Genomic DNA, 144,179 nt, shown 5'->3' on the forward strand with positions numbered 1-144,179 from the left:
AAACATTGTAATGCGATTTGCACGCGCGTGAGAAAAATCGGCATGTTTGGTACCCAAACCCGAACTTCTTCACAGAAGTTCGGGCTTGGAATCAGTGTTCTGTAGATTGTATTATTTCCCCTTATAACATAGTTATAAGGGAAAATAATAGCATTCTGTATACAGAATGCAAAGTAAAATAGCGCTGGAGGGGTTAAAAAAATAAATAAATAATTTAACTCACCTTAATCCACTTGATTACGCAGCCGACATCTCCTTCTGTCTTCATCTTAGCTGTGTGCAGGAAAAGGACCTGTGGTGACGTCACTCCGGTCATCACATGGTCCGTCACATGATCTTTTACCATGGTGATGGATCATGTGATGACCGGAGTGACGTCACCACAGGTCCTTTTCCTGCACACAGCAAAGAAAGAAGACAGAAGGAGATGCCGGCAGCGCGATCAAGTGGATTAAGGTGAGTTAAATTATTATAATTTTTTTTAACCCCTCCAGCCCTATTGTACTATGCATTCTGTATTCAGAATGCTATTATTTTCCCTTATAACCATGTTATAAGGGAAAATAATAATGATCGGGTCTCCAGCCCGATCGTCTACTAGCAACTGTGCGTGAAAATCGCACCGCATCCGCACTTGCTTGCGGATGCTTGCGATTTTCACGCAGCCCCATTCACTTCTATGGGGCCTGCGTTGGGTGGAAAACGCACAATATAGAGCATGCTGCGATTTTCACGCAACGCACAAGTGATGCGTGAAAATCACTGCTCGTGTGCACAGCCCCATAGAAATGAATGGGTCAGGATTCAGTGCGGGTGCAATGTGTTCACATCGCGCATTGCACCCGCGCGGAATACTCGCCCGTGTGAAAGGGGCCTTAAGATCATGGCACCCCAGCTACCATCAGACAGGAGCCCAAAAACCAAGGTGTGCCCCGAGGGGGAAAAAAAAAAAGGTGGGTCCTCCTTGTGCTGAATTGGCTGTACAGAGCAACGGTGAGAAGAAAACCACTGTGATAGACTGCGTTATAACAGAAGCCACTACCACGCTCATCCTCCACTCCGGCTCCTCACGGACCGCTGCAAATACAGTAGAGCTAATTCTATATTACAGCTTTGTGTTCCCAGAAAGGACAATTGCGTCTGACATTTATTGGCCTTTACTAGGTCTAATCAGGCGTTTTCTCGCTCGTGTGTCCATATTTAAGACTTGCACGCTATGTAAAGGGCAAACTGGGTTCATTTCATAAGTCACGGACAGACAGCAGCTGCTTCCCGCGCGGTCATCGTTTTCTGCTGTTCTGATCAGTGGAGCAGACGAAGAGGAAAAACAGAGATGAAGAGGCCGAGGGGATGATACTAATCCATTATATCAAATGTGAACGGTAAAGCGTACGATCCAGATTTATCCACCACCGTCAAACCTTAGGTTATCCTCAAAGATGACAAAAAATTCTTAAGAATATTTTTTTTTTATGGAACTATGAGCTTAGCAAGTGTTCATATCAACCTGAGCAAGTCTTGAGCAACATGCTTGTTCTCCAGCCCAACCTGACACATTAAAGCCCGATCACTTGAGATTGTACAGTGGGGAACCCTTCTGAGGATGTTTTTCCTTCTAATAGTCCCATTTTTGTGGGACTGTCTTATGAACAGGACTACAAAGGGGCAGGGCTTATTACATAATTTGCATAAATTAACATACATTGTGGTACTTGTATAGAGGAACAAGAGGCAGGGCTGATCACTATTTACATAAAAAGTGGCATTTGTGGCATTTAACACGGGGCAGGATTACGGTAAAATGTTCTTGCTGCAGTTTTTACGCTGAGCCTTCACAATAGGCCGACACTTGCTATCACTTTTCAGCTGGTGCTGTGTACACGAGAGCAGGGTTAGCAGTCGTCTTATTATCACAGGCAGGATTACAATGGCAGGTAACACATCTGTTATAAAGCTGGAGGCAGATAACACAGGGGTGTCTGTCTTGTCAACTGTGTTGCATAGTCTGGGAGGGAATGAGCAGAGTCATCTCATTATCATAGATAAAGAACAGAACAGCACCTCCTCCCTACATAAGTCACAGAGCATGCTCACTACTCTCTCCTGCAGAAGTCAATAGGCTGTTTTCCTCAGGCAGGATGGCCGCTCCAATAATTTGGTGCTATCATGTGACCTATCATAATCATGCATTTTTATTTTTTTATGTTTATTAGGGTTGGATGACATCAGCTCGTGCCCTGTTCTGGACGTTCCTGAAAATGGATACAGGACTCAAATCAAGAGTGTCTCTGAAATCGCCATTGTTCGGTTCCACTGTCAGAGTGGATACAGACTCAAGGGTCCTTTAAAGAAGACTTGCGTGCGCCTCAATAATGGCTCTCTGTCATGGCGGCCGAGTGACACACCAGTGTGCCTAGAACAAGGTGAGACAAGAAATACTCATTGCCTTCAGGGAGTAGGCACGGTCTGTAGGTCATACTTATTTAAAAGATAATTGAATTGAATAAATATATAGATAGACATAGGAGAGGTAGATAAAAACAGCCTGGATGGAGAGGTTGGGTGTGGGAAACCGCTAGGTTCTCAAGTTGGTGGAGGTCCTGTTTGCCTTTTCTATAATCAGGCCTTGACTAGAAGTAAAAGTTGGGGTCCTGGCACAGATCTGGGCCTAGAGCAAATTTTCCCACCAGAACAGACAAAATAAGCAGACACCTCCTTTTTCCTGCAGCTCAATTGTTAGCTTTGTAGTATAGACTGGGACAGATTAGGCAGAGTCATCTCAACATCTTTAGTAGGACAGCAAATTAATGAGAGCTTTATTATACTGCTGAAAATCTAGATAAGGCAGGATGGTAACACAAGGTACACATATTAGTCTCTGTATATAGCTCCCTTTAATCAGGTCTTGGCTTAAAATAATGGTCAGGGCCCTGGTGCAGATAATACCTTAGGACCCAGAAGGTTCAAACACAATCTCTGATACCAAGATGTTTTCACATTAACCACTGGAGCGCATACAAAAGGCCTGTTTTCTGCAGCTGTCTTGTCAACTCTGTTGCATAGTCTGGGAGGGAATGAGCAGAGTCATCTCATTATCATTAGAAGGGCAGCAAATTAATGCTATCTTTATGGCATTGCTGGAGGCCTAGATTAGGCAGGGTAGTAAGGCTATATACATAAATTAGACCCTGCATGCAGTTCCCCTCTCACTTCCTGGTTTCTGGGGGAGGGGCTGTACATCAGCATATTGTGATATTATAACCAGTATGCAGTAATCTCCCCCTAGTGGTGCCTGCAGGTAGTCCGCATTTTATCATTTAATATACTGTGGATGTGCTCTGAGGTACTCTTAAAGAGGTATTCAAGTTGGTACAAGTTATCCCCTATCCACAGCATAGGGGATCATTTTAAGATCGGTTACTGACCATGTGACATTTATAATACTGGCAGAGGGGCCTATGTTAAGAGCATCATTTATTTTTTCCTTTGTTCTGGTGATTACAGATAATACGCCTTATAAATCTTTGAAAACTAAATCTTAACAAGCTCCTTCCATACTAATCTGTGGCCGGAAAGTCTTGTACAGCCGCTAATGGGGGAGTTCTGCTGTATTAATCTTAATTAGTTGAGAATAGATTTTAATTATAAACTCCTATTATCTTTGCTGCGATCCTGTACAAAATCCAAATTAAATTTCCATTCTATTATGTTGTGAGGAAAATAATGTTCTCCGTGTGCCAAGAAAGGAAAATAGGTATATTGATCCCAGAAAAATGCTTCATAATGAAATAGCCGGAGCTCAGGGGTCTGCAAATCTCCATGAACACAAAGAGAAATCTGACTGATTGTGACAGATAGATAGATAGATAGATAGATAGATAGATAGATAGATAGATAGATAGATACAGTTGCAAGAAAAAGTATGTGAACCTTTTGGAATGATATGGATTTCTGCACAAATTGGTCATAAAATGTGATCTGATCTTGATCTAAGTCACAACAATAGACAATCACAGTCTGCTTAAACTAATAACACACAAAGAATTAAATGTTACCATGTTTTTATTGAACACACCATGTAAACATTCACAGTGCAGGTGGAAAAAGTATGTGAACCCTTGGATTTAATAACTGGTTGAACATCCTTTGGCAGCAATAACTTTAACCAAACGTTTCCTGTAGTTGCAGATCAGACGTGCACAACAGTCAGGAGTAATTCTTGACCATTCCTCTTTACAGAACTGTTTCAGTTCAGCAATATTCTTGGGATGTCTGGTGTGAATCGCTTTCTTGAGGTCATGCCACAGCATCTCAGTCGGGCTGAGGTCAGGACTCTGACTGGGCCACTCCAGAAGGCGTATTCTCTTCTGTTTAAGCCATTCTGTTGTTGATTTACTTCTATGCTTTGGGTCGTTGTCCTGTTGCAACACCCATCGTCTGTTGAGCTTCAGCTGGTGAACAGATGGCCTTAAGTTCTCCTGCAAAATGTCTTGATAAACTTGGGAATTCATTTCTCTTTCGATGATAGCAATCCGTCCAGGCCCTGATGCAGCAAAGCAGCCCCAAACCATGATGCCCCCACCACCATACTTCACAGTTGGGATGAGGTTTTCATGTTGGTGTGCTGTGCCTCTTTTTCTCCACACATAGTGTTGTGTGTTTCTTCCAAACAACTCAACTTTGGTTTCATCTGTCCATGGAATATTTTGCCAGTACTGCTGTGGAACATCCAGGTGCTCTTGTGCAGATTGTAAACGTGCTGCAATTTTTATTTTTGGACAGCAGTGGCTTCCTCTGTGGTATCCTCCCATGAAATCCATTCTTGTTTAGTGTTTTACATATCGTAGATTCGCTTACAGGGATGTTAGCATATGCCAGAGACTTTTGTAAGTCTATAGCTGACACTCTAGGATTCTTCTCCACCTCATTGAGCAGTCTGCGCTGTGCTCTTGCAGTCATCTTTACAGGACGGCCACTCCTAGGGAGAGTAGCAGCAGTGCGGAACTTTCTCCATTTATAGACAATTTGTCTTACCGTGGACTGATGAACAGCAAGGCTTTTGGAGATACTTTCCATCTTTATGCAAATCAACAATTCTTAATCGTAGGTCTTCTGAGAGCTCTTTTGTGCGAGGCATCATTCACATCAGGCAATGCTTCTTGTGAAAAGCAAACCCAGAACTGAGATCAGGTGCAGATAAGGAACATAGATCAGGTGCAGATAAGCTCTGCTAGGCTATAGAGATACAGGAACATAGATCAGGTGCAGATAAGCTCTGCTAGGCTTTACAGATACAGGAACATAGATCAGATGCAGATAAGCTCTGCTAGGCTTTACAGATACAGGAACATAGATCAGATGCAGATAAGCTCTGCTAGGCTATACAGATACAGTCAGGAACAGTACAAGGCAAGGTACAGGGCGAGAAGACAAGACAGAAGACAGCAATGCAGAACCAGGCGGAACCTACCGAGACGTAGATGGCCGGACCCCCTGGGTCAGTAGCAAAGGGTAAAACCTGGCAAAGCAAACATAGACAGACTTGCCAGAGCAGAAGGGTGAAACACCCACAAGACAAAGACAGACTGACCTCAAATGCTCCGGGCTCAAAGGCAGAAATAGCACCCTAACGAGCTCACCGGAAAGGACACACCCAGGAACCTCACAGGGGAGATTAACCCCAACAGCACCAAACAGGGAGGTACCAAAACAGGTCAGGGGTAACCAGAAACCACAGCAACCCTAGTTGCGACACAGGATATTGCCCCTAGCAACCAGCATTCACGGAACACCGCAGCCAGTACGCAAGAGCGCAACAAACCTTAAAATACCCACAGAGAGACAATACAGCCAAAGGGGTATACACACACACACGGGCAGGAACACACAAGATACCGCAGCCACCACGCAGCCAAACGAAACAAGCCTACATGGAACACCGCAGCCAGTACGCAAAAGGCGTGCAGCCAGCCTGCACGGCAATCCATGTCACGGTGGACCGCACCGTGACAAAGCCCTAAGAAGGGACCCAACCAGCGGTTACAAGAAAAAGTTCATAAAACTCTTACAACAGTTAAAAAAAGGAGCCCTGTGAAGGCCGCTCTTTGTATATATGGACATCCTGAGATACGCAAGGAGGGGACCCGTCTCAAGCCTATTGTCAGTAGCATCAACATAGCCAAATACTTAGCCAACATACTAGCCTCTTTGGTTGAAAATATGGAGCACCACATCCAGAACTCCAAGGATTTTACCTCCAAGTCCAAGGCTTGATACTGGGTACAGAGGAAGCAATGGTTTCCTAGGACGTCACATCCCTCTTCACAAGCATACCCACTGCAGAGATCCGTCACAGGGGCTCTATACCGGAAAAGAACTGATCAGGCATATCCCCATGCATTCTGAATGGAGAGCAATCCGTTCAGGATGCATCAGGATGTCTTCAGTTCAGTCATTTTGACTGATCAGGACAAAGATAAAACCGCAGCATGCTACGGTTTTATCTCCGGCCAAAAAAAACGGAAGACTTGCCTGAATGCCGGATCCGTCATTTTTTTCCATAGGAATGTATCAGTCCTTATGCGCAGACCGGTAAAAATGTGAAAAGAAATCGAAACGGATCAGTTTGTCCGTATGACAAACGGACAGACGGATCCGTTCTTGCAATGCATTTGTAAGACGGATCAGGATCCTGATCCGTCTTAAAATGCAATCAGTTGGCATACGTTTTGCCGGATTCCTCTGCCGCAAGTGTGAAAGTAGCCTTACTCTGACTTATTACTACTGATATCTCTACCTACTTCCAGTCTTGTAGTTTTCTTCATTTTAGCTCCAGCCACATATGAGCCGAAAAATAAATAAATTCCTGTGGGGGGGGGGGGGGGGGGCACATAAGGAGGCAGGCGGGCAGAGGGAAAGTGGCTCGACTGGCCAGTGAGCGCAGTCCCCGCTGTCTCATCGGCAGAAATTATGTAAATGTGAGATTATAGAAAAGGGGCTTATAAATAATATTTCAGAACGGAGAACAAATCCAATTAAACTCCAGTTGGGCACATTACCTGCGTGACTGAGCCGGGGATCACATCTGAGAACCGAGTGAACTTTCCGCAGATTATATTAGCATGTTATCCACGCGCCGCAGCAGCAAACGGCCCTTCTGTTACCAGGAGCTGCTCAAAGGAAAAGCCTTCAAATATCAGCAAAATAGCAAAAAATCCCTAAAGAGCGTGTGTGCTGGAGATAAAACCACAATGGTGTACGCCTACATCAGTTATAGGGGCCCAAGACTGTCTGACTTGTACGTTCCCTGTACCCAAAGATAGATATTAGACAGATAGATAGATAGATAGATAGATATAAGATAGATATACGATAGATCGGTATGCAGATAAAAATGCTGTGACCCAGAGGATCACTGCTAAAGAGTTAATTTCATGCTAAAGAGTTCAATGTTTTTTTTTTTACTGCCCAGATAGATTGATAGATATTTTTCTTACTATTCCTGGAGAGAGCTGCCTTTTTTATTAGATAGATACATAGGATAGATAGATAGATAGATAGATAGATAGATAGATAGATAGATAAATAGACAGGGATTAGAGGATCACTGCTAAAGAGTTAAAGGGGTTGTCCGGGTTCAGAGGTGACTTCCCCTTTAATTTCATTCTTAAGAGTTTAATTTTTTTTTAACCGCCCAGATAGATTGATAGATATATTTTCTCACTATTCCTGGAGAGCAGCCTTTCTTTGGGGATTAGATAGATAAGATAGATAGGTAGATAAGATAGATAGGTAGGTATTATACAGGTCCTTCTCAAAAAATTAGCATATTGTGATAAAGTTCATTATTTTCTGTAATGTACTGATAAACATTAGACTTTCATATATTTTAGATTAATTACACACAACTGAAGTAGTTCAAGCCTTTTCTTGTTTTAATATTGATGATTTTGGCATACAGCTCATGAAAACCCAAAATTCCTATCTCAAAAAATTAGCATATCATGAAAAGGTTCTCTAAACGAGCTATTAACCTAATCATCTGAATCAACTAATTAACTCTAAACACCTGCAAAAGATTCCTGAGGCTTTTAAAAACTCCCAGCCTGGTTCATTACTCAAAACCGCAATCATTGGTAAGACTGCCGACCTGACTGCTGTCCAAAAGGCCATCATTGACACCCTCAAGCAAGAGGGTAAGACACAGAAAGAAATTTCTGAACGAATAGGCTGTTCCCAGAGTGCTGTATCAAGGCACCTCAGTGGGAAGTCTGTGGGAAGGAAAAAGTGTGGCAGAAAACGCTGCACAACGAGAAGAGGTGACCAGACCCTGAGGAAGATTGTGGAGAAGGACCGATTCCAGACCTTGGGGGACCTGCGGAAGCAGTGGACTGAGTCTGGAGTAGAAACATCCAGAGCCACCGTGTACAGGCGTGTGCAGGAAATGGGCTACAGGTGCCGCATTCCCCAGGTCAAGCCACTTTTGAACCAGAAACAGCGGCAGAAGCGCCTGACCTGGGCTACAGAGAAGCAGCACTGGACTGTTGCTCAGTGGTCCAAAGTACTTTTTTCGGATGAAAGCAAATTTTGCATTTCATTCGGAAATCAAGGTGCCAGAGTCTGGAGGAAGACTGGGGAGAGGGAAATGCCAAAATGCCTGAAGTCCAGTGTCAAGTACCCACAGTCAGTGATGGTCCGGGGTGCCATGTCAGCTGCTGGTGTTGGTCCACTGTGTTTTATCAAGGGCAGGGTCAATGCAGCTAGCTATCAGGAGATTTTGGAGCACTTCATGCTTCCATCTGCTGAAAAGCTTTATGGAGATGAAGATTTCATTTTTCGGCACGACCTGGCACCTGCTCACAGTGCCAAAACCACTGGTAAATGGTTTACTGACCATGGTATTACTGTGCTCAATTGGCCTGCCAACTCTCCTGACCTGAACCCCATAGAGAATCTGTGGGATATTGGGAAGAGAAAGTTGAGAGACGCAAGACCCAACACTCTGGATGAGCTTAAGGCCGCTATCGAAGCATCCTGGGCCTCCATAACACCTCAGCAGTGCCACAGGTTGATTGCCTCCATGCCACGCCGCATTGAAGCAGTAGATAGATATGAGATGAATTTTCCTAGCTCAAATGAACACTAAACACCAAAAATGCACAAAAAATTTAAAGAATTTCCCAGCCGTTCCTCTCTTTATCTTCTCCTTTCCTATTTTGTCTTGTATTACAATTATAACTCAGACTACATGAAAACATCTTCCCTCTGTGTGCTCCAGGAGGTCTTCCATGTGTCCCCTCCTCCTCCTCACTATTCTGTATTTGACTGGTAGACAGGGGGCTGCACCAGGAGCCTCCCCCCTCTGCCCTGTCTGCATAAAGATTATTAAACCCCGCCTCTCAGCCACCAGCCTGAAATGGAGCAGATCGGCAAGAGATTAACCCTTGTGTTCTCTAAAGGACTTCTACAAGACTGTCTGCTTCAGGAACAGGCAGAAAGTGACAGCAAGGACAGCTGTGTTTCCTGTTCACTTGTGCTTTTCATTTCTAGGGTTAGTGTTCCTTTAAGAGAGGCGCCTCATCTTATATACCTTTTGCATTTCAGAGCCGCTTTGCCAATCCTTCTGCGATGCTGGTGAGCCTAGACTAGGAGATTAACCATTGTATTAACACGTTGGGATCTGCTGGGAGTAGGGATCCATCCGACTGTCACCACAACGAGATTCACGCCATTGTATCTTGGAATTAGTGAACGCCGTTTCTGGCCGTACCGCCATCTGATAGAGGGATTAGCATCGGATGAACGTTATTATCACTCTGTAATTAATATGTAAAATATCTGAGGACTCTCTAATCACTTTCTTCTAATCTGAGAATTTAATACTCGGTGTGACATTGGAACAAGGCAGGGAATAAATATAAATTCAGGAAGCGGGTGGCCATTTTTCTCTTCTGACTTTAAAATAATCTGTTAATAACTTCCCGCACCTTTATATAATGGTACATGAAGGGCCTGAGCAATTTGACGTTAAAGAAGTCCTCCGGGAATTAAGAAAATGAAAGTACTTAAATATTACTTTATAATAAATATATTCCCAAATACCTTTCATTATTTGTAATGGCTCGTTTTGTCTGGGGAGAAATCATCAGGGGAAACAAAATGGCCGCCGTCATATTAGCACACACACAACCTGTCCTAATCACACAGCAGGACAAGTTACTTCACAACACTGAGGTAAAGAGCTGCCTCATCCTCCTCTCTGCCCAATTGGTCAGGGATTATGATCCTAAATACAGCGGATAATAACTTTAGCCGAATCCCTGGGGAATTTAGTACAGAGAGGATGGACAGGGCAGACTGTGGCTGTGGTAATAGAGACTGCATACAAATGCTGCTCCTCATTAGCCACACCCCACAATCCTCTCATCTATCCTCATCATCTCCATTTCCCCAGAGATTCACCTATATTCAGGATCATGATCCCTGACAAGTAGAGCAGAGAGCAGGATGAGGCAGATGTTTACCTCAGTGTTGTGAAGTAACTTGTCCTACTGTGTGATTAGGACAGGTTTTGTGTGAACTAATAGGACGGTGGCCATTTTATTTCTACTGATGATTGCTCCCTAGACAATACGAGCCATTATAACTAATGAAAGGTATTTGGGAATATATTTATCATAAAGTAATATTTAAATATTTTAATTTTCTTAATTCCCGGAGAACCCCTTTAATGTGAGGCTGGGTTCCCATGTGATCTGCCATGGAGTGGGATTCGAGTACTTTTTTGTTTGTTGTCACTTTCTGTTACTACTGGGGTCAGCACTGTAGAGGGGCGTTATAAGTACAAGGGGCAATACTGGGGCGATACAGGGGTTTATTATAACTACTGAGGGCACTACAGGTGGACACAACTATGGGGGCACTACAAGGGGACATAACTACTGAGGCACTACATGGGACATTATAACTATTGGGGGCACTACAAGGGGACATTATAACTACTGAGGGTACCACAAGCGGGACAATATAACTATACTGGGGCACTACAGTGTAACACTAAACTACTGGGGGCACTACAGGGGGACATTATAACTACTGGGGGGCACTATAGGGGGACAATATAACTACTGGGAGCACTACAGTGTAACACTAAACTACTGGAGGCACTACGGGAGGAATATAACTACTGGGGGCACTACTAAGGGGGGGATATAACTACCAAGGGCACTACATGGGGACATTATAGCTACTAGGGGCACTACAAGGGGACATAATAACTACTGAAGGCACTACAGGTCACATTATGATCACTGGTGAAATACAGGGGATCATTATAACTACCAGAGGCCCTACAGAGGGACATAACTATAGGGGCACTACAAGGGGATATTTTAACTACTGGGAAATTATACAGGGTACCATAACTACTGGGAGCACAATAGAGGGGCCTTGATACTGGGGGCTCTATGGGGGGAATTATGGAGGGACCTTATTATTACTGGGGGCACTTTATGGGACTTTATTGCTACTGGGGGCCTTTTCAGGGGCCTTATTGCTATTGGAGTTACTGTACGGGGCCTTATGGCTACCGGGGGCGCTTTAGGGGCAAAATTACTACTGGAGGCACTATGCGGAATTACAGAGAGAATATCTGTGAATTTGGCGGGTGGGATCTGCTTTATTACAGACAGGGGCCATGACCTTAAAGCTCTTAGGAGCAGAAGATCATGACTAGTGTCTTGTAAGAACAGCGCCACACCTGTCCATAGGTTGGGTGTGGTAATGCAGCTCTACCCATTTACTTCTGTTGAGCTGGACTACAATACCAGATTTAACCTATGGACAGTTGTGGCGCTGTAAGAAAGCGGCCATGTTTTGCACCCCTTTGCGAATACAGTACTTTAATTCAATTTATTTGTGAAATATCCCTGACTCATCTCACATACAGGACTCATCTCAGGTTAATTTGCATATGTATCAAATCGTTTTTTTTACACAATAAAAGCACACAGAGCTATGGGGACTGGGTATTGCGGATGTGCTAGTGGCCATCTAGCAACCCATGTCCTCAGCTCTATACACAAAATCCAGGTGACAGGTTCCCTTTAATGGGCATAGTCTATTTACTTATTATACTGAGGAAAGGATTCATTTAAAGAGCACATGTCATTGGAATCAAGCATATTAATAGAGGCATAATACCTGGTAGGGTTGAACCTACTGCATTAAATTATACTTTATTTATCTGTCACTGCACCACCAATGCTCCTGTGCTGACCCAGACTGATCCCTTATCGTACCCAGGGCCGGCGCTTCCATATAGCCAAGGGGGGCAATTGCCCCTGGGCCCCCGAGTCCTTAGGGCCCCCCAAGCCCACCACCCGACACCGGCCGGTCCCAAGGCTTTTTTTTGTGAGGCCTGCGCTGGTGGGGGCCTTTCTCTGGCTCCAGGAAGGGGGCCCGCGGCGGCGGCAGGTCACAGGGAGATGAACGCTTCAATTGTGGAAGCGTTCATCTCCATAGTCATCTGTATCGCCGTCCTCAGGACAGCGCTACAGATGGTTGGTCTGTGGGGCAGGGGAGGCGTCTCCCTTCCCTGTTCCTCTGATTGGCTGTCGGCACAAGGCCCGCAGCCTATCAGAGGCCGGTGCATGCGGCGCCACCTGAGCTGTACAGTTCGGGACACATCCCGGAAGAGGCCTGCATCGCATCGCTGTGTGATGGAGGTAAGTATAAGTGTTTTTTTTTGTTTTTTTTTTAATACCGGACTTTTACTGCCACATGGGGGGAGCGGGAGGCACTTGATACTGGAACATAGGGGTGGGGGTGGGGTTTGGCACTTGATACTGGCACTTGGGTGGAGCGGGAGGCACTTGATATTGGCACATGGGGGTGGGGGGTTTGGCACTTAATACTGGCACATGGGGGCGTTTGGCACTTGATACTGGCACATGGGGGGTTTGGCACTTGATACTTGCACATGGGGGGGTTTGGCACTTGATACTGGCACATGGGGGGGTTGGCACTTGATACTGGCACATGGGGGGTGTTGGCACTTTATCCTGGCACATGGGGGGTTGGCACTTGATACTGGCACATGGAGGGGTTGGCACTTGATACTGGCACATGGGGGGGTTGGCACTTGATACTGGCACATGGTGGGGGGGTTGGCACTTGATACTAGCACATGGGGGGGTTTAACACTTGATACTGGCACATGGGGGGGTGCTTGATACTGGTACATGGGCGGAAGAGAGGCACTTGTTACTGGCACATGGGGGGGTTTGGCACTTGTTACTGGCACATGGGGGGTTTTAAGAGAGGCACTTGATACTGGCACATTATTATGGGGCACTATGGGGGCTTCTACTGAGGCCACAAAGAAGGGGCATTTTATATGGGGGGCTCTGTGTGGTACTAGTATTATCAGGGGTTTATCTGTTTCTGCAGTATAATATTGGGGAGCACAGCGGCACAGTATTGGGGGTAGTAGGATGATTTGTCCAGAAGATGGGAGGATGATGGAAAAGTAGTAAACTAAGATTTTTTTTTGTTGTCAAACTGCAGAGACGGAAAATGGCGACAAAATGGCGGTCTGGTCTGAAGGTCTAAAAGGAGAAGACGAGGACAGAGAACATCTACATCAAAGGAGACGTCACTGGATGTAAGAGGTATGGGGCGCTGTATTTCTGTAGTGATGGGGAGGGGGCCCCCTTATTGTTTTTCGCCCCAGGGCCCCATTTCACCTAGAACCGGCCCTGATCGTACCCTCTCCAGGCTTGGCATCTCATCTAGGATTTGGGGAAGTATAATCATATCCTCCCCTTTCTGTCATAGCGATTGTTATGTTTATTGGCTTATCCTGCTGCAATTTCGATTTTATTGAAAGCCATACTTTGACTATCAATATTTAAATGGTGTGTGGTAGAATTTTCAAAGGGTCTCAGTAGTAGCAGCTCTGTGGACATTTGGTATGTGATGCAGATGCATTTGGTCCCAAATATGTGGGAATTGTCTTTCTTAATGGCCATGAGATTTACCATTATCATTTGGGTATTACTACAAGAATATAATCTGATTCGCACACATATTGTTGCCTCCATTTCTGTATTGTTTGTTTTTTGGAGTCTTCTTGTTATATGTGGTCCCCTGATGAACTGACTCCAGAGAGCGGTTCCGAAAAACGCGTCGGGAGAAATTTTGCATTCCTGGGACATATGGCATGTGCTCCTTTTTTTTCTCACTGGTGATTAAAACCTGGACGCCACTGGTTTACTTGGGAGCATATATGTATTGTGTGCGATTATTTTTTGTAACTTTATTATTTTCTGATACATGCATTGACTTATGACATTACTATTGGACTGTAATCATACTAGGTCTCTTCTCGGGTGGCGGTATCTATCCCTTGTCAGGGACCCATCGGGCCTATCAGGAGGTTCCTGACACGGGATCGCCCCTATCGGGGCGGCCGTTCCGTTTTGCTAGGCAGGGCCTATAGTTTGATAGGGCAAGTGTGAGGGTGAGTCAATTTTCCTTTCCTTGTCCTGCCCCAGGTCATTGTTATTTGCTTTTTAAGGTCACAAATTGGGTGATTTTTAATGATCATCAGTAAAGGTTACGTTTTACACGCATCTCGCCTGGCCATGTAATCTCACTCCTACGCCGCAGTTTACATTCTCAGCACATGCACAGTAGTCATCTGCGTGGCTAAGGAAGCAGAGGCAGATGCTCTGTGCATGCGCCGACTGTGTCATCTTCGGCGCAGGCGCGATGTTGCAGGGCTAGGCGCTTTACCTGGCCTTGTAATCTTGCACATAGGCCATAGTGCATACTATCAGCACATGCGCAGTAGTCATCTTTGCTGCTGATTAGATGCAGGGTTAGATGCTCTACACATGCATTGATGGTGTCCTCTACGGCGCATGTGTGAGATTACAGGCCCAAGCGAAATTCCTGGTCCTGTCAATCAAGGGGTGGGGGAGCTCTGGTGCTCCGAGAAGGTCAGGCCCACCCCTCAGTGCACCAAAGAGCTAATTTATATATAAATAAAAAGTCATATGTTCTGGGAATGACGCCACAGAGACAGATATATAAGGTATCGATTTACTCAGCAGGATCAACTGTGCCGGGCATTTTTAATAGGGTTGATCCTGATGAACATGCTCTTTTTTGCGGACCCATTGAAATAAATGGGTCCGCATCTTATCCGCAAAAGAAACTGAATGGACACGAAAACAAAATACGTTCATGTGCATGAGCCCTTACTTGAATAAACTCACATCCAGACACTGGCAGGTCATCTCGGACACTTTGCTTTGCCTTTCCCTGCTGTACTAATCTCTCTCTTCAATCTGGTAGCTTTGATTTGGATGCCTTTGGCTGTTGACCCCCTCGTAATATGCAGTCTATGAACTGCAAGAAGTTGTGGTGCTCTACAAGCCGCTTCCCCTGGAAGACTCCTGCTGCAGGAAGGGTTGGGGCCCTCCCCTCACAGCTCCAAGTCTGCTCTCCTTCCACTCTCAACTGACTCTGAACAGGCAAAACACCCCTCCCCTTGGAAGATCTGGGTGAGCCCACTCCTCCAAGGAGGGGGGGAGAATGGAATGGTTAGTTCCATTCTACCTATAGCTCACTGCAAGATACACTGCCACCTGCTGGTAAACCAGGCACAGCGCATGAAATACAATAAATAACAGTTACATAGCAGCTTCTGAGCAGACCTGGAATCAAAAGGCATGGGGTGGTGTCAGACATTGGTTAGGCATTAGAGACAGTAGCAGGTTGTCGGAATAGCAGTGCACGCTCTGGGGTACTACAGCACCACCCACAGTATGGCGCACTATAGGCGCACTATGATGCCAGTTTATTTTTAAGAACTTAGTTTTGCTCATTTATAAGGTTATATATTGAACCGGCAATCCTCGGAGCTTCTCTTCTCCTGACTATAAGACGACTTAACGTGTAAATGTGACCGCCTGGTAGAAAATGAGATTGTTGTCACTATGGTCAACTAGGAGACATTCTTGGACCGGTGCACAATGACTCAGAAATGACAATTTTAGATCCGCTGCCAGCTGAACTTTGCAATTTCGACCGAAAAGTTAAGAGTCTTCCCTAAAGTTAAGGAAAATCAAAAAATAATAGTTTCCTGACAAAAATAAAGAAATGATATTTTTCAGGGCTAGGCTTTGGAGCTTTATCTACGTCGCAGGAGCAGCTGAATCCTCTGTGTGCCATTCAGAGCCCAATAGTACATGTACATACAGTAACGATCACCTATCTTGGTGGCCGGTGTCCTACTGGTCTTCATCACGTCACTCAGTGTGCGGGTCACGAGCAGGCGCCAGCTCCCAGTCTTGTAAAGAACCAGTGCATGCAAAGCATCCCTGACCACATGGTGTCTGCAATGGCCAAATATTGTCATAGAGTGACCAGGTAGTGTCATACAGTGACCAGATAGTGTCATATAGTGACCAAATAGTGTCATATAGTGAGCATATAGTGTCATACAGTGACCAAATAGTGTCATATAGTGAGCATTTAGTGTCATACAGTGACCAGATAGTGTCATATAGTGACCAGATAGCGTCATATAGTGACCAGATAGTGTCATATAGTGACCAGGTAGTGTCATAAGGTGGCAAGATAGTGTGAAAGGTACCAGATAGTGTCATAGAGTGACCAGATAGTGTCATATAGTGACCATATAGTGTCATATAGTGACCAGATAGTGTCATATAGTGACCAGGTAGTGTCATATAGTGACCAGATAGTGTCATATAGTGACCATATAGTGACCAGATAGTGTCATATAGTGACCAGATAGCGTCATATAGTGACCAGATAGTGTCATATAGTGACCAGGTAGTGTCATAAGGTGGCAAGATAGTGTGAAAGTTACCAGATAGTGTCATAGAGTGACCAGATAGTGTCATATAGTGACCATATAGTGTCATATAGTGACCAGATAGTGTCATATAGTGACCATATAGTGACCAGATAGTGTCATATAGCGACCAGGTAGTGTCATATAGTGACCAGGTAGTGTCATATAGTGACCATATAGTGTCATATAGTGACCAGATAGCCTCAAACTGTGGCCAGAGAGTAACAAAGATCGCCCAGATTGTTTTTTATATTGTAAATGTCATGTAGTGACCAGATAATGTCATACAATTATCAATTAGTGGCATACAGTGCGAAACTACAGTGACCAGATAGTGTCATACAGTGACCAAAGAGCGCCGCAAATTGTCAAAGTTTGCTTTATATTGTCTAGATAGTGTCACATAGTGACCAAATACTGTCATAAAGCGACCATACAGTGTCATATAGCGACCAGATAGTGTCATACAGTTATTAATTGTTGACATACAGTACACAACTAGTCTTCTACAGGGGCCAAATAGTGTCATAGAGTGACCGGTGAGTTGCACAAATATAACGTTTGCCTTATATTTTCTAAATAGTGTCATATAGCGACCATACAGTGTCATAAAGTGACCATACGGTGTCAAATAATATAGTGACCATACAGTGTCATATAGTGACCAGATAGTGTCATATAGTGACCATACGGTGTGATATAGTGACCAGATAGTGTCATATAGCGACCATACGGTGTCATATAGTGACCAGATAGTGTCATATAGCGACCATACGGTGTGATATAGTGACCATATGGTGTGATATAGTGACCAGATAGTGTCATATAGCGACCATACGGTGTCATATAGTGACCAGATAGTGTCATATAGCGACCATACGGTGTCATATAGTGACCAGATAGTGTCATATAGCGACCATACGGTGTGATATAGTGACCATATGGTGTGATATAGTGACCAGATAGTGTCATATAGCGACCATACGGTGTGATATAGTGACCATACAGTGTCATATAGTGACCAGATAGTGTCATATAGTGACCATACGGTGTCATATAGTGACCAGATAGTGTCATATAGCGACCATACGGTGTGATATAGTGACCATATGGTGTGATATAGTGACCAGATAGTGTCATATAGCGACCATACGGTGTGATATAGTGACCATACAGTGTCATATAGTGACCAGATAGTGTCATATAGTGACCAGTGTGATGTATTGACCAGATAGTGTCATACAGTGCTAAATTAGTGTCCTGCAGTGCCCAGCTAGTGTCATGTAGTGCCCATTTCTGGGACCCACATCTATCTCTAGAACGGGACCCCCAAACTGAACGAGAGTGCATCGTGTATGTACGGCGTGCTCTCCATTCCCTTCTATGGGAATGTGGTCGGCTATTTTCAGAGATCCCATAGAAATGAATGGAGAGTGCACTGTTCTTTCACTTCTATGGGACTGCCGGAGGTGGCCGAGCCAGTGGAACTTTCATAGAAATGAATGGAGGGCGCTTGTGCAGTGCGCTATCGTTCACCTTGGGGAAACCTCTGGGACCTGCACCTATCTGACATTGGTGGTACAGGTGAGACAACCCCTTTGAGCTCTGTTTGTTGCCTGCTGCTGCGGTATTATATTTGATTCTGACGTACCGCTGACACACTGCCCCAGGGCCGTGAGGCCATAACTTCTCCTCCATTGACTCCAGTTCTCCGGCCTGGCTGCGCTGGTGCCCAGGCTGCACACACGTGCACGCACTGGAGCAGTACTCCCTGTCCTCTTCAGACTGAATCACCTTCTATGGCTCTTCTGGGCATGGATGTGTCAGTCATTCACCTGATAATATAATTAACGGTTCATCCTCTGTATGGGGCAGGGCCACTTCAATCAATGTGTTTTATTTCTGAAGTGCTCAGTGTCGTCCAGTCACACAAATGTTTATATATTTAGCGGAATAATTAATTACAGAGTCGCATCTGGTCCTTATTCACATGGATGCAGCAATCTCTCTCTGTCATTAATTAGACCTTCAAAGGGACTGTTGAAGATGGTGACACCTAGGATGAAACATAGCGATGATTATTACTGGATTGTTGTAGGGTTTGAATAAAGCCGCACTTCGCTGTGAGTTGTTGTATATGGTACATGTGAACGGAATGCTAGACCTGAGGAACTGCTCTACAACCCGACACTGGAATAGGTATGGCATTCATTAGGGTGTATAACGTCACTTACTGTTCTGCTGGTGGAGTCACTGTGTACATACATTACATTACTCATCCTGTACTGATCCTGAGTTACATCCTGTATTATACTCCAGAGCTGCACTCACTATTCTGCTGGTGCAGTCACTGTGTACATACATGACTTATCCTGTACTGATCCTGAGTTACATCCTGTATTATACTCCAGAGCTGCACTCACTATTCTGCTGGTGCAGTCACTGTGTACATACATGACTTATCCTGTACTGATCCTGAGTTACATCCTGTATTATACTCCAGAGCTGCACTCACTATTCTGCTGGTGCAGTCACTGTGTACATACATTACATGACTTATCCTGTACTGATCCTGAGTTACATCCTGTATTATACTCCAGAGCTGCACTCACTATTATGCTGGTGCAGTCACTGTGTACATACATTACATTACTTATCCTGTACTGATCCTGAGTTACATCCTGTATTATACTCCAGAGCTGCACTCACTATTCTGCTGGTGCAGTCACTGTGTACATACATTACATGACTTATCCTGTACTGATCCTGAGTTACATCCTGTATTATACTCCAGAGCTGCACTCACTATTCTGCTGGTGCAGTCACTGTGTACATACATTACATTACTTATCCTGTACTGACCCTGAGTTACATCCTGTATTATACTCCAGAGCTGCACTCACTATTCTGCTGGTGCAGTCACTGTGTACATACATTACTTATCCTGAACTGATCCTGAGTTACATCCTGTATTCTACTCCAGAGCTGCACTCACTATTCTGCTGGTGGGGTCACTGTGTACATACATTACATTGCTTATCCTGTACTTATCCTGAGTTACATCCTGTATTATACTCCAGAGCTGCACTCACTATTCTTTTATTACAGGGATAATAAACACAGTGCTGTCACAGCAGGGGGGGACACAGACAGCAGAGGGCCCCTGTGCAAAGAATGTGCCTGCCCCCCCCCCCCAAGCCAAATTCTCAACCTAACCTATTCCGTACTAACATTACTTGTAGCAATACAAAACATACAGGGTAAGGCTACTTTCACTCCTGCGGCACTGCGCTCCGGCCACCTGATCCGGCAGACAATGCAAGGAATTGGCCGGACACAAACTCAGGCATGCAGAGGTTTGTGTCCCGCTGATTCTCTGCATTTTTGCCAGATTGTGGCCGGATCTCTGCCGTACCCCATTATAGCCAAAGGGACTGGCGGGCATTCTGTCTGCATCCAGCAGTGCTGGAGGAGTCCGTCAGGCTGTTCTCTGCTGGAAGAGCCTGCCAGAATCACTAACGCAGATGTGAAGGTAGCCCTAATACAGGTCCACATACCTCGTACATCCAGTGACGTCTCCTTTGATGTAGATGTTCTCTGTCCTTATCTTCTCCTTTCAGACCACACCGCCATGATGATTTCTTTCAGCCATCTCTTCTCTCTGCAGAGTTTGACAGACAGACATCTTAGTTTCCTAGTTTTCCATCATCCTCCCACCTTGTAAACACCCCATCCTGTCACCCCCAATACTGTGCCCGCTGTGCTCCCCATACTAGTTACACACAGATAGTTCCCCTTCAATAATTACTGGCACACAGTGTCCTAATAAATAACTGCGCCCAGATAACAGTGTCCCTGACACTAATAGTGTAAACATAATGTTCCTCATAGTCCCTCAACTGCAATAAAGCCCCCGGTAGTCATAATTCTCTTTATAATGTGCGCCAGTACATAAAAATGCCCTGTTGTGTGGCAGTATAAAAAATACCTCCTCTTAATGCCCCCTGTAGAGCCAATGTCCCCATAGTACCCTCATAATGTGTGCCAATGCCCCCTACTATGTGCCCAAAAAACCTTCTTAGTGCCTCCTGTTGAGCCAAGGTCCCCATAGTGCCCTATCATTTGCGCCAGTATAAAATACTCCTATTCGTGCACCTCCCCTTGTCCTCATGGTGCCTGACAATGTGCCAATATAAAATGCCCCCATAATGTGTGCCAGTATAATGCACCTATATAATGACCCCTATAGTGCTCCTATTCCCCCATTCTCCATAGTGCCCCCCATATCTGCCAGTATATAAGACAGAGCCCCAGAAGATGCCCCCATAGTGCTCCTCTCCCCCCTTCTCCATAGAGCCAAAAAATTAAATAGGGACCCACAAAGTGCCCCCCATGTGTGCCAGTTTATGAAATAGGGCCCCAATAGTACTCCCCGTCTCCAAAGTGCCCCCCATGTGTGCCAGTATATAAGATAGGGCCCCCCACAGTGCCCCCCATATGTGCCATTAACTAAGATAGGGCACCCCATAGTGCTCCTCCCCCTCCATAGTGCCCCCCATGTGTGCCAGTATATAAAATAGGGCCCCAATAGTAACCCCCCCCCCCTGTAGTGCGCCCCATGTGTGCCAGTATATAAGATAGGGAAAAAGAAGGTTCAGCGGCACTCCTTGTTAAAGGTTGGGAGGTGCTCAGTGGTAGGGGTACATGCAAATATTATCAAAAGACCACGGCACTAGTATATAAGATAGGGCCCCCCACAGTGCCCCCCATATGTGCCATTAACTAAGATAGGGCCCCCTATAGTGCTCCTCCCCCTCCATAGTGCCCCCCATGTGTGCCAATATATATAATAGGGCCGCAATAGTACTCCCTCCCTCCATAGTGCCCCCCATGTGTGCCAGTACATAAGATTGGCGTACTTGTTTCCAATATATAGTATGCTTTATTTCATAATAAAATGACAAAATCACAGGATGCGTTTTGGCCCGTCCAGCCTTACTCAACTGCAGTGAGGAAGGCTGGACGTGCCGAAACACGTCCTGTGATTTTGTCATTTTATTATGAAATAAAGCATACTATATATTGGAAACAAGTACGCCTGCTGGGATTATCCTTTGAATTTTGATATGGGGATTACCCTTTCCCGTGCAGCGTAACAAGAGGATCGTGAGCTGTCTGATTTGGTTTCGACAGTACATAAGATAGGTCCCCCCATAGTGCTCCTCCCCCTCCATAGTGCCCCCATGTGTGCCAGTATATAAAATAGGGCCCCAATAGTACCCCCCTCCTCCATTGTGCCCCCCATGTGTGCCAGTATATAAAATAGGGCCCCCCACAGTGGCCCCATGTGTGCCAGTAAATAAGATAGGGCCCCACATAGTGCTCCCCCCTCGATAGTGCTCCCATGTGTGCCAGTATATAAAATAGGGCCCCAATAGTACTCCCCCCTCCATAGTGCCCCCCATGTGTGCCAGTACATAAGATAGGGCCCCCCACAGTGCCCCCATATGTGCCATTAACTAAGATAGGGCCCCCCATAGTGCTCCTCCCCCTCCATAGTGCCCCCCATGTGTGCCAGTACATAAGATAGGGCCCCCAGTAGATGCCCCCGTGAGTGCCAGATAGGGCCCCTAGCAAAGTATAAATAAAAAATAAATAAACACATATACTTACCTCCTTGCCGCTTTCAGCGATGCGATGCAGGCCTGTGTCCCGCTCTGACATCATCGCGCTGCCTGCGCCGGCCTCTGATAGGCTACAGGCACTAGTATGAGAGCACGAAATAAGGAACAGGCTAGGCAGAGGAGTGCCGGCCTAAGACTGCAACCGAGGAGGAGAGCACTGGACACATGGAGTGCAGCAGGTGACAGAAGAGGGCGCCTGGGTCCGGACCGCCGGTTAAGTGGTGTGCAAGGCCAGGCCAGCTCCCCTACTTTCCCTCACACAGCCATAGTAATAAATAACAAATTTCTAGCTTCCTTCAGCTGCCACCAGAGGGAGCTCACTGAATACAGATTTATACAGCTCCCAGTGAGGTCAATGGGAGCAATCCAATACACACTTAGCCGACTCCCCCAAGTGGTGACTGTTAGCGGTCTTTACAGGAGACTTTCCTGGGGGTTCGAGTCAGGGCAGGTTCTAAGTGCTGGGGCAGAGGGTGCCAGTGAACCACTTTGCCTTGGCCCAGATATTTAGATACAGTGATAGGGAAGCAAATTGAACCTTTGTCCTGAGTGAAAGGAAGAAAGCCTCACTAAGGCTCTGACCCCACTTTAAAAAAAACATGCGGAAATGGCCTAAAATTAAATATCATAACTGGTAAATGGAGCTACTAGAGTCACATAACATTTCAGAACCATATATTATTACAGCCTGGCCCCTATATACTGTAGGTCCTGCACAGTCTGAAAGAAATCTTGTGGGGGGTCACAGCTCTCTAGCACGTACCGTTCCTGAGATATTCCCACTAAATGCAAATATGGCACATCACATGACCTACATTAGCCAATAGAAGCCTGCAAGTCTTTCTCTTCATATGCCAACTGCCATACACACGGTCACATGTCCCTTATCAGCCAATAGAAGCTTGCAGGGCTACGCCCCCAATCCGGTTAGGCCACGACCCCCCGCCCCCCCAATCCACAGTCGACAGGGATTGAAAAAATGAAGGTAAAAATCAACTTTTGTCAGCTGCAGGGGTGGGAGAGAGGGTGACTTTCTCCCTGCAGCTCATGCTCAGGCAGCACAGTGCTGCTGTCTGAGAGTGAGCTGTTCAACAAACATCCCTGTGTCCGTCCAGGCCCTGCGCCGGACTGAGGACAGGGAGTCCTCACCCTAGAGGCAGGCTGCTGTCGAGGTCACAGTTAAGGAGACAGTCTGCTATGGAGGTCAGTGTTAAGGGGCAGATTGCTGTAGAGGCCACTGTTAAGGGGACGGGGTGTTGTGAAAATCACTGTTAAGGAGATGGGGTATTGTGGAGGTCACTAATGAAGGGGCAGCCGCTGTGGAGGTCACTGTTAAAGGGGCAGGCTGCTGTGGAGGTCACTGTTAAGGGGGTGGGATGTTGTTGAGGTCACTATTAAAGGGGCAGGCTGCTGTGGAGGTGACTGTTAAAGGGGCGGGCACTGTGGGGATCTCTGTTAAGGAGAAAGGGAACTGTGGAAGTCACAGTTAAGGGGACGGTCCGGTATGGAGGTCAGTGTTAAGGGGCGGAGTGCTGTAGAGGTCAGTGCTAAGGGGCGGGGTGCTGTAGAGGTCAGTGTTAAGGGGCGGGGTGCTGAAGAGGTCACTGTTAAGGGGGCGGGGTGTTGTGGAGGTCACATTTTAAGGAAACAGAGCTCTGCAGAGGGTTATTGTGGAAATTACTGTTAACAAGACAGGGTACTGTGGATGTCACTAATAAAGGGGCGGCTGCTGCGGAGGTCACTGTTAAAGGGGAGGGCGCTGTGGATGCTACTGTTAAGGGGGCAGATCGCTGTGGAGGTCACTGTTAAAGGGGTGGGGTACTGTAGATGTCACTGTTATAGTGGATACTGTAGATATCTTTTAATGACACACGCAAACATTAAATGAAATAGATGAAATATACCCGTGCGAAGACGGGTCCTTCTGCTAGTAGTGTCAAAAGAATAGATGATCCATACGTTCTTACATAGGGAACGCAATTAGTTGCTAAAACAGACATGTCAGGAGAGGTGACGGCTCCTCTTTAACCCCTTCCTAACATGTTGGGTCTTTAAAAATGGCGCCCACTCTGGAGCGGAGCAGGCCGCAATAGCCACCGGATGCCTGCGGTTTTACACAGCAGACACATGAAGCTAATGTCTGTGATCGGCAATAACATCGATCACAGACATTCAGCTGTCAATTGTGATCATGGCATCTGAGTGGCTTTTCCCCGGGGCCAGAACGACTCCCCCAGCGTTCGTTTACTGTGGTAGCCTTAAGAAGGCTCCGAGGCTTACTGCCTGTGGCAGAGCTGCACAGGAACATAGTAAATCTCCCATAGACGGCAATGGTAATTCATTGCACTCTATGGGAAAAGTGAGCTAAAGATCAAATGTTCAAGGGGACTTAAAGTAAGTGGAAATTTTTTTTTTTAAATTTCAAATAAGCATCCTTTCATCATAATAAAATAGACAAAAACAAAATAAAGATAATTTGTACCACCGCATTCCCAAAATGCCCAAACTATTAAAGTATGAATGCTGTAACGGAGAAAAAAAATATGGGGGTCGAAAAAGTTATGGGATAAGAATATAGTGATGCAATGAAAAAACATCTTTTTAACTATTGAAACCCAAAAATAAATATATAAATGTGAGATCGTTGAAATCCTTCTGACCCAGAGAATGAAGGTAACAGGTCAGCTTTACCGAATAGGGAACGGTGTAAAAACAAAACCCATAAAATTATGGCTGATTTGCCGGGGGGTTTTTAATCCCACCCCATTTGGAATTTATTTCCAGCTTACACAATCTTAAATGCTGCTATTAGAAAGAACAACCTGTCCCACAAAAAACAAGCCCTCATATGGTTATGTGAATGGGAAAATAAAAAAACGTATAGGGAGTGAAAAATGGTCAGGAATTGATTAATAAAGTTTTTTTTTTTATATATATTAAAAACTGAAGTTTAAAAAAAAAAATCTTTCCCCATTCATTAGATCCAAATATATTATGGTACTAATAAAAGCTACAACTCACCCTGCAAACAAACAAAGCCCTCACATAGCTCCATCGATAGGAAAAAAAACAACAACTATGGCTCATGATGTTGCCACAAAACTTAGTTTGGTCTTTAAGGCTGGGTTCACACGAGCGTGTCCGGATTAGTTCCGGATGCGTCCCGGTGTGTTGCGGCAAACCCGCGCGAGTAGGAATGCAATTGCAGTCAGTTTTGACTGCGATTGCGTTCCGATGTTCAGTTTTTATCGCGCGTGTGCAATGTGTTTTGCACGCGCGTGATAAAAAACCGACTGTGGTACCCAGACCCGAACTTCTTCACAGAAGTTCAGGTTTGGGTTCGGTGTTGTGTAGATGTTATTATTTTCCCTTATAACATGGTTATAAGGAAAAATAATAGCATTCTGAAAACAGAATGCTTAGTAGGTGATCAGTTGAGGGTTAAAAAAAATTAAAAAAATTAACTCACCTTGTCCTCTTGTTCGCGTAGTTCTCCCGGTCTTTAGTTCTTTAAAAGATAAACTATGGGCTAAAGGACCTTTGGTGACGTCAGATCACATGCTCCAATCACATGGTCCATCACCGCGGTGATGGACCATGTGATTGGAGCATGTGATCTTACGTCACCAAAGGTCCTTTAGCCCATAGTTCATCTTTTGAGAAGTAAAGAAGAGACCGGGACTTACGCGAACAAACGGAGAAGGTGAGTTAATTTTTTTTATTTTTTTTAACCCTCAACTGATCACTTACTATGCATTCTGTTTTCAGAATGCTATTATTTTCCCTTATAACAGAAAATAATACAGTGAATAGACTGTCACCTAGCAACCATGCGTGAAAATCGCACAGCATCCGCACTTGCTTGCGGATGCTTGCGATTTTCACTCACCCCTATTCACTTCTATGGGGCCTGCGTTGCGTGAAAAACGCAGAATATAGAGCATGCTGCGATTTTCACGCAACGCACAAGTGACGCGTGAAAATCGCCGCTCATCTGAACAGCCCCATAGAAATGAATGGGTCAGGATTCAGTGCGGGTGCAATACGTTCACCTACCGCATTGCACCCGCGCGGAATACTCGCCCGTGTGAACGCAGCCTAAGGGGTTAATGAACAATTTTTTTTTAAATAGTCTCATTGGAAAATATCTGCATCTTAATATGCTCAATAGAAAATTATCAAGTATATAAAGACGCAATGAATTTACAAAAAAATTAATATATATATATATAAAAAAAAGAAAAAGTTCAGGTTAAAAAGAGCGCCTCACCTGGAGCTGTTAATGCTGTCTCCTGTGGTGACGCTGCGTGCTGTGGGCGGACAGGAGAAAGACTCATTATGTTAGAATGGCTTTTCTTAGAACGGCTTTCTAGATTTTTTTTTTATTTTGTTTTTTAATTTTAATTCGGTAATCAGCAGTAACTCGGGGGCTTGTTCTCTCTCTGCTGGCAGAGCTGCATCAATAAAGAAATTCAACAATTATGAACTTAGTATCGATTTCATTTTCATTTGTTTGGCTGCTGCTGCTCTGCTCTATTTATGTAACAATCCATCTCGCGCTCACCTAGGATCGGAGACAAAAAGTTCCTTCCCGCTAATCTTTCTGCCAATTAATTTGGCTCAAATTGGTCCATTCTGCAGGAGCCATTCACGTAAAATGGAAATATAAAAAGAAGCACACAGAAGAACAAAACCATCAATCAAGGCAATCAATTGTGTTCTCATTTTCTAAAACAAGAAAAAAATATAGGCGTCTGTGTTGGTCCCATGGTCATATGTGCCCGCACTGCTGAGAAGAATGATGTTTTATTAATATACGCAAATGAGCCTTTAGGAGCAACGGGGGCGTTGCCCTTACACCTAGAGGCTCTGCTCTCTCTGTAACTGCTGCGACCTCTCCACTTTGATTAACAGGACCAGGTGTGATGACGTTTTCACTGCCGGTCAGGGGCTTTGCTAGGGTCTCAAAAGATCCGGGGCCTAAGCCCCAATGCATATGGCCCAATTCTCTAAGTCGACCAACCGACCCCTATACGGCAGCACATACTTCTCACATCCAGTGACTCCCAGGTGATGTCTCCTCTGATGTAGATCTTCTCTGTAATCATCTTCTCCATTCCGTCCGGACAACTTCTCTCAGCCGCGCCTCCTCTCTACAGAGTGTGACACTCACACATCTTAGCTTCCTCATTTTTCTGTACCCCCAAATACTATCCTGAAGAAAAATGAGTGCCCCCCATAGTAATAGTGCCACCAATAGTCCCACCTCATAGTCCCACCAATAGTAATTCCCTTCTAGAATGCCCTCATTAGTAATACTGCCCCCTACAGTGCCCCCAACTGTGATAATGCTCCCCAAGAGTGCCCCCATTAGTAGAAGAGCCCTCCAGTATTAATAATGTCCTTACAGAGCCCCTAGTAGAAATAAGGCCCCCCTATTGTTCCCCCAGTGGTAATAAAGCTCTCTACAGACCCCTCAGTAGTAATAAGACCCCCACAGTTCTCTTAGTAGAAATAATGCGGATCTATAAGTCCCTCCTATAGAGCCCCCAGTAATAATAAGAACGCCTAATGTCTCCTTTAAAGTGCCCCCAGTATTTATAATGCCCCCTACTGTTATAATGCTCACCCTGAAGTGCCCCAGTATTTATATCACCTCCTACTGTTATAATGCTTGCCCTGAAGCCCTCCCAGTATTCATAATGCCCCCTGCAGTTCCCCTGTAGTTATATTCCTCCGTTAACTGTCCTCAAAAATTATAATTCCTCAGCCCCTCCACCATACAGTCCCATGTAAATAACATTATTTCCCTTCTCCGCCATAGAGTGCTATGTAAACACCATCACACCATCTTTCCAGCCCCCTCCAATATACAGTCCCATGTAAATAACATCCCTTTCTATCTACAGCCTCCTCTAAAATACAGTCCCATGTAAATAACATCACACCAACTCTCCTTCCCCCCTCAATATACAGTCCCACGTAAATAACATTACCCCCTCCCCAGCCGCCTTCAACATACAGTCTCATGTAAAGAACATAACCCCCTCCCCAGCCGCCTTCAACATACAGTCCCATGTAAATAACATCACCCCCTCAATATTCAGTCCCATGTAAATAACATTACTTCCTCCCCCAGTCACTGTCAACATGCAGTCCCATGTAAATAAAATCACCCCTCCCCAGCCACCTCCAACATGCAGTCCCATGTAAATCACATTACCCCCTCAACATTCAATCCCATGTAAATAATATCACTCCCTCCCACAGCCGCCTTCAACATATAGTCCCATGTAAATAACATCACCCTGCCCCAGCCACCTCCAACATGCATTCCCATGTAAATAACATCACTCCCTCAACTTTCAGTCTCATGTAAATAACATCACTCCACCCCACTGTCCCATGTAAATAACTTCCCTCCCTTCAGCCCTAACATACAGTCCCAGTTAAATTACTACAACTCCCAGCATTGCTCTGCCTCTCCCTTCACTTACCTCTCCTCATGTAGCAGACCTCACCACAGCTTTTTCCCAGGACTTCTCTTCACTGCTCAGCCGTCCTCTCCTGCACTGGTCACATGACGGTGACATCATTGCAGGTCCTTTTCAGCTACTGCCTTTAGCACTGATCACATGACCTGTGATGTCATCACAGGTCCTTCAGCTCTTGCAGGACAATAGATTCAATTGTATTGCTGTCCTGAGAATGGCAATACAGTTGTATTTAGCAGGCAGGCAGTATATTCGGGGCCTGGGACAAAACATTAGGGGCCTAGGCCCCAAATGTTTTAACCTAGCAACGCCCCTGCTGCCGGTCTTGTCAATCAAAGTGCAGAGGTTGCGGCAGTTGCAGAGAGAGCAGAACCTCTAGGTGTAACAGCAACGCCCCCATTGCTCCTAGAGTCTCATTTGCATATATTAATTAAACATCATTTGAATGACGCATCCACGCGACATGCACTGATTCACCATCTCCCAGAACAATTTACATTGCTCCGCTGAATAATTAGTAGTATTTTCTACTTGGTTTCAGTTAGCTTCTGAAACCACATGGAGAGGTAGTTTTGTTTTAGATCTGTTCATATGGGGCAGTGCTGTATGGAGGCTGTGGCGCTGTGTATGTGTGCTGGTGTAGCCCAGTGCCATGGGAGGCTTAGCTTGACAGCAGGGGTGATGTTCGGCTTCTGGGTTGTGCTGCCTGCGGGTGTGATGTTGCGGCGACAGGCTCTGCACCACTTTAGAGTAGGGACCCACCCGAAAGAGGTCACCTTGACGTGGTGTAGGGGCTTATGCATTTTGATCAAAAAGTATACAAAGTACCTTATGTACAGTTTATAAATTATGCTGAGAAGCAATAGATCAATGCATGGCATGTGGATGTGCGATCCATGATTTTTTCTTTTTGTTAGTGTAGCGCACTGGAGCAAGAGTACTTTGGAGTCTGCGAATTTTTGGACACTTACGCCTATTGCCACTATGCAGAGCCATTAACTCCCTAATTTATTGCACTTTGAAGGGTTAACTTGCACTGTGATTTATGCTGTTGTGTCCTTTATATTGTTGAACTGCATTTTATACAGTATGTCTATTGTAATATATCCTGATCATTTGCACTATTGCACTGTATTTGCCCTGTACTGCTGTGGTTAATGCACAACCAGCTAATACTGAGAGACTTTGGGATGTTCTGTCGATGCACTGAGAAGTTAGAAATCTCTCACAGTTAGGGCTCATGCACACGACCGTTGTTGTTTTGCGGTCCGTTTTTCACGGATCCGTTGTTCTTATCTGAGTTTTTTTTCTTCTCTGATTTAAGTCCTCTTCCGTTCTGTTATTCCACAAAACATATCCATATGGTTTCCGTATGTGATCCGTTTTTTGCGGATAGGAAACGGAAACAGTAACTTATTAATCACCAAACACATGAGCAATATGGACTGGGCATAGCATTTCTACAGTATGGATCCTCAAAATACAGATGAAATACGGATGACATACGGATGTGTTCCGTGATTTGCGGACAATAATAGGACATGCACTACATTTTTGCGGAACGGAAATACGGAAACGGAATGCACACGGAGTACCTTCCGTTGTTTTTGCAAACCCATTGAAGTGAATGGTTCCGTATATGCTCTGCTAGTCAATTGCACAAAGATATAAGCAAACACTGAAAGAATAAATGCTTGGTGGTCATACTTACTGCAAATGCAGCTAGAAGCTCTTAGCGAATATAATTGATCAAAAATATTTCGGGCCCATCTACCGGTAGATGGGCCCGAAATATTTTTGATCAATTATATTCGCAAAGAGCTTCTAGCTGCATTTGCAGTAAGTATGACCACCAAGCATTTATTCTTTCAGTGTTTGCTTATATCCTTGTGCAATTGACTAGCAGAGTGCTGTTACCTGTAGTTCTACTAATCCAAGTGTGTTTTAGCCAAGGTAGCGTGCACCTGCGTTCTTATATTCACTTATTGTGGAGGTGCTGGTTCGTTTATTTTTTCCCTATTGGTCCCGTATACGGTCCGCAAAAAAAACGGGAACGGAAAGAAAATATCTTCGTGTGCATGAGCCCTTATACAAAGTTTTGGAAGGAAAAAAACAAATACTGGCCTTTTATCTGTCCGGTTCAGCTCTTTTGTTTTATGTCTGAAGACTTGTTTATGTCTGGAAAAACTGCTTAGGCTGAGTTCACATCTCAGCTTCCTGATCCAGTACAAATGCTGGATGTCGTCCGGACCAAAAATCTCACTAATGGAGATCTGGCGGTGAACTATAAAATCCGGCAAAGCTGAATCCAGTGAAATCCAGTAGGCTTCTCTTTGCTGGAAAAACCTGCTGGATCTGCTGCGGTGGCATGGAGATCTGGCCTCCTGATCCGGAAGGAAATTCTGGGAATCGACCGGACACAAACCACAGCATACACCGATATGTGTCCAGCCGATTCTCTACATTTTTGCCGAATGCAGCCGGATCTCTGCCGGACCCCATTATAGTTAATGGGGTGGGTCGACGTTCCGTCTGCATCCAGCAGTGCCGGACATGGTGATCCACTTTCACTAAATGCAGATGTGAAAGTAGCCTTAGTCATTCTCATAGATTTGTATTGAAACTCTTTACAAGTCTATGACAAACAAATTCCAACAATGTTTCTGTTTAGGCTATGCTTCTTCACTCTACCCCTCCCACTAGCTCAGCTACAAACTGTATAGGGACCTGTGTTTATTAGAAAAGACTCTGCCAGACTGACCATAAGACGATGCTGAGACTGGGATACTCTGCCACAGACCCTGGGTCACCAGCCTTTGAAGAGAGGGCCACGGCCACAGTCCCTAGGCCACCATCTCCTTGGCCAGGATGCAGGAGTCTCTGAAGCAGAAGAAGATCCTGCAGACTAACAAACAAGTTTTCCTTCTGTTAATTTTAGCATTATTCAAGATAAGAGTTAAAAATTAGAGAGGGAGGAGGGGGATGAAGCTGCAGTTTCGTTCTCTGTGTCTGTGATTGCATGCTGTGAGAGGGGAGGAGGAGGGAGGAGCTGAGGTGAGGAGATACCTGAGGAAGAACCTGCCCCTCAGTTATGGGAAGAGAGATATGTCATCAGAGGGCAGGGTCTGGAAATAATAGCGTCATCTTTCTTCTCCACACAGTCACAGATTGCCTTGCTCCTTATATTGAAGATGCCAATGTTCATAACAAGACATACAAGTCTGGAGACAAGTTGATAGTGAGCTGTCGAGACGGGTTCCAGACACGCTATCCTGATTTTGACAACATGGCTTCGATTTGTCAAGATGACGGAACTTGGGAAAATCTTCCTTTGTGTCAAGGTAAGGTGACCTACCGTATGATGTTACATGAATGAGGTCCTTAGACTATAGAGCTGGATTACTCATCCTAGAAGTGACACTATTATATAGTCGCCCATCGAGGAGTAGGAGAGACATGTGTGTTTTTGAGGACATAGACAACAGAAGGCCCCTGTATAAGAAGGGTATGTGAGCATGTGACCCCTGTCTGTGGGCTTCAAGATCGGACGCATATCATGACTTACTGTTGTGGGAAAACCCCTTTTAAATGCTAAAAAATTGTCTGCTTGTGCTCACCATTAGGTGGCGCTCACTACATGAAATTTTAAAGCACCCCATTCAATGAGAGCTGTATATATGCAGTGGGCTCCCCCTAGTGGCAGCTGCAGGCAACAAGAAATGTATCAATATGACAGTATGAGCGGAAGCATAGCGATTCTGATCGACCCTCTCCCGAATTGTGAAGAATTTTGAACCAAATTGGAATAATGAAATTTGATGATGGGGCCCGTCAGAGTCAGACACTGGAACCAAATTACCCATCACAGTGAACGTGGGCCATAACCTTCATGAATGGAACAAACTGCTAGAATTCTGGCTACCACTAGAACGAGAGGTCACAGATCTACTGGGGGTACAAAGGGTCCCCAAAACCTTTGGGACCATGGTGGTCATTTTGGAATTTTCTGCATCTTGCCAAAGGGTCCACAGCCCCTAGCGCTCAGTGCTGGCCCCAGTGGCTGGGCTCCCATTGATAAGTCTAGTAGGCTGGGTGGTGACAGTATGGTTTCTACACTGTAGCACCTCGATGCTGTAATCTCCACCAGCGCTTTCACAGGAATACATGAAGTTACAGAATGCAATGGGGAAAACACTAAAGAGGTTCGAAAGTTTTCAAGACCTGACCCGACCTCCTAGGAGAAAGGGCACTGTGGGACATTTTCCTAGTGCCACTGTCATTTCTAGCAATTGGCAAGGGGTCATAGCTGCTGGACTCCCACAGTATAGACAGTGATGATATAGAGATCAGAAAAAAGTAAAAAATTATTCCTCACTGTCTTTGATTGGTATTACAGCTTAGTCCTATTCACTTGAAATGAGTTGTAATACCAGCCCTGGCCAGTGGACAAAGGTGGCGCTGTTTTGGGGGGAAAAAAAATTCATGTTCTTATTTGTAATCTTATTCGATGCTGCGTGCAGTCTACTCGGCGTAGATGACAGATACCTTTGACTAGAAATCCAGCGATTTCATATTTTACAAGCCGCTCAGTATTATATGTAATTCCTCCCATTTGGAGCAGTAAAAAAATCCAGAATATGAGGCAGTTTCCTGGTGTGCAGATATGTGAATAATCACGACTTGTTAAAATGCTTTTACTGTGCACTCCGCAATCCTGCCAACGGATGTTACCCACGCAAAACATTACATTCATACGCAGCTATGAAAGTGACATCTCGCTAATGGACGAGAGCGCTGCCGATTATGCAAATTACCATTGAGAGGCGCGGGGAAATAACTTTGTATAAATGCCCATTAAATTGCAATAAATTCTTTTAAGGGTAAACACTTTTAAAGGTAAATGCCTTCTTCCCTTATTCCAATGCAAAAAATAAATAAATATATAATTACCGTTTTGTGTATACAGCGCCTATGAAGAGTTATATGTCTCCATGGTTACAGACCGTAAACAAATCCTGCAGTCATGTTCTCTTCTGCCGCTTCTAGTATCAGTAAACCAGCAAGGGGAGAGGGCAGAGAGAGCACAGTACTGTGCAAAGGGTTAGACACATAGTTCTACATAGGAGCTGTATACACAAAACGGTAAGATATTTTTAATAAGGATTTAAGTTGCTTCTTTTTTCTTTAGATGTATCGGATGGGGTGCAAAAATCTGCTTACCCTTTATTAATCAAAGGTTCCTCCTAAAGGGGTTAAAGGGGTTGTCCCAAAATACAAATGTATCTCCTGTGGGTAAGGGGATCATTTCTGATCAGTGGCGGTCTAATCGCTGCGACTGCCACCGATCCCAAGAACACAGGTCCTGAGTTCCCAGAATGTGTGGAGCGGTGGTTGACCTTGTGCGCTGTACTCAGCTCTCTCTGCCAGCTCCATAGAGAATGAATGGAGTCACAGTGCACAAGGTCAACACCCTGCTTTAATTACTCGTGAAGGGAGGGGATCCCACAGATTATATACTTATCAACTATCCTGTGGATAAACAACCCCTTTAAAAGAACTCTTTGGAATAATTTAAAGAGAACCTATGAACCGTCAAATCAGTCATACTTCCCAGTAAGGTTGATCCTGCTGATTGAAATGATACCTGTCTTGCGAAAATCGGTTGCGGCGTTCCTGAAAAAAAAGGCTTTTATTATTTATGCAAGTGAGAGCTTCAGTTCTCTGAGGGGCGGGACCTTGCCCCTCACCACACCTCAGACTTCCACTGCTGGCCCCGCCCCTCTGTGCACTGAAGCCTTCATTTGCATGAAGAATAAAAGTCTTTTTTCTGAGGAACGCTGCCTCCGATTTTCACAAGACAAGTATCATTTTAATCAGCAGGATCAAGTCTACCAGGTGGTATGTCTGGTTGAATACGGTCGATTCTGCTGACAGATTACCTTTAAGACATCGACTGTCTTTCCTGTATTGATAGGACCAGTCCATAGAGGGTCCTGCTGTAAGATGTGCGCACTGTGCGGAGATGGAATGTCTTGCCAATAAACCAATGTGTATTGAGTACGGAATGTGCAGTTGTATACCCGGGAAGATGGATGCTGATGAGGCTATTGATCCAGACATAACTCTGCCAGGAATTTATCGTATTTGTCTTCCTCCCGTGTTTGGCTTTCCTTGGGGTCAACATACATTATAATGATGGCTCCAAGCACCGTACAGTGCCGTGTACAAAAGGTGGAGCCAATAAACTAGTGTCGATCCTTTCTTCCCCCCACACCAGAAGAGAGTCAGGAGACCCTCCATAAACCTTAGATTGTCATCCGGTCCTGCTGTAATCAGCAGGTTTGGGCAACTTTTCTTTTATATGTAAGAGGGCCTTAAAGGGGTTTTCCAGCAGTAAAAAAAATTTAATGGCAGTGGGCTCAGAGTGGGTTAAAAATTAAGGAACTAATACTCACCTAGCCAATCCCTGACCACTCCCCTTCTGACACTGACCACGTCCTCGCTGCTCTCTACTTCCTGCTCCTGTCCTGACACACAGGAAAAGCTTGGAAATGGACACTCAGCTAATCACAGGCTGCAGTGGTGACCCGTCTCAGCCAGTGATTGGCTAAGCAAGCATTTCCTGTTTGTTGAGTGGAGACCATGGCAGCATCAGAACAGGAGCAATGAGGGATGGGTGAGGTGAGCATAAAATCTTAAATTTTTAACTCACCACTGCCACCAATTTATTCATGTTGGAAAAATGTTTTGCTTCAGTGGAAGGGTTGCTTTTTGGAGGCCATGATGCAGACCTTAAACCATACAACTATATTTTGACTACATGAAACCTACCTTGCAGAATGTTTCGTTGTAATAAACTTTTTGATATTTTTTGATATTTCGCCTCTTTGATCCATCGTTTCTTTGATTTTGTCCTCTCCAGGTTGCTTGAGGCCTTTGGTTCTTCCTCACAGCTACGTGAACATCTCAGACTTTGACGCCTCATTTCCGGTGGGACGGGTGGTCTCCTATCAGTGTTTTCCTGGGTATAAGCTGGAGGGAGCAGAATACCTGGAGTGTATGTATAACCTCATCTGGTCTGAAGAACCTCCCAGGTGCCTTGATGTGGAAGGTAAAAGTCCTTTTATGCGCTTTTTTTTGTCCTTTTTTGTGAATTTAAGACCTTGATAAGCCGGCGGCATGGGCAGAACGTGGCGGATGAATTTTATTGTTGATAAATGTTAAGTAATTGACCACGGCCACAGTAATCATATGGCTGCATACACAGTACATGGAATACAACTGGGGGTAACAGAACAAGAGAAGGACTTGGGTTTTCTGGTTACAAGTAAGCTGAGCAGCAGGGCTCAATGTCAGGCAGCAGCTGCAAAAGCAAATAAGACTTTAGGGTGTATAAAAAGAGATAAAAACCCTCAGCCTAATGTAATATCACCCCTTTATAAATCCCTTGTGAGGCCACATCTTAAATATGGGAGTCAGTTTTGGGCTCCAAATGCTATAAAGGATATAGGAGATCTGGAAAGGGGTCAGAGACGGGCAACCAGATTATCACATGGGAAGCAAAGTCCGTTTTCCGTTTTTTTTCGCGGACCCATTGACTTTCAATGGGTCTGTGGAAAAATCGGAAAATTCACAGTTTTGCAGCCGCATCCGTGATCCGTGTTTCCTGTCCGTCAAAAAAATATGACCTGTCCTATTTTTTTGACGGACAACGGTTCACGGACCCATTCAAGTCAATGGGTCCGTGAGAGAACACGGATGCACACAAGATTGGCATCCGCGTCCGTGATCCGTGGCCGTAGGTTACTTTCATACAGACGGATCCGAAGATCCATCTGCATAAAAGCTTTTTCAGAGCTGAGTTTTCACTTCGTATCCGACAGTATAAACTCATATCCGACAGTATATTCTAACACAGAGGCGTTCCCATAGTGATGGGGACGCTTCTAGTTAGAATATACTACGAACTGTGTACATGACTGCCCCCTGCTGCCTGGCAGCACCCGATCTCTTACAGGGGGCTGTGATCCGCACAATTAACCCCTCAGGTGCTGCACCTGAGGGGTTAATTGTGCATGTCATAGCCCCCTATAAGAGATCAGGGGCTGTCAGGCAGCAGGGGGCAGACCCCCCTCCCTCCCCAGTTTTAATTTCATTGGTAGCCAGTGCGCGCCCCCCCCGGCCCCCCCTCCCTCCCTCTATTGTATTATTTTCATTGGTGGCACAGTGTGCGGCCCCCCCGGCCCCCCCTCCCTCCCTCTATTGTATTATTTTCATTGGTGGCACAGTGTGCGGCCCCCCTCCCTCCCTCTATTGTATTATTTTCATTGGTGGCACAGTGTGCGGCCCCCCTGGCCTCCCTCTATTGTATTATTTTCATTGGTGGCCAGTGTGCGACCTCCCCTTGCTTAGCAATATTAGAAGCATCATACTTACCTGCTGCGCTGTCTGTGACCGGCCGGGAGCTCCTCCTACTGGTAAGTGACAGATCATTAAGCAATGCGCCGCACAGACCTGTCACTTACCAGTAGGAGGAGCTCCCGGACGGTCACAGACAGTGCAGCAGGTAAGTATGATGCTTCTAATATTGCTAAGTAACCATGGCAACCAGGACTGCAGTAGCATCCTGGTTGCCATGGTTACCGATCGGAGCCCCAGCGATTAAACTGGGACTCCGATAGGAACTCTCCGCTGCCACCAATGATCGGGGGCGGGGGGGGAGAGGGGAGGCCGCACACTGTGCCACCAATGAAAATAATACAATAGAGGGAGGGAGGGGGGGCCGGGGGGGGCCGCACACTGTGGCACCAATGAAAATAATACAATAGAGGGAGGGAGGGGAGGCCGGGGGGAAGGGCCGCACACTGGCCACCAATGAAAATAATACAATAGAGGGAGGGAGGGGGGGCGCACACTGGCCACCAATGAAATTAATACAATAGAGGGAGGGAGGGGGACCGAGGGGGGGTCTGCCCCCTGCTGCCTGGCAGCCCCTGATCTCTTACAGGGGGCTATGATACGCGCAATTAACCCCTTCAGGTGCGGCACCTGAAGGGGTTAATTGTGCGTATCATAGCCCCCTGTAAGAGATCGGGTGCTGCCAGGCAGCAGGGGGCAGTCATGTACACAGTTCGTAGTATATTCTAACTTGAAGCATCCCCATCACCATGGGAACGCCTCTGTGTTAGAATATACTGTCGGATATGAGTTTCACGATGTAACTCAAATCCGATGGTATATTCTAACATAGAGGCGTTCCCATGGTGATGGGGACGCTTCAAGTTAAAATATACCATCGGATTGGAGAAAACTCCGATCCTATGGTATATTAACTCCTGACTTTACATTGAAAGTCAATGGGGGACGGATCCGTTTGCAATTGCACCATATTGTGTCAACGTCAAACGGATCCGTCCCCATTGACTTGCATTGTAAGTCAGGACGGATCCGTTTGGCTCCGCACAGGCCAGGCGGACACCAAAACAACTTTTTTTTTTCATGTCAGTGGATCCTACAAAAATCAAGGAAGACCCACGGATGAAAAAACAGTCACGGATCACGGAAAAACGGAACCCGTTTTTGCGGACCGCAAAAAAAACCGGTTGTGTGCATGAGGCCTTAAGGAGAGGCTTAAAAATTGGACTTGTTTAGCTTGGAGAAAAGATATACTAGATGTGGTGATCTCATTTACATCTACCATTTAAATACACGTGTGGTCAGTGCAAAGAACTGGGGCAGGATTTATTCATTCCAAGGAGGGGAGAGCAGGAGGATGAGAGTGGTTGTGGTAGTGACAATGATGGGGTGGTAGCTCTCATGGTGGCAGTCCTCACCCTGGCATACCCTGGGCCATTCGGTGATGGGAAAGTGCACCCTTTCTTCCCTCAGGCCACACCGTGGGCTTTTATTGAGGGGTCCTGCCTAGTGGTAGTTGGGGTGGCCTTGATGGTGGATGGTTGTCAGGGTGCGAGGCAGGAGGGCAGGCGTAGGACCGGCGGATAGATGGTGGAGTCATTGACCAGGCCCATTGGTTACAACAAATAAAGTCTCTCTATATTGAATAGATCATAGGAGTTGTAGTACATATACAGTAGCAGCAATAGGCACAGTGCTGAGGCATATTACAGAGTAGGCTTTTCCCAATAGCTGTGTATAGGCAGTAGTAATGATGGTGGTAATCCTCCCTGAGTATCTCTCTCCAGAAACACATTGCAATCTTCCCAAATAACCACAGGCGTGCAATTCCATTTCCATTAACACATTCTGCAATTCCCAGTCTGAGTGGTGCAGATCTTAGATCAGTTGCCCAGTGCAGTGTGCTGAGTGCCAGAAGCCATAAACCCTTTCCACATGCAGTAAAGTCCTTTGTTATAAACGAGTATTACTTTACTGTATTTTTCCAGCACAGCCGTGGTTCTCAAGCATAAATGCCTGTTCTCTTCTCTCAGGGGTAGTATCTCAGATCAATTGCTTGTCTTGCAGCTTTCAGTCTCAGTTATAAGGGTTCCCTAGGCCAAGCTGTCTGCAGCTTACATATAGCATGTCCTCACTCCATGCCTGCTCAGCTACGACTCTCCAACCAGGGGGTGGGACAAGTCCATCACCAGGGCAGCTGCATGATAAAGCTGCCATTCACCTATTTTTTGCGCACACATAACCATTAGGGATACATAGTGCATAAGTAAAAGAGAATAATTCAATTTAACTTTAGAGTGCTTAGGCAATAAATCACAACATTTAACTCTTTAGCAATGATCCACTGGGTCACTGCACAAGGACTTTACACAGGACCAGGGAGCATTTTTTGCGCATTTAAAAAAGACAATTCAGACATTGATACATGAAGGGATTCTTTAGGCCCCTTTCACAAGAGCGAGTTTTCCGCGCGGGTGCAATGCGTGAGGGGGCTCACCGGAATATAGCTCAGCCTGCTATTCCACCTAGCTATTGCAATAAAATTATCACTAATTGGCCGGCTCTATAATATAATAGTTTTTGATCCCTTTAAAAACAGTACACATATCATTATATACCATACATTAATTACGATAAATCCCTATTTCATAAAACACAATTTAAAATGATACTATAATAATATAGGCTTTGTATATAATTACACTTATTATAACACAAATATAGTCACGCTCTCGCTAATTGCTATCAGTGCGGAGCTCACGCGCTGGCAAAAAATATTTATATTCCACAGCAATATATAAGCAAGGTATCTTGTTGTTGCTGATTAAGGGTCCATTCACACGACCGTTGTGTGCATCCGTGGCCGTTGTGCCGTTTTCTGTTTTTTTTTTTTTTGACTTTCAATGGGTCCATGGAAAAATCAGAAAATGCACCGTTTTGCAGCCGCATCCATGATCCGTGTTTCCTGTCCGTCAAAAAAATATGACCTGTCCTATTTTTTTGACGGACAACGGTTCACGGACCCATTCAAGTCAATGGGTCTGTGAAAGAACACGGATGCACACAAGATTGGCATCCGCGTCCGTGATCCGTGGCCGTAGGTTACTTTCATACAGACGGATTCGAAGATCCGTCTGCATAAAAGCTTTTTCAGAGATGAGTTTTCACTTTGTGAAAACTCAAATCCGACAGTATATTCTAACACAGAGGCGTTCCCATAGTGATGGGGACGCTTCTAGTTAGAATATACTACGAACTGTGTACATGACTGCCCCCTGCTGCCTGGCAGCACCCGATCTCTTACAGGGGGCTGTGATCCGCACAATTAACCCCTCAGGTGCTGCACCTGAGGGGTTAATTGTGCATATCATAGCCCCCTATAAGAGATCAGGGGCTGCCAGGCAGCAGGGGGCAGACCCCCCTCCCTCCCCAGTTTGAATATCATTGGTGGCCAGTGCGCGCCCCCCCTCCTATTGTAATATCATTGGTGGCCAGTGTGCGGCCTCCGTCGGCCCCCCTCCCCCCCTCTATTGTAATTTCATTGGTGGCCAGTGTGCGGCCTCCGTTGGCCCCCCTCCCCCCCTCTATTGTAATTTCATTGGTGGCCAGTGTGCGGCCTCCGTCGGCCCCCCTCCCCCCTCTATTGTAATTTCATTGGTGGCCAGTGTGTGCGGCCTCCCCTCTCCCCCCCCCCCCCCATGCCCGATCATTGGTGGCAGCGGAGATTCCGATCGGAGTCCCAGTTTAATCGCTCTGGGACTCCGATCGGTAACCATGGCAACCAGGACGCTACTGCAGGCCTGGTTGCCATGGTTACTTAGCAATATTACAATATTGGAAGCATCATACTTACCTGCTGGCTGCTGCGCTGTCTGTGTCCGGCCGGGAGCTCCTCCTACTGGTAAGTGACAGATCATTAAGCAATGCGCCGCACAGACCTGTCACTTACCAGTAGGAGGAGCTCCCGGCCGGACACAGACAGCGCAGCAGCCAGCAGGTAAGTATGATGCTATGAAATTTCCCTACCTGGTCGTTGTGCGCCTGCGCGGCGCGGCACACCTCCTTCCAAAGCTGGTAACGTCATGTCCGGTGCGGCCAGAAGTGACGAGGGTAGGGAAATTTTATAGAACACCGGCACCTAACACCTGGCGCATGCGAGTTGTGGGTCTTTGAGAAGCCGATGGTGCTCCATAGCCACAGGATTACTCCTTGATACAGGACCTTGCGTTCTTTAACTTTTGCTGTGTTTTTTTATCTCTCCCAGACGCATTTCGAAACCTTCATAGGTTTCTTCCTCAGTGTTCTATATTCTTCCTCAGTGTTCTATGTTCTATATTCTGCGTTTTTCACGCAACGCTGGCCCCATAGAAGTGAATGGGGCTGAGTGAAAAACGCATCGCATCCGGAAGCAAGTGCGGATGCGATGCGTTTTTCACTGATGGTTGCTAAGAGATGTTGTTTATAAACCTTCCGTTTTTTATCACGCGCGTGAAAAACGCATCAATGCGCATTTCAACCGCGCGAAAAAAACTGAACCACTGAACGCAATCACAGACAAAACTGATTGAAATTGCTTGCGAAATGGTGCGAGTTTTCCTGAACGCACCCTGGACGCATCTGGACCTAATCCGTATCGTTCGTGTGCAAGAGGCCTTACAGTTAGAGCAGTCACACTGTGGAATACCCCAAGAGGTAGTAATGGCAGATAATATGTCAGCATTTAAAAAAGGGGAAGATAATTATCTAATAGCAAACATCGAGGGTTATAATTAAGCTAACAATTAATGTTGTACAATTGGTCCTTGACAAACCTGTGTCTTTTGTAACTATGCCCCATATCTTCTGGGAATGACCCCTAAAAATGCCATTCTGATGAAAATCTCTATAAGCCCTGCTTTTTGGTGGTCCCAGGCCTGTTACCTAAAGTATCTAAAGCATAGTTAGTTAGTAACTAACAGTCTTGAATTTACACAGACCATACCTAATTTTCAGACACATTTTCAAATCCCAGGCCGAAGATGGGTGCGGTTTGTGTAATTCCCACCTATATGTGGGTGGTTCTAGTGGGTTGAGGATTTTCAATGGGGGATGGGCTTAAAGGCTATGGGGGCAATTTGTTTTATTATTGCATTGTACTCATTTTGAGCTAAAAATCTTTTTTTTCAATTGGTTTTTATTAAACATGTTGAGCCTGTTTCTCTGTACAGCCTTGAGATTCTCTAGTAGCAGGCTCTGTATCTTTACTGTGTTCCTTCAGGCAGCTCCTTATCTCTTCTGACCTCCTAAACACCGCCTCAAAACGTGAATTCAAAAGATTTGAGAATGAATAAACTTACGCAGGCCAAGTGAATAAATATATTTCCTAAGTGTGATTAAGATAAAACAGACAAATCACATACAGAATAGTAAAAAGTAAATCATCATCACTGGCCTACATATGCAATATGGGGTAGGACTCCGGTCGCCATGTCATAGCACATGGACCTCACCCCAGGGTGTACAAGAGATAGGGCAAATCAATACTTACATCCTACCTAATTGTTGGTGCAAACCAGAGTTATACCTTTCAGCCCCTCTTCTAGTGTGCAGCATGGATGTCTCTGAGATCACTCAGGAATGTGGACTGATCAGCACAATGGGGTGTTGAGGATACAAATGAGTAAAATGCAATCATAAAAACAAATTGCCCACGAAGGTGTACATACAGGCTCGGACTGGCCCACAGGGGTACAGGGGAATCCTCCGGTGGGCCCCTGAGCAAAGTGGGCCCCTAGTCTCCCACCCCCTGCACAAGTGGCACATAACACTGTAGACTTACTGCACTACATACATATATTCAATGTACAGCACCTCAAAGAGCCTATGTTAATATAAAAACTTGTTAGATTATTTATTATATTTGAATGTATGCATACGGTGGGCCCCCAAAATAAATTTTACTGGTGGGCCCTAGGTACCCCAGTCCGACACTGTGTACATAACCTATAAATGCCCCAAACTTTCCAACAAGAATGTTGGTAAGTATTCCTTTAGTTATTAGTGAATGTTACTGTTTATGTCACCTTAAAGTCCGAAGGAAGAAAGTGCTTCCAATATTTTTTTAGAAATATGACCCTCCCCTTAACATATAGGCAACACCCCAAAACACACCCTAATCACAATTGATTCATGAAAGGTGTACCTGAAGTGTACAGACAAACATGGTCAGTTTTGACTTTATGTCTGCCACAAAACCTAAGATACTAGATCCTGGCATCCAGATGGTGACTCCGCCTCCGAGGACTGTCCACTGTACATTCCGCCCCTGCGGAATCTATAATATAAATTTTACATGGACAAGTAGGCAGTACTGGTTTATATTATATCCATAAAATTCACCAGGTTACCAGAGCATCCATCAATACATAAGTGATTAGCTCTCAGTGCTTGATAGAGCTAATACACCAGATCTACTAGTGACTAATTGTATGCAGATCCATCAGGACAAACCTCAAATCAGAGTTTCCTTTAAAAATTATTTCAGTTCTGTTGAACAATATCCATTTGTATATTTTCTACAGAGGCCATGTGTCCCATACAGAGAATCTCCACATGTATGTGCAAAACATGGCTGCTTTCTTTAAGAATAAGTGACACACATATCTACAGGTCATATGTGGTACAGTGCTCAGCCCATTCACATAATGCAAGATGTAATGAAGAATCAGTACAGGATAAGTAATGTAATGTATGTACACAGTGACTGGACCAGCAGAATAGTGAGTGCAGCTCTGGAGTATAATACAGGATGTAACTCAGGATCAGTACAGGATAAGTCATGTATGTACACAATGACTCCACCAGCAGAATAGTGAGTGCGGCTCTGGAGTATAATATAGGATGTAACTCAGGATCAGTACAGGATAAGTAATGTAATGTATGTACACAGTGACTGCACCAGCAGAATAGTGAGTGCAGCTCTGGAGTATAATACAGGATGTAACTCAGGATCAGGACAGGATAAGTAATGTATGTACACAGTGACTCCACCAGCAGAATAGCGAGTGCAGCTCTGGAGTATAATACAGGATGTAACTCAGGATCAGTACAGGATAAGTAATGTAATGTATGTACACAGTGACTGCACCAGCAGAATAGTGAGTGCAGCTCTGGAGTATAATACAAGATGTAACTCAGGGTCAGTACAGGATAAGTAATGTATGTACACAGTGACTCCACCAGCAGAATAGTGAGTGCAGCTCTGGAGTATAATACAGGATGTAACTCAGGATCAGTACAGGATAAGTAATGTAATGTATGTACACAGTGACTCCACCAGCAGAATAGTGAGTGCAGCTCTGGAGTATAATACAGGATGTAACTCAGGATCAGTACAGGATAAGTAATGTAATGTATGTACACAGTGACTGCACCAGCAGAATAGTGAGTGCAGCTCTGGAGTATAATATAGGATGTAGCTCAGGATCAGTACAGGATAAGTAATGTAACAACAAACTGTAGCATCATGAAGCCACCACAGAGTCTCATATATAACATAATGTATACCTACATCACTATAGAATTTACTATGGCTCGTGAGTGATTGCAGAGGGTTAACACCCCCCCCCCCCCCCCACATTACTCCATATGGCCACTTAATAAACAACTTGTTTTTGAAGCCGAAAAAATTTAATTCTAGCAGAACAAACAAGAATACGACAATCTTACACACATCTGTGGTGGCACATGTCACGAGGGGTTTATATAGACACTGGCAGTAATATGGGGTGAGGATCACTATGTGAAATGTTTGAGAATTCTTCCAAAATGCACCCAATACTTGCGATTGTGGACAAGAATAGGACAGCACACAGTGTCTTTAAACATCTTTTGCGAACCCATTGAAATGAATGGGTCAGCACCCGTTCCACGAAATTGCGGAACGGATGCGGACCCATTCATACGGTTGTGTGAATGAGCCCTAAGATCTTGACTAATGAATGTCAGACAACAGAATTGTCTGGTTCAGAAGATATCTTAACTTGAATGTTTATCTTTGCTCGTCATGTCATCTTGGGTTAACATTCTTTGCTGATTTTGTTACTGTACCGTATCTTTATATAAGGTGGAGCTCCTTTTTTTCTGATACATGACTCCAAATCCCCTGCTTAGACATAAAAATACATGATATATTTCTGTCTGCATGCATCCACCACTAGATGGAGCTCAGGAGCTTACTGCATACTGTATTATTATGGAGCTCTGCATATAAATGTATGCAGTTAGCTCCCTCTAGTGGTGGCTGCAATAGAATATTTTTCTCATTTGGAGCTGACTGAAATTGCTTGCGAAATGGCGCGAGTTTTCCTGACCTAATCCGTATCGTTCGTGTGAAAGGGGCCTAATGGCTGTAATATACAAAATGGTAGGCTAACATTGGCTGCAAAAGTTTACAGAACCCTATACCACGGAATCGTAAGGGAATCTAAATAGAGGAACTGGATCAAGTTAATTTTACATAAAAAAAACTACTAAATTCACTTTGTTATTACTGTTGTCAGGTATCAAATAGTCTGGATTATCAGACAGTCTGACAAAAGCAAAAAAAATCACCTAGTGTAATATAGTAAATAGTAGACAGGGAGGAGGGGAGAGGAGGGAGATGCAGCTGCAGTTTCTTTCACTGTGGCTGTGCATGCTGTGAGAGGGGAGGGGGAGCAGCTGGAGGGGAGATATCGGATTGACTCAGAGTGTTTAGCATGGCACTAAGAGGAGCGCGTCCACTCAGCAGGCATTGAGAGAAAGAATATGCAGAGGGAAGAAGACCCCAAAAATACCGGTTAGACACGTATATCCGAAGGAGCAGCTGCAATAGTCCTGGTGCTTGGCTGGCCACCAACACTTTCATCTTGGTATTATTAGTACTGCCCAGTATGATTATATATACCGCTTCCTATTTAGTGTGCCATCTGTGTAAGGTACTGTAGCCGTCCAAGTCACCATCCTCACGCTGCAGGGCTTGGCAGGAGCGGCGGGTATTAGAAGCAGAATAAACAGTATTATTATGTTATACCATACATGCCAGTCACTTCACATCTGCTGCATCTGACCAGGTTCCAAGAATGGTCCAGTTTCGTGCTCAGCAGATTTCCACGCTCAGGATTATGCAGCGTACTCAAGTTGTGTGTAGAAATGTGTTCCTGGGTGTAGTAGTGCAATGACACTAACCTGAGACGGCTGACTCTCTGCATAGGCAGGTGATGGTAGGAAAATGTTCGTGACGCCAGTGCCAATTAAACGGTGGCACGCCGTTTGCTGATAGCAGGAATAACTGAGGAACCACGTGATGTTAAAACAAAACTCCAACTTTAGTAGTTTCCATATAGAGACATTAACGGAAGCGCAGTTCCTTTGCATACAGTTGATTTTTCAATACTGTCGATGCAGGCAATACAGATTAAGCAAGGTGACTTCAGAGTGTGAAACACACAGGACTTGCAGTACAGGAGCTTGCACTCTATTCCTGACTGATCCTGGGACATAGAAAATCTTCTCCAAGGCCCAATACCTTAACTCTGGCGTATATCCTTGGTTCTCTCTTTATAAAGTACCTCCTCTGTTATCTTGAGTACCTCTTGCTTTTCTGCGCTTTGCCTCTGTCTCCCTCTCAGCTTCCTCAGGCTCTAGAAACTTCTGAGCTCCAAACTAGACTGACCTTTGCTTCCCTGTCTGGGCCTTATATAAACTAGGGCTCTCTAGCTCCCTCTAGTGACTAGAAGCTGGAATGACACCCCTAGCAGGCCTGTACATGCAAGTGTCACAGTAACAGGGAAATACATAACATTACATTACATGACAATTTATAAAGATGACATATACCAACTTCCCCATAAATAAGGGGGGACGACAGCACACCAAGTAACACTTTTGTAGTGACGGGCATTACAGTCCCCGTACACTACAATTACTTTTGCAGTGTGTCTCACCGAATGGTTTGGAATCTTCCAAACAACCAGATTACCAAATTTAGTAGATTTAAAGGGCCTCTGTCACCCGAAACATGGACCTAAACCGGCTCGCCTGAGACCTTGACAGCTGAAGATCATGCTCTTGGTCCCATCGGCCTCCATTTCTGCGTTCCCAAGAAAAAACGCAGTTTTGTAATATGGAAATGAGCCTCTAGGAGCAACAAGGGGGCGTGGCCAATGTGCCTCGCTGCTCCCAGAGGCTCCGCCTTCTACCGCTGCCAAATGCATGGAACCATTTCCAAGGCCATGGCTGTGTGCCACCACCTATAGACTGGAAGTCTGCCAACAGTGCAGCTGCAGCAACATGGAGGCCAAGCTATAGCCACCACTAGTGCAGCATTGCACCGCACAGCATACTATTAAAGGGGTTGTCTCATCAAAGCAAGCTACCTCAACCAGTGCAGGCCTGTGCTGTCACAGAGGGCGCGTCCTCTCCTGCTACATGAGCAATGCACATCTTCTGATACATGAGGTGTTTATTTTGGTATCATTTAGATGCTGTATTATTTGGACATTGAATGTTGGTAGTATTTGGTCACTATATGTTGATATTATTTGAGTATTGTATGGTGGTATTTTTTGAGTACTGCATGGTGGTATTATTTGAGTACTGTATGGTGGTATTATTTGAGTACTGTATGGTGGTATTATTTGGACATTAAATGTTGGTAGTATTTGGTCACTATATGTTGATATTATTTGAGTACTGTATGGTGGTATTATTTCAGCACTGTATGTTAGTTTTATTTGGACATTGTATGTTGATATTATTTGGTCACTATATATTGATCTTATTTGAGTATTGTATGGTGGTATTATTTGAGTACTGTATGGTGGTATTATTTGGACATTGTATGTTGATATTATTTGAGCACTATATATTGATCTTATTTGAGTATTGTATGGTGGTATTATTTGAGTACTGTATGGTGGTATTATTTGAGTACTATATGGTGGTGTTATTTTGCACTGTAAGTTGGTATTATTTGAGTACTGTATGGTGGTATTATTTGGACATTGAATGTTGGTAGTATTTGGTCACTATATGTTGATATTATTTGAGTACTGTATGGTGGTATTATTTCAGCACTGTATGTTAGTTTTATTTGGACATTGTATGTTGATATTATTTGAGCACTATATATTGATCTTATTTGAGTATTGTATGGTGGTATTATTTGAGTACTGTATGGTGGTATTATTTGAGTACTGTATGGTGGTATTTGGACATTGTATGTTGGTATTATTTGCATATTTTTTGTTGGTTCTATTTGAGAGCTCTATAGTACGGCTCCTGCACATGAATGTATTTTCTTTCCGCTTCCATTTTTTTGTGGACCGTATGCGGAACCATTCACTTCAATGAGTCCGCAAAAACAACTGAAGTTATGTGCATTCCGTTTCCGTATTTCCGTTCCGTAAAAAAGTAGTGCATGTCCTATTATTGTCTGTAAATCAGAGTCCGAGTCCCCATTTAAGTCAATGGGTTCGCAAAAAATACGGAACGCACACGGAACACATCCATATTTCATCTGTATTTTGTGGATCCATACTGTAGAAATGCTATGCCCAGTCCATATTGCTCATGTGTTTGGTGATTAATAAGTTACTGCTTCTGTTTCTGTTCCACAAAAAACGGATCAAATACGGAAACCATACAAATATGTTTTGTGGAATAACGGAACTGAAGAGGACTTAAATCAGAGAAAAAAAAAAACTCAGATACGGAACAACGGATCCGTGAAAAACAGACCGCAAAACAACAACGGTTGTGTGCATGAGCACTTTATTATTAGTATTATTTGGTCACTGTATGTTGGCATTATTTGGGTACTGTAAGGTGGTATTATTTGAGTACTGTATGGTGGCATTAGTTGGACATTGTATGTTGGCATTATTTGAGTACTGTATAGTGGTGTTATTTTGTACTGTATGTTAGTATTATTTGAGTACAGTATGGTGGTATTATTTGAGTACTGTATGGTAGTATTATTTGGTCACTGTATGTTGGCATTATTTGAGTACTGTATAGTGGTGTTATTTTGTACTGTATGGTGGTATTATTTGAGTACTGTATGATAGTATTATTTGAACACTGTATGGTGGTATTATTTGAGTACTGTATGGTAGTATTATTTGAGTACTGTATGGTGGTATTATTTGAGTACTGTATGGTAGTATTATTTGAGTACTGTATGTTGGTATTATTTGGGTACTGTATGGTGGCATTATTTAAGCACTGTATGTTGGCGTTATTTGCACATTGTATGTTGGTATTATTTGGGTACTGTATGGTGGTATTATTTGTACTTAGTATGTTGGTTTTGAGAATGCTATATTAGTATTATTTGGTCACTGTATGTTGATATTACTTAAGGTATCACACAGGGCCCGATCCAACATCAGGTCAGCCCCGGCCCTGTCCATTACTCTTTCAGCATGGGTCAGACCTTCAGCGTTTATACTGTATACCATGTAATATGGGCAGACTTGCTTTTTGTTACCTTTGTTACCTTTGTTACCTTTGTCTAAATAGTTGTCCAAGTAAGACAACCCCTGTATGTCATTCCATTGCTCCTGCTGTGGACCATGTGTGGTGCCTGGCGGCCCATGATTCTGGATGTTACCTTCTAGTTCCCGGGCACCAGCAACGCGCTGAGTGATAAAATACCCTGCTCCCTCCTAGAGGTATACAATCTACATATAAACAGGTTTTATACTCCGCGTCCCCCCCCCGTCCCCCCTCGTATGTAAAGTAGGATAATGGCCCGGAATAGCAGCTATTGAAGGAATCTCAGCAGAGCGGCATCAATCTGAGGCACATTCGTATTCTCCGACGTCCCATGATTGCTCCCCATTTTCACAGCTTGTCATCGGACGTGTCCTGTCGCTTTCGCAACGCGCCGTAAAGATTTACAAAGCGAACGTTCCATCCCGACACTTTCTACTCCTCGTCTGTTTAACAGAGCGAGGAGGTTCATCTGTGCTCATTGCGGAGAACAGATGCCTCTTTTGTAATCGGAGCGTGTCCTCGTTTTACACGCAGTAAAATCTCAGCCAAGCGCGGCCACTTTTTTGTTTTTTGTTTCTCTAATCGCGAGGATCTCTTCGCTGCTTTTTCAGCCTTTGCTAAACTATGGCAATAACCCATTTGGCAAGTGGCGGAAGTGGATTTGGCATGAGGTACGAGGTACGAGGCTCTCAGCGCCGAGACGTCACCTCCGGATGAGTCTTCGAGTTGCCTCGCACCTCTCTTCGGCAAGCCCCGTTCCATCAGCAGCAGATGCTTCTTGTCCGACGCACCAGACTGAAGAGGACGGCGCCTATGTAATGCCCATGTAGCCCGGGTACCGTACCAGTTAACCATTTCCAGGTGGTGGTATGCCAGCTGTCTGGTGCCCAGGATATTTAGAGCGCACCGAGGAAATGTGCATGTCTGCAGTGCCTTTGTGTGTCTCATTATTGAAGCGTCGCCGGAGAGTAGATTAGTGGGCTGCCGGGAGCCAGATTAATGGTGTCAGATGGAAAACACAATATGCCAGCAAGTGCATAATTCATGGCAGGACTGAACACCATAAATCTAGAGCTCAGGAACATCTTTACTAGGAGATTTGTCACAAAAAATCAGGCCAAATTAGATTGTACCAACAGGTTGTCACCATGCATCACAGCAGCTAAATGGGTGACTATTGTAAAGAAAAATAAAAAATCAGACATCATATAGGACGTGACCATCTATCTCTAACAAAGCCAGAACCAGCCCTGTACCTCACATGGGTCCATAGATCTCCACATTCATTGCTCTGCTAGATTTATATCAAGCTGACCGCTCAAGGGGCGTGTCTTCTCTGCTGCAGCTCAGGGGGGCGTGTCCATGCTCTGCCTATCACAGCTCAGGAGGAGTGTCCATGCTCTCCCTATCACAGCTCAGGAGGAGTGTCTTTTCTGCTGCAGCTCTCTCTCCTCAAGAGAAGAATAAAACTGAGCATGTGCGACCATCTCAGTGAGCAGGTCAAAGAAATAAGAAAAAGAACAAACAGCAGGTGGCGCTATACAGATACATTAAACTGAATAACTCAGTGGCTAGGCTAAATATTTAATTACATGCAATTACAAAAATATTCAGATCCAGGTTCTGGTTTAAAAACTGTAGTTCATGGGACAACCCACAGGGGAAGGGCTCAGTTAAAGGGGTTTTCTCATCTCAGACAATGGGGGCATATCGCTAGGATATGCCCCCATTGTCTTATAGGTGCGGGTCCCACATTTTTTGAGCATTCAATTGAATGAAAACAACGAATAAACTGAAACAGGCTGTTTTTCAGCTGATCAAAAGTTTAGGACCACACCTCCCAAAAAAAACTAAACCCCCCCAAAACAGAAATCCAACTTCCAAACATGAACTCCGTAATGAGTAGCTCCGCCGTTATTGTTTATCACTTCAAAAATTCGTTTCGGCATGCTTGATGCAAGCGTTTCCATGAGGTGAGCGGGAACATTTCTCCAAGTGGTGAAGACGGCCGCACGAAGGCCATCTACTGTCTGGAACTGTTATCCATTTTTGTAAACTTCCCTTGCCATCCATCCCCAAAGGTTCTCAATTGGATTTAGATCAGGGGAACACGCAGGATGGGCCAAAGGAGTGATGTTATTCTCCTGGAAGAAGTCCCTTGTCCTGCGGGCATTGTGTACTGTAGTGTTGTCACCACACAGACGAGGGCCCTCAGTCATGAGGAATGCTCTCTGCCACATCTGGACATAGCCAGCGGCCGTTTGACGCCCCTGCACTTCCTGAAGCTCCATTGTTCCACTGAAGGAAAAAGCACCCCAGACCATTATGGCGCCCCCTCCGCTGTGGCGCGTAGAAAACATCTCAGGTGGGATCTGCTCGTCATGCCAGTAACGTTGGAAACCATCAGGACCATCAAGGTTACATTTTTTCTCATCAGAGAATAAAACTTTCTTCCACCTTTGAATGTCCCATGTTTGGTGCTCTCTTGCAAAGTCCAAACGAGCAGTTCTGTGGCGTTCAAGGAGACGAGGTCTTTGAAGAAGTTTTTTGTGTTTGAAGCCCTTCAGTCTCAGATGCCGTCTGATGGTTATGGGGCCGCAGTCAGCACCAGTAAGGGCCTTAATTTGGGTCAAGGATCGCCCAGTGTCTTGACGGATAGCCAATTGGATCCTCAGGCTCATTCAGCGGGCATCCTGTCACAAAGCCGGGGGGGTCATGTGCCCCCCCCCCGTATCGGCGATCGCCGCAAACCGGTTTGCGGCTTTATAGAAAGTGCTAAGCAGGTGGCTCACTCTGATTTGTCACGACAGGTGCACAAGTTCAAAAAACACCCCTTGGTTCTGGTAGATAAATATAGATTTGGATAGAACCGGCACTCAAAACAATCGGAATATGCGTGGAAGTAAATTAAAATTATTTATTAAACAATAAGCGTTAGATAAGCTATATTCTGTGTACATCAGAGTAAAATTCATAAAAATGACATAAAAAACATAAAACATATATGTATACCAAATGAATATATATCTCTAATATAGAAAAATCTCAAATGCTGGGCACAGCAGGCTGCATCCGTGTCCCTCCCGGTTGGGTAAGGCTATTAGATCGCAGGCGTCTATGCCCAAGCAGAGTGTTTGAGATATATACAGTGGTATATTTGCATAAAATACTATGTTTGGGAGGATTCAATGGCAGGTATCCCACATAATCCTAATTGCATAAAATTGCTCCAACGTATAGGATAGGGGATCAAGGATAGTCAGATGTGGTCTATATTTTGGACCATGAATGAATTGTCCAGCACCTGTAACGGTCTCAGATTCAAAGTCACTTGTCCAGCACGTCTGTGATCACAGTACCTGTGCCGTCTCTCATGCAGAAAATCGGTATAGTTCCACTGAACTTAGTGTTACTCACTGTGTCCCCGTGTAGGCTCACTCGATTAGATCTGCGGAGGAATTTCTACCGTGGCGTCCCACGTTTCAGCTTTTTCTCCGCTGTGTTTGTGTTGGATCCGGTTAGTAATAGGATCCCGTCTCTACTCTCGCGAGAGACCTGTGTTAGCTGTTTCAGCTGTTACACTTCGGTGAGTCTTACAACACTTGCAGATCTTCTATAGGTGGATATATTCTCTCCGTCCTTTTAGTACATGGCCATGTACTGCTGAGATGATTCTTTCACAGGTAATACGTCCAGACGCGTTTCGAGATACCTTATCTCTTCCTCAGTGGTTTGCGGCTTTACCTGCGCTTGCGGCGGCTGTGCCATCGGGTCCCCATGCGGCTGTAGGGGGGACCCGATGGCATGGAAGGCAGCGCGATGCCTAAGGAAGGCATTGCGCTGCCTTCCAGTGAAAAGCCTGTGAGATCCAGCCCCCTAGATCTCACAGGCCCCGGAAGCTGTATGAGTAATACACACAGTATTACTTATTCAGCCAATGCATTCCAATACAGAAGTATTGGAATGCATTGTAAAGGATTAGACCCCACAAAGTTCAAGTCCCAAAGTGGGACAAAAAATAAAGTGAAAAAAAAAGTTGAAAAAATAAAGTTTTCGCTTCAAAAAATTCAAAGTTTCAAGTAAAAATAAACAAACACGTCATTTTCCCCAAATAAAGTGAAAAAAATTGGTAAAAAACAGGGGGAAAAAAAAAGTATACATATTCGGTATCGACGCGTCCGTATCGATCGGCTCTATAAACATATCACATGACCTAACCGCTCAGATGAACACCGTAAAAAATAAAAAATAAAAACTGTGCTAAATAAACCATCACAAAACCTTACATCACAAAAAGTACAACAGCAAGCGATCAAATAGTACCAATCTAACCGTCACCTTATCCCGCAAAAAATGAGCCCCTACCTGAGACAATCGCCCAAAAAATTAAAAAACTATGGCTCAGAATATGGAGACACTAAAACATCATTTTTTTTGTTTGAAAAAAGCTGTTATTGTGTACAACTTACATAAATAAAAAAAAAGTATACATATTAGGTATCGCCGCATCCGTATCGACCGCATCTATAAAAATATCACATGACCTAACCTCTCAGATGAATACCGTAAAAAATTTAAAATAAAAACTGTGCTAAATAAACCATTTTTTGTCACCTTACATAACAAAAAGTGTAATAGCAAGCGATCAAAAAGTCACACACACCCCAAAATAGTGCCAATAAAACCGTCATCTCATCCTGCAAAAATCATACCCTACCCAAGGTAATCGCTTGGCTCTCAGACTATGGAAACACTAAAACATTACTTTTTTTGCTTCAAAAATGAAATCATTGTGTAAAACTTACATAAATAAAAAAAAAAGTATACATATTAGGTATCGCCGCATCCGTGACAACCTGGTCTATAAAAATATCACATGATCTAACCTGTCAGATGAATGTTGTAAATAACAAAAAATAAAAACAGTGCCAAAGCAGCTATTTCTTGTTATCTTGCCTCACAAAAAGTGCATATAGAGCAACCAAAAATCATATGTACCCTAAACTAGTAACAACAATACTGCCATCCTATCCTGTAGTTTCTAAAATGGGGCCACTTTTTTGGAGTTTCTACTCTAGGGGTGCATCAGGGGGGCTTCAAATCACTGGGATAGGCCATCAAAGTCAGGTGTGGGTCCCACCTCCGAAACTCACACCTGTCTCCAGAACCGCACCCACAAAGTGAATGGACAGCAGCCTCGCATTCATGTCTATGGTAGTATATAGCATGCTTGGCTATTTTTGGCAGTCCCATAGAAATGAGTGGCGAGTGCACCACACAAGCGTGGACACAAGTCTGTTGACTTCTATGGGACTTGCCAGAGGAGTCCCATAGAATTGAATGAAGGGTGGCCACGCATGCATGGCTGCTCTCTCCACACTTCAGGGGTCCTGTTCAGTAGATAGATGCAGAGGTGGAACCTGCACCTGTCTGACATTGGTGGCCTTTCCTAGCAATATGCCACCAAGATGACAACCATGAACAACCCCTTTAAACTCAATGACAAATGTGTCTTCAGTAATGCTCCCCCTAGTGGCAGCTAAGATGTTGCTGAATGTTACTCATTAACACATCCATTACTCCTCAGAACTATATCTCTGATGAATCGGCTTTTGCAGTAGTTCAACCATTAAAGGGAGTCTGGCACTGATGAACCCTGCATAACGTCTTGTAGGGCTAGCTCAGCTGAATGTGAGGATACCTTTCACTTAGCGATCTGTTTCATAATTCTGGAGAAAAAGTAGTTTTAAATCCATATGCACATGAGCAGCTAAGTGCACTGAAGGCGGGCCCAAGCCACTCTGTGTACCTTGCTCCTCCTACTTCCTCTGCCAACCCCTCCCTCTCCTTTTTGATTGACAGGACCCGGTTCCTGAATAGTCAAAGTTCCATCATGCCATGGTGGACTTCTTCACCTGCAGAATGTATTATATGCTTGTCTTATAGGATGATTATGTTACTTGGCGGTTATTATACATGGCGGTATTCAGACACCTTGGGGGAACTGCATATATTGAGATGTACCCCATTTTCATGTGATGAGACCGGCCTGGCGCGCACACCAGAGCGCAGCAGAGAGGAATGTGCTGCGGGAGAGCGGCTCTGCTCGCCGCGCTGTTACTAATCTGAAGATAATTCCTGCGCGGCGAGACGCATTGTTTTCTGTTTGTGATGCAGGAAACACTGGAAATAGAGAAACATTTTATTTGGGGAATGTTTACAGAAAACGGAAGCGTCTCTGATGATTATTGAATCAGTTTCGGTCTGATGCTCCAGAACCTCTGATCCCGACACATTTAACCATTTAAATGCTGCAGTCAATAGCGACCACAGCATCTAACGCCGGCATCCTCAAACTGCGGCCCTCCAGCTGTTGTAAAACTACAACTCCCACCATGCCCTGCAGTAGGCTGATACCTGTAGGCTGTTCGGGCATGCTGGGAGTTGTAGTTTTGCAACAGCTGGAGGGACGCAGTTTGAGGGTGCCTGATCTAGAGGGTTAGACTGAGAAGGGGGGAGGTGGGTGGGCATTTAGGGGCCTAACGAAGCCTCGCCAGGGCCATGAAGTGAATGGAGAGCAAGCTGAGAATGAGCAGCCACCCCACCCCCTCGATAAACCGCTATGGGGCTTCCGAAAATAGGCGAGTTCTATAGCAGTGAATGGGGGGCTGACCGCACATGGGACTTTTCGGAAGTCCAATAGCAGTGAATGGAGAGAGGATGCCGCGCATGTGCAGCATGCTCTTCATTCACAGAAGGGCCTCATTCTTTAGATAGCAGCGGGTCCCAGAGGTGAGACGTGAAACCCATCAGACGTTTATGGTGCCTCCGAGCGATATGCTGTAAATGTCCAGATGGGACAACCCCTTTAACGCCTAAATAGCCTTGAGGACTAGGTCAGCTCTGATTTCCCATCATGCGGGGACTATAGGGACAATGCACATGATATACAGCGCAAGTGAGGGCTCCAGTGCACCGAGGGGTGTGGCCAGCACTGGAAAGATGAGGTGCACTAAGCGGATAAGCCCCGCCCCTGAGGGCATGTAAGCCCTCGTTTACATAAATAATAAGTCTTTATTTTCCCGGGAACACCCCAACTAATTTTCACGAGCCAGACATCATTTAATGAGCAGGATCAACCCTACCAGACAGCATACCTGGCTTGATAGGGATGATCCTGCTGATAGGTGCTCTTTAATCCTTCTGACTGGGCAAGGGACCTCGGACACTGGCCTAACGGTGAGTACACCTCTGATTTGGAGTCATGCCTGCGAACAGTCTTGAAGTCAATGGGACTTTCTTAGGAACAAGGAACAGGATTTCGGGGGTCGTTCCTCAGTTGATGAGGAAGGTAGTTATGACGTCTTTTTACAATTTTTTATAAATTCAAGCCGGATTCCTCAGACTTGAAAATAAGGGGCAAGTCTTACCAGCAGTGCGCCACCAGAGGGCGCTGCATTATATTACGACAGCGCCACCTGGTGTGAGGAGGGCTGCACTGTGGAGGAATGTGAATGCAACTGTTAATATAACATGGCTCAGTATTTAAGGGGCACCGACGTCTGGTACACACACCTCCTACAGGGCCACTTTAACCCCTTCATACAGAGCGATGTGAACGTACATAAGGGGTTAAAGGAAGCCAAAAATCTGAAGTGTTGACCCCTTTAGATTCAACAAAAAAGACCCCAGGGTAGTAAGGCAGCAGCACCAAAGCAAAAACTGTGTACCCCCAAATAATAGGATCGGGGTCCATTTGGTGACAGATTCCACGATTCCGCTGGTGTACCCACCATGGAGGCAGATCTTGCAACTGCTATGGGGCCCTGGGGGAGAGGGGGCCTGATGTTAAACCTCTTCTACTGTTCCCCATGTGGATTCATGGCATTTTCCTGCAGCGGCCACTAGGGGGAGCTGAGTACATAGATATTTTACAGCTTCCATTGAGTGCAATGATGACTATAAATTTTTATGCGCTGGGCTCCCGAGAACAGGAAGATGTTGTCAAATTATGGCACGATTGCGTATTAGTGTACATATAGTTTACACATTTTTTATTTTTTTTGCGTTGTCTTTTAGTCTGTCCCCTTCCCCCGATGGTGGCGCATGGAGATTACATTTGTCACCCTCAGCCCTGTGAACGGTACATACACGGGACTGTGATCGAGTTTTACTGTGACCCCGGGTACATGCTTTCCAATGATTACAAGTACTTCACCTGCCAGTCTGGAGAGTGGTTCCCCTCATCTCCGCTCTACTGTGAGAAGACAGGTAGGTTGTCAGTAAAATTTACGTCAAATGTATATGTACAGTGCCGTGCAAAAGTTTTAGGCAGGTGTGGAAAAAATACTGCAAAGCAAGAATTATTTAAAAAAATGGAAGTGTTAACAGTTTATTTTTATAAATTAACAAAGTGCAAAAGTAAATGAACAAAAGAGAAATCTAAATCCAATCCATATTCGGTGGGACCACCCTTTGCCATCTTCTAGATACTTGGCAAGAAGGTTGTTCCTTAAAGTGGTTATCTAAGACCTATAATGCTCCCCCATATGCCCGGGCCCCTCACACAGATTGTACTTACCTTGTGTCGCTTCTAATGCCGCTGCATCTCCTCATTATGTGGATGAAAACATTCGGGGGGGGGGGGGGCAGCCAATAGCTGCGATGGGGACAAGCCTCCTGTCACGGATGATGTTGCAGATAGCTGGAAGTTATGGATAAACATCCGACTGGCTTGATCCCAAACTAAGGAGCATAAAGGTGACCCCTATAAAACCCTAAGAGCTCACCTTGACTGCTAAGCACATACAAGGGTCTCAGAGGTAGACGATTGCATGCCCTCGTACCTAGACTGTGTGACACCTGAAAACCCTATAATAGTGAGGGGACACGACCACCGGCTCCCTGCACTTAATACAGAGGGAGTCAGGGTCACCTAGAATCAAGTCAGCAAGGAAACACAATACATGAAATGACTTATCTGAACAAGCAGCCACAGAAGTCTCCAGCAGTGAACACTTCAATCCAGGAAGTAGTATAAACCGCAAAGTGAGGCAGTATGGGAGGGAATATAAAGGGAGGAGGCAATTAGTGTAAATAGGTGACAGCAGGGAGAAGGAAAGGAGATGACAAAGTGAAACCAAAACAAAGAAACTCATGCAAGAGGTACAGAAGAACCTCTGCCAGACCTTCTCAGAGAGCTGGCGGTGACACCTCCATAGCGTCACCTGCGATGCTAGGGAGGCTCATTCCCGTCGATGGATATTTTCATCCGCATGAAGGGTAGATGTAGCGGGCAGCAGAAACGACGCGGGGTCCGGGGAGCGAGGTAAGTACAATCTGTGTGAGGGGTCCGGGCGTATGGGGAGGCCTTATAGGTCTTGGATGACCCCTTTAACCACAAATCTTCTTGGATGTAGGCTTGCTCAAATCCTTCTGCATCTTCATGTAATCCCAGACAGACTGGATGATGTTGAGATTAAAGGGTTTCTGTCACCCCACAAAACTCATTTTTTCTTTTTGGATAGTTAGATTCCTTATAGGGCGATATAGGAGAATATAATAGTCTTACTTTCATGCGGCCGATTCTTTATTAAACGAAGTTTTATAATATGTAAATGAGGGCTCTACCAGCAAGTAGGGCGTCTACTTGCTGGTAGCCGCAGCAGCAATCCGCCCCCTCGCCGTGTTGATTGACAGGGCCAGCTGGGATCTCCTCCTCCGGCCGGCCCTGTCAGTAATTCAAAAATCGCGCGCCTCCGGTCATTCGGCGCAGGCGCTCTGAGATGAGGAGGCTCGTCTCCTCAGCACTCCCTCAGTGCGCCTGCGCCGATGACGTCTTCTCTTTCGGTGATGTCATCGGCGCAGGCGCACTGAGGAGACGAGCCTCCTCATCTCAGAGCGCCTGCGCCGAATGACCGGAGGCGCGCGATTTTTGAATTACTGACAGGGCCGGCCGGAGGAGGAGATCACGGCTGGCCCTGTCAATCAACACGGCGAGGGGGCGGATTGCTGCTGCGGCTACCAGCAAGTAGACGCCCTACTTGCTGGTAGAGCCCTCATTTACATATTATAAAACTTTGTTTTATAAAGAATCGGCCGCATGAAAGTAAGTAAGACTATTATATTCTCCTATATCGCCCTATAAGGAATCTAACTATCCAAAAAAAAAAAAAAGAGTTTTGTGGGGTGACAGAAACCCTTTAAGGCTCTGTAGGGGTCATATCGTCACTTCTAGGACTCCTTTTAGAACAATTTAGTATCCAGATGCTTCCCTCCTTATTATCTACTGTGCAGTATCATCCACACTTGCACCTAAAAAAAATTCTGACCGAACCTGTTTAAAAAATTAAAATGCAGCTCACATTGTGGAGGTCAGCCAACACATTCTCATGTTCCTCCTACCCTTAAGGAGTAAAAGGACTTGTGTGAGATCCATTTCTTATTACCTGCCTTTTATTTTATAACTGTTTACAGGTTTTTTTTATATTTAATGGGGTTGTCCAAGTTATGGAAAAAAAGATATAGCACTGTAAATCTGATGGTCAGCGATCTATAACTGATCTAAGCAATTTTTAGGTAAAAAAAATATATATTTTCTCATTTCCCTTGTTCTCTTCTGGCCCTTTGTTTACCTGCAATAACAACAACCTCTGCCCCTCCCCCTGCACGGCAAAGGGGGTGAATACAAGTGCTGCCCTGAGTGACATGTCTGCCTGCTGGGAGACTCAGCAGCATGTTGTATGTGTAGAACTACAAGTCCCAGCTGTATAATGACACTGCTAAGGGAGTGAATACAAGTGCTGCCCTGAGTGACATGTCTGCCTGCTGGGAGACTCAGCAGCATGTTGTATGTGTAGAACTACAAGTCCCAGCTGTATAATGACACTGCTAAGGGAGTGAATACAAGTGCTGCCCTGAGTGACATGTCTGCCTGCTGGGAGACTCAGCAGCATGTTGTATGTGTAGAACTACAAGTCCCAGCTGTATAATGACACTGCTAAGGGAGTGAATACAAGTGCTGCCCTGAGTGACATGTCTGCCTGCTGGGAGACTCAGCAGCATGTTGTATGTGTAGAACTACAAGTCCTAGCTGTACAATGACACTGCTAATACACACAGGATCTTTCCCCTACCTACAATGCTCTGCAGAACTTCTCTTTCAGTTCCTGTGCCCAGCATTTGTCTCCTCACTGCCTGAGTCTGTGCAGCTGAAGGGGTTAAGAATCCTGGGGGAGAGCAATAAGCAGCAGCCAGCAGTGCAGGGGGGCGTGGCCAGCACAGTGAGGTCTGGTGTACAGATCTCCCAGGCTTGTGCACAAACATTATCAGAGCAGGGAGAGAAGCTGACATCACAGGTCATGTGACCCTCAGTGAAATCTGAGAAACCAGCCACTGGAGATAAAGTGAGTTAATTGGAAAGCTCAATAAATAAAATAAAAAATTGAATTGGAAAGCTTTTACATTTGCCTAGTTAGAAACATAGAAAGACTAAAAAAAATAACTCGGACAACCCCTTTAACCTTGTCTCTCTTTTTTACTTTTGTAACAACTGTACCTTTTCGGGTAAAGCTTAAAACCTCAATATGGTTGATTCTTGTATGTGCTAAAAGAATCCATGGCCTTTCTAAGTGTATTTAGCTGTTTGACTGTTTGTGTGTTGGGTCATCTATCGGGTCTTCAAAATTCAATAAATGGTGGCATCATGTATCTGGGGTATGTGGACTGTGCTGGGGTGTGATTTATGCTCAATTTCCAGCCCGAATGGAAGGTGAGTGCAACATTGAGTGTATGGACCCCCCTCATCCCTCAGTCAGTGTCCAGTCATTGGAATGGGGGCGTCTCTGATTGCTGATATTGTATCAATGGAAATGTGTAAATGAATGTCTTGTTTACATGATATATTAGCTAGACCGTAGCAAGGGGGCGCCATTGCCTACAATTCTGTTGAGAATGATCAACCTAAAGGTGAAATGTTCAATAGTTTTTTTCTAAAAACAAGATGGATCCCAGACCTAATCCCAGTTTTAGCAAAAAGAATGGATAGGATCATAGACCTCAGTTATAGACAAAGTAGATGTCCTGATTGTCTCATGTGTGACCTCGATATTGGCGATTGCTGCTAATTGCATTACATTCAGTGGTTTCTAGGATTCAGCTACCTATATCATTATTATAATTATTGTGCTTTAGCCCCTTTTTGTTGTTCTTTTTTTAATTTTTTCTCTTTGAGTAGAACAATCCTGGCCGAACAGTCAAGAGACAATGCTGACAACATGGAAGATTGTTGCTTTCACAGCGAGCAGCGTTCTCCTCGTCCTCCTGTTGGTCATCATCGCCAGAAGTTTCCAGACCAAGTTCAAGACCCATTTTCTCCCAAGGTGTGCACCCGTCACTGCAACGTATCATACAGGGGGGCATAGTCTGAGATGTAGGGGGTGGAAGGAAGAGAGGATACTCCAGACTAAACTACATATTGCCATTGCCTGTATTCTTTAGTTCAATCACATTGAAATCTAATGATGTGTCAAACTTTTTTTTTTTTTTTTTTTGTAAGCTCATTTTGTTCAGCACTCCCTGCTGGTTCAGGGTCTATACAGGAGCTGCTGTGCTGCGTTGTGGATGACAACCAGCAAAACTGTAAGGCTGGCCTTACACATTCAAGATCTGTCAGCCGACATCTATTCCTCCGGACCTCTCCATACACATGCACACTGAGTTCGGCTGAGCATGCATGTGTTCTCAATTGGGCGAGTAAAGGTGCTGCCAAATGGTCAGATTTTTTTATGCAGTTTTTTAAGCCAAAATTTGGAGCAGATCATAAAAGGAGAAAAAGTATAAAGGACAGATGTGACTTCTCTTCGCTTCAAAAAATAGATAGATAGATATTAGATAGATAGATAGATAATGTGGTAGATACAGGTACTACAGGTACTTTAGAATGAATATAACTCTTACATTTCGTCCTCTAGAAGTCCCCAGGACAGCTCGGCTGAGCCGGACTTTGTGGTGGTGGATGGTGTCTTGGTCATGCTTCCCTCCTATGATGAAGCGGTCAGCAGTGGTGTCAACGTCACGCCCCCTGGCTACATGTCCTCTGCTGGCCAGAGGAGCCCATCTCCCACAGAGGAATCCCACCCGCCCGCTTATCCTGGTAACCCTAACACAGACAGTCTATGTGAGGAGTCAGAGACCTTTGACAGTTTGTTGGAGTCTTCTGACCTTCCTCATACATTACATTCCTCTTCCATGACACATATGAGGACCCCGGGCACACAGAATATGAACAGCGAAACAGCAACCACAAGTCCCAGCATAGACATTGCAGATGGTAAGGAAAATTTATAGAGTGATATCACCTGGCAGACTATTAGAGACTTAAAACTCATTGATATACTAGGCAATAGCCCGAAAATCCCAATGACCAATATACCCATCACTGTGCGGGGTCAACGCCCTCTCTGAGATGGATATATCCATCATTGACCATTAAAGGGGTTGTCCCATTACAACAGTAGTTGTTAAAGGGGACAACCTTCTCCTGTAGATGAAGTAAGGATATAGCCAACCAGTCATTTCTACTTCTCCATTCAGCAGGCTGCTGCACAGAGCACAGTCTCTCGCCTCTCCTGTGCGTCTGACCTGCATCTGTGTTTCTCCAACTTCCTGCTCATAATTTTGAATGTTCTTCATACCTAGAGCTTCTGATAGATGGGATTTGACCACGGCACCCATCCTCTTGATAACCATGTTTGTTTTCCTCCTGACAGAAATCCCACTGATGGATGAAGAGGAGGTGGAAACATAAGGACAGTATCTTCGCAGCGACTCTCATTTTCTGGCTTGTTGATTCCTTCTAGACTTAAGCTTATATATTTTGGTAACTGTTTCTTCCATTAAATCTGCAATAATACGGGACATGAACCGAGACATGGGATCTCGATGTACTTTATGGATTCCAAAGCTGGATGGGCAGAAGACGGCAGGACGCATGCCCAAAACTGACAGGGACAGTTTTCTACTTGCATTTGACCAAGGAACTTATGTAGTGACTGAGACGTTCCCCTAATGTTGATGGCAATAAGGATCTGTCTGAAACCGATCTCATTCTTTACCTTCTTGGTTCTTCAAGGCAGATACAGTACAGGGATTCCATAATGGTTTCTATACCGTAGATCTGAACTGGCGGAGATCTTGATATAGTCCACAAGTACCTGTAACTACATATGTGCCTTCCCCCCACAAACCCCCTGCTACCTAACCATGAAGTATCTACTCTATTCTGTTGTCACTTTGCAAATAAACACTGAAATCCGATGCTACCAGGTCACCACACCGACGTCTTCAGAGGTGGAATGGATTCCTTTATAGATGTTAACAGGTTCTCAATCTACAGTCCCGTAAATATCAGTATTTAGGACCCACCTTGAAGAGCACCTGTCCCATGTCCTGACATGTCTATCTTAGTAAATGTGTGTTTCTCATAAAATAAACCTAGAGGATATTCGATTAAGCTTCTGCATTGTGTCGTTCCTCTGTCATTCCTACTAGAAATGGATGCATAAATTGGCAACTGGGTGTTACCAGTTGGGGGGTGTCCATGCCAGGTTTGACATTGTCCAATCAGCGTGGATGGTGTCAAACTGTGTAGGGACACACATGTTTTACAAGGAGGGATGGTAACACCCAATTGTCAATTTATTTATAGGTTTCCAGGAGAAATAACAGAGAAATAGCACAGTGGATAGGAAAGATGATTTGGTAGGGAATACAAGGGGGGTGACAGATCTTCTTTAAAGGACCCCGGGATGCAAATTTTTAGTCCACGTCGTAGTCCACAGTGGACTTTGCAAAGGTTTAGTACAAATCTGAGGTGAGCCGTAATCCACAGCAAGAAGTTCAGCTCACTGATCTCCAGTAGAATCCCAGACCTTCTTACACGAAGCTTCTGTAGTTAACTGGTGGCCCAGGGAGTAAGGTGCTGTGGTTCACAATTTGTGTTAGGCTGGCATCCCCACAGTGTAGGGCCAAGGTGAGGTGAACCAACAGGGACTGACGGCAGGAATTATTTTTATATTGAGAATGGCAACCGGATTACAAAAACACTCAGTATAGAGGCAAGTTATTACAAGCCTCATCTGTAACATAACACTGCCCCTATATAAATAAGTCACTGTGTAAATATATTACTTATCCTGTACTGATCTTGAGTTACATCCTGTATTATACTCCAGAGCTGCACTCACTATTCTGCTGGTGCAGTCACTGTGTACATACATTACTTATCCTGTACTGATCCTGAGTTACATCCTGTATTATACTCCAGAGCTGCCTTCACTATTTTGCTGGTGGAGTCACTGTGTACATACATTACATTACTTATCCTGTACTGATCCTGAGTTACATCCTGTATTATACTCCAGAGCTGCACTCACTATTCTGCTGGTGGGGTCACTGTGTACATACATTACATTACTTATCCTGTACTTATCCTGAGTTACATCCTGTATTATACTCCAGAGCTGCACTCACTATTCTGCTGGTGCAGTCACTGTGTACATACATTACATTACTTATCCTGTACTGATCCTGAGTTACATCCTGTATAATACTCCAGAGCTGCACTCACTATTCTGCTGGTGCAGTCACTGTGTACATCCATTACTTATCCTGTACTGATCTTGAGTTACATCCTGTATTATACTCCAGAGCTGTACTCACTATTCTGCTGGTGCAGTCACTGTGTACATACATTACTTATCCTGTACTGATCCTGAGTTACATCCTGTATTATACTCCAGAGCTGCACTCACTATTCTGCTGGTGCAGTCACTGTGTACATACATTACTTCTCCTGTACTGATCCTGAGTTACATCCTATATTATAATCCAGAGCTGCACTCACTATTCTGCTGGTGCAGTCACTGTGTACATACATTACATTACTTATCCTGTACTGATCCTGAGTTACATCCTGTATAATACTCCAGAGCTGCACTCACTATTCTGCTGGTGCAGTCACTGTGTACATCCATTACTTATCCTGTACTGATCTTGAGTTACATCCTGTATTATACTCCAGAGCTGTACTCACTATTCTGCTGGTGCAGTCACTGTGTACATACATTACTTATCCTGTACTGATCCTGAGTTACATCCTGTATTATACTCCAGAGCTGCACTCACTATTCTGCTGGTGCAGTCACTGTGTACATACATTACTTCTCCTGTACTGATCCTGAGTTACATCCTATATTATAATCCAGAGCTGCACTCACTATTCTGCTGGTGGAGTCACTGTGTACATACATTACATTACTTATCCGGTACTGATCCTGAGTTACATCCTGTATTATACTCCAGAGCTGCACTCACTATTCTGCTGGTGGAGTCACTGTGTACATACATTATATTACTTATCCTGTACTGATCCTGAGTTACATCCTGTATTATACTCCAGAGCTGCACTCACTGGGTACATACATTACATTACTTATCCTGTACTGATCCTGAGTTACATCCTGTATTATACTCCAGAGCTGCACTCACTATTCTGCTGGTGCAGTCACTGTGTACATTACATTACTTATCCTGTACTGATCCTGAGTTACATCCTGTATTATACTCCAGAGCTGCACTCACTATTCTGCTGGTGGAGTCACTGTGTACATTACTGAATATAGTCTTGTGAAGATGTTAGGAACGGGCTGGATGTGGCAGGGTCATGATGTGAGGAGAAGATTTGAGATCAATGGAAGGTCACAGACTGAGTCACACAGGGGAAGGAGCAGGCACCCCAAAACTATTGGATCCCTAGTGATCAACTCATTTTATAGCTTTATGATTTTACTATATATGATTTTTTATGTTCTGTTGCCATCTAGTGGTAGGTTTAGATAATGCAGTGGACTGCACTTTTATATCAGTCTATTGCGCGCCTTTCCTTTCATGTGACATAATACTGGTGCAGGTCTGCTAAAAACCTCCTGTCACTCTTTCCCGGTACGTCTCCCATCATAGTCTGGCTTTATCCTTGGACTCATCACGTGTTCAGAAGAATAACGAGAGCAGAACGATGAAACAGTTTCAGTAGGTAAAGAGTTTCTTGGTCCACAGAAAGCACAGTTTTTAAGCAGGAGCCTCGTTTGGATCTTATGCCACCCGCTCACAGGCGCAGGTGAACGCACATAAGTTCTGCACAAATTTCTGTGTTGATTTATGCAAATCTGCAATGTCTAATGGAGGATTTTGATGTTGATCTCATCTCATCCTTCCATTGAAAAGGGTGAAATCCGCAGCTAAAACTGTAAACATAATTGACATGCTGCGAATTTGGAAATCCGTAATGCAGGTCAATTTCCGCACTAAAAAAAATCCATAGAGTGTACGTAAGATTTGTGTAATCGCACACACTTTGCTGGTGCTGTAATACGCTGCGGAAAAACCATGTGTATTATGCAACGTGTGCAAATGGCCTTAAGAGACCAATGCTATCTGTGACAACCACGCGCCAAACCCGTCGTACTATGCCACAGTTGCCATTCAGGTCTCGTCCACTAGAGACTTCTGGGGGCGAATCCACTGTGAGCACTGTAGACGTTAAAGATTGGTTGGTGTGCCCATACATGATACAATCGTGATTGTATGTACAGTTGGTTAAAATAAAATGATCGATTTCACACTGGAAATGAAATAACTTTGTTGCCACCACGCTTCGTATTGAATCGGGGCGAAGAGACCCCGGCTAGCTATTCCTAAAGGGAAGGAACGGTTATTTGCAACCTAGCTAACAAATCATCAATGTATAAAAATAAGACAATGCGGTAGTATGTCTCCTCTGAGGACAGAGTTCTTACCATAGACCAGATAATCAGGTAACAAGAGCAAAACTGGAACAATCAAATCGTTAGTTTTATTATAAAAACTATACACAGAAATATACATTAAAACTGACAGCTAAATATACCTGCCAGTCGAACAGATTGGTTGGATAGAAATAAGTAAGAGATGAAAGGGAATAGAATGTCTGTAAGTTCAGGATTACCGTGGTAGAGTCCAGTAAAAGATAAAGTCTTTGCAAGGAATAATCCAAGATGGCGGTGTGCCCATTCCAGCGGGCGGTCGTGATGTTATTCGAATTCAGATAGTAGATTAAGGACCCCCCGACCTGAGTGGGTCGCTGTGTTTTGCCCACTCTGTAGCGGGGAGTGGTTATGAGACGCACAAGTCCAGCCTTGGGTAATTGGAACAGGGGGCAGTTCTTGACCCGGAGAGAGATAGTCTGGCAGCATACTTGCTTTGCCAGTTTCTCCGTACCCGTAGGTCAAATTAAGAAATATAATTAATATTTATGATCAGTAGAACTTTACGAATCATCTGATACCAAATATGACTGGAAGACAATACCGTGTGCCTGAGAACCTTTATATCTCAAAGCGGGAATTTACGATTTGCTTGCGGATTGTGTTAGAATAACCCCAACAATTTCGGAAGAGATTGTTCATTTCGTATTTTCCTAACCCATGAAATATGAAGAAAATATAGGAAAAAATATGCAATCTATGGATTGGAGGTGACTTTAAGGTCATCTTCCTTCTTGTACCAACCAACTGCGTGAGAAGGATCTGTCATTCTCTTCTGACGTTTCTGACCAGGCTTAGGGGTGTCAAGACTCCTGCTGTGCTGGGGCCGCTCAGACTAGCGAGAGGGCACTTTTACGAGGTTTTGTCAAGATAATATGAGATGGATACTTAACCTGGCAGGGGGAGCTCCTAGGGCCAGGAAGAATCTTTTGGCAAGGACTTGCTAATTTTACCTCTGCTCTGTGAGCTATAGCTGGAAAGGTGAATTAACTTCTGGGTTGAGAAAGTTTTAAACTCTGTGTGAATGAGAGGGCTCTTGTGATTCTGTAATTTTAAAACAGGATGCATTCGCGATTTCTTCGGTAATCGGTATTGTCGAGATCGCAAAGCATCACACAATACAGTTACCAGGAGCCCTTCCCTTCCTGTCATCAGGCAACCAAAATAGAGTGCACCCCGCTATGAACAGAGGTGTTCCTACTATCAGGTTACATCCCATATCCATGTCACACTTCCTTCGCAGGATTGTGTAAAAGAAGGGTTAAAGGGGGTGTCCGCATTATATAGAAACCTGTGCAACCCCTGTAAATGGCCTAAAATAATGAAGGAATTGATACTCCGTTTTCTACTGTTTCTTCAAGCGCTGCGCTCCAGTCCTCCTGCTGCTGATGTCATCCTCTTAGCTGCAGCAGTGATGTTCGGCGCACAGGTCACCACTGCAGCCAATCGCTGACCTCAGCCGTGCAGTGAACATCTCTGCTGTATAAAAATTCATATATATGTCAGTGTGTGTGTATATTATATATATATATATATATATATATATATATACATACATACACACATATACACACACTCACACATATACAGTGGCATGCAAAAGTTTGGGCACCCCTGGTCAAAATTTCTGTTACTATGAAGAGTTAAGCAAGTTGAAGTGATCTCCAAAAGGCATAAAATTAAAGATAAAACACACTTAACATTTTAAGACATACGAGTATCAATTTGGTTTTTAAAAAAAAAATTTGAGTGAAAAACGGAAAGGAGTATCTTGCAAAAGTATGGGAACCCAAGGAGATTTGAGCACTCATAACTTTCACCGAGGTCTCAGACATTAAATAGACCCTGTCAGGGTTAAAGCTTGTTAAAGCTTAATTATCGTTAGAAAAGGCCAGGTGATGCAAATTTCAAAGCTTTATAAATACCAAGACTCCTCTGACCTTCTCCCAAAAACCATCAGCTTCTTCTAAGCAGCTGCCTAACCCTCTGAAAATGAAAATGGTTGAGGCAGGAGAAGGCTATAAAGAAGATTGCAAAGTGTTTTCAGGTTGCCATTTCCTCAGTTTGAAATGTTATTAAGAAATGGCAGTTACCAGGAACAGTGGAGGTCAAGAGAAGGTCTGGAAGACCAAGAAAAATTTCAGAGACAGATGCTCATACGATTGCTAGAACGGCAAATCAGAAGCCCTGCTTGACTACAAAAGACCTTCAAGAAGATTTAGCAGACTCTGGAGTTGTGGTACATTGTTCTACTGTTCAGCGACACCTGCAAAAAATATGGTCTTCACCACAAAATTCTGCGTCAGAAGTTTGCAGAAGAACATCTAAACAAGCCTGATGCATTTTGGAAATAAGTCCTGTAGAAACAATGAGGTTAAAACTATTTGGCCACAATAAGCAAAGGTATGCTTGGAGAAAAAAAGAGCCCAGGATAACATGACAAGAACACCTCTCCAACCATTAAGCATGGGAGGTGGATCAATCATGATTTGGCGTTGAGTTGCAGCCAATGGGATGAGGTACATGTCACGGGTAGAAGGAAGAATGGATTCAATGAAATTCCAGAAGATTATGGAAGCAAATGTAACACCAACTGTAAAAGAGGATGGCTTCTACAAACGGATAATGATCCTAAACACACCTAAAACAGACCACCTCAAAAGGTTTTACCATGGCCATCACACTCCCCTGATCTGAACATCATTGAAAATCTGTGGATAGACCTCAAAAGAGCAGTGCATGCAAGACGGCCCAGGAATCTCACAGAACTGGAAAATGTCTGCAAGGAAGAATGGATAAAAATCCCTCAAACAAGAACTGAAAGACTTTTGGCCGGTACAAAAAGCGTTTACAAGCTTGTGTTACCTGCTAGCGGTGCTACTAGCTAACTTTATGCCTTTTGGAGGTCATTTGATCAGGGGTGTTCTCCGATGGTTTTCTTCATGGTTAACAGCACTATGGTTGGTACAAGAGAACAAGATTGCTTCTGCCAAAAGTGATCTAAAGATGCTGGAGCTGGGAATCTCAACCTCCTCAACCCCCCTCCCTCTCCAATGTAATGCCCCCCTTTCACCAGCAGATGGCAGAGCAGCATTAATTACAGATTATACCGACTGTCTAAACGGTGATGGAGAGCGGTGAGATAAGCTGGGGAAGGAATGACCCCCATAACTGTCTCCTTGTGTACGCCCACGCTTCCTGCAGCATTACTCCGTTTTATTAGAGACATGATGAGCCATGAGATGATAAAAGGTAATTAACATGCCTCAGTTTGGATAACTATGGACCTCCAGGTTCCCAGGGGGTGCTAGCTTCAGATTAGCGCTTCATAGTGGGTGAGATCAATGTTGTCTCCTCGGATTTGATATCTCAGTTCTCTTTGGAGTCTGGCCCGGGGTCTCAATGAATTTTAGGATCTGATCTAGTTTGTAAAAATATGGCCAGTCTGTGACTTCTGATTTAGCTTCTAGAAATAACTGAAGGACAGGTTGGCCCGCACGCCCATTACATTATTCATAAGAGCCAAGTCTTAGCATGGGACATGTAACTCTGTGATCCCGAGTACCCAGGACCTCCATCACGCGACTTCTACAGGAATGGTTTTTTTATTTTTTTTATTTACATTTTCATAAAGCATATAAGCAATTAAAACTAAATGTTCTTGTTTGAAAATATATGAGGATACATAAGCATCACTGTAGGCCTATTAGGTATACAGAAACACATTGTCTGGACAAGATCAGCAAAGTAACATCAAAGCATTTGGAAATAAAGTCTAAGGCTGGGTTCACACGAGCGTGTCCGGATTAGTTCCGGATGCGTCCCGGTGTGTTGCGGCAAACCCGCGCGAGTAGGAATGCAATTGCAGTCAGTTTTGACTGCGATTGCGTTCCGTTGTTCAGTTTTTATCGTGCGTGTGCAATGTGTTTTGCACGCGCGTGATAAAAAACCGACTGTGGTACCCAGACCCGAACTTCTTCACAGAAGTTCAGGTTTGGGTTCGGTGTTGTGTAGATGTTATTATTTTCCCTTATAACATGGTTATAAGGGAAAATAATAGCATTCTGAAAACAGAATGCATAGTAGGTGATCAGTTGAGGGTTAAAAAAAATAAAAAAAATTAACTCACCTTCTCCGTTTGTTCGCGTAAGTCCCGGTCTCTTCTTTACTTCTCAAAAGATGAACTATGGGCTAAAGGACCTTTGATGACGTAAGATCACATGCTCCAATCACATGGTCCATCACCGCGGTGATGGACCATGTGATTGGAGCATGTGATCTTACGTCATCAAAGGTCCTTTAGCCCATAGTTCATCTTTTTAAAGAACTAAAGACCGGGAGAACTACGCGAACAAGAGGACAAGGTGAGTTAATTTTTTTTATTTTTTAACCCTCAATTGACCTTCTACTAAGCATTCTGTATTCAGAATGCTATTATTTTCCCTTATAACCATGTTATAAGGGAAAATAATACAGTGTATAGACAGTCACCTAGCAACCGTGCGTGAAAATCGCACCGCATCCGCACTTGCTTGCGGATGCATGCGATTTTCACGCAACCCCATTCACTTCTATGGGGCCTGCGTTGCGTGAAAAACGCAGAATATAGAGCATGCTGCGATTTTCACGCAACGCATAAGTGATGCGTGAAAATCATCGCTCATCTGAACAGCCCCATTGAAATGAATGGGTCCAGATTCAGTGCGGGTGCAATGCGTTCACCTACCGCATTGCACCCGCGTGGAAATCTCGCCCGTGTGAACGCAGCCTAACAGCTGCAAACATTGAAATAAGAACAGATCAGGAGAGTGAAGAAAAGAGAAAAAAAAAAAAAAAACTGTAGGAGGGTGGTGCTCACTATGATGAAGCAAAGAGAAGGCAGGTGTCTGAGGAAGAACATGAGTAGTGAATAGTGTTGAGCGAACTTGTGTTTTAAGTTCGGCGTCTAAAGTTCGGGTTATCGAAGAATCGCATTATGGATTCTAAATTCTGTTATGGTCCATGGTAGTGGAATCCTTAGCGCGATTCTTCGATAACCCCAACCCGAACTTTAGACGCCGGTCACGAATGAAGTTAGCAGATAGCTGGAACATATGAATAAACGAGCGACTGGCTTGATCCCAAACTAAGGAGCTTATAGGTGAGCCCTATAAAACCCTAAGAGCTCTCCCTGACTGCTATGCACATGCAAGGGTCTGAATGGTAGACGATTGCATACCCGCGTATCTAATACTGTGTGACACCTGAAAACCCTATAATAGTGAGGGGACACGACCACCGGCTCCCTGCACTTAAATACGGACGGAGTGAGGGTCACCTAGAATCAAGCCAGCAAGGAAACACAATAAAGACAGCAGAAGCAGCCTCCAGCAGTGAACGCTTCATCCAGGAAGTAGTATAAACCGCAAAGTGAGGCAGTATGGGAGGGATTATAAGGGAAGACGATTAGTCGAAATAAGTGACACCTGGCAGAAGGAAAGGAGATGAGAAAGTGAAACCAAAACGAAGATCATCATACAAGAGGTAGAGAAGAACGTCTGTCAGACCTTCTTACAGAACTGGCGGTGACAACGCCGAACTTAAAACATAAGTTCGCTCAACACTAGTAGTGAATTTAGACATGCGCCATACCTCTTCCCAATAGCCGCGAGCACAGGACACTCCCGAAAGACATGTAAGATTGTTCCCCGTTCCCTTCCACACCGCCAGCACAATGGGGAGGCACGTGGGAAGAGAGTGAAGTTTAGAGGGCACCCTATACCACCTGGAGAGGACCTTAAAACCCACCTCTTGGGTTCTGCTGGCAATTGAGGTATGTGTCAGGGTGAAGAGATGATCCTTCTGTTCTGTTGTGAAAGCAATTCCCAAATCCTGTTCCCAGTTGTATATGTAAGAGGGGATCGGTTGGATGGAGAGTTAAGGTGACAGTAAAGTTGGGAAAGGGCACGTCTTAAAATTCCTGTTGCGTTAGAGATATTTGAAGGATCTTTTATCCAATCTTGTGTATAGAGGCCTGCAGAAGTGATGATTGGAAATTTAGTTGTTATATTTGCCGCGTTGAGAGGGGCAGAGGCCTTGATATGTCACTAAGAGCCTGAGTTGTGAGCCAGCCAGCTGTTATCCAACGCCGGAAGGAGCCCTTTTCCAAACCCGAGGGCAAAATAAGGTAACCAAGATAGGGGACAGCGGGGATGGGGAAGGGAGATAATGGGATGAGCAAAAACCGATGCCACCGAGTAAAGCGTTGGGCTACAGTGGGGTGCATATGAGTCACCAGTGGTATATGAGGGGGTTTCAGATAACAGGGTGGGCAGAAAGGATTGCACTATCACCACCCATTGCTTATGTGACCGATGATAGCCCCAGTCCACCACCCTCAGAAGTGGTGATAAGAAATAAAATTGGAGAGACCTAGACCTCTTTGATGTTTAGGCCTAAATAGAACTGAGCGGGCTAGTACTGGGGGATTTCCCAGCCCAAATTAACCGTGTCAGAGAGGATAGCAGGGTATGGAAGAAATGACAGGGGATGTGGATAGGCGTGGTCTGGAAGAAGTAGGACATTAGGACATTGTAGGGAAAATGTTCATTTTGAAGATAGCGATTTGGCCAAATCAAATAAATATGTGCCCTTATTCCAGCGGTCGAGGTCTGCCTTAAGAGCTCGTAGGAAAGAGGGGTAGTTGGCCGAGTAAAGATCCTTCTACAGGAATTGTGTAATACTTCATTTCTCCTGAGGAGGAGCTGCAGGGAAACATGAAACGTCTTGCCAGGTTCCTCCGACACTGGGGGTTCAGCAGGATACACTATTATAAGTTTATTATTGGTAGACTCATCCAAGAAGAAGAAACTGTCCAAAGTGCAGGACCCCTTTAAGTTGGCCTTGTGTTCTGTCTGTCAAATCCAGTACAGCCTGAATCTCCGGAGTCTGGGCTTGGGGGGGGGGGGGGGGGGGCGAGGTTAATCTAAACATACAAGACTTAAAATATACAGAACTAAAGAATTTTATTCACATGTCGACATTCCTGGAAAGATGCCAACCCGCTGGCCGGGTCACTGATTATATTATGGAGGAAATATATCATGTATAGGATTACCCGCGACTTCTTCCATTCATGGTCATCAGAAAATTCTGCACTTCACAACCTCTGAAGATGGAAATGTTCAAGGATGAAGTCACTAAATCTTCATGTTCCTCTTTAGTTTTAGTTTTTTTTTTTTCTCCAGGTTGCACCAACTATCTGCAGTAAGTTAAAGGATCTTCCAGGACTACAAAACTCCTGGCTTATACTTAGGATGGGTCATCAATATCAGATATCGGTGAAGGTCTGACACCTAACCACGGTGACGATCAGCTGAATAAAGGGGCCATGTCCACTTCATTGTTTATCAGGCACAGCGCCGTGCATGTGGTAGTGGCCTGGTACGGCAGCTCTGACGTGTTCAAATGAATGGAACTGAGCTGTAATACCAGGCACAGCCACTACCACATACATGGCACTGTGCCATGTAAACAATGAAGTGGATGTGGACCCTTCATTCATCTGATCTGCAGGGGTGCAGCGGTCGGACAACCACCGATCTGGTATTGGTAGGATTGGAAATTAACTTTGTTGTCCTGGAAGACCCTTTAAGGGCACCAGGGCATATTTGGGACCCACAGCAGTTCCCTGTGGTATGGACACGGTGGTAATCTTACCTTATAAAAAGGTATGCATACTCCATCAAATGATTGATTGAACCAAAATGCAGAGATGAAAGAAGGGCCAATGCCCACTCTGGTGGACCCAATCAAGTTTAACACGGCCGTTCTCTCCTTTGAATGGGCAAAGTGTATGTCACGCTTCGGTGTTGGAGGGAAACACCCCACCGAGCATAGGAGGGAAGGGGGAATCAGGCCTGAGAACTAGGGAAAGAAGATGGACACCACCTAGTGAAAACCTTTACCAAAATCCTGACTGATTACCAGTATGAACAGACCTCAACGGCAGGCGAGTTCATACGCAGGAATACCTAGAGTCCTATCTAGCCCTATAGGACCCTGGTACTAATGGCAGAGACGAGATTACCTGTTCCTCCAAAAGGAAGGATGAACACGAGTCTCCTTCAGGCCTAATACAAACAATAGGGAAATGCAACACACAGAACCCAAACAAAATACAAAAGGGAAAGGAAAGACTTAACTTCAAATGGCTATGGAAGCACCAGGAACTCAGCCAAGATCCAACCACAAACTGTTCACAGAATCTATAAACCGTACAGCATTGTGGGAGAAGCAACTATAAATAAGGAAGGTTAAATGACCACATTAGCAACCCCTGGAGGCAAGGAGTGTGGCCATTACCAGAAACAACACAGACGTCTATTTCCACAAGGAAAACCTGTCAGATCAAACCACGTGTTGCCAGTCTCACAGATCTCCTGCCACTCACTCGCCGGGACGTCCGGGACCGCGTAATACTACATTTCCCCTGTAGAGGAGCTGTTTGGATCCCTGTGACATTACTCTACAAGCCAACCTAATGGGGGTCCACTTTTGGATAACCCCCTTTTATTGGAAGGAGCCCCTTTGATTAAGCCAATCAGAGGGTGTCCTGCTGCTGGGACCCCCAATGATCAGCTGTAATCTGTGGTGTGTGAACCTGGCAGCAATTGCTCAATTTTCCTGTAGCACCACCACTGGAGAAATGAGGTATTACATCTGAAACATTAAACACAATGGGCTGTCCACATAATGAATAGACAGAGTCCTCCAGCGAGAGAGGTGCTCTTTGTAGCTGCTGCCTCCAGCGATGTGATAGAAGGTCTCAAATTAGGAACCCCATCTATAAATAACGAACGCCCTACGTCTCTGAAAATGGGATCGCTCTGTAAAAGCTGGCATCTGATTGGCTGATAGGATTTAACGCTACATTATCAGTAAATACACCTGTTTGCACTCACACAGCCCACGACTAAAGGAATTTCCATCACAAGCAAATGGAATTTACCAGTTTTTATTACTAAGATGACAAAGAAATCAAATATTGATATTTGCAAAATGATTAATTCAGAAAAACAAAATTATGCGATTATAAGTGGCATCAGTTCAAAAGTTTAGGAATTCTAGAAAAAAAAATATATATTTTTTTAAACTTTTATACAATGTTAAAGTAGTGGAATGTATGTTCTGAAGACCAGAGAAGTTAGGCTTCACCAACTGGCAAATTTCCTATAGTAGCAATGCACTTTGTTCATATAAGACAATGGTGGCTGAAATAGGAATCTGTATTCAGTATTTTGCTCGCTATTGTCTAAGATGCAGGAAACACGAACCCAGAATAGTAAATCTGCCGGTTAGTGAATTGCAAATTACAAATGGTTGCCCACTATCTTTCCACTGCAGAGAATGGTCAATTTAAGGCAATTAGCACAAATCTCCACTAGAGGGCGCCCACCACTATGTCAACTGTGTCAGAGACAGTATCTGCCTGGTCTATGTATATCAGCAATAGACAGAACTGCTGGGAGTTGTAGTGTGAAAGAAGAAAACCTTCATTATATTATATCTGGACAGTAGGGAACATTGCTTAAAAATTAAAACATTTCCATACACAAACTGGGAGAGAAACACCCATGGGATCCTTCAAGCAAATTTCCCTTTCGTCTGGAATGTGATTTTCATGAATCTGAATGCGGCTTATATGGCGGCACGTGTCTGGCACAGCTGAAGATAGATGTCCGTATTTCATCTCTCGGTCTGCAAAATTCATACCTCCCACCTTTCAGATTCTGCATGCTACTCTTCAGAGGCCACAAACTTAAAGACCTCTTTTCAAGGTTCATTACTCTGACAATTAATCAAAATAGGTTTTTCTTTTACGGAAGAAATTTCTACAAAAAAATACACAAACTTATCTAAGTGCTATGAGGGCAGAAGCCCGTTCTCAGTGTACAGCCCGCAGCAGCGACGATACATTCTGCCTCCGTCCTCTAGTGTTGAGGGCGTCTTTACTTCTGTTCCACTTTCCTTACAAACTGCTGGATATCTTTAGCCATAAGCTCCGGCTCCTCAAAGGCTGCAAAATGGCCTCCTCGCGGCATGTTGTTAAAGGAGACGATGTCGAGGAATTTCTGCTTGGCCCACAAGCGGGGACAATGCAGCAGGTCATTTGGGAAGGCAGCAATTCCAGTTGGGACCTTGACAGGTAATCTGGAAGACATTAAAGGCAGGTAATGAAGACAGCGGAAATAGGCAGCAGCTTCTATGCGGTCTATATACAGTAGCTGCAGGGGAGGACCTGGGGGGGGGGGGGGGTGCCCCTGGTTTAGAGTCCAGGCGAGGGCACTGCTGATGCCAACAATAACAGTTGACAATAAAGTTTCGATAATGGGGATCCATACTATTTTGGCAGAAGATCCACTATACACACACATGTTCTAAAAACCTCCTCAAATAACCAAAAAAAAATCAGTCTAGTGTAAAACAGAACACAGAGGTGGAGGCGAGGAGGGGGATGCAGCTGCAGTTTCTCCCTTAGCATTTCAGCAAAGCATGAGGGGTAGACATTGAATACCCCCTGATTTTTTTTTTATAGTGACAGACACATCACAAGGGGTCATCTGAAGATGTAATGCCCCATCACTATCATATACTTTTTTAGGTATATGCCCTGAGAATGCACCAATGACATCACTCGTTACATACTTGTCATGCTTGGCCGTGCCAAGTCCCTTGCCAAGGTTTTCCTTGTAGAGCCTCATGGAAGACACAATGGAGCCGGTCAGCCAGTATATCATGACGTTGGTTAGAAGGTCATCCAAGGTGTATTTTCTGGAAGAGACCAAGAATCGGTGAGACATGAAAGGTCATTAAAGGGGTTCTCCAGTTTCACAATTAAATTTTTTATCTGTTCAGAGTACCCCCAAACACTGCATATTTTTGCCCCATATACCTGTTTTTCATGTCAGCACTTTCCTTCGCATGTTCTCAGCATCACTGCACCCTGGCAGGATGTTTACATGCAGAACTTCCTGTTTTCGTCAGCTTCCTGTAGGGTTTGCTTACCAATCCCACCACGCTTTGCTCTGTAATGTTTCTTAGGACTTTCTCATTGGAAAGAGGTGGTGTAGGGGGCATGACTACTTCAGAGGGAACAGTGTGGTAGACGGAACAAGCCATGAGAAACATTGCAGAGCAAAGCATGCTGGGTTTGGTTAGAAAACGGAAAACAGGAAGTTCTGTATGTAAACATCCTGCCAGGATGCAGTGATGCTGAGAACGGGGGAAGGAAAGAGCTGGCATGATAAAAGGGTATATGGGGCAAACAAAAATATATGGGGGTGATAAAAATAAAAATAAAAAAGTAATTATAAAATCGGAGAACCCCCTTTTAACCTACCTGAAGGAGGTGCAATTTATGGAACGACAAGCACAAATAAATATGGTGATTACTGTGATATCAGAGTTACACAGAGCTGTGTCCAAGCTTCTGATTGCCCAACTATTGGCACCAGTGGTTCTTTTGGTCATCAACCTCGGCGCCCACTCCAGTCCAGTCTTAAACACCGCTGCCCAAATCTTTACACTATATTCTGTGCGCAGTCAGATTATTGATTTACATAAACTATATTCCCATCATGTGCAGGTCATTTATCCTTCGGTTTTATTTGCCTTGGCATCAGCTGTCTGGCAGGGGTTCTTAAGTTTACTATTCACTAGTTTATGACCCTTTACACTCCATTGAATGTAATTGTAAAAATTATTTTCGGGTGCCAGGTCCATAACTACAAAGAAGCTTCCATTATGATTGCTGATTTAACAAAGGGAGTGGGGCTTAGAAATGTTACTGTAAAAAGAAGGCTGTCAGCCCACCATGCACTGGGGGGGGGGGGGCACTAATAAGCAGGTGTTTTGCACCCTAGTAGCCGAGGAGCCATGGTGTCACCCGTTCTTATCCGACACAGGTCAGCCAGTCACTGCACTCCCTCCACAAAGAATTAAAGGGCTATTCCATGAGTAAAATATTGATGACCTATCCTCGGTAGTATCTGATCGGTGAGGGTCCGACTCCTGGTTGTCTGACGAGACTCCGATGAGATATGCAGCCTCCTCATATCATACCAAGCACAGCGCCGTGGATTGTATAGTGGCTGTGCTTGGTATGGCAGCCTAGGCCCATTCACTTAAATGAGACCAAGCTGCTCGTAGGTCATGTGATCGATAAATGTGATGTCACTGGCCTAGGAAGAGGCCACAGTGCTCAATGGAGTGCAGTTTCCAATTTAAATAGCTGATCGGCGGGAATGTCGGGAGTCGGACCCCCACCGATCTGATACTGATGACCTATCCTGACGATAGGCCATCAATATTGAACTCCCAGAAAACCCCTTAATCACTGCATGGCTACCACCCAGGAAAAAAAAAAAATTAAGTTATATATCATTGCGTACTTCTCCAGGCCACCGTCCTCATAGTCACGAAAGTCAGGATCGGTCCACGTGGAAAACTTCTCCAGAATATAAGCAGCAAGCCCCACAGGAGAGCTGTTTAGTCCACATCCTGCAAGGGAGGAACAGATTTTTAAAGAGCACTGGTCGATATTATCAACCCTATTAAACCAGACATACCACCTTGTAGGGTTGACCCTGCTGATTAAAATGATACCTATGTTATGAAAATCGGTTGTGGCATTCCCAACAAAAAATACTTTTATTCTTTACGCAGAGGAGGGCCTTAGTGCACCAAGGGGCGTGGCCAGCACTGACAAGCTGATGTGCACAAAGGGGCCAAGCCCCGCCCCCTCAGTGCACTGATGCCATAATCTGCGCAAACACAAAGTCTTTTATTCTCTGGAATGCCACCCCTGCTTTTAATAAGACAGGTATTATTTTAATCAGCAGGGTCAACCCTACCCAACAGTATAAATGGTTTAATATAGTTGAGTCTGCCAACAGGTGCCCTTTAAGAGTTAACATAAGTAAGCCAGCAAATAAAGGGTGCAGCTGATGAAGGGGGTAGGCATCTCACTGGTTCAAAGTGCACCAAGAATAGAGAGCAGGGATTGACTCCAGCAGGGGGATGTGAAATGAGACCCACTAAAGGGGTCCTCCACCGTTACAACACAGATTGTTTAGCAAGTAGATATTGATGGCATATCCTAACTGGAGGGGATACGACTCCCTTAAACCCCAACAATCTGCTAACTGAAGGGGCCGCAGTGTTCGCTTCATCGCTTAGCGGGCACGGCGCTTTACTATTTGTTGTACTCGGTATTTCAGGTCAGTCCCATTCAAGTGAATGCAACCGAGTTGCAATACCATGCACAGCCACTACTGAAGGTATGGCGCTGTGCCTGATGAGCAATGAATAGACCTGAGCATGGCAGCTCCTTCATTCAGCTGAGCAGGCGCTGATCTCAGACCACCACCGACCCGTTACTAATGGATAGGAGGACCCCCTTTAAGTCGGCACGGTCACTATCCTGCAGCGTGGAGCCTCACGGAGAACACGTAATCTTTGGATTTTCTGGAGCAGATTATAAGGAGGCACACGCTGCACTTCTATAGATACCGGCGGCCGCCAGCGAGGACTTGGCTTATTCCCCCTGTTATTTCGTTAATAATTGGCTTTAAAACAGGAGCAGATGCCGTTTGAGAAACAGATCAAAGTCTCGTTGAGCAACGTATTTGCAATTAGGTGAAAGAGTCGCGACTAAGATATCAGATCCTCGGCCTGCATTCAAGACCGTGACAACCACAGACATGGCCGGATAGATACGGCGCTGGCGTCACTGACCGAGCGTGGCCTGCCCGCTATACAGGAGTGTAGACTGAAGAATAGGAAAGCGTTCAGGAATTATCGGCTTAGGGGGGACTTTTATTTCCTTAAAGTGAACCCGATATAAACTATGGCACCTTGTAGTACTGTGGTCTCCAACTGCAAGAACTACAACTCCTAGCATGCCCTGACAAGGTCTCTAAACTGTGCCCCTTTGACATTGCGTCCTGTTGTTCTCCAGCTATTGTGAAACTACAACTCCCAGCAAACACTATAACCCGCACCAGAGGCCTTCAAGCTGCTACGGAGCTACAACTCCCACCATGCTTGACCCCTGCACCCTGAGGCACGTCACCAGCAGGAAAAACTATAACTACCAGCATGGCATGACATTTAGAAGCGCAGCCATCCCCAACCTGCGACTCTGCAGCTGTTAGGGGACTACAGCTCCCAGCATACACTGCAGCTGCACCTTGTGGCTCTCCCAGTGTGTCCCAAGCGACTAGTATAAACTATAAGTGCAGAACTACAACTCCCAGCATGTTACGACAGTTCCCAACCAGAACCCGATTGGTGCCTACGAGTACCTGCACATCACATTTGCACCAGTTTTGATAACTCTCCCCTCAGATCAGAGTAGTAAATGGTGAGCGCTGTGATTTACACTACAGCTCATACCCTCATATAGTGAACATATGCCGTATTAAAATGTCGTCCCACACAGGACGCTTGAGGTGGGATGTCTGCAAGGAACACAGCGCCAGATAACGTGTAGGATGCTTCACCAAACCCAACAGGACAGATGGCGTCAGGAGAAGCTGGATATCCAGAGGTAGAAAACGTGAAGTAAAATATATTTATCCCCTAAGTGCAAACATTCCCCTCACACAACAGCAAAACATATGGATGTCATTTATCTACGAGACGTAGAAGATTCCAGATACAAAGGAAATATTATATGTAAAGAGGATCTGTCAGCTCTGCTGTGCGGTGTAGTATAGAGGATCTGTCAGCTCTGCTGTGTGGTGTAGTATAGAGGATCTGCCGGCTCTCCTGTGTGGTGTAGTATAGAGGATCTGTCAGCTCTGCTGTGTGGTGTAGTATAGAGGATCTGTCAGCTCTCCTGTGTGGTGTAGTATAGAGGATCTGTCAGCTCTCCTGTGTGGTGTAGTATAGAGGATCTGTCAGCTCTGCTGTGTGGTGTAGTATAGAGGATCTGTCGGCTCTGCTGTGTGGTGTAGTATAGAGGATCTGCCAGCTCTGCTGTGTGGTGTAGTATAGAGGATCTGTCAGCTCTCCTGTGTGGTGTAGTATAGAGGATCTGTCAGCTCTCCTGTGTGGTGTAGTATAGAGGATCTGTCAGCTCTGCTGTGCGGTGTAGTATAGAGGATCTGTCAGCTCTGCTGTGCGGTGTAGTATAGAGGATCTGTCAGCTCTCCTGTGCGGTGTAGTATAGAGGATCTGTCAGCTCTCCTGTGTGGTGTAGTATAGAGGATCTGTCAGCTCTCCTGTGTGGTGTAGTATAGAGGATCTGTCAGCTCTGCTGTGTGGTGTAGTATAGAGGATCTGTCAGCTCTGCTGTGTGGTGTAGTATAGAGGATCTGTCAGTTCTCCTGTGTGGTGTAGTATAGAGGATCTGTCAGTTCTCCTGTGTGGTGTAGTATAGAGGATCTGTCAGCTCTCCTGTGTGGTGTAGTATAGAGGATCTGTCAGCTCTGCTGTGTGGTGTAGTATAGAGGATCTGTCAGCTCTGCTGTGTGGTGTAGTATAGAGGATCTGTCAGCTCTCCTGTGTGGTGTAGTATAGATGATCTGTCAGCTCTGCTGTGTGGTGTAGTATAGAGGATCTGTCAGCTCTCCTGTGTGGTGTAGTATAGATGATCTGTCAGCTCTGCTGTGTGGTGTAGTATAGAGGATCTGTCAGCTCTGCTGTGTGGTGTAGTATAGAGGATCTGTCGGCTCTGCTGTGTGGTGTAGTATAGAGGATCTGTCAGCTCTGCTGTGTGGTGTAGTATAGAGGATCTGTCGGCTCTGCTGTGCGGTGTAGTATAGAGGATCTGTCAGCTCTGCTGTGCGGTGTAGTTTATAGCTGTAGGAGCTCCATTTTTCTAATACAGAGTTACAAAGCTATATGCTCCTGACTTCTTGCAGTCACCACTAGAAGCAGCTGAGGAGCCTACTGCATACGGTGTTATTATTGAGTCCTATATAAAATCTTAGCTCCTGAGCTCCCTCTGCTGGTAACTGCAGTAAGATTTTTATCATGAAAGTCTGTGCCTATATAGCAGATGTGCAGCTGTATCTCAGAAAAAAAAAACAAGATACAACTCTTAAAAGATATATTAAGAATTGATTCAGTACACCCCTCATGTATGATGTCCTGACATTACGTGTACCTTGAATATACAGTAGGTCTGTCCGCACAAGGGCTTCCATGCCATGGCTGCAATAGCTTCCAGAACTAGCACCACTCTTGTGAATACGCTGTGTTTGGTACTGCAGCTCAGCCCCATTCACTGCCTATCCATAGGGGTGGTGCTGTTCCTGGGTAAAATCAGCCTATTCAAGTGAATGGGGCTGCAATACCAAACACAGCCTATTGGCAAGAGTGGCAGTATTTCAGGAAGAAACCCCTCGTGTCAGTTATATCCGGTAATAAGGAAGATGGCGGCGGTGCACCTCACCTGCAGTATCGGGCTTGGTGGCTTGGATGTGCATGTAGCCGCTCTCCTTCATAGGATGATAGAAAAACTTCTTCACAAAGGGAAACATCCTCCTTAGGTCCTCCTGATCAAAGCCAAAAAGCCCTGGGAACCACCGACCGAGAAATATGGAGAGCACCACCGTCAGACTGCCACTTGACAGAAAGACCATGTTGAGATGCAGGCCCTTGACATTGCTAAGGGGGAGAAAAAAAAAAAAAAAAAAAAAAAAAGTGAAAAATATACTAAAGCTTTTTAATTTTCTTTTTTTTTTAATGTAATTTGTTTTATTTATTTTATTTTTAATTTAATTTTAATTTTTAGCGAGCAAATTAGCTCATGTCGGTCAAGCCAGAGACCAATCCAAAACGGAGAGCAACCTATCTGGGTTCTTGATCCTCATCAGTGATTGGCTGGAGGAGAAGGCTTAGATACAGTTCTGGGGGGTGGGGGGGGGGGAGGTGTACTAGGCGTCTGTTTTGTACCGACAAGAGGTACAAACCCCAAAAACAGCAGATGGGTTGCCCTCCGCTTTGGAGAGGTCTCTGGTTTGGCTTCAAGCTAAGTTGCATACTGTTTCCCATGGTGCATGCCTGTAAATAAGTGTCCTTAAAGGGGTTCTGCAGTTTTTTTTAAACTGATGATCTATCTGATCGGCGGGGGTCCGACACCCGGGACCCCCGCCGATCAGCTGTTTGAGAAGGCAGCGGCGCTGGCAGTAGCGCTGCGACCTTGACGACTAGTATCACTGGCCTGGGCGCGGCTAAGCTCCATTCAAGTGAACAGAGTTTAGCCCCGCCCAGGCCAGTGATACTAGTCGTGACGTCACTGGGCCGGCGGTAAACAGTGAGAAGGCCGTGGCGCTACTGCCAGCGCCGCTGCCTTCTCAAACAGCTGATCAGCGGGGGTCCCGGGTGTCGGACCCCCGCCGATCAGATGCTGATGATCTATCCAGAGGATAGATCATCAGTTTAAAAAATACTGCAGAACCCCTTTAAACCTTCCTAGGTCTCTTTAATGAGGACCAGTAGTGCCCGCACATTTTTCAGTAATGTACACTCACCAGGTGTTTACAGCATTTTTAATCGGAACCCCTGCTCCTAAGAAACTGCATAGTCACCAGTGAGGCATGAGCCGCTGTCTACCTCGTGCCTCAGTGATACGAATACTCTCTTGTAGAGTCGATTAGGCATTACCTTCGGCCTATAAAAAGGACAGCCTTCATTCTGAGATTGGATTGCATATACGGTATAAAGCCCTAGGATGACTGGGCCGACCCTTTCCCAGGTTAGTCAGGAACATGAACTCGCATAACCTGCAGCAAGTGCCAAGATATGGAAAGATCACAGTCATCAAAAAAACTCTTCAGTGATGCAGTATTTCTCTTTTTATTACCCATTTCTGCACTGGAGTTATCAATACCCCTCCTACATGAAGGCACAATGCACCGAAGAGGACAAAATGCTGAGAAATGCAGTACCCATTGGCAGCAAGTGATGGGGACCTTTTCTTGGTCACAAGGCTGCTGCAGCCAACCAATGGTCTCAGCAGTCCAAGAAAGAAAGGCACTGTCACCAATTTACCTGACATGAGTCCTGTCCCTGACTCATCTCACGTACAGGAGTCATCTCAGGTTAATTTGCATATGTATCAAATCGGTTTTTTAACACAATAAAAGCACACAGAGCTATGAGGACTGGGTATTGCGGATGTGCTAGCGGCCATCTAGCAACCCATGTCCTCAGCTCTATACACAAAATCCCGGTGACAGGTTCCCTTTAAATGATAAAATTCATGTTATGTGCAGCTACCACTAGAGGGAGCTCCCTGCATACACTTTTATTATTCACTTCAAATGTATAATCGACACGCAGGTCAACTCCTAAAGCTCCCTCTAGTGGAGGCTGCAGGCAGCCAGAATTTTACGCAGGACATTTGAAGGTCTATATTGGAAAAATAAAGCTCTGGCTGCTATTAAAATACATTAAGAAATTAATCAGTAAAAACCTATTGAGATTTTTTTCTTTAAAGTAGAAAACCGTAGAATATAACATTCATATTCTTCTTTTACCTGGGAGCAATCTGTGCAAGGATTGTGCAGATCATCGATCCCCAGTCCCCTCCCTGCGCATAAAACTCCTGGAAGCCCAACCTCCGCATCAACTTGTAAAAGATCCGAGCAACAGCGACAGAGTCACATCCTGAAAGAACGAGACATGGGAACCTTTATACCTAATAATAAGGGAACCATAGCAAGGCTTATAGGGGATGACCAGCTTTTGATATCGGAGTAAATTAGTAAAAGCTACCTAGTATGTGTGGTCGAATTTAAAATGCTGACCATTAGTTTCAACTTTCTCCTCTACAATTTAAAAAAATATATATATATAAATAAAATAGTGGTTTCTGCTGCTTAGTGGTTTCCTTTACTTGCAGGCCGCACCCTGAACTTCAGTGTAGTACAGAGTAAGAAAAGAGTTAAATTATTGAATCCCTTTACCTTCTCCCTGTTGAAGTTGCTTGCAGGAGCAGAAAGTGAGAGAAAAAGGACAGAAATAAAATAGCTTGAAGAATTAAAGCAAACAGCAGTCTTAAAGCAAACAGTGTCCGTAGAGAAAACTTGCTAATTAGAGTCCTGTGATTACAGCAGCCTCTGCACTGAATCAAACCATCTCTCCCATGTGAGATGGGTGTGAGCACAGGAGTATAGTAACAGGAAACAGGCAAATAAAGAGAAGAAGCATGCTTAGTATGAGCTAGCCGGCGTGTAGACACAGTGACCGTGCTGCAGCTCTACATGACAACTTCTAGTTAGAGAATAGGAAACGCTAAGGTCAGGGCTTATAGTTGTTAGCTTCTGGGTTGTAGAAATAAGGCTATGGCTCCATCGTGCCTAAGCCTAGGAACAACGGGGGCATTGCCATTACACCTAGAGGCAAAGTTCTCTCTACAACTGCCGCGCCTTCTCCACTTTGATTGACAGGGTCAGACAGTGTAATGACTCTTTCACTGCCTGTCAATCGAAGTGCAGAGGGTGCGGCAGTTGAAGAAGGAGCTGCACCTCTAGGTTTAACAGCAACACCCAGTTTCTCCTAGAGGCTTATTTGCATATATTAAAACTTCATTTTTTTCAGCAATGCGGGCACATACAAACATGGGACCAACACAGATGCCTTCAGCTGCCAAGCGCACATGTAACAGGTCAGCCGGTGTCATAGGTACAAAACTGCTGACAGATGCCCTTGAAGTAGAGGTCACTTGAAGGTGGTCAAGCAGTCCCTAGGGACCTCCCACTGCTTCTTATACATACTGTACCTTGCTTGTGAGAGGCTTCTGAGAATCCATATCCAGGAATAGATGGACAGATCACCTCAAAGATATGCTCTTCGCTGAGACCGTGGCTGGCGGGATCCGTAAGGAGGGGGATGATTTTGTAGAATTCATAGAATGATCCGGGCCAGCCGTGAACCATGAGGAGGGGCTTAGCTCTCCGGCCAGCCGGAAGGTTTTTTGGCTTTGCGTGGAGGAAATGGATATCGATACCTGGAAAAGACAGACACACGAGAAGATAATGTGCGGCTTACATTACATCCCGAGGTGGTGCCCTCGTCTGTAAAATATAGAACTAATGGGGGCCAATAGATATGCCGGTACATCGGATCAGTGGTGGTCCGACCCCTAAGAGAATGCACAGTGTGACGTCAGCACTTAAAGGGGTTTACTGCTTTGGACAATCCCTACTTGTTAGAAGGATCTCTTGACAATTAGCTGATCACAAGGTTTCCTTGCTGGGATTAACAATCGATCAGCTGTAATCTGTGAGGAAACCTGGCAGTAAGTGTTCAATTTCCCTGCAGCGCCTCCGCAGGGGAAATAAAGCATTACACAGCGTCCATTCCAGTCAATGGTTGTCTGTACAATGCAGAACACGACAGGTCCTCCAGAACGGGAAACACTTTGTAACTGCTCTCCGCTCTCATCCACAGACGGGGTTCCTGACCAGAGGACTTGTATTACAATAGGATTTAAAAAAAACAAAAAACGGACAACTCCTTTCATTCTAAAAAGGTGCCCAAACACAGACAGAACTTGTCTGATTTTGGCAGCATCTCCTAAATCATGTCCTCATCATGTCATATGGCGCAGGGGTCTAGCGCTGCCTAATTCTCTCATTGAAATCAACATGCACGCCAGGTAGATTTAAAGGACAATCTAGAGGGTTTTCTTTTTAATTGCCCGACAGCAGGGGCTATAAAATGAAGGATAACCCCTTATCTTTTAAATGCCTCGCCGCTCTGGTCCCAAATGGACCTGCAGTGGTCAGTCGGCGTTCATGCACACATGACCTCTGAGGTGGCTGCAGCAGTCACATGCTCACTGCAAGCCCAGCTGGGATCAGAGCAGTGAGACATTTAAAAGGGTGTGCGTCTGTGCCCCCACCAACTATTAAAGGGGTTTTCCCCATCTCAGACAATGGCTGCAGATCTCTAGGATATGCCCTGATTGTCCGATAGGTGCAGATAATGAGAACGGAGCCCTGAAAGTCGTGGAGGGCGCACTGCGCATGCGCAGCCGCACTCCATTTATTTCTATTAGGTCACCGAAAATAGCCAAGCGCTGGCTCAGCTATTGTCGGGCCCATAGAAGTGAATGGGAGCGGCGGCCGATCATGCGCAGTGCGCTCCCATTCACTTCTACAAGGAGAGCGCCTGGTGGTGGCCGGACCTGAGGAAACCCAGCGTCCCTCCGGGCCACCACCTTCCCCGCTCTGTTCTCGATATAGATGCGCTGGAACCTGAACCTATTCGACAATGGGGACATATCCTAGCGATATGCCCCCATTGTCTCAGATGGGAATACCCCTTTAAGTGACAGTATATTTTAGTATCACATTCACAGAAATTCATCTATCTGCATTATATATATATATATATATATATATATATATATATATATATATATATATATATATATATATTTCGCCTTTCTGCTACAATGAACTTTACCCTTAGATTTTCCAAAGAGATAAAAGTAAGTGACAAATCTAACAAATATACACATCAAAAGGAGATGACGGGGAAGCACGCCCGTTCTAATCTTAATCAAGTCTGGTCTACTTCCAGGAGTCCTTCTCTAACTAATTCTGGGGAAATCATATTTAATTAAAAATCGACACATTTCCCGCGTGTGATATTCCCACTGGACCAGGGTAAGAAACTAGGGCAGAAATGACAGATAATTAAGGAGCACACTGATTACACTGCGCTCATTAACCGCAGTGTGGAAGACGAGCTCAGAGATAATGGATCTCCTGCATGATAGAACATGTACGGTTATCACGGTTTAAAGGGCCGGGCCTTCATTTTCTGAAATTCACACTGCAGAACTGCTATGCGAGTCCTCCACCACTATGTGGTGCTATGACAAACACCAGTAAAGGGGGAAGGGGGGGGGGGGGGGGAGAATTCTTCTATATCTGACATATGATTAACCCAGGGGCAGGGGGCAGACAAAGAGGTTGGCCCCATGGCAAGGTCAAAACGGGCCCCCTGCTGGAGCTCGCTCGTGTCTTTATGTCATCTTGATTCTCCGACCCATCTCAGGCTGCTTTCTGCTTCTCTTATATGTGAATATGGAGGGGCAACCCCCTATGCAGGTTCATACATTTCCCATGGAGAAAGACTGGACGACTTGATTGGGCAGCCCTGGAACTATCAATGTTATACAAGGGCCCTCCAATCTGTTACAATGTATCAGTCTGCACTGGCTGTTCAGTTCATGGAGGATAGTCAAGACTGGAGACCATTGTAACAAACTCTCAGCTGTGAGAAGTATTACGTCTACACAGGTATTCGGCAGCTGAATGCATACAAGGATGTTTCCATTTACTGACAGTGGTTACCTCTAATCCCCTGCTGGCCCACTGCAGACGTTCTGGAGACAATCAGCAATGAGGTGCCGAATTGGCAAGTGACTGCTGCAGCCAACCACAGGCCTCAGCCGTCACGTTTCATACTTACTGGCAGGAAGCAGAGCACGTCACATGAGCACTACTACATATCATCAACGGCAGCCTATAAACAAGGACTGGAGGGGGCCACTGGTGCATCTGCGCTGAAGACTAAACCCCATGAGTCTGGCGGTACTGTGACCTCAATCTCTCTCTAGAAGAGATGAAGATCTAGTCAACCCCAAAAGACCCATCAAGAGCCCGTACCTTCAATTTTGGTCTTAAAATGTGGGTACTGGTTCAGGATTTCCAGTTGCTTCTTCCAGTTAAAGCCTTCCTTCCAGTAAGACACCACTTTCTTGAGATGTTTGGAGTTGAAGCCATAGTTGAAGCGGCTGCCCTCAAGAGGCTCAGTGAAACGGGTCTCATCAATGCGGCGGAATAAATCCTGTGAAAGAAGCAATGGATTAGAGGAGCCCAAATCATATAGGCCCAGGTACAGAGCTCCAAATCCCTACGTACAAATAGGAACTGAATTACATTCTGACTACCTACAGCCACCACTAGAGGGAGCTTTGGAGTTTGCTGTAAAAATGGAATAGTGAGCTCCCTCTAGTGGTGGCTGCAGGTAGTCAGAATTGTATCATTCAACGTCATATCTATGCAGGAGATTTCAAGGTCTGTATCAGAAGGATACATATGATCAGTCAGTGAACTATTTGAGGTGGCTACCTGGGAATTAATATAAAAAGAGGCTCAGATTTTTCAAGTAAAGAAAAGAGTCAAAGATGATCAGACATCATCAGGACCATCTTACCTTCAATTCTTCTTCAGACGTCTCGATTTTGAAGGGATGAATCTCTTCACTCTCGTCATTTTTTCTTGGCCCGGCGCCCCACCAGCCATCTCCCATGGGTAAGGTCTCATCTTTTCGTCTAAACAGGAAATAGTAAAGGAGCGCCCCGACTAGGAGGATAACCATGATCTCAAAAAGCATTATTCCTGCAAGATATTATAAATGGATACTGTAAATGGAGCAGGAAATGCACATAATGTGTATTCATCAATGGAACTTAAAAGGGCGTTCCAAAAACAGAGGATGCGCCACAACTTCAATCATCCAATATGGAGTGTTGGAATTTAAAGGGTTTTTTTTCATGAAGAAACCCCTCTTCACAGCAGGGCCTAATAATGCAACACATATAGGACATGACACCCTCTTTCTAACAAAGCTAGAACCAGCCCTGTACCTCACATGAGGTCTCCGTACATTGCTCTGCCAGATTCTCCAAGCTGGCAGCTCAGTCAGTGTGTCCTTTTTGCGTCAGCTCTCCCCGTATAACAGTTCAGGGGGCATGTCCTTTGTACTTCAGCTCTCTCCTTATCACAGCTTGGGGGCATGTCCTTTCAGCTTCATCTCTCTCCCTATCACAGCTTGGGAGCATGTCCTTTCTGCAGCAGCTCTGTCCTTATTACAGCTCGAGGGCATGCCCCTTCTGCTTCAGCTTTCGCCCAATCACAACTCAGGGGATGTGCCTTATTGCTTCAGCTTTCTCCCTATCCCAGCTGTGGGGGGGGGGGGAGTCTTTTCTGACCAAGCTGTCTTCCTATCACATGTCCTTCCTGTTTCTGCTCTTTCCCTATCACAGCTCGGGGGCATGTCCTTTCTGTCAAAGCTGTCTTTTTGTATCCCAGCTCGGGGGCATGTCCTTTCTGTCAAAGCTGTCTTTTTGTATCACAGCTCAGGGGGACGTGTCCTTTCTGCTGCAACTCTCTTTCTGTAACTGTGACACTATCTAAGAGTAGATTTGGCCGGCAGCAGTTGAAGGATGGAACTGAGCACGTGCGACCACCTCAGTAGGTGGACACGCACATTACTGTATAGACTGAACACAGGGGGCACCACTATAATGAAGTTCAGAGAATCTCTCAGAACTGAAGCATTTTTGTAACAGAAAGTAAATGACAAAAGTCACTCGTTTTGCATGTTGCATTATATTATAACAACCCCTTTAAGCTCGCTTCCTTGAAATAACTTGGAGGCAGTTCAATAACCCTGGCCTCTGGGGGATGATGTATTAGACATTTATGAGGACAGAGAGATCCTTGTCTCCGCAGTGATCGGCTCATTCTGTGTCTCAGAGGTGATTACTTTCTGTTACAGCGTTATTATGCCTGGGGCCTTCGACCCGAAATTCTCCTCCTTTCCACACGGACTAATGTGCAACTAAGACCCAATACCGATGATTTACCGATTCCTCTAAGACCTCGCTCTGTCGACCTGGCCTTAAAGGGGGTGGCCGATTATACATATTGATGGCATATCGTTCAATGTCAGACAGGTGCAGGTCCCACCTCTAGAGCCTGCGGCCCCTGAAGTCAACAGAGAGCAGCCGCGCATGCGCAGCCACCCCCTGAAAATAGGGGAGCGCTGGTTCAGCTATTCCCAGCAGTCCCATAGCGGTGAATCGAGCGGAGGCCGCACTTGCACGGAGCACTTTCCATTCACCATTATGGAAAGTCTGAAAATAGCTGAGCGCGCTCCCACAGCGATAAATGGAGAGTGTGCCGCATAGGCGCACTTTGGGGGGCCCTGTTCTGGAGACAGAGGTGGGACCGGCACATATCTGACATGCTATGCCATCAATGTGCGAGATGACACAAGCCCCTTTAAGCTGGCCGTACACATTGGGGGAGATTTATCAAACTGGTGTAAAGTAGTACTTGTTTAGTTGCCCATAGCAACCAATCAGAATTCACCTTTCATTTTCCAAAAGAGCTGTGAAAAATGAAAGGTAGAATCTGATTGGTTGCTCTGGGCAACTATGCCAGTTCTACTTTACCTCAGTTTGATAAATCTCCCCCCATTATACTTGTATGTACATTTAATAAGTATGGAGGGCTCCCGACTGTGCCCAATGGAATATATCAGAGGAGATAAGGATCGGGCTGTTAAATTAAACTGGCCGATTCTTTTGTTCTTGAATAGTATGGCAGCAGTTTTCTCCCCTCTCCCTGCTCAGGACACCCGCATCCTCTGCCAAGCAGAATGCACTTGTATATTTTTTGGTGGGGGGGGGGGGTCCTGGGAGCAAAAGCAGTCAGGAAAACAGCATGGCCAGCCTGTCCGCACGCAGTCAGCCAGCAGCCATCTCTCCTGACCTCCCAAGTGTGCTAAATAGTGAGAGGGTAGAAAGTATCTGCCCTTGGATGGTTGAAATCCAGCAGCCGTATCCTCATCTCCTCTAGAAGAAATATGGGTGCCCTCATACTTAATAGCCAAACCTGCCCATCTCTGCTTGCTGTCATTGAATAGGAAACTTTATTACTTATGTCCAGACTCCCCCTCCCCTCCTTCGAGCATCCAATGCTGGTTAACTGTGGTATTACCGTCAAAATCATACATCCATTGGCCGTCACAGGTGGTCTTTGTTCTCGGCCCCCCAGGTCTAAGGGGGGTAAATACCTTTCTAGCTTCCACATTTGTCTTTAATATTTAACAGCTGACCATACACATTCATATCTGCATGTTAAGCGTCCTTTATGTGCCTATGTGTGGAAGCATTAATGGCGATTTGACTTTCCACGGCAACACTGCACCTGACAGGACCTCTCAGTAGTGCAGCCTTAGGCTTCGGGCCTGTAACTGCCAGAAATCATCCCTCAGCACAGAAGATACTAGAAAACAGGGGATATAATACATCTCTCCTTCTCCTATAAGGACAGGTGGCCGATGGGACAGACAAGTGTCATGGCGGTCTCGTAACAAGCATGCAGTGTAATCGGGAGTGACCAGAGGAAATGGCAGCCGCCGAGTCTGTTTACCTTCTTCCATGTTTCAAAGGAAATGGCCAGAAATCGGAGGAAAATATTACCGAAGAAGATTTCAAGAAGGTCGGTGACTTCACATAAAACTTTACTTCCTCGAAACGCATCCAAAAGAACTGTAAGTGAACGGAGGACCATGGACGTCAGCTGGATGACAAGATTTCAGTAAGGGCGCGCTCCTTTATACAATTTAGTTTTCGTGTAAGGGCACAGACATATGGTGCAGTAAAAGCAATAAGTGGATGAATCCCACCTACCTGCCATACTGCACGACTACTGGCCACCGCGGGTGGGTCGGGTCTTGGCCGTGTGCGGTTGAAGCAATATGTGTCCGTAGCCTAATGAGGCTAATCAATCTTCCAGTATCCACTATGCACAGTTTTCAACATCTCTGCTTGCTGTCATCCAATCGGAAACTTTATTGCTTACGTCTAGTGGATAACAACCCATCCTGCACTGACTGCACTGTAACGAGTCGTGCAGCTGTGCGTCCATGACATGACCGGGATGGGTTGTTGTTATCCACTAGAACAGTGGGGTACATGCCACAGGTCGAGGGGTACGAGGGACTGCCCTAGAGTTTCACTGATGGTTGCTAGGTCAACGTCTCAGGACAGCAAAACGACTGAATGCTGCATTTAGGTGCAGGAGCAGATTTCTCCATGCCCCACCATTTACGCTCAATTGGCTCCAGGACACTAGGCCTGAAGCCTACCTGTGGCCGGCGCAAGGACTTCACCTGAGCTGGGCTGCAAACAACTCGGGACGGAAAAGGTCCATGTCCTGCACTGCATGCTCAAACAGCAGCATGGAGGGGAGTATTTTGGTTTATTTTCCTTTGGAACCTTAGGGCAGCAATATTGGGTCACTAAAGGGGGGGGGGGGGGGTATTATTATTACTAGGGGGCACTATGAGGAGATTAGTACTACTGGTGGCACGATAAGGGGCATTTGTTCTACTGGGATACATTATGAGAGCTTTATTACTACTGGGGCATACTTTGGGGGTTTATTGTTACTGAGGGGCAATATGGTGGGTATTATTAGTACTGGGGGCATTATTATTTCTGGTGGTACTATGAAGGCATGATTACTTCTGGGTGCACTATGGGGCCTCTACTACTAATGGGGGCACTGTATGAGGAATTATTACTACTGGGGAACATAATTACTAGTATGGGTACTATGGGAGCATTATTACTATTGAGGGCAATGTTACAACAGAGAATGATTACTATTGGTGGGGCATTTAACAGCACTATTACTGGTGGCTCCCTGGCAATTTTGGGGGGACACAATGTTTATGACACTAGTTCTGTCAGGGACATTTACTGGGTGCAGTTATTTTTTGGGGGAACTGTGTGCCAATAATTATTGAAGGGGGACACTATCTGTGAGGTATTAGTATTTTCAGAGGGGACTGTTTCTGTAGTATAGTATGGGGGAGCACAATGGGCGCAGTATTGGGGGTGTCAGGGTAGGCTGTCCAGAAGGGGTGAGGATGTTGGAAAAGTAAGAACCTAAGACGTCTGTTTGTCAAACTCTGCAGAGATGAGAGATGGCTGAATAAAGTCATCATGGTGGTCTGGTCTGAAGGAGAAGATAAGGAAAGAGAACATGTACATCAGAGGAGTCATCACTAGATGTAATAAGTATGTGGTGTTGTATTCTCCTGTATGTCTGGTAGTGCTGAATGTAATTTAAATAGTAATAGTCCTCCATCATGGGTCCTAATATGCAGTCTGTCATTTTGACAAGAAGATTAGTGCTTTCTGTCAAATCTGAAGGCACTGCTGACAGAGGCTTAGAACAGACCCTATGACAGGGGGTGAGACGTTTCACTTACTTGGGGGTACTCAGTGTGCTTAAAGGGGGAAACCATCCCCCCCCCCCCCAACGCGCTTCAGAACCTTGTGCAGGCCGGATAAGGCTCTGCATAACTGCTATACTCTCAGGGTACTAGTTATCTGCAGCCCGGCTTATTTTCCATCTGGACATGACCCTCTGACCTGAGCAAACGAGAGTTGCGAACAAAACTGGGCGAATATCCCAACGATCTGGCCAAGAAGGAGACAAAATAACAAACATCTATTAATCCCGTCCTACTTCTCATTTACATGTAAACTGACGGTCACATTTCCAGCTATTTTTGGATAAGAGAAGTTTTATGCAGCAGATTTTATCTCCGAAGCGGCCGGATGATACCGGCTTATGAGGAGTCATAGTGTGTCCACTTACATACAAACACGCAATATATAAGGAGGACAACAAGTAGTGTTAGAGAAGTCCATCAGTACGGTAGCTGTTACCGCAGTGGACTCCAACCTGTGGCCCTCAAGTGACTGCAGAACTATAACTCTCAGCATATTCGGACAGCCGCACTGAACCGCTTCCCCTGCTTGCAGTGGCCACTAGAGGGAGTGCACTGCAATCAGATTTATATACTTTCCCCTAGTTGTACAGTCGTATGCAGTTAGCTCTTCCTAGTGGCTGCAGGTACTTATCAAAATATAAATTTATAAAATGTGCGATGTCGCATACGTCGCTTCAGTAAACCGGTTGCACTTAACTCTCATGGCTGTGGCCAAAAACAACATTTTATCTATGGCAAAGTTTTGAAACCCCTGACCGTATGTGCTATTAGAGCATAAGGAAACTATATTAGTGAGGGTGGGGGTGTCTGGTATTACATAGCACCGTGCCATGTAGGTTTCAAAATGTGAGTCTGCAGAAATCAGATAGGTCTTCACTTATAAAAGGGATTGTCCAGTGTGGTCGTCACAAGTACGAGGCACAGGGCTCCATATTACACAGACAAACCTTCAATATAAATGGACACCGTGTAATGCCCCATTTCCCCTGTGGTGGCGCTGCAGGGATACTGAACACTCACTACCAGGTTTCCCCACAGATCACAGCTGAAGGCAGGGTCTCACTTTTTGATCTGCTTTATTGTCCTGGAAGCCCTCCAAGACGTGTAGATTGTTACATTTATTGCAATGACAACAGTGTAATGGTTTTTCCCCATTTCACCACCATGACGGCAGATAGGAGATTGACCCATGACCTCTGTAGGGGCAGGAGAACAGAGAAAGGCCCCTATAGTGGGAGGACAGAGAAAGGCAACTCTGCTCGTCAGACGGCGAAGATGGATTTAATCAGGGTTTTACCTCGTTTTTTGTTTCACAGGCGGACTCATCGGGGGCTGGGGGGGCTCCCTTGGGTCTGCAAACCTCTGCTATCTGGCGGCATGTGGCTAAAGCTGAGCAGGGGAGAAATCTGGACCTCGCATCTGTACATCGGATGCCTGTGTCCGGCGCTGTGTTGCGTGTGCGTGCCTTCCTTACCCCAGGTGGGATAAGCAGGCGCGAGCCGGAGTCCCCACGTGGTTCGCAGAGGCGTCAGACATCACTTCCGGTGCCGCAATGACGCAGTGAGTGTCCCAGAAGTGAGAATCACCGGATGCATGTATAAAAATGCAGGAAGCCATGGTGGATCCTGATCTGAGGTCTGAGGGTCACATCCGCCAAGATGTCGGCCCCTGAACAGCCTAGAGAGCTGGACACTCCTGCAACGGTGACAGTAAGTCCCCTATTGGGGAACCTTATCTGCAGAAGATTGAGAGCAGATTGTTGGCATTATGGACGAGATTATATATATATAATATATATATATATATATATATATATACATACACACATATACACACACACACCTAAAGAATTATTAGGAACACCATACTAATACGGTGTTGGACCCCCTTTTGCCTTCAGAACTGCCTTAATTCTACGTGGCATTGATTCCACAAGGTGCTGATAGCATTCTTTAGAGATGTTGGCCCATATTGATAGGATAGCATCTTGCAGTTGATGGAGATTTGAGGGATGCACATCCAGGGCACGAAGCTCCTGTTCCACCACATCCCAAAGATGCTCTATTGGGTTGAGATCTGGTGACTGTGGGGCCATTTTAGTACAGTGAACTCATTGTCATGTTCAAGAAACCAATGTGAAATGATTCGAGCTTTGTGACATGGTGCATTATCCTGCTGGAAGTAGCCATCAGAGGATGGATACATGTTCTCATTCTGTTTACGCCAAATTCGGACTCTACCATTTGAATGTCTTAACAGAAATCGAGACTCATCAGACCAGGCAACATTTTTCCAGTCTTCAACAGTCCAATTTTGGTGAGCTCGTGCCAATTGTAGCCTCTTTTTCCTATTTGTAGTGGAGATGAGTGGTACCCGGTGGGGTCTTCTGCTGTTGTAGCCCATCCACCTCAAGGTTGTGCGCGTTGTGGCTTCACAAATGCTTTGCTGCATACCTCGGTTGTAACGAGTGGTTATTTCAGTCAACGTTGCTCTTCTATCAGCTTGAATCAGTCGGCCCATTCTCCTCTGACCTCTAGCATCCACAAGGCATTTTTGCCCACAGGACTGCCGCATACTGGATGTTTTTCCCTTTTCACACCATTCTTTGTAAACCCTAGAAATGGTTGTGCGTGAAAATCCCAGTAACTGAGCAGATTGTGAAATACTCAGACCGGCCCGTCTGGCACCAACAACCATGCCACGCTCAAAATTGCTTAAATCACCTTTCTTTCCCATTCTGACATTCAGTTTGGAGTTCAGGAGATTGTCTTGACCAGGAGCACCCCCCTAAATGCATTGAAGCAACTGCCATGTGATTGGTTGACTAGATAATTGCATTAATGAGAAATAGAACAGGTGTTCCTAATAATTCTTTAGGTGAATATATATATATATATATATATATATATATATATCACACACACTCTGGGATGTACATGCTGTCCAGAAGGGGGCCATATATGCCGATTAGAACCCTATTAAGAGAGAGGAACAAAGAGGCTCAAAAAAGGCCCAAAAAGAGCATTAAATGCATATTGTGCTTCAAAAGGCTTCCAGAACAATGTACTAAAAAAATTGTGCAAGGAATGCATTTCAGATATTGTGAGAGAGGAGAGAAAAAAAAAAAAAAAATCATGCCTCCTTCCCCAAACAAATATAAAATTCTTGGGAATTCTCCTGGATTTGCAAATACAGTCCTCATTCCTTACAGAAGAAAAGACAGTTGGCCTAAGGAGAAAGGTCCAAAGTTTCTGGAAGATGAATTCATGCTCCATCAGAGAGGCGATGAGCCTTCTAGGTGTGTTGACATCATGCATAGCGTCGGTTCCCTGGGCTCAGTTCCACTTCTGGACCCTCCAGCTATGGTTACTGAGGTGTTGGGACAGGAGACAGGAAGGTCGTGATCCCACAACATGTAAAGTTGTCACTCACATGGTGGAGACAGTCAGAAAATCTAGCAGAAGACCCAGTTTGTTCAGATTCAAATAGATGCCAGCAAAACAGGCTGGAGAGCAAACATAGAAGGGAAGTACTTTCAGGGTCTTTGGCCTAAAGCCATATCAGGTCTCTCGTCAAACTACAAAGAGTTAAGAGCTGTATGGGAGACAATAAATGCCGCATCGGATCTCATAAAGGGGCCATCACATAAAAATCTTATCCGACAATGTAACAACGGTATCTTACTTAAAAAGGAGGAACAAGATCAAAACAACTAATGAATCTGTCAGGGAAAATATTTTCATGGGCCGAAGGAAACCTAAAATCTGTATCGGCAGTGCATCTAAAAAGGTTCCCAGAATCAGGTGGCAGTTTTTTTGATCTGAAAAACCCTAGACCAGGGCGAATGGTCACTAAATCCAGAAATATTCAGCCTGATAGAAGAGAGATGGGGCTCTCCAGTCATAGATCTGTTTGCCTCAAGGTTAAACTCAAAAGTGAAGAAATCCTGCTCCCTAAACCCATGAGACAACGCTTGGGCTGTAGATGCTTTCTCCCTGACTTGGAACTGGACTCTGGCTTATGCCTTTCCCCCGTTACAACTAATTCCAAAAGTTATCCAGAAGATTATCCATGACAGACCAAATCTTATTCCAATAACTCAATTGTGGCCAAAACGAAGTTGGTTCACGATTCTCAAAAATCTAGCTTTGTTGGATCAGTGGGTTCTTCCTCCCAAAAGAGACATCCTGACTTAAGAAGGTCCGGTAATGCACCCACATCCAGAATTCGTCAGGTTGACAGCCTGGATCCTGAGTTGGAAATCTTAAAGAGCCAGGGGTTGTCAGACAGGGTCATTTCTACTCCCAAAGCCAGTAGGAAAAAAGTGACTTCTGCGATTTACCTAAAAATCTGGAAGAGGTTCTGCTCTTGGTGGCGACAAGATGAGATAAATTATAATGCGTTTTGCACTCGCGTGAGAAAAATCGTGCATGTTTGGTACCCAAACCCGAACTTCTTCACAGAAGTTCGGGCTTGGGTTAGGTGTTCTGTAGATTGTATTATTTTCCCTTATAACTATGTTATAAGGGGAAATAATACATTCTGAATACAGAATGCATAGTAAAATAGCGCTGGAGGGGTTAATAATAATAATTTAACTCACCTTAGTCCACTTGATCGCGATGCCCGGCATCTCCTTCTGTCTCCTTTACTGAACAGGACCTGTGGTGACGTCACTCCGGTCATCACATGATCCATCACCATGGTAAAAGATCATGTGATGACCGGAGTGACGTCACCACAGGTCCTTTACCTGTAATGAATGCTCACCACAGGTCCTGTTCAGTAAAGGAGACAGAAGGAGATGCCGGGCATCGCGATCAAGTGGACTAAGGTGAGTTTAATTATTATTATTATTTTTTAACCCCTTAACCCCTGTATTCAGAAAGAAAATTTGTTTGGGGGCATGAGCCCCAACAGTGTGTTAGGCCTTATTCACACGTCCATGTCTGTAATGAAATCCGTTATAAGATAATATGCTCAGTGATTTATCCGCGCAGAATCCATGTTTGGTCCGCGTGTCCGTTTTTTGCTCTCCGTGTTCCACAGACACGATTAAATTTTCATAGCATTCCCAATAAATAATCAGTGAAACACGGATGCCATAACAAATCCATAGACTATAATGGGCCTGATGGATCCGTAAACACAGACGACAAAAAAAATAAAAGCGTGCTTCTGCGCTAAAACACTGATGAGTGAATACACACATTTAGGGCTCATGCACACGGCCATGGCTTTGGTCCACATCTGATCCGCATTTTTTGCAGGTCGGATGAGGACTTATTCATTTTAATGGGGCAGCAGCGAAACATGCGGACAGCACACTGTGTGTTGTCTGCATCCGCACGTCTGTTCCGCGGCCCTGCAAGAAAAAAATAATAATAGAACATGCTTTATTCTTGTCCGTGTTGTGTACAAGAACGGGCTGTTCTTACACAGAGGGCAGGACGTTGCAGAATGCACACGGCCGGTATCCGTATTTTGCGGATCTGCAATCTGTGGACCGCAAAAACGGATACGCTCGTGTGCGTGAGGCCTGAAATGAATGGGTACGTGTGCTGTCCGTGGGGAACAAGTACAACACATGTCCGTGAATCACTGAGGAAATACATGTGATGTGTCCACGAGCAAAACACACACGGTAACAGGTCTGCTGATCAGAGGTAACAGTGTATCAGAGGTAACAGTGTATCAGAGGTAACAGTGTATCAGAGGTAACAGTGTATCAGAGGTAACAGTGTATCAGAGGTAACAGTGTATCAGAGGTAACAGTGTATCAGAGGTAACAGTGTATCAGAGGTAACAGTGTATCAGAGGTAACAGTGTATCAGAGGTAACAGTGTATCAGAGGTAACAGTGTGTCAGAGGTAACAGTGTGTCAGAGGTAACAATGTATGACTATGTATCAAAACTTTCACTATGTATCAGATTGTAATCAAACCCTTGCATCTGCCACAGCCGCAGCTCAGTACACTGTGCAGGCGGATGATGGGCGGTGTAGTCACCTGTATGAGCGGCGTCCTCCGGGCGGTCGGTCTGCAGCAGGAGCAGAGCTCAGTCCTGTCTGAGGCTCACAGCGCACGGGGAGGCTCCGGAGCGGGGCATGCCGGGACATGTAGTCCGGGAGGAGCCGCCCACCGCGAGCAAAGGTCATGTGCGGCGGGGAGGACGGGGTCACGTGCACAGCAGGAGAGATCACACTGATAGTAGAGCTGTCTGCAGCCTGAGGGGGAACTACAAGTGCCAGCAGTGCACAGCTTGAATTCATGCTGGGAGCTGTGGAACCAAATGTATTACATATATACACAAGTCCTGCAGCTTTTCAATATACTTTATCAAATTCGCACAATGTTAAAGATCTCTGCTTGCTGCTGGTGAATGCAAATGAGTGCATGGTGGGTCCAGTGTATTGTCCTATACATCCTGCAGGTCTAGTAAACCATCACATACTGTATACTCAGGACTTCTAGTGGATACCTGTCTATGGGTGCCACATGCCTTTTATTGCATGCCATAACACAAGGGCCTACAGCGCCCCACGGAGGATGTACAGCAGTGGAGGAGCAGCAGACACGAACCACAGCCGCTCCCTCTAGTGGTGGCTGTATATATCTGTATGCAGTAATCTCCTGAGCTCCCTCTAGTGGTGGCTGTATATATCTGTATGCAGTAATCTCCTGAGCTCCCTCTAGTGGTGGCTGTATATATCTGTATGTAGTAATCTCCTGAGCTCCCTCTAGTGGTGGCTGTATATATCTGTATGCAGTAATCTCCTGAGCTCCCTCTAGTGGTGGCTGTATATATCTGTATGCTGTAATCTCCTGAGCTCCCTCTAGTGGTGGCTGTATATATCTGTATGCAGTAATCTCCTGAGCTCCCTCTAGTGGTGGCTGCATATATCTGTATGCAGTAATCTCCTGAGCTCCCTCTAGTGGTGGCTGTATATATCTGTATGCAGTAATCTCCTGAGCTCCCTCTAGTGGTGGCTGTATATATCTGTATGCAGTAATCTCCTGAGCTCCCTCTAGTGGTGGCTGTATATATCTGTATGCTGTAATCTCCTGAGCTCCCTCTAGTGCTGGCTGTATATATCTGTATGCAGTAATCTCCTGAGCTCCCTCTAGTGGTGGCTATATATGTCTGTATGCAGTAATCTCCTGAGCTCCCTCTAGTGGTGGCTGCATATATCTGTATGCAGTAATCTCCTGAGCTCCCTCTAGTGGTGGCTGTATATATTTGTATGCAGTAATCTCCTGAGCTCCCTCTAGTGGTGGCTGTATATATGTGTATGCAGTAATCTCCTGAGCTCCCTCTAGTGGTGGCTGTATATATCTGTATGCAGTAATCTCCTGAGCTCCCTCTAGTGGTGGCTGTATATATCTGTATGCAGTAATCTCCTGAGCTCCCTCTAGTGGTGGCTGTATATATCTGTATGCAGTAATCTCCTGAGCTCCCTCTAGTGGTGGCTGTATATATCTGTATGCAGTAATCTCCTGAGCTCCCTCTAGTGGTGGCTGTATATATCTGTATGCAGTAATCTCCTGAGCTCCCTCTAGTGGTAGCTGTATATATCTGTATGCAGTAATCTCCTGAGCTCCCTCTAGTGGTGGCTGTATATATCTGTATGCAGTAATCTCCTGAGCTCCCTCTAGTGGTGGCTGTATATATCTGTATTCAGTAATCTCCTGAGCTCCCTCTAGTGGTGGCTGTATATATCTGTATGCAGTAATCTCCTGAGCTCCCTCTAGTGGTGGCTGTATATATCTGTATGCAGTAATCTCCTGAGCTCCCTCTAGTGGTGGCTGTATATATCTGTATGCAGTAATCTCCTGAGCTCCCTATAGTGGTAGCTGTATATATCTGTATGCAGTAATCTCCTGAGCTCCCTCTATTGGTGGCTGTATATATCTGTATGCAGTAATCTCCTGAGCTCCCTCTAGTGGTGGCTGTATATATCTGTATGCAGTAATCTCCTGAGCTCCCTCTAGTGGTGGCTGTATATATCTGTATGCAGTAAGCTCTTGAGCTCCCTCTAGTGGTGGCTGTATATATCTGTATGCAGTAATCTCCTGAGCTCCCTCTAGTGGTGGCTGTATATATCTGTATGCAGTAATCTCCTGAGCTCCCTTTAGTGGTGGCTGTAATATATCTGTATGCAGTAATCTCCTGAGCTCCCTCTAGTGGTGGCTGTATATATCTGTATGCAGTAATCTCCTGAGCTCCCTTTAGTGGTGGCTGTATATATCTGTATGCAGTAATCTCCTGAGCTCCCTCTAGTGGTGGCTGTATATATCTGTATGCAGTATTCTCCTGAGCTCCTCTAGTGGTGGCTGTATATATCTGTATGCAGTAATCTCCTGAGCTCCCTCTAGTGGTGGCTGCATATATCTGTATATAGTAATCTCCTGAGCTCTTCCTAGTGGTGGCTGTATATATCTGTATGCAGTAATCTCCTGAGCTCCCTCTAGTGGTGGCTGTGTATATATGTATGCAGTAATCTCCTGAGCTCCCTCTAGTGGTGGCTGTATATATCTGTATGCAGTAATCTCCTGAGCTCCCTCTAGTGGTGGCTGTATATATCTGTATGCAGTAAGCTCTTGAGCTCCCTCTAGTGGTGGCTATATATATATATATATATATATATATATAATACCACAAAAATTTGGAGTTTTTGCAGCACGAATTAGGAGCAACACGTGAACAGTTTGAAAGAGCTGATGTCAAATTGAAAGATGCTCTCCCTATACAGGACTATGACATTTATCTAACCAATTGTTCTGCTTACCTGGAGAAATTCAGAAAAGAGCAAGAATTGATTAAACGGCGTAAATGGCTGCGAGATGAGGAAGACTACAAGCGGGGAAATGTGTACACATGGCAGGAACAGAAAAATCAGAGACGACAACCTAATTATAGCAACACCACCAATACCAGGAATAACAGCAGTAATCCTACCCAGAGAATGAAAACAGCCACAGAAGTGGGATCCATGCAAATGGAACAGCGGCGTGATGATCGTTTTTTAGGCCCCACTCCAGATCCAAAAGGACCAGACGTGGGGGACAAAGGCAGTACAGATGGAGAAAAAGATCAGCGCACAGCAAGGAATCGGCCCACGAGGAAGAGAAATCATCAGTGGTGGTAAATATATCCTCCCATGTCTTGACAACTGCACAGACTGAACTTTTGGCCAAGGGCCTATCATATTGTCCTACAGTGGGTATTGACTGGTTTCAGCTTGAGGTCGACTTGCAAAAGTTTTTTAGGAATATCAAGTTGAAGGTCTGGTTTTCTGATAAGCAGTCTATTGTAAATACTGATGCACGAGGTTGTGAACTCTCCCTTCACGGTGTTGGATTACACGTGAAGAGCGACTTCACGCCCCAGATTAGAAGTCCAGCTATTGACGCGTACATTAATGCAGTAAAAGTTGAGATAGAAGGGTTAAAGGATTCATCACAAACCAGTGGGCTCAAGCACCCGAACATGACATCCGCTGAGATACATGCCCTGGGTGAACTATGCAACAACGGCTCCCTCACAGTGAAACCCGCTGACAAAGGGGGAGCCGTTGTTGTAATGGACACCGCATGGTATATCTCTGAGATTCAGAGACAACTAGGTGATGTTCTCGTGTATAAACGGTTGAATCATGACCCCAAGTTTGACGTGATCAAAGTTATCACCAGGGTACTTGATGGAGCTAAACTAGGAGGTCTTATTGATGAGTCCTTGTACAATTTTTTGCTGGTTACACACCCCAAGACACCACTAATGTACGTGTTACCTAAGATTCATAAGAGCATGTGTAAACCTCCAGGGAGGCCCATAGTCTCCGGGAGGGAGTCTGTGTTCTCGAATTTGGCGATCTTTCTGGACAAGATTCTACGGCGGTTTGCCAGTTCGGCTAGATCGTATATTCAGGACACAGGCGATTTCTTGGATAGAATTGCTGGAATTGAAATTACACCTATGACCATACTAGCGTCTTTTGATGTGGTCAGCCTCTACACCTCTATCAATCATGATAGGGGTGTGGAGGCTGTCAGGAAATGTCTGATCTCGACGCTTTACACAGATGAATGTAAGGAGTTCATAATTGACCTGCTCGGTGTAGTGCTCAGATACAATTATTTTGCTTTTCAAAATGGCTTCTACCTCCAATTACGCAGAACCGCTATGGGGTCAAACATGGCGCCAACTTATGCCAACATTTTCATGTCAGACCTGGAGGCTGGGCACGTCTATGTGTCCCACCACTTCAGCCATGTGCTGGGGTGGTGGAGATACATAGATGATGTGTTCGTGGTCTGGGATGGCACTGAGGGCGAATTGACCGAGTTCCATGAATTTTTGAACAATATGGATTCTGAAATCCGGTTCACTCTGACGCACTCCACCGAGCAGGTCCAATTTTTGGACACTATGGTGAGGAAACAAGACAATAGGTTGGTAACAGACTTGTTCATTAAACCGACGGATTGCAACAAGCTTTTGAGATTTGAAAGCTGCCCCCCGCGGCCTATGGTCAAGTCTCTACCACGGAGCCAGTTCTTAGGGATCCAGCGTATTGTAAAAGATCCTATTTTAAAAGACAAAAGACTATCGGAGATGGCTGAAAAATTTCTAAACAGAGGGTATCCTAAGAGATTAATACAGAAACATCTGGGTGATCTGAAACCTAGGAGCCCCAAGAAAGTGACTGAACAAGCTAGAATACCTTTTATTTCCACCTACACTGAAGGCAGTGATCAGGTAGCAAAAGTTGTTAAGAAACACTGGCCTATATTGAGTAGCAACTTTGGCCATGTGAAAGAATTCACTATACCCCCCTTGATGTCCTACAGGAGAACTGACAGTCTGAGAGACAAATTGGTTAGAGCAGAGGTGGCAGGTGACAAAACCATGGCTCAGACTTACATGGGTCGGAAAAAACTAGGTAGCTATCCATGTTTGAACTGCGTAAACTGCAGCTATATGTTGAAGGGAGAAACATTTATACACCCAGTGACCAATAGGGTGTTTGAGATCAGACATTTTTTGACTTGTGATAGTTCATTCGTCGTCTATATGTTGACATGCCCCTGCAGTCTCCTATATGTTGGGGAGACGATCTGTGACGTGAAGACGCGAATGAACTATCACAGGTATTCCATCCGTCAAAAACGGAAAGATCTCCCGGTGCCTAAGCATTTTGTAGAAGCTGGGCACAGGGAAAAAGATCTGAAGTTTAGGGTGATAGACCATATTCCCCCACTTAAAAGGGGAGGTAATAGGGAGAAAAAGTTGAAACAACGTGAGATTATGTGGATACATACAGTCATGTGAAAAAATTAGGACACCCTTTGAAAGCATGTGGTTTTTTGTAACATTTTTAATAAATGGTTATTTCATCTCCGTTTCAACAATACAGAGAGATTAAAGTAATCCAACTAAACAAAGAAAACTGAAGAAAAGTCTTTTCAAGATCTTCTGTAAATGTCATTCTACAAAAATGCCTATTCTAAATGAGGAAAAAGATAGGACACCCTCACATGTATTCCCTCTTAAATTGGCTCAGATCTCACACAGGTATATCACACCAGGTGCACATAATTAGTAGATCGTTACTCTGCATGTTGAATGAGGCATGCCCTATTTAAACCTCAGACATTTAGTTTGGTGTGCTCCTGACTGTTGAAGTGAGAGTGAGCACCATGGTGAGAGCAAAAGAGCTGTCAGAGGACTTCAGAAAAAAGATTGTAGCAGCCTATGAGTCTGGGAAGGGATTTAAAAAGATCTCAAAAGATTTTGAAATCAGCCATTCCACTGTCCGGAAGATAGTCTACAAGTGGAGGGCTTTCAAAACAACTGCCAACATGCCCAGGACTGGTCGCCCCAGCAAGTTCACCCCAAGAGCAGACCGCAAGATGCTAAAAGAGGTCTCCAAAAACCCTAAAGTGTCATCTCGAGAACTACAGCAGGCTCTGGCTACTGTTGATGTAGAAGTACATGCCTCTACAATCAGAAAGAGACTGTACAAGTTTAACTTGCATGGGAGGTGTGCAAGGAGGAAACCTTTGCTTTCCAAGAGAAACATCGAGGCCAGACTGACATTTGCCAGAGATAAAGTTGACAAAGACCAGGACTTCTGGAATAATGTTCTTTGGACAGATGAGTCCAAAATTGAATTATTTGGACACAACTGCAGAGGACATGTTTGGCGTAAACCAAACACAGCATTCCAAGAAAAGAACCTCATACCAACTGTGAAGCATGGAGGTGGAAGTGTCATGGTTTGGGGCTGCTTTGCTGCAGCAGGACCTGGTCAGCTCACCATCATAGAATCCACGATGAATTCTACTGTGTATCAGAAGGTGCTTGAAGAACATGTGAGACCATCAGTTAGAAAATTAAAGCTGAAGCGGAACTGGACAATGCAACATGACAATGACCCAAAACATACTAGTAAATCAACCAAAGTTTGGCTGAAAAAGAAGAAATGGAGAGTCCTGGAATGGCCAAGTCAAAGTCCAGATTTGAATCCCATTGAGATGCTGTGGGGTGACTTGAAAAGGGCTGTACGTGCAAGAAACCCCTCAAACATCTCACAGCTGAAAAAGTTCTGCATTGAGGAGTGGGGTAAAATTTCCTCAGACCGATGTCGAAGACTGGTAGATGGCTACAAGAACCGTCTCACTGCAGTTATTTCAGCCAAAGGAGGTAACACTCGCTATTAGGGGCAAGGGTGTCCTATCTTTTTCCTCAGTTAGAATAGGCATTTTTGTAGAATGACATTTACAGAAGATCTTGAAAAGACTTTTCTTCAGTTTTCTTTGTTTAGTTGGATTACTTTAATCTCTCTGTATTGTTGAAACGGAGATGAAATAACCATTTATTAAAAATGTTACAAAAAACCATATGCTTTCAAAGGGTGTCCTAATTTTTTCACATGACTGTAAGTTGCGCACACTTAGGCCTGAAGGTCTCAATGCTGAATGTAGATGGGAATTATGTGGATAGGTAATGTGTAACTTGCTCATCAGATGTGGAGGTGATAATATTCGTTTAGTCGAGTGGGGAGGATATACAACAGTGCTATTTTGAATCTATTGTATGATAAATACACTTATATACCTTTGGTCTATTCACAGATGGAAGTTCGAAGAATTTAATGACCCTTTGTCTTATGATTGGACTACACCGTACGTGGACCACCCCGGTGCGCCGACACAACGGTGATCAGTGGTCTATGACGCGTCACACATTGCAAGTCAGGGAAATCCGACCTGCATCAATTTTCATTAAAGTGGTATAAGATGCCAGCTCTGACCGGGAATCCAGAAGCCAAGAGTTGGTTTTATGTATACCTAATTTTAGTGCATGGAGATGGGATGGATCCCTCCCATTGTAACTGCACAGAATTTACACTCTGGATATGCTTATGGACATCGGGGGCGTCACTACGTCAGTTTGATACTGATATTGTGGGGGTCGCCTTTCCTGGGCCCATTCGCACATCTAGGCACAGGTTGGTTGGACTGCATTGTGCTGTGTGACGTTCTTGATGTTCCCTTCTTTTTGCATTGATGTACACTGCGTTACCATAGCCACTGACACGCCCCCTTGACGCCCCGGCTATGTGTCCGGTCATGTGTTTCCTCTTTCCCTCCCCCCGCCGCCGCTACACACGCGATGCGCTCCACTGGGCGAGTTTGCGTTCCAGGGTGCGTGCGTGATGACGCGGCGACGTGGTGAGGTAGACGGGTGGCGCATGACGCGGCACATGCGCCTGGCTGACGGGGGGACGCTGAGGTCGGCGCGCTTGGCTGATCCATGACGGTGAGTTCAAAAAGTTTTTAAAGTTTAATATGATGCAGCTGCATCGTGAAGTTGATTTTAACCCTCAATGTATGGAGCACTATTAAGTTCACAAAAGTTCAATCAGAAATCGGATACAACACCTATGAACTAGGCTTTTCACTTTTGAATGATGTTACGATTTTTGTATAAAGAATTTTTTGATATGTTAAAGATGTATACACAGAGAGTCATGTGATAATGTGATGTTCTGATGATCATGTGATTTTATTGTGCACATGTGGTTTCACTAATTGCACAAATTTGTATTGGATTGTGGGTATATAAACCCCACAGTATAGCACTGTTGTAGCTTGACAAAGGCCTCATTGAGAAGGCAGAAACGTAGCTGGAATAAAGTTTGGGGTCGTCACCCTATCACCGAACTACTGGAAGTGCTGCCTCTTTATTCGTTGAATATATATATATATATATATATATGTATGCAGTAAGCTCTTGGGCTCCCTCTAGTGGTGGCTGTATATATCTGTATGCAGTAATTTACTGAGCTCCCTCTAGTGGTGGCTGTATATAACTGTATGCATATATTTTAAAAAAAGGAGAAAAGAAATGAATCGCACATCCAGCTGCTATGCTTTGATCTCATCCCTGCTACTTTTGCAGAAGACAGCACTAAATATCGCATGTGTACCGCCTCCTATGCTACATGCTGAATGAGGCATTAGTGTATATTTTGATCAAAAGGCATAAGCCCACTCACCACACCAAGGTTGCCTCTATGAGTGGGTCCTAACCTAAAAGTGGCGTGGCGCTGCACGGCAAACACCGACGCTGTGGCGCCATCCCGGCCGGCGGCGGGACCCAGCAGCCAAACAGCACCCCTGCTGCCTGACTATGCCATACCTAGCACTGGGCCCCACCAACCAGCCAGAAAAAAAAGCACAGTGGCCCCCGTGCAGCACCGCGCCATGTGAACAGTTGTCAAAGCTCACCTCACCTGAAGCTCTCAGGAACTCCAACTGAGCGCATGGTAGGTTCATTTAACCCCTTCTGCAGAATACTTAGCTAATTAAAATCACCTGGCCGAATGGAAGGAGTGCTGATCCAGGGACAGAATCTCTATAGATATATAAAAAAAAATATATAATATATGTATAGAGATTCAGTCCCTGGATCAGCACTCCTTCCATTCGGCCAGGTGATTTTAATTAGCTAAGTATTCTGCAGAAGGGGTTAAATGAACCTACCATGCGCTCAGTTGGAGTTCCTGAGAGCTTCAGGTGAGGTGAGCTTTGACAACTGTTCACATGGCGCGGTGCTGCACGGGGGCCACAGAAGAGAAGCCGGGCTGCGCGAACAAGTGGATGAGGCGAGTTAAAATTTTTTTTTTAACCCCCTCCATCCCTATTTTACTAAGCATTCTGTATTAAGAATGCTATTATTTTCCCTTATAACCATGTTATAAGGGAAAATAATACAATCTACACAACACCAAACCCGAACTTCTGTGAAGAAGTCCGGGTTCGGGTACCAAACATGCCGATTTTTCTCACGCACATGCCAAAACACTTTGCACTCGCGCTGAAAAATCGCGCATTTTCCCGCGACGCACCCGCATCTTATCCGGCCCTCACATGCGCCGCGCGAAGGCAAAATTAATTAAGTCTGAAGTCGTGTGAGACTTCAGTGAATAACTTAGGCTGGTTTCACATGGGCGTTGCGGGAAAAGGTGCGGGTGCGTTGCGGGAAAATGCGCAATTTTTCAGCGCGAGTGCAAAACATTGTAATGCGTTTTGCACTCACGTGAGAAAAATCGTGCATGTTTGGTACCCAAACCCAAACTTCTTCACAGAATTTCGGGCTTGGGATGGGTGTTCTGTAGATTGTATTATTTTCCCTTATAACATGGTTATAAGGGAAAATAATAGCATTCTGAATACAGAATGCATAGTAAAACAGCGCTGGAGGGGTTAAAAATAATAAAAAATTAAACTCACCTTAGTCCACTTGATCGCGCAGCCGACATCTCCTTCTGTCTTCATCTTAGCTGTGTGCAGGAACAGGACCTGTGGTGATGTCACTCCGGTCATCACATGATCCATCACCATGGTAAAAGATCATGTGATGGACCATGTGATGACCGGAGTGACGTTACCACAGGTCCTTTTCCTGCAATCAGCAAAGAAGGAGACAGAAGAGAAGTCGGGCTGCGCGAGCAAGTGGATTAAGGTGAGTTAAAAAAATAATAATTAACCCCTCCAGCCCTATTGTACTATGCATTCTGTATTCAGAATGCTATTATTTTCCCTTATAACCATGTTATAAGGGAAAATAATAATGATCGGGTCTCCATCCCGATCGTCTCCTAGCAACCGTGCGTGAAAATCGCACCGCATCCGCACTTGCTTGCGGATGCTTGCGATTTTCACGCAGCCCCATTCACTTCTATGGGGCCTGCGTTGCGTGAAAAACGCAGAATATAGAGCATGCTGCGATTTTCACGCAACGCACAAGTGATGCGTGAAAATCACCGCTCATGTGCACAGCCCCATAGAAATGAATGGGTCAGGATTCAGTGCGGGTGCAATGCGTTCAACTCACGCATCACATCCGAGCGGAATACTCGCCCTTGTGAAAGGGGCCTTAGGGTTTTGATTCTACACCTTACCAGCTGTTATCTCAGTACCGAAACAGACTTTGGATTCCTGTTTTAAAATGTTTTTAAAGTTGTAGAATTGAAGCTCGACGTTATTCACCGAAGTTTTGCGTGACTTTGGACTTAACGAACTCGCCGCAGCACATACATTTTGATGGTGTATGGAGACAGGTCTCCGCACAGCATTAAAATGAAGATTAGGAACTAATCAACTTCGGATCTTGGATATGAAGCTCGATTCGCTCACCCCTAGTCACTACAGGTGGACAGAATTTTATCATGTAACTGTCTATGCAGGGCATTTGGACCTTTGTATCAGAAAAATTCAACTCTGACCGCTATACAGTTTTAAATTAAGATATCAATCTGTTTAGATTTTTTTGCCAACATAAAAGCGGGAAGTTAAGCAGTATCCCAGTTTCCGGTGACTCCCCTCCTGTACGCTGTGGGGTCCGGTGGATAGGTGATCAATGTCTTCCACCGTTCACATGTATTGCTGCAGTCTGTGTGTCCGGACCAGGAGCTATCGTCTGATACTCAGCGATTTCCACATAGCTGACCCGGCCGGTGCCAGCGTGCGCCTCCCACACCCCATCCTGCTATCTAGAGGACATGATATACCACACAGACCAGCGGGCCTGAGCCCAGTGTGGGGAATTCATGAAGTCTTACATTTTAATCTAACAAACATTTTATTTGTGGCGTTTTTGTCCTATATAAAAGGTCATGGGAAATAAAAAGTAGTCCTCCCGCAAGCAGGCCGCCCTACATAATGGCAAAACTAGGCCGGGTTACATGGAAATTGCTGAAATCTCTCTGAGGCCCCTTAGCAACCAATAACAGAGCTGCTTTCATTTGTGAACAGCAGAATATGAAATGAAAGCTGTGCTGTGATTGGTTGCTATGGGCAACAGCTTCCTTGTAGACAGCTTCCTCCCGTTTCTATGCAGTGCGCTCTTTCCTGCTCTATAGACGTCAAGTAATGTTAGCCAAGAATTGTATGAGACCATCACGTATCTGGGATGGCGGATTTTTGTGCTGCCCGATGTGGACAGAGCCTCAACCTAATTACTTATTTATATCATTTTTACACACTTAGATACCCTCGTTCAACACACAGTATCACACATCATAGGCTTAGATACCCTGGTTCAATAGACAGCATCACACATCATAGGCTTAGATACCCTGGTTCAATAGACAGCATCACACATCATAGGCTTAGATACTCTGGTTCAACAGACAGTATCACACATCATAGGCTTAGATACTCTGGTTCAACAGACAGTATCAAACATCATAGGCTTAGATACCCTGGTTCAACAGACAGTATCACACATCATAGGCTTAGATACCCTGGTTCAACAGACAGTATCACACATTATAGGCTTAGATACCCTGGTTCAATAGACAGCATCACACATTATAGGCTTAGATACCCTGGTTCAATAGACAGCATCACACATCATAGGCTTAGATACTCTGGTTCAACAGACAGTATCACACATTATAGGCTTAGATACCCTGGTTCAATAGACAGCATAACACATTATAGGCTTAGATACCCTGGTTCAATAGACAGCATCACACATCATAGGCTTAGATACCCTGGTTCAATAGACAGCATCACACATCATAGGCTTAGATACTCTGGTTCAACAGACAGTATCACACATCATAGGCTTAGATACTCTGGTTCAACAGACAGTATCAAACATCATAGGCTTAGATACCCTGGTTCAACAGACAGTATCACACATCATAGGCTTAGATACCCTGGTTTAACAGACAGTATCACACATTATAGGCTTAGATACCCTGGTTCAACAGACAGTATCACACATCATAGGCTTAGATACCCTGGTTCAACACACAGTATCACACATCATAGGATTAGGTACCCTGGTTAAATAGACAGCATCACACATCATAGGCTTAGATACCCTGGTTTAATAGACAGTATCACACATCATAGGCTTAGATACCCTGCCTCAGCACACAGTATCACATATAATAGGCTTAGATACCCTGCCTCAGCACACAGTATCACATATAATAGGCTTAGATACTCTTCCTCCGCACACAGTATCACATATAATAGGCTTAGATACCCTGCCTCAGCACACAGTATCACATATAATAGGCTTAAATACTCTTCCTCAGCACACAGTATCACATATAATAGGCTTAGATACCCTGCCTCAGCACACAGTATCACATAGAATAGGCTTAGATACCCTGCCTCAGCACACAGTATCACATAGAATAGGCTTAGATACTCTGCCTAAGCACACAGTATCACATAGAATAGGCTTAGATACCCTGCCTCAGCACACAGTATCACATAGAATAGGCTTAGATACCCTGCCTCAGCACACAGTATCACATAGAATAGGCTTAGATACCCTGCCTCAGCACACAGTATCATATAGAATAGGCTTAGATACCCTGCCTCAGCACACAGTATCACATAGAATAGGCTTAGATACCCTGCCTCAGCACACAGTATCACATATAATAGGCTTAGATACTCTTCCTCAGCACACAGTATCACATAGAATAGGCTTAGATACCCTGCCTCAGCACACAGTATCATATAGAATAGGCTTAGATACCCTGCATCAGCACACAGTATCACATAGAATAGGCTTAGATACTCTGCCTTAGCACACAGTATCACATATAATAGGCTTAGATACTCTGCCTCAGCACACAGTATCACATATAATAGGCTTAGATACTCTGCCTTAGCACACAGTATCACATATAATAGGCTTAGATACTCTGCCTCAGCACACAGTATCACATATAATAGGCTTAGATACTCTGCCTCAGCACACAGTATCATATAGAATAGGCTTAGATACTCTGCCTCAGCACACAGTATCACATATAATAGGCTTAGATACACTAGTTTAGCAGACAGTATCCCACATGATATGCTTAGATACCCAGCCTGCGCTGCCCTGTGTATGTTGGCAGTCCTGAGGATGGGAGTGTCATTAGAGCATGAGACACGTCTGGGAGGCGTCCACGCTTCCTCTGCCCTGGTTCCAGGCTTTGTGTTCGTTGGCATTATAACACGCTGTACCGCCATATCTCCTCTGCCAGATCACTGTTCTCCCCCATGCAGTAATATTTTATTGTCTGGGTGTGGCTGCACATGCTTACTATTGTACAGAAGAATGTCCCATCTCACATCCAGCATGTTCTGACCAGAGCTTCTATGAGACATTTTCAGGCTTTACATTAAAGGTACAAATCCATACAATGGGTTATAGGGCATATCGTATATTGAAAAAGGGTATGTAGACTTTTATCGCTACGATGCATGCAAAATATAAAATGAAGCAACTCTGCAAATAGCCTTGATTAAAAATCTCCCGCTGTTTTGCAAAACAGTTCCTATGCAAACCTGTGTGTCTCCATGGTTACAGACTACAAACAAACCCTGTGTAGTCTGAGCCCTGCAGTCATGTGTTATTGTGGGCAAATCCACTGAGAACGGTAGACCAGACAATATTATAATATCTATGGGGAGCTCCTGACTCTTTCCCAGACAGATGATGTCGGGGGAGACATGAGTTTGGCCGCATCTTCCTATGCTTTACCCCGAGAATACACATACATGTTCGGCTGAGCTGAACGTGTATGGAGGAGTTGCTGGGGCATCAGGAAAGATCGTTGTCAATCTACAAATATAAGTTTGTAAAATTCTTGCTTTCAAAGTTCCCAGCTGATACTGTTGCACACTCTGGTGATACTATTTTGGCAGCCTGCAGCCGCCACTAGGGGGAGCTCACTGTATAGGAATATACAATATAAACAGCTGTATGCAAGGAGCAATTCTATGACAAGCAGCAATGGATTTGTCATTCAGATGTATTACAGCTGTCTGAATGAGGTTCAAGAATAAAAGTTCCAAGCCTCAAAGATCTATGATGCACCTTGTAGATGGAAGGCATGACCCACATAAGGCTCGGGCCCTCATGGTCTATTTAGCCCTGATAGTCTGTAACCATACAGACACCTAGGTCTGCACAGGAGCTGTATACACAAAACGGTGATTTTTAATCAGGATTATTTGCAGAGCTGCATCATTTTCCATTTTAGGTGCAGTAGGCTAGGTCTACACAACGACATTTGTCGCGCGACAATTTTTATAATGATAGTCTATGGTGTCGCACTGTGACATACTGCGACAGTCGCAAAAAATCCATTCAAGATGGATTTTTCTGCGACTGTCGCGTCACAGCATGTCGCAGTGCGACACCATAGACTATCATTATAAAAAATGTCGCGCAACAAATGTTGCAGTAATATAAAAATATATAAATTGCAAAAGTATACATACCCTTTAATCTACTTTATGGCGGTTTGAATGGTCAATTCATTTACTGCACCCTCCCCCCCAGCAATAAATACTATGGAATGCTGATGGTTTAAGTTAAGTGTAATCCTTTTCTTCATATCGGATTTTGGTAGAAAATCCGATCACTGAGCCTGAGAAGGTGTCACGTACCCCATGATCATTAAATTGTTAAGATCCAGGTGACCGGGGTCAGATTTTCTCTCCAGGTCTGATTGTGGAGTAAAGAAAAGCAGCATCTTCTCGGTTACACAAGGCCGGATTACAGAAGCTCTCCAGAATGTAACCCCAACCCCAAAGGACAGAGCGGCAGGTTACACACACCTTCACTGCCGCCAATGGGCTCTTGTGTGGGAAACGTGAAGGCAAAACCGACACCAGCAAATTCCAGAGAGGTTATTATTATCTGGCAGGCAGTGAATAGAACCAGGGAAATCCATAGGTGGGGGCGCTGAGAGTCGCCTCTTCCCATGGATCCAACACTGAGGTTACAGGACCCAGGTGAGCTCTGTACTAAGAGCAAAAAACAAATTAAGAATACATTCCAAAAAATTTAATAGTAAATGGTAAAAGATAAAACTAAAACGAATACAATCATAGTAGTAAAAAATAAAAATGTATAAAAAAAAAATAAAAAAAATACTAAAGTAAAAATGTATAAACAAAATATATTAAAAGAAAAGTAAAAGAAAAAAATATTTAAACAATTCTAAAACTAAAAATACAAAAAAAAGTACTAAAAAGGAAAAAAAATGTATTAAAAGCAATATAAAAGAAAAAAGAAAACAGAAAAAAAACAGATCTTCAAAACACAGATACCAGCCGAGAGCCTGCCGCCATTATTTTTTATTTTTTTTAATTCTTCAGAAATGTCCTATTTTATTGCGGGTTCAAGGACAGGATCAGCATTTATTTCATTATCATTTCAAGGTAGACTCCTCCTCCGCCTGCACATGACAGAGCATGCCCACAACTAGGGATGAGCGAATCGACTTCGGATGAAACCCTGCACTTCGGACCCTGCATATAGGAAGGGACTGCCGACCAGTTGTGGGCCGCCATTTAGGGTGGATCGTAGGGACAGTGCCTAGGCAGGAGTTCAGGGCTCACTGTTTCCTATCATGACATGCGTTGGGAGAGGAAAAGCCTAAGGACAGGTTCCAGCAGATTAGGATGCTCTTCACTATACACCATAGGACAAAATTAGGGACAGCAGTACTGGAGTTTGATGATCATCACTGAGAGGTGTTGGTTTTCCCAGATTTAAAGGGGTTTTCTGAGACTTTCCTACTGATGACTGATCAGTATCTGATCAATGGGGGTCAGACACCTTGGACCCACACCGATCAGCTGTTTAAAAAGGCAGCGCCGCTCCAGTAGAGCTCAATATCTCGGACGACCCTTTTAACCTGTTATCAACAGTACCTAAATAAGCATTGGGGGTATACTGGTGGTAATGGTCACCACTAAAGGTGGGGGTTGTTAACCCTGGATATACTGCACCCAATAGGAGTATCCATGCTTTACAATTGACCACACTGGTGGAGATTAGGTAGATGGGACACCAGTCACCACACATGTGGATCCACTCTACGTGTACTGTGATGAGGAGTATCGGGGGTTAAAGAGGACCTGTCACCGCTCCTGACATGCCTGTTTTAATAGCTTCATGAATTCCCCATGTAATAACAGTTCTGGAGCATCTATCCTTATGTCTCCATGATGTGTCATTCCTTTATAATTTCTACTAGAAGTTATGAAGGAATTGCTAGCAGTCTGCAGTAAGGGTACAGAGGGGAGGTAACCAGTTGGAGGTGTGTAAATGCACAGACTCGCCCTATCCAGTCAGTGCTGCCATTGTCAGACTGTGAAGGGACCCCCCCCTAACTGGTTACCACCCTCTGTACCCTTACTGCAGACTGCTAGGAATTCATAACTTCTAGTAGAAATAATAAAGGAATGGCACAACATGGGCAGCACGGTGGCTCAGTGGTTAGCACTGTTTCCTTGCAGCACTGGGGTCCTGCATTCGAATCCGACCAAGGACAACATCTGCATGGAGTTTGTATGTTCTCGCCGTGTTTGCGTGGGTTTCCTCCTGGTTCCTCCCACACTCTCCAAAGACATACTGGTAGGGAACCTAAGATTGTGAGCCCCATTGGGGACAGTTGGATGCTAATGTCTGTAAAGTGCTGCGGAATATAGTAGCGCAATATAAGTGCAGAAAATAAATAAATAATAAACAACATAGCGTCATAAGAATGGATGATCCAGAATCATTACGTGGGGAATGCGTAAAGCTATTAAAAAACACGCTTTAAGGGTCCATTCACACGTCCATAGTGTATTACGGATCCGCAATACACCCGGCCGGCACCCCCAATAGAACTGCCTATTCTTGTCCGCAATTGCGGACAAGAATAGGACATGTTCTATTTTTTCGCGGGGCCGCGCTCCGGAAATGCGGAGAGCACAGAATGAATGGGTCCGCACCCGTTCCCGATATTGCGGCACGGATGCGGACGTGTGAATGGACCGTAATAATTGTTTTATGGCATTTGAAAAAAAAAATGTTTTCATATTTCCATTTGTCTAGTAAAGTCTCCAAATAGGAAAGATCTCTCGCTTTTGAAGTCAATGAAATCTGTAAGGCACAGAGTGCAGGGAGCGCCCCCTATTGACGGCACAGTGCTGGTAATGTTTACAGCTGGAGGCAGATCACAGCAGGTAATAAGTTATGGGGAAGGCTCATGTCACAGAGGACGCTCGCTAGGATCTCACTTGTCTTTATATGCCCAGACGCCTGCTGTAAAGCAAATCTCCTAAACTGCTGTTCATAGGGCAGAGCAGGATATAATGAAGGACTGGGGAACACACATGACATTGAGGGGGAAGGGGATCCCCAGTCAACAATCCCCTTAAATTAGAGACACAGCAGATTGTGGCCATTGGTCAGTCACCCTGTGATTCCGGTCACCAGTCCCAGCGGCGGCGGCAACTTTAACTCTGAACCCTCTCCCCACCTAGACAGCTCATCCTGCCCAAGGGTAGATTTTAGGTTTTGCATCATGGTACATCTATGATATTCTGCCTGTGTATTTCAATGATTTATCCTATGCATAGCCTAATAACTATTAGACATGCAGGGGTCCGACTACTGGGACCAACACCTATCAAGAGAAAGGGAGCCCCCTAAAATGAATGGAGAGCACCACCGCTCCATTCATCTCTATGTGACTGCAGTGCACATGCTCAACCTGCCACTCCATTCATTAGCCCCACAGGACCACCCCTTCTCAGGACCATTGGGCTCCCAGTGGTCAGACCGCTACCGATCTAATCGTTGTTCTCTATCCTGTGGTTAGGGGATAATGGGGTATCCCTCTAAGGCACCCATACTCATGGTTGATCCTCCTTTCTTGCCCATCTGGTGTCTAGATAGCCCCCTATACACTTTAGATGGTCAGCCAGTCTCATCCAAATTGGTGGGGTCAGTGGATGATCATTTAGTGTGTATGGGCACCGTTATGAATATCATGTACTGCGCTGTAGTGTGGACTGAAAGAAGTTAGTATCTGGCTTGGGAGCAGCTTGCGGCAGTAGAAATATCTCCCTTCTATTGTTCTGGAGACCAAGCAAAGTTAAAGGGATTGTCCAGCCCTGCTCTATCGACTGAAGTGACATCGGGGGCAGAGGGACGCATGGTGCAGTTACCGTCTGGCAAGCTTCGCGCACATGTCCTAGCAAAATAAGACATGTGCATGATACTTGTCATTAGGGCTGCGCATCTTCACTCGTCTCACGATTCGATGCGATTACGATTATCAAGTCCACGATTCGATTCGGCGATGCATCACGATGCATCAAGATTATTACCCAAGTCCCCTTGTTTTTCAATTTTACATCAAAAAATTAATTCAATCAGTCAGAAATTGCACAAAAATATTTATTTGTATCTGCTATTTAAACAAATCATACCAAGTTCCCTGCATATCATATAGCAAAGTCTGAATGAACAAAACAGTGCAGCAGACAACAGTATTTATTTAAAACAGTACTGTCAGTGTCTCTGTAACATTAAACTGTTGTGCTGGCCTGGCCGGTGCAGTTAGTTTATAAGTTTTACAATAGTTTTACCATATAATATATATTATATATTATATAATATTAAACAGTACCTACAAAAAAAGGAGCACTTCAGTTCCTGACTGTAAAACATCACAGTGAGTCAGTGAACCTATAACACAGTCAGTGACTGTGTTATAGGTTCACTCACTGTGATGTTTGCCAGTCAGGAACTGTCTGTCACACAGTGTGTTCAAGTTGTCTGTGTTGCAGAACTTCCTGGTTCACCGTGATTGTTTTGGCAGCAGGAGCAGCACCACCACCAGCACCACCAGCACCACCACCACCACCACCACCACCAGCACCACCACCAGCACCACCACCAGCACCAGATGGGTAGTACGTCTAGATCAGTGCTATAAGCTCTCAGAGTTGTCACTTTACAGAAAACGTTACCTGCACTGAGCACTCAGCAAGCACTCTACCACGATACATCAACTGAAGCCAAGCCAAGCCATGCCACCATTAGAGGAAGCTGGAAAATCCTTGACAGAATACATTTTCAACTGAATCTGAAAACCTTGGACAAATCTTTATGGGATCACAAACACACACCACAGAATACCAGAAAAAAAATAAACACACATCCTCCTCACTGAATCATAATGGTAAAGGGCAGGCCACAGGACGGGCAATGTGGCACAGCCACCATAGTCAGACATGATGTCAGAAGGTCGTGTGTGTTTTTTTGGTTTGTGTGAATGTGTATTTGTGTGATCCAATAAAGATTTACTCCAGGTTTTAAGTTTCAATTTATTCTTTCAATGATTTGCCTTCCTCTGGTGGCTTGGCGGGCGTCAGTTGTCTTTAATCAAATAAATACACTTTTAGAATATTTGGCTGAGGTTTTAAGTTGAGCCCCCCTAAAAATTGACATTCAAAAGATAGACAGTACATCAAGTTAGAAAATTCAATGGAATGGACACATTTTTGAAGATTGTGTCCGACACAATCTTAAAAAATAATACCATTCTCCCCAGTGCTAGAAATTGAAAAGCTTGTCGTCACACAGTGACTTAACAGAAAATTTTACCTGCACTCTACCACGCATAGTCGCATACACCAACTGAAGCCAAGCCACGTCCGTCTCCTCTCCAGTCCTCCTCACGAGTCGACTCACGCGTGCGACACAGGGGGAGGGGGGTGTCACTGTCGTCACGTCAGCGGGAGGCGGGAAAGAAGGCGCCCAAAAACTTTTTTTTCCGACTCGGCTCTGCACGGCGGACGCGACGCTGACGTCATCAACATGCATCGATTATTTAAAGCAACCGCATCGATGCAGAATCACCGGGGGTCGAATCGCGATGCATCGCTGCATCGATTATATTCGACAGCCCTACTTGTCATACACAGGACGGCTGCCTTGGCAAACGTCCTGCCCGGCGTGCAGCAACATCCCTCCATACTAGAGTTGAGCGAAAAATTGTAAAGTTCGGGTTCGTACCGAACTTTAGGGTTTTCGGCACCCGGAGCCGAACATTTACGTAAAAGTTCGGGTTTGGCGATTTTTATGGCGCTTTTTGAAAGGCTGCAAAGCAGCCAATCAACAAGCGCCATACTACTTGCCCCAAGAGGCCATCACAGCCATGCCTACTATTGGAATGGCTGTGATTGGCCAACTGCAGCATGTGAACCAGGCTCTATTTAAGCTGGAGTCATGTAGCGCTGCACGTCACTCTGCTCTGATCAGTGTAGGGAGAGGCTGCAGCTGCTGTGAGGGAGAGATCAGGGAGAAATCTTATCAAGAACTGGTTTATGTACTCAGCGATCTACAGAAAGTATTTTGTGGGTGCAGTGCACAATTTTTTTAAGCCTGCCCTGAGCCAACTACTGCTGAAAACGAACTTTTTTTTCTTCAGTTAGTCAATATCAATACATGATCGGCAGCCATTTTATGCAACGATAGTGCACCAGCACAGGCTATCTGCATGTCCAGAAATACAGCTTTGGCATACTGGGGTGAAAAAAGCCTCTGATATACTGCACATCTGTGATTACATTTACATTTAGGCCACAAATACGGCTATTCGGATACTGTTGTAAAAAAAAAACCTCTTTTTTTCATATACAGTCGTGGCCAAAAGTTTTGAGAATGACACAAATATTAGTTTTCACAAAGTTTGCTGCTAAACTGCTTTTAGATCTTTGTTTCAGTTGTTTCTGTGATGTAGTGAAATATAATTACACGCACTTCATACGTTTCAAAGGCTTTTATCGACAATTACATGACATTTATGCAAAGAGTCAGTATTTGCAGTGTTGGCCCTTCTTTTTCAGGACCTCTGCAATTCGACTGGGCATGCTCTCAATCAACTTCTGGGCCAATTCCTGACTGATAGCAACCTATTCTTTCATAATCACTTCTTGGAGTTTGTCAGAATTAGTGGGTTTTTGTTTGTCCACCCGCCTCTTGAGGATTGACCACAAGTTCTCAATGGGATTAAGATCTGGGGAGTTTCCAGGCCATGGACCCAAAATGTCAACGTTTTGGTGCCCGAGCCACTTAGTTATCACTTTTGCCTTATGGCACGGTGCTCCATCGTGCTGGAAAATGCATTGTTCTTCCCCAAACTGTTGTTGGATTGTTGGAAGAAGTTGCTGTTTTGGTACCATTCTTTATTCATGGAGAGAAGTGGCTTCTTTGCTGCTCTTCTTGACACCAGGCCATCTTCCAAAAGTCTTCGCCTCACTGTGCGTGCAGATGCGCTCACACCTGCCTGCTGCCTTTCCTGAGCAAGCTCTGCACTGGTGGCACTCCGATCCCGCAGTTGAATCCTCTTTAGGAGACGATCCTGGCGCTTGCTGGACTTTCTTGGACGCCCTGAAGCCTTCTTAACAAGAATTGAACCTCTTTCCTTGAAGTTCTTGATGATCCTATAAATTGTTGATTGAGGTGCAATCTTAGTAGCCACAATATCCTTGCCTGTGAAGCCATTTTTATGCAACGCAATGATGGCTGCACGCGTTTCTTTGCAGGTCACCATGGTTAACAATGGAAGAACAATGATTTCAAGCATCACCCTCCTTTTAACAGGTCAAGTCTGCCATTTTAACCCAATCAGCCTGACATAATGTTCTCCAGCCTTGTGCTCGTCAACATTCTCACCTGAGTTAACAAGACGATTACTGAAATGATCTCAGCAGGTCCTTTAATGACAGCAATGAAATGCAGTGGAAAGGTTTTTTTGGGATTAAGTAAATTTTCATGGCAAAGAAGGACTATGCAATTCATCTGATCACTCTTCATAACATTCTGGAGTATATGCAAATTGCTATTATAAAAAGTTAAGCAGCAACTTTTCCAATATTTATGTCATTCTCAAAACTTTTGGCCACGACTGTACTGCACATCTGTGATTACACTTGCATAAGTGAGTGTCACATTTAGGCCACAAATACCGCTGTCATATAGAGTTTAAAAAATAATAATTGAGTGCAATACCCTACATCAGGGTTTATATTTGCGGTTATTTTTTTTTTACAGACTTAACCACTTTTTACTTTGCTTTGTGAACGCTAACTATGAGGCAAACATCTAATAAGGGATGCGGTCGTGGTGGTGTTGGTGGAGCCTCTGGTGCAGGGAGAGGACGTGGCCGTTCTGCCACAGCTACACGTCCTACTGAACCTACTACCTCAGGTCCCAGTAGCCGCCAGAATCTACAGCAATATTTGTTCGGGCCTAATGCCGTTCTAAGGATGGTAAGGCCTGAGCAGGTACAGGCATTAGTCAATTGGGTGGCCGACAGTGGATCCAGCACGTTCACATTATCTCCCACCCAGTCTTCTGCAGAAAGCGCACAGGTGGCGCCTGAAACCCATGCCCATCAGTCTGTCACATCACCCCCTTTTGCCGTGAATGAACCCCTGCTGTGCCTGGATGACAGGAGCCTAAATCTCTCAAAATCCTCTGTTCTATTGCTGGGTGACATGAACCCCCTTTTGCCGTGAGTGAACCCCTGCTCTGCATTGCTGACAGGGAACTAAATTTTGTGAAAACATCTGTTACTGATCGGAAGATGCGCGACTACAAGCGCACGCTGATGATAGCATTCCCACCTGACAGCGGGGGCACAGTGGAAGCACAAGGCGAAGGCAGAGGAGGAGGAAGAGGTCGCCAACGCAGCTGGGGCACCGCCAGCACCTGAGAAGGCAGGGTTACCATGGCCCAAATGTGGAAAAGCTTTGTCAGCCTTGGAGGTGCTGACCTGCCCTGCAGCCAGTGTATAGTGTGAACGTGTGTTTAGCACGGCAGAGAGCATTATCACAGGCCGCAGCCAATGTGGACAAGCTTACGTTTATTAAAATGAACCAGGCATGAATCCCACAGGACTTGTCCGCACCTTGTGCAGAATAGACATTTATACCAGCCTCAACCATCCATTCTTGTACTCAAGTGCGCTTATTCTTAGTTTTATTTTGCTATATGTCCCAATATTATGGGGGATACCCCAATTTAAAAATAACAGAAATCAGTGTTGGCTACCTATTCCTCCTTGACGTCAACCCATCCACCGCCTCCTCCTAGATCCAGATTGTTATTTTTAATTTTTCTGTATTTTATGTTATTTTAAGTCATTTCCCTATCCACATTTGTTTGCAGAACAGTTGTCATGCTCTTAAGCACAGTTTGATGCCTTTTTGATGCCACAGTTTGCAGCCCTCTAGCCCTTTCCAGGACTATTTTAGAGCCATTTTAGTGCCCAAAAGTTCAGGTCCCCATTGGCTTCAATGGGGTTCGGGGTAAAGTTTGGGTCCCGAACCAGAACTTTTTTTTCAAGTTCGGCCGAACCCGAACATCCAGGTGTCCGCTCAACTCTAGTCCATACCCATGTCAGATCAGGAGGTGAAGAAGGGCTTGACAACCCCTGTAACATAAATCTTATCCATTGTGTCAGACCCGTCCCCTTCCATAGATGCAGACGGCCACTCGTGAAGATCCATATTTATTGAAAATGATAAAAATTATTCCAAACTTTCCAGTCAACACCTGCTGGACTGAAAGCCTCTCAAGAGAGTCCAAGCTTAGGTACCCCATCTCCACGAGGCCCAGACCACCACTCTAAATGCTAAGAGAGCACATACACAACAGGGACAGGTGGATTTAAGATACATGATTTACATACAGTTTAAGCGCTACATGCACACGACCGTATGAGTTTTGCGGTCCACGAATTGCAGATCCGTTTTTATTTTTTTGCGGATCCATTGTAACAATGCCTAAAACGGACAAGAATAGGACATGTTCTATTTTTTTGCGGGGCTACGGAACAGACAGCAGACGGGGCGCTGTCCGCATTTTTTGCAGACCCATTGAAATGAATGGGTCCGCATTCTATCCGCAAAAAAAAAAAAAAAAAACGGAAACAAACAACATTCGTGTGCATGTAGCCTAATGTTGTGGAAAAAATCTACCTGGAAACAAAACTTTATAAAGGCTTTTCTGCAAAAAAAAAAATGAAATAAATAAAAATAATCAAATTGAAAAAAAAAAAAAAAAAAAAAAAAAAAAATCTAAAATCTTCACACACGGTCGAATTCTCACTTATTCCGATGGTGAAGCATCCACAGGAGAATTTCCTCATCAATTTCCAAAAATAAATAGCTGCTTTCATGTGAAAGCAGAGAACTTCCAGCCTCTCTAGCTTTTTGCTTTTTTTTTAATGATAAATAGGGTTTTACGCTTTTTTTTATATTTTATATATATAATCAGTCATATTTTTGGTGGACCACCGAGAAATAAAAAAAAAAAAAAAATGAAAAAATAAAAATCGGATGACTGATTCATTCTTCTTTCCCCTCCGGGCTGGAGACACTCAGTCAGTTTCCATGGTAGCGCTGCGGGATTCCCTAGCAACCATTAGTCGCATCAGCTGACTGTGGAATTTCTCGATCCTCTTCACGTCCTGAGCTTGATCCGTGCTGTAGAGTAAACACTGGAAGAGACGGAGACCACCGCGTCACTCATCTACACCATAGAGGCAATTACAGCTTTTAAAGGGGTACTCCCATCGTATATCAGGACCTATTATGAAGTGATGCCATTGCTTTACTGGGGAATAGCCCTTTAACTATGGAGCACAGGCAGGCATCTCGCCGACAGGGTTTGGTCATATTGTGTTTGTCTGTGGAAACTTCAGAAAGAAGGGAACAACCCATCCATGGCTTAAAGGGGTTGGTCACTTTCTGCTTAAATTTTCAGAAATGCCATACAAAAGCTTCAGAGAATACCTTAGCCCGCACAGTAATGCACCCGATGCCCATGGGTAATGCATGGAAGCAAACTGCAGCATCCATGGCGTCCCAAGATGGAGGTGGTTCTGTCCACTACTGCACAGGCCCGGAAAGCATCAGAGTGTCCCGTATCTGCGTCTGCACAGTAGAGGGTGCAGCCATGTTGGAAAGCTATGGATACCGCAGATTGTTTACTGGTGCTACACCCATGGGTGATGGGCTACGGTAAACTACTTTACAACCGGCCCCATACATGTATGGCCCAAGTCAGGGCTGGAAAGATGGAGCCCGCTCAAGAGCTGAGTGGGCACCATGTGTCTGCTGTTTTACACAGCAGACACCCAGTGGCATTGTCTGTGATCGACGATAGCGTTGAACACAGACACTTAACCCCTCAGATTCCGTGGTCAACTGCGACCATGGCATCTGAGAGGTCTTTTCCCTAGGGGTGCTTTATTCCCATAAAAAAAGTATTACGATACTAGATACCACGTGAAAAAAAAAATAAACACCAAAAAAGGCTGCGTGCCTTCTGCATTTTATGGAATGTCCGGCCCATAATAGAACAGTCCTATCCTATTTTTTGGGGGACAGGGTGACTTAAAAATAGCGAATCGTGCGGTTTTCATTACAGCATTCACCGCATAGGAGATTTAATAGTTTGGACTTTTTTGGGTGTGGCGATACCTAATATGTTTATTTATGGTTTATATATTTTATATGTAAAATTGGGAAAGGGGGTGATTTAAACATATTATTTATTTTCACTTTTTATTTAATAACTATTTCCCCCTTAGGGGCTAGAACCTGGGATCTTTTCATCCCTTGTCCTATTCACCCTGATAGAGCTCTATTAAGGTGAATAGGAAGTCACGCTCTCCCTGCTGCCCTGTGCATTGTACACACAGCAGCAGGGAGATTACCATGGAGGGCTTCAGTAGCATCCTGGCTGCCATAGTAACTGATCGGAGCCCCGCGATTTCACTGCTGGGGCGCCAATCGGAAGCTGTCACGGCACCAATGGGGAGGAGGTGAGAGGGGACCCTGTGGACACTGCCACCAATGATTATAATGACGGGGGGGGGGGGGCGCACGCCACCGACCATAATACTGGAGGTGGGGGGGGGAGCGCACTGCGCCACCGATAAAGATAACTAACCTTTTATTACAAATCTAGGCGGCGGGTGCACCTGAGGGGTTAATTGTCACGGATCGCAGCACCATGTCATAGAGGCCGGGTATGTGATTCTGCTATCAGCACCCGCCGCCTATATTTGAATTAATGTGCTAGTTGTCTAGCGGACAAGAATAGGCATATTCTATTAGTGCCGGCAATGTGCGGTCCGCAAAATACGGAACGCACATTGCCTCTGTCAGTGTTTTGCGGATCCGCAAAACACACAAAGATGTGTGAATGGACCCTAAACCACAAAGGTCTGGTAAATGTGGGTTTCATCCCATCAGTGACTACTAGGAAGCCTCTGGAGCCTCCCTCTATGAGGTCAGACAGTCCAGGCGGAGCAGCGGCCGTGTGGGGCTATACTGGATCAATAGCCATTAGTCGCTTTGCAGAATAATGCTCTAAAATTCCCTCTTAAGAGCATGCAACTCCTGTATGAGCGCCACAGAAACAACATATAGCGAGTTAAGGCGCATTCCCACGACTGTGCCATGTTTTGCGGTCCTCAAACTGCAAAACATGGATGCCGCCCATGTGCGTTCCATTATTTGTGGAACGGGCAACCCATTATAGAAATGCCTATTTCTGTCTGTGGTTGCGGACAAGCTCTATATTTTTTGCGGGGCCGCAGAACGGAACAACGGATGCGGACGGCACACAGTGTGCTGTCCGCATCTTTTGCGGCCCCATTGAAATGAATGGGTCCGCACCCGTTCCGCAAAATTGCGGGACAGATGCGTACTCATTCATATGGTCGCGTGAATGAGCCCTTCATCAGGGGATCAGGATGCTCATCTCTTGGCCAGAAAGGAGAGTGGCTGCATAGAGAATCTCTTGCTCTGGAGGACCCGGCGTGTTCATGAATTAGAAAGGACACTGTGTAATACTTCACTTTCCCCGTGGAGGCGCTGTGCCGGTCCCCCCTATCAGATTACAGCTAATCACTGGCAAAAAATATGTTTGTTAAAAGGGTACCCTGATCATCCAAAGGGGACAACTCCTTTCTAGGGGTTTTCCCAAAATGACAAATTGGCTCCTATTCACAAGATAGATGCTAAGCGCCTGAATGGTGGGATTCTGACTCGCACCGATCCCTAGAATCGGGGTCCCGTTACCCCAATCTGATGGAGTGGCAGCTTGGGCATTCTCTGTGGGACTGCCAGAGATGGAGTAATGCACTCGGCTATTTCCAGCAATATCATAGAGAATGAATGGAGCATTAGTGTGCACACCCGACCTGCATCTCCTTCAGACTGGGGGAGCGGGACCCCTGTTCTCAGGATTGGTGGGGGTTCCAGCAGTCGGAGTTATGACCTATCCTGGAGGATAAAAGGAGTTTTCCCCTCACATTCTGCAGGGTGTATCGACGGGTGGGGTCAGTATCTTCGGTACCTCATCCACAGTCCTGTCTACTTACCACTACGTCATCTGTGACTTTAATCCGTAAAATCCCGTCACAGTGCCTGTACTTCAGCATCACTCGAACCTGTGGGGGGGGGAGATAAATAGAGATCACTGGATTACTAGTCACCCACCCCAAGATGGCGGCTGGTATGTGACCGCCTCTCCAGCTGCATCCTCTTCTGCACCAATCACTGCATGTGAGCCGGCGACCCTGTATCTGCACATGCGCTGAAGAGATCGCAGCAGGGAAGCGCTCTCTCCATTCAGTGCTCAAAATGATGTGATCATGGCCAACCGACACAGCAGCAGGGTTTGTTACAGTGTATCAGAACTCGCTCTGGGACATGGATCTCAAAACAAACCTTCCTTCTCCAAATGTACACGTGAAATGTTACCACTTATTGACAGCTAGCAGGGATCTTACAAGTTGAGGACTCAATACACCGTACATCACAAAGCTGCAGAACTTGTCCTTACAATCATTTAAGGGGGAGGGGGGGGGGGGCTGGGAATTTAAAATGTCTACAGTAAAGAGAAGCATCTGAATTCATCTCATAATAGGAAAGTGGTACCCACTTTGGACAAGCAATAGTATCCAGTGGACAAGGAAGGAGTTAAAATCTTGAGCCACAAATTGAAGCTTTAGAAAGAGATGGCCAAAAGCTGGGTCGTTTCAGGTATGGCGGCTCCACTGAAGTGAATAGAGATGAGCTGGAATCGCTGGGTCCCCTCTGAGCCCGTCACCCCTCCGCTGATGACGCTGTCTGCGTCCCTTAAGGTAGCAGCGGGCAGACATGCACACTACCACTCCATACAGAGAGGACTCTGGACCCCTCAGGGTTGCAGTGAGACCCCCCATGCAATGACAAACATCACCTATCCTATGGACAGCTTTTCGCGGGGTAACCCCTTTATCCAGGGCTGCTGCTCCCTTCCCTGGACAGGGGCACTCCAGGAAACCGCAGCCTCCAGGTGGATAGGAGCGCCCCCGTTGCTCTGCCCCCGTATTCTTGGGACTGGCTGAGTTCCCAGTGGTCAGACCCTCTACAAATCATGTCATGTTATCGCCATATGGAGGACATAGGGGGGGTCACTTGTCAAACTGGTGTAAAGTAGAACTGGCTTAGTCGCCCATAGCAACCAATCAGATTCCACCTTTCATTTTGGACAGCTCCTTTGGAAAATTAAAGCTGAAATCTGATTGGTTGCTATGGGCGACTAAGCCAGTTCTACAAGTGCCCCCCTATGTCCTCCATAGGACGGCACCATTGCTATGCAGAGAACATCGCCAAGGGAGACGAGACCAGCAACAGGTCGCAGCGCCACTACTTACCTGCAGCTATGGGGGGCGCTCTCTTACATGGCCTCCTGCAGCCACTTGGGAATCATAGGGTGCGCCTAACGACACCCCGATATAGAGAGACCTACCTGATACATTCACCTACAATAACCAGGTCCTAGTCACCTGTGCACAGTCAGCAGTGACCACCGCTGGTAACCTAGCAACAGAGCCCCCCCTTCAATGTCCCCTTCTATGTCCCCTTCTATCCCCGTCCTCACCTTCATGGGGTCGGCCTGGTAGAGCTTCTCGGCGGCCCGGGCGAACTCCTCCCAGGTGCGGTAGAAAGGCATGATCAGACGGCGGCGCTCAGTGTACGGAACCAGGGCAGCCGGGAGCACACATCAGCATTCCGCAGCCACACCATCCGGACATTTGATTGGCTGTCGTCCTGACCTCCAGCCAATCACACACGAGCACTTCCGGGGCGCAGGAAACTCTATGGTATGAGCACGAACTATCAGAGGCTTAGCGCCCTCTAGTGGAAGACAAGGGTAAAGCGCGGATACGGATTTGATGTGGAAGGCTTTGTGGCACATTGCTCCAGTTATGCGATTTAAAATGACAAAAGACATTATAAATATGCATAGACAGACGTATACGAAATGTATATATCATACCCATTATAAAGGTAATCAATATCAGATCGGTGGGGGTCTGACTACTGACAACCACGACCGTCAGCAGTTTAAAGGCGCCTGCAGCGCTCCTCCTCCTAGTACATTACGCACAGTGGCTGTTCTTGGTATTACAGCTCAGTCCCATTCACAGGACTGCGCCTAGGCCATGTGACCGATGATGGTGCTCACTCGAGGGGTGTCGGAGTCGGACCCCCACTGATCTGATATTGGAGACTTATCCTGAGGATAGGTTGTCGATAATGAATTCCCAGAAAATGCATTTAAAGGGGTTGTCCCATCTCACCGTTTCCATGGCCGCCCTCCCAGCGCTCCACTGTTTCCGTCATAATGTGGCACCATACAGCAGCTTAAAGGGGTATTCAGGCCATTTACTACCTCTCCATTTGATAGGGGGTGAATTCTAGATCATGGGCTCTGACTGTGGACCCCACGTCGATCGCCAGAAGGGGGGGGGGATCCCGATCCTCTGTGTGCCCCAGCCACAAGACCTGGCTAGGAGGAGTTTGAGCAGGGTTCAGGCATTTGTCCTACGGCTCCATTCAGAGCCTGCACCAAGAACAAGCCGTGCTTCTGGCCGGAATACCCCTTTAATCACTAAGTAATGCAAAGTCCCCCCCTCCTTTATGAGGAAGAGTTATAGGGGCTTCAGAAAAAAAAGAGCAGATCCCTCACAGATCCACTGTGGCTCCCGTTCCTGGGTTCCTGCTGACTTCTATGTCCTGGTCCTCTCAACACAGAACTGTGGCCAGTGACTGACAGAGCAGTCACATTACCTGTGTACAGTATGGCGGTAATCTCAATGTATACTGCATGGTGGCATTGGTTATGTGTACAGTATGGCAGCATTCTCTATGTATTAAAGAGGACCTTTCACCTGTATAAACTATGTGAACTGAGTATGCTGCCATATAGAGCGGCGCCCGGGGATCTCACTGCACGGCTCCGGTACTTTTGCTTTTTAAGTTATAGTAGGCGGGTCTTCCCTTGTCCTGTGGGCGTCTCCTTCTCCTAGGCTGCAGCGCTGGCCAATCGCAGCGCACAGCCTGGGAGAAAAAAAACTCCCAGGCTGTGAGCTGTGCGCTGCGATTGGCCAGCGCTGCAGCCTAGGAGAAGGAGACGCCCACAGGACAAGGGAAGACCCGCCTACTATAACTTAAGGAGGAAAGGTACCGGGCCTATAACGGGAGAACGGAGCGGCGCCCGGGGATAATAGTAAGTGCAGTGAGATCCCCGGGCGCCGCTCTATATGGCAGCATACTCCGTTAACATAGTTTATACAGGTGAAAGGTCCTCTTTAAGCATGGTAGAATTAGTTATGTGTACAGTATGGCGGTAATCTCAATGTATACTGCATGGTGGCATTGGCTATGCTTACAGTATGGCAGCATTCTCTATGTATTAATCATGCTGGCATTAGTTATGTGTACAGTATGGCAGCACTCTCTCTATCTTGCATGGTGGCATTAGTTATGTGTACGGTATGGCAGCATTATCTATGTATTAAGCATGGTAGCATTACCGTAGATATGTGTACAATATGGTGGTATTCTCTATGTTTACTGCATGGTGGCATTAGTTATGTGCACAAAATGGCAGCATTCTCTATGTATCATGCATTGGTTACATTGCTTATGTGTCCAGTATGGCAGCATTACTCTATGTATACTGCATGGTGGCGTTGCTTATGTGCACAGTATGGCAGCATATTATTAAGTAATTAGCATAACTAAAAAATGGTAACCCAGACAGATTTCGGCCGGTGAGGCAGCGATTCTTTGTTGTCATGAGGAAGGACCGCTATCTGTTTATGGTCTGAAACGCGTAACCGGACTTGTCCTGTGTGTCGAAGATTTTATACCGCAATAAAGCTACGATTTTTTCATCATCTCTGAGCTGGATACTTCCATTCTTTGTTGTATGAGCCTGCTGTTGTTGTCGTTTTTGTTGTTGTTGTAGTTATCGTAAGTTATTTTCCAGCGCTGTTGATATGAACCTTTGTCTCTCGTTTCCAGTATTTGTATTAAATATGTATTATGGAGATGAACACTTACCTTCAATAATTCATCTCATAGGAGTCCTGCCTCCCGTCCACATGCTGACCTTGGCTGTTTTTAGACAGTCTGCTATGTGTCTGTCCTCCTCTATTATTAGCTGATGTGATGACTCCGCGGCAGTGACTCTTGTGATGATGATTCAGTAGCTTTTTCTGTATCTCTTCTATTAAGATGTCTCAGAATAGATTAAGGATATGACTTCACTTGATCTGTTATCATCCTTTCCTTCCAAGACCCTAATACTGCCGCATTGTAGAATAATATGACATTTCTTTATATGTTATGGACAGGCCCTTTAAATACCAGCATTTCTTCCCCCAAAGCCCCCTCTGTACCCCAGTTTATTACATTTCCTACCAGTTTCCTCCTGAGCATGACATGGCGACTTTACCCGCATCGCTCTGGCTAGGTGACAGGGATGTTCCTCTCACTCGTTACTGCACACAAATCAATACATTTCTATGACTTAAAGGGATTGTCTGGAGGATTACATCTTTACCCACTACCCCCTTGTGAGGGATACCACCCCTCGTGCCTTCTTGACGTCAACTACATCGAGCTCACGAGACGCGGTATGGTCCCTTGTTACCAAGACGTGACGTTACACCCTCCTGGAGGAGCAGGTAAGGTTAGCTTGGTACAGTGTTCACAGACTCCTCCTGTCCACGCGGGCACAGAGAGACAACAAGCTGAGAGCCTTTTCACTGCCGCAGTGAAACAGCGCTGTCTCAGCCCGGGTGATCTGCCACCAGCTTCTCGTTTGATATAAGCCCGGTCCGCTAACGGGATTATATAGGGTGAGAAACCAACCCGCGGTACCTTATAACTAGGCCGAAACACGGACGTGGGGATTCGTGATCGAGATACAAGACAGCACAAGATTTAATTATATATTTAATCGCCTTAAGGGCACACTAGATATAACACAGTATACACAGAGTATATACAGTGGTCTGAGGTTACAAATACAGGTGATATGGTACAAACAGGATTACACAGAGCACAAGTCAGTTACCGGGTAGATGAATGTTCCTTTGGGTTATGGTTAGTCCTTTGCTGTAGTCACATGGAGGGCAATGATGTCAGCAGGTTGCAGGTCCCTCTAAACACATGGCACGATGGGAACCTCCTTCAAAGAAAAGACACGCCCACTTGCTGGCACAAGCCTTTTAAACTGTAGCCGGCCCCTCCTCTGGGAAGGGTCCACTCCCCCTCTTCTGGGCTGGCATTAAATGACCCACAAAACCCTTTAGGGTTTATAGCTCCAGGGGAATGGTTCTGGGACCAACAGATCCGCCTGGGTTCCGGCTACAAGTAGAGTCCAAACATGGTACCGTTATTTGGTTTCTGTGGGGAGATATGTATATCTCCCTTTCTTGGCATCCCACCACCAAACTTAGACCATGGGCAGGTTCATCGTGGCCACCGGGACACAAATATGTATCCTGTTTGCACCTGTGATGGGCGGGCGATTCATAATTCCTTATAAATCGCCGTTTACATGCTGTCTGCTGGATTTGATTGAACTGGGGAATGGTTTAGACCCCCTGCAGGGAGGATCCATGCTGTCTGAATGGGGTGTGAAATTGTACACAAAAGGTGGCCTGCAAGAAGTTCCCTGACATATGGCTGGGGCTTTGAAGCAGGGCCCTCCTGTGGAGTTCACTACCTTTGCTATCTTTTAGCAAATGGTGGGTGTGGGGACATGGCTGACAGTAAATATTAATCCATATTCCTCACACCACTCAAAGAGAAATCCTGTGAGTCATGCTTCATCCACCCACTTATAAAGAAAGCTTGTGTATTCTTCCTTCCCCACTCACTCATAAAGAAAGTTTGTGAGTCCTTCCTCCCCCATTCACTCATAGAGAAAGCCTGTGAGTCCTGTCTCCCCGCCCACTTGTTGAAAAAGCCTGTGAGTCCGTCTCCCCAACCCACTCATAGAGAAAGCCTGTGAGTCCTGTCTCCCCTGCTCACTCATAGAGAAAGCATGTGAGTCCTGATTCCCCCGACCACTCACAGAGGAAGCCTGAGAGTCCTGCTTTCCCCGCACACATCTACTGCAGTGTGGCAGGCGCAGCACTATGAAGTGCCTTTTGTGCTGTGGCATTAGAAGCTGACTTTTAGTCTAACCAGACTGTCTATTACTCTGTGATTCCTCTTGCGCCGTTCTATGGAAACAATAGGTTTAAAGAGCACATCAAATGCTTAAAATAACTTCTTTATTAACTTCAACTTTTTTTATATATATAACACTACCGCCTCCGCAGCAGATAGTCCATGTACATAACACGTGTTGAAAAGGTATCACAAAATGGCGGTATGCATAAGATGGTGGTTCAACTGTTCAACATAAAATGGTGGATATATTTCTCTCTTCAGTATCTGTACTCTCACTTTAAGTTATTTAAGCACTTTATGATCTCTCTGAGAGGTATATCAGAGGTCTAACTAATAGTTCTACTTGCTGAATTTGGTCGCAATTTGCAGTATGCAGTTAGCAGTAACTATTTGCAGATTGGTTGAGTATGATCTGGTATGGTTGTATGCAATTTGGATTGCAATATGGAATTTTTATTTGGATTGTGAACTTTGTAGTTTGCAATTGTATGGTATTTGCAATTGGTGGAACTGTAAGTAAATACACATATAACTGGTTCAGTATACAGTTCTAGTCACTATATTAGCAGTAGGAACATTATATAACTGTTTTAAATACCCATTTTGGCCTCTCTGCTTTCATAAAACACAGCTGGAGTGAATATCTGTTCAGCTTCTCTGTCTGGTGAATACTAATTTCTAGCAGCCCCTGCTAGGGAATTTCCCACACAGGCTGTGTGTGAGGCTGGCTGTGATTGGTCTAGACTCCTGCCCAGCAACAACAGTTTAACTCTATGCTTTCTGTTGTTTCTGCTGTGTCATTGAGCTTACCTCACATCCATATAATGAATCTTAAAGGCATATTATCTTTTCTGCTTCTGTGAACACAATATATATAACAGTTATATGACATCCAAACATGAAGTCACTGTAAATAACTCCGCTTTTGTCTTTAACACACAAACATAGAAACTGTATTAAGGCTTTTGGCAGGTATAGCTGTATAAAAATATAAGCTATATTAGCAACCTAGCACAGGTCTTAGCTGGCCAGCTACACTCCCACCAAAATTACCTATAATTCTATGTTCTTAGTGGTATGACATGAACATGAATTTGAGGAATTTTCCATCAGGTTTTCAACTTCCAAGTGTCTTTAATCACTCTCAAGTAGAACAACTAACTTGTGTATAGGATGTTCCAACCTGAGTGGAGTAGTGAGACGTCTTCCTTTTTTGTCAAGTCTCTTATCCAACTCTCCCACCTTGGCCTCAAATTTTCAGGTATGGACTCGTCCCATCCCAACTTCTGTCTGCATAATTCTTGTAGTATTTCTCTTGCTCTAAAGGATTACTGGTGCCAAGAATCCCAATGGATCATATATAGACGCCACTGTGGAAAGAAAGGTTTGTCTAGTTGCAACTTTCTCTTCAATAGATACTTCAAAGAAGAACTTGTCATTCTCTACATTCCATCCCAATCCAAGTACGTTTTGAACTGGAAGATGATCATAATTGAGATCTACATTCTTCATTGTTGTTGCACGTTCAGAGTCACTTATAGATTCCAGTACCTCTCTGTTGTTTGAGATAAATTTGTGAAGGCGCAGGTTTCCTCTTGCGCATAACTCTTGGCTTTCTTTCACTAGTTTGATTGCAGATTCTGTGGACGCTAGACTTATAAGACCATCATCTACATAAAAGTTTTTCTTCAGAAAATTTGCTGCTGATGGGAAATCCTTTTTATTCTGATTGGCCAGGTACTTCATACCATGATTGGCGCAACCTGGAGATGATGAGTCCTCCCACCATCTGAATCTATAGAGTACTCCAGGCAGAGTGTTTGTAAGATCTGGTCCTTTTAGTAGATGATCATTCAATGCAACACCATCGTACTTTTCTGAGCAATCAAATACTACTCTAATCTTATCTGGTTTCTTTGAGTAGTACACAACTTGATGTGGGATGTACCACACTTCTCCTTCTTTAGGTTGATTATTAACTAACTTTCTCTGCATGTCCTTCTTTGAGGATGCCTTCCATGAATTTCAAATAATCATTCTTTTTTTTTTTTTAAACAGTTTTATTATTTTTACTACAAATAACATTTGGGTACGCAGACCCGAACATCAGACATTACAATAATAAGCAAAGTATATATGGTATGTAATACAAGAAATCTATATTTTCCCCAACAACCACACAAAACTAGGGTGTCACCTAGCACATCAGTTGAGCTTTATTTAGTTTCGATATTATGTTGTACTGACTATATATTCCTGTTACATATCAACAATCTACCCAATCTCCCTCTCATCTGCTCAATTAAGTACCATTCTGTGTATGAAAAAGGTTGCATTATGTTTTGTATTTCGGCGTCAGACATGTATCTGAGAATAAAGCCCTTCCATTTTTGAAAAAGCTTTTTTGTTTGTCCTTTGATTTTATAGTGTCTAAATGTTCCAGATGAAATAATTTTTTTAAATCCACCAGAATGTTTTGTATTGTGGGCTTATCCATTAGTAGCCACTTTTGTAGTGTACTTCTTTTAACTACCATACAAATCGAATGAAATAGGCTAGGAAGAGATCATTTATTACTGCCTACCTCTTCAGAATGGAATAAATATAATTGTGGTGTAACTTCTACTCTCCTACCCCATATAGCCCTGACCACCTCTCCTACCTCCTCCCAAAGCTTCTTACTTTCCGTACATTCCAGCAGTCCTAAATGGCCGCATTTAGGACAGTTTGTTGTTCTATCTGGTTTATTTAGGTGTGGAGGTATATTAAAACCATAGATGGCTATGTGTATTATTCTTAGTTGCTTATCCCTCCAAACTTCTTACTGTCATCCATCCCTGCCTCATTAAAGGAGTGAGGTGATCAATTCCCAATTGCTCTTCCCAACTTTTAAAGCGCCCTGCCTTCTCTTTCTGGAAGTCTGCTTCTCAAATTTTTGAATAGATAGACGACATTGAAACTTTTCCTCCTCCCAGTTCCCGGATTTTATCTAGTTTGAGTCTATGTTTTGAGTCCTTTCCTTATGCACCATTGCCAGGTTTGATGTAATATCTGCTTTAACCTGGGCAAATTGAATAGTTTGAATTGGATGCAAAGTACACTGCTCAAAAAAATAAAGGGAACACAAAAATAACACATCCTAGATCTGAATTAATTAAATATTCTTCTGAAATACTTTGTTCTTTTCATAGTTGAATGTGCTGACAACAAAATCACACAAAAATTAAAAAATGGAAATCAAATTTTTCAACCCATGGAGGCCTGGATTTGGAGTCGCACTCAAAATTAAAGTGGAAAAACACACTACAGGCTGATCCAACTTTGATGTAATGTCCTTAAAACAAGTCAAAATGAGGCTCAGTAGTGTGTGTGGCCTCCGCGTGCCTGTATGACCTCCCTACAACGCCTGTGCATGCTCCTGATGAGGTGACGGACGGTCTCCTGAGGGATCTCCTCCCAGACCTGGACTAAAGCATCTGCCAACTCCTGGACAGTCTGTGGTGCAACGTGACGTTGGTGGATAGAGCGAGACATGATGTCCCAGATGTGCTCAATTGGATTCAGGTCTGGGGAACGGACGGGCCAGTCCATAGCATCAATGCCTTTGTCTTGCAGGAACTGCTGACACACTCCAGCCACATGAGGTCTAGCATTGTCTTGCATTAGGAGGAACCCAGGGCCAACCGCACCAGCATATGGTCTCACAAGGGGTCTGAGGATCTCATCTCGGTACCTAATGGCAGTCAGGCTACCTCTGGCGAGCACATGGAGGGCTGTGCGGCCCTCCAAAGAAATGCCACCCCACACCATTACTGACCCAATGCCAAACCGGTCATGCTGGAGGATGTTGCAGGCAGCAGAACGTTCTCCACGGCGTCTCCAGACTCTGTCACGTCTGTCACATGTGCTCAGTATGAACCTGCTTTCATCTGTGAAGAGCACTGGGCGCCAGTGGCGAATTTGCCAATCTTGGTGTTCTCTGGCAAATGCCAAACTTCCTGCACGGTGTTGGGCTGTAAGCACAACCCCCACCTGTGGACGTCGGGCCCTCATATCACCCTCATGGAGTCTGTTTCTGACCGTTTGAGCAGACACATGCACATTTGTGGCCTGCTGGAGGTCATTTTGCAGGGCTCTGGCAGTTCTCCTCCTGTTCCTCCTTGCACAAAGGCGGAGGTAGCGGTCCTGCTGCTGGGTTGTTGCCCTCCTACTGCCTCCTCCACGTCTCCTGATGTACTGGCCTGTCTCCTGGTAGCGCCTCCATGCTCTGGACACTACGCTGACAGACACAGCAAACCTTCTTGCCACAGCTCGCATTGATGTGCCATCCTGGATAAGCTGCACTACCTGAGCCACTTGTGTGGGTTGTAGACTCCGTCTCATGCTACCACTAGAGTGAAAGCACCGCCAGCATTCAAAAGTGACCAAAACATCAGCCAGGAAGCATAGGAACTGAGAAGTGGTCTGTGGTCACCACCTGCAGAACCACTCCTTTATTGGGGGTGTCTTGCTAATTGCCTATAATTTCCACCTGTTGTCTATCCCATTTGCACAACAGCATGTGAAATTGATTGTCACTCAGTGTTGCTTCCTGAGTGGACAGTTTGATTTCACAGAAGTGCGATTGACTTGGAGTTACATTGTGTTGTTTAAGTGTTCCCTTTATTTTTTTTGAGCAGTGTATATTTATCTATCAATTCTTTCTCTGTAAGCCATCTGGGCTCGTTATCGTGTAGTAAATGTTTTACCTGAGTAATCCCTTTGGCTTTCCACTCTGAGAATAAGCTGTTTGTTTGTCCCTGTTTAAACTCCGATACCAATATCTTTTCCTCAGTATTCTCCAAGTGGCTATAGTATCTTTAATAAGTATGGATTGTTTAATCCAAACTGGAATATTACTTAGTCTAGCATGAAGCAGTGCCACCAACGACCAGGCGGCAGAAAACCCTCTATCCAATAATAGGGCCGAGTGGTGTCCTGTCCCACTAAGGCTACTTTCACACTTGCGTTCAGAGCGGGTCCGTCTGATGTCTGCACAGACGGATCCGCTCCTATAATGCAGACGCTTGGATCCGTTCAGAATGGATCCGTCTGCATTATAGTTTAAAAAAAATTCTAAGTGTGAAAGTAGTTCAGACGGATCCGTCCAGACTTTACATTGAAAGTCATTGGGGGACGGATCCGTTTGAAAATTGAGCCATACTGTGTAAACTTCAAACGGATCCGTCCCCATTGACTTACATTGTAAGTCTGGACGGATCCGTTTGCCTCCGCACGGCCAGGCGGACACCCGAACGCTGCAAGCAGCGTTCAGGTGTCCGCTTGCTGAGCGGAGGCTGAACGCTGCCAGACTGATGCATTCTGAGCGGATCCACTCAGAATGCATTAGGGCAGTACGGATGCGTTCGGGGCCGCTTGTGAGACCCTTCAAACGGAGCTCACAAGCGGAGCCCCGAACGCTAGTGTGAAAGTAGCCTAACCCAGTCTGTTATATGTCTAGCCATACAAGCTAAATTGTAGCCTCTAATATCTGGGAATGCTATGCCACAATTTTCTTTGGCATGCATTCAGGGCTGTCTTTAATATTGATTGGACCCTGGGCAAAAATTTACTTGGGCCCCCTGGATCCCGCCTTCCCACACCCTAGCAGGCAATCACGCCCTCCACCACATACACACACAAAAAAAATCCACACACCTGGTAGAGTACTGTGATATAAATACTTCCAGTTCTGAAGACTCCAGCGGCTCAGGATCAGTGCTCTGGACAGCTGGGCTCAGGCTGGAAGTGGGCACCGCTCTGCAGGAAGGAGACCGGGGCTCGGTTCACCCTAGCGTTACAGTGCACCCCAGAGTATGCAGTATAGCACCCTATAGTATACAGCAACCCACAGTATGCAGTATAGCACCCCACACTATACAGTATACAACACCTCACAGTATACAGTAGAGCAGTATTGCACCCCACAATATACAGCACCTCACAGTATACAGCACCCCAAACTATACACTATACAGCACCCCACACTATACAGCCCCCCACACTATACAGTACAGCAGTATAGCACTCCACAATATACAGCACCCACATTATACAGTATCCAGCCCCCCACAGTATCCAGCCCCCTACACTATACAGTACAGCAGTATAGCACTCCACAATATACAGCACCCACAGTATACAGCCCCCCACAGTATACAGCCCCCCACACTATACAGTAGAGCAGTATTGCACCCCACAATATACAGCACCTCACAGTATACCGCACCTCACAGTATACAGCACCCCAAAGTATACACTATACAGCACCCCACACTATACAGTACAGCAGTATAGCACTCCACAATATATAGCACCCACAGTATACAGCACCTCACGATATACAGCACCCCAAACTATACAGAATACCGCACCTCACAGTATACAGCACCCCACAATATACAGTATACAGCACCCCCATAGTATACAGTAGAGCAGTATATCACCCCACTATACAGTAGCTTACAGTATATTAGCATTACAGCCCCTGTCACCTTTTCCTGATGTAATCTTTTCAAAAAAAGCTCCACAATTATGGGAAACTTCTCCTGCAGCAACACTCCTGGTAGACAGGACCTGTGATGACCTCATAGCCATGTGACCAGTAATATTGCTAGGTTACTGGTCACATGGTGATGATGTCATCTAAGGTCCTAGAAAATCACAGCTCTCACAGTACGCTGCCTGGAGTGGCGACAGGCAGGCATGGCATGGCAGCACCCCCCTGTGTAGCTGATAGCCTGATACTCGGAGCAGTAGCCAGCAGGGCTCAAGAGGCAGCTGCCTTGGGCCCCCCCAGGAGCAACTGGGCCCGGGGCAGCTGCCCCTTTTGCCCCTTGTTAAAGATGGCCCTGCATCCATTAATGTTTTTGCCGGAATTCTGGGTCTTTTTCCGTGCCATAAAAACGTCTTAAAGGCCCTATTCAATCTTTGTACGTCTGTGTTTTAATAACAAAGGAATGGTCTGTAAAGGGTATAACAGTTTGGACATGGACATCATGCCATTGTTTCAATTCTTTTAGAATTTTCGCGATTAATGGGTCCTAGTTTAGTCTATATATTGATTCCATAGTACTTCCTATTTTAATCCCCAGGTATGTTATTGCCGATTTAACTATTGGGATACCTTCCACTTCAGTGATCTGGCCATCTGGGTGTCTGCCTTGCATAAATAGTATCTCACTTTTTGAGTGGTTAATCTTTAACTCAGAAAAAACTCCAAATTCCCTCATAGCTTGTGTTACATTACGCATGTCTTTTAAAGGATCAGCCATAAACAGTACTATATCGTCTGCAAAAAGCGCCAAACGCATCATATTTCTGCCTAATTCCAACCCCTCAAAACTGTCGGATGAGTCTAAATATCTGGCTAAAGGTTCAATTGCCAAATCAAACAGTAGAGGGGACATAGAGCACCCCTGCCTGGTACCTCTCTGTAGGGTAAAGGGGCTTGACATACATCCCGCATTAAATATCCTGGCTTTAGAATTAAGATATATTTCTTTACGGAGCTGTCTGAAAAGGCCAACAAATCCCATCTCATCCAGAACCATATGCAACCAATTCCAGTTGATACTGTCAAACGCCTTTTCGGTATCTAATGTAACTATTGCTGGACTTTTCTTTTTATATCTCGTCGTCCCTGCCACATATAGTGCTAATAATACCTTCTTTATATTCGTGACCGCAGATCTACCCTTTACAAATCCCACCTGTTTTGGGGAGACGAGAGTAGGGAGTATTTCTGCTAGTCTATTCGCTAGCAATTTCGTGAGTATTTTCAGATCCTGATTTATCAATTAAATCGGTCTATTGGATGAAGGGTCGTCTGGGTGCTTCCCTTTTTTATATATTAATGTAATTAAGGCCGTGTTCATCTGATCCGGAATATTACTTCCTGTTACTATGGTAAGGTATCGCTCCATACACTCTCTGGAACGGTTATTAGATGAGATTTTCCCCCTGTTAACACTGGGGAAAGAGTCGGAGCGGGCCGGTAGTTGTTTGGCGATGAGGAGCTAAAGTCCCTGCGTCCTTACATACCAGCGCCGGAACCGGAAGTCAATCATTCTTCAGTTTGGGATCTTTTACCATCCTTTTCTTCAAACATTTCAATCTTGCTAGGGCAAGATTTCTGTTATTTGGCAGACTAGGTCGCTATCTAAATGGTAAGGGCATTTCAAGATGACCTTGTTGATTCTGCTGTGTACTTTTTTTCTAGAGTGTGGACGAACTGTATGTCT

The 144,179-nt window shown here is 45.0% G+C and overlaps 3 protein-coding genes across 3 annotated transcripts; 1 reads left to right on the top strand and 2 right to left on the bottom strand.

The window, feature by feature from the left end:
• Window positions 1-1,927: 1,927 nt before the first annotated feature.
• Window positions 1,928-63,807, top strand: SUSD4 (sushi domain containing 4). Its single transcript, XM_040430219.1, has 8 exons — window positions 1,928-1,934; window positions 2,214-2,423; window positions 32,228-32,407; window positions 35,989-36,177; window positions 58,080-58,271; window positions 62,236-62,380; window positions 62,972-63,330; window positions 63,770-63,807. The coding sequence occupies exons 1-8, from the start codon at window positions 1,928-1,930 to the stop codon at window positions 63,805-63,807; spliced, it is 1,320 nt and encodes a 439-aa protein (XP_040286153.1).
• A 13,186-nt stretch (window positions 63,808-76,993) lies between these two features.
• On the bottom strand, window positions 76,994-102,108 carry EPHX1 (epoxide hydrolase 1). The gene is made up of 9 exons (XM_040430558.1): window positions 101,980-102,108; window positions 91,088-91,272; window positions 90,538-90,718; window positions 87,636-87,863; window positions 86,392-86,521; window positions 84,303-84,517; window positions 80,293-80,401; window positions 78,548-78,673; window positions 76,994-78,052 (listed from the first exon to the last, which is right to left on the bottom strand). The coding sequence occupies exons 2-9, from the start codon at window positions 91,265-91,267 to the stop codon at window positions 77,851-77,853; spliced, it is 1,371 nt and encodes a 456-aa protein (XP_040286492.1). The 5' UTR covers window positions 91,268-91,272; window positions 101,980-102,108; the 3' UTR covers window positions 76,994-77,850.
• Window positions 102,109-126,587: 24,479 nt separating this feature from the next.
• On the bottom strand, window positions 126,588-131,513 carry SRP9 (signal recognition particle 9). The gene is made up of 3 exons (XM_040427626.1): window positions 131,303-131,513; window positions 129,756-129,824; window positions 126,588-126,860 (listed from the first exon to the last, which is right to left on the bottom strand). Exons 1-3 carry the CDS (start codon window positions 131,372-131,374, stop codon window positions 126,741-126,743), a joined length of 261 nt encoding a protein of 86 aa, XP_040283560.1. The 5' UTR covers window positions 131,375-131,513; the 3' UTR covers window positions 126,588-126,740.
• Window positions 131,514-144,179: the final 12,666 nt, after the last annotated feature.

The sequence above is a fragment of the Bufo bufo genome, chromosome 4 (assembly GCF_905171765.1).
Source record: "Bufo bufo chromosome 4, aBufBuf1.1, whole genome shotgun sequence".
Classification (NCBI taxonomy): Eukaryota; Metazoa; Chordata; class Amphibia; order Anura; family Bufonidae; genus Bufo; species Bufo bufo.

Excerpts from the sequence above, each read along its gene's own strand:
- EPHX1 (XM_040430558.1), bottom strand. The coding sequence starts at position 91,267 with ATGCTTTTTGAGATCATGGTTATCCTCCTAGTCGGGGCGCTCCTTTAC. Across the intron at positions 84,518-86,391 it reads CTTGCACAGATTGCTCCCAG|CAATGTCAAGGGCCTGCATC; the intron begins GTAAAAGAAGAA and ends TCTCCCCCTTAG. Across the intron at positions 78,053-78,547 it reads GGCACGGCCAAGCATGACAA|ATTACCTGTCAAGGTCCCAA; the intron begins GTATGTAACGAG and ends AATGTCTTCCAG.
- SRP9 (XM_040427626.1), bottom strand. The coding sequence starts at position 131,374 with ATGCCTTTCTACCGCACCTGGGAGGAGTTCGCCCGGGCCGCCGAGAAG. Across the intron at positions 129,825-131,302 it reads ACCAGGCCGACCCCATGAAG|GTTCGAGTGATGCTGAAGTA; the intron begins GTGAGGACGGGG and ends CCCCCCCCACAG. Across the intron at positions 126,861-129,755 it reads AAGTCACAGATGACGTAGTG|TGTTTACTCTACAGCACGGA; the intron begins GTAAGTAGACAG and ends CGTCTCTTCCAG.
- SUSD4 (XM_040430219.1), top strand. Across the intron at positions 62,381-62,971 it reads AAGACCCATTTTCTCCCAAG|AAGTCCCCAGGACAGCTCGG; the intron begins GTGTGCACCCGT and ends TTCGTCCTCTAG. Across the intron at positions 63,331-63,769 it reads CAGCATAGACATTGCAGATG|AAATCCCACTGATGGATGAA; the intron begins GTAAGGAAAATT and ends TCCTCCTGACAG.